A 141,989-nucleotide genomic window follows, 5' to 3' on the forward strand; every position below is an offset into this window, starting at 1 on the left:
CAGCATTGGCACACATTGCATTGCCGTCTCAGACTTTCCATGGGCCAAAAATCCAGGACAACACCGGGATGAGATGGATATCATACGAACACCCCTAAATTAATGGGGAGACAAACTGGTGCAAATCCACATTTTGCTCCTGTGTGGACAAGCCTGACATTGCATCAAGCAAATGTCACCCTAGATGTTCCAGTTCATTTCCTCGTCTCTTTCCTTATCACAAAAAGTCCAGTGTTTTAGGAGGAAGTGGGCTTGTTGCACAAGAGCAACCAGTCAGCTGTAATTGGTCTGAATGCGACTGAAACCCACCTGAAAATAGCGACAATCTGGAAATGCCCTCAAAGCAAGTTCACAGCCCTCTTTTGGATTTGTCATGACTGTAGCTGTATATAAAAGGTGCTCAGAGGTTACCATAAGAATAGTTTATTTGTGCTATTTACTAATACCTAAGCAGAACTGCTACAACTGATCCATCATACATAATTCAGATGACACTGGCAAGTTCAACCTCTGTGCCAAAGTAATAAAGAAAACAATATATGAAATACAATAAAAACAGCAGGTACTCAAAGCTTTGCTGTTGCCGTGGGCGCTGTGTGAAAGCTGTTATGAGCAGACCCCATAACATTCCTGCTCTCCAAACATGGGCTACAATAAGCTCACTCCAGGTTTTACAGCTGGCCCCTTGGGTATAATGGACAGGATATGAACAACTTGAAAAGTGTGTGTGTGTCTCTGTGCACACACACACTTCATGAGAGTGTGCATTGCAGGTATTGCAATCTTGGTCCATGGTGCAGAGCCATCCCTGTCCATAAATTGGTTTCTTAACTATGGCCTTCTAGCCTTCAGCCTCTGGCAGAGGCAATATGGAACTTTTAATTGCAGGAACTGTCAATCAAGGCAACAAATTGGGTTGGTTCACCATCCCTCTAGCTGTATGATGAGGAAGCACCCTGGAAATTCATTCAGGATGCTTTAAACCCTGAACACTTTGAAACCCAACACCACAGCCAGAACTTTTGGGGTCCATTTCAAAGGGCACCAGGAAACTCTCTCTCTCCCTGCCTCTGGGATTCAGCACTCCCTTTGTTTACCTGTGAAAAACCCAATGGTAGGTTCAACAACTGTATCCAAAACATGCTTCTAGTTCCTAGGTAATGCTTCCTAATTCTTGCCTGGAATATCCCACACCATTCTATGCATCTTTTCTGTTTTGAAGCAAAGCTAGCATGTTCCTTGGCTGCCCAGAGTCAACAGAGAAAAGCGACCATAGATTCATCAGGTGGTGGAGCTCAACAGAGCTTGCAAAACTGACATTGCCACAGGGCCTCTGCTAGCCACCAGAGCCATGAAATTGTGTAGCTGCCTGAAGAAACTACCTTCTCCAAAACACACAGTGAAAGGAGTTACAGGAAAGCCGTATAGTAGTGAGTGAGAGGGATGGTGTAGGCCCACCGCTCAAAACTGTAGGCTAATCGTTTTCTTAGGTGCTTGGTGCGGCATCTGGAGACAGGCCGGCTAGGAGTCAGAGACACACAGAGCTTCCACTGCATCACTCAGGCCCTGATTCACTCCACCTACAGCCAGGAGGCAGTTTTTTACCACAATGTTAGAGCAGGCACATCGTGGGGTGGGCATAGGTGGAAGGCTCTCCCATTTGTTTTTTCCAGGATGAAAGGCCTCAGCTGATTCCAGTACAGTTGGTTGGTTTCCTAATAAGCGAGAAAACATGAAGACCATCAAGAGAACATGTGAGCACACACGGATACTTGATTGCACAAGTCTACACAGCTAATTTAAACTAAGGGTTTGTTTATAAAGAATAAACCACCAACCTTTGCTGCTTCTAGTGTGTATATGTGTGCATTTGTGTGCATGTGTGTGCATATGTGTTTGTGTATACACACACACATATGAATGATATTGATTGTGTTCATTTGCTCCACATGTTCATGAGGATGATAACTCAAGTTTGGTTTGGCTTGGTCTTAGAGTTCCAATGATCTTCGGCTCTCTCACTTTGGTTCTTCCTCATTTGTCCCCTTCTCTACTTCTACCCATCAATTCCCATCAGTCTCACCCAGTGTGGTCTGATCAGAGTGATAAGAGTTCTAGTCCAAAATATTGGGGGAGAGGGATGACATTGCACTGTCTAGCCCCAGTCTAATTCTTCATAAAACTGATGGAGTATGTAGGATTATGTCTACAAAATGCTCATACCACATTAGCATGCATGATCATTTTCTGTCTTTTTGTGCATAGAAGGGGACCTGAGAAGGGCCTCAAATATAGTAGCTGCCATCCTTGTAGCAGCAATAATTTTATGGTAATATAGTTCCACAAGCTATAGAATAATGACTTCACACTGAAACAGGACAGGAGTCACCCTCACCTAGGCCACCAGCTACAACAATTCTTCCTTTCAAGTAGCCGGATATGAAATCTGCCCGTCGTTTCTTCAGAAAGAATGAGCGCTCAATCTTCATCCAGCCCCCTGAAAATTAACAAGACCACCTGCTAAATAATCATGGTTTTCCATTAATGTTTTGAAGCATTTGGATTCCTTCAGAGAAAAATCAAGGGTGTGTTCTATAATCCTAAAATTGGGGAACTAAGAGAGGGTTTGGGGTATATGTGTCTGACTACAAGAATACTGGGCACAAACGGTTGAAGTAATGAGGGTGCCAGAGGCAATGCACAACATACTAAGGCAAATGCCAGGGCTCTAAGGCCTCAGCAAGGCCCACCACTGCCGATGCTTGGGTTTGGTCAAGCCCTCCCCTTTTATCATTTGATTGGGAGCAGACAAGAGCACAGAGACTTGTGTAACTGAAAGCACACTATAAGCACCTCGATTTCTCAAGAATGCATATACCCACTGCTGAACCACTGCAGAGGTAGGTTGCTGGAGGGGCCTCCCACTGAGGCATCTCACTAGTGGGGCCACCTGATGACCCTTTGCCCAGGGCTCCCTAAAATCTGAAGCCAGCCCTCAGTAGGAGAATCTGAAATTTTTGAAATTGATTTCCCACCCCGCATCTTGCCCTTAAGGCATGCATGCTGAAAAGCAGATGGAAAACCAGGAAGAACTCACCCTGTTCGATGTCAAACACATCCACATTCTTCATAAACTTGGGCTGACGGTATAGCCTGCCCTGCCGCAAACCCCCCAGGCTGAAGATGTTGTTCTCTGCGCACACGAAGCTGGAGAACGCTCGTTTGCTGGGGATGTTGGGGAATTTGGTCCACGACCTGGTCTCGATATCAAAGACTTCAAAGGCATTCACGGCATATTTGGATTGCCTTCCTCCTAGGATGGAGAAGGGAGTATAGTGAAGAATGTGCAGCAGCAACTGGAGCCATGGGGGTCTACTATTCTCTGGCCTAGCAGGTCTCTGGAGCACACAGCCAACCCTAATCCAAAAGTATACTGAAGCGATGGCAATGAGCCATAGAGTCTCTGCCCCCTGCAATTTACCCAAATGTAAAACACTAGACAGTGACTGGCTCAAGGTCACATGGAGTTTCATGGCTGATTTAACCCTGGTCTCTCAGGTCCCAGTGTGCTTAATAACTCTACGCTTTATTCCACATTCTGAGGGAAAAAGATGTAGCAGGGATATTCAGGGAAATAGGGGAATAATATTTTCTCACAAATTTGGAGGTTTATGGGGTCCCTTGTTAACAGTCCTGCATGAAACCTTTAAGACAGCAATCCTGTACATACTTATCATGGAGTGAACTCCCGTGGAATTTGGCAGGGCTTACGGTACTTCTGAGTAATGCACAGTTTCAATGGCATGAACCCTCCCCACTAGTAACAGTCATGGCAGGAGCCCCTTCTGAACAACACTTAAATGTGGAGTATTAACAAATCTGCAGTGTTTTAAGTGCCCGCTGTTTCTTTGCAAAAAAGGAAGATAGGGAGAGAACCAGAATAGGATGGAAGCCATATGACTTATCTCCCAGCAGAGAAGCAACTGTGACAGTAGGGACCCCTGTGAACCACATGTGCTCTTTGCGTGTTGAGTCCCACAAGCCACCCCCAACAAACTCACACTTCACACATCAATTTTTGTTTAAGGTTTTTGGCATAATTTTGGCCACAACTTTATTCAAATACAAAACGTGAGTGGTTGCTTAGGCATTGGTTATGACTATCTGTCCTTGCCCTCAGGGACAGAGCTGGCCTTCCGGACACCAACGGAAGGCCAGCGTGGGAAACAAGTATTGGGTGAGAATGAAGCTGGGAAATCAGACTAACACCTCTCACCCTCATGTTCCGGTGGGGTCTTGACCGGCCCAAGTCCGACTCCGGGGACAAGGACGAAAGAATGTCAAGCCCCTGGATTTCCTTTAACGGAATTCCCATTCGCATCATTTGGAGGGGTAGGCACTTACCCCTCCAAGCACCATTTAACCAATGCCTAACCGCCAACCTTACAAGTTGTGACGATTTGCTACGTAGTAGGCAAAAACCAAGTGGCACCAGCCAATCAGCCAAATGGCAAAATTCCTACTAGGCCCCCGCTCAAAGGCGAACGACCCCATGACAGGCAATAGCAAGGTCAAGCGAGCAAAACCACCCTAATAAAAGGGCGGGAGGGCGGGTGATCCAGTTCAAAACGGCCAAGAGGATGTTCCCTCTTCTGGCCCCTGTATATATAGCCTCTAACCCCTCCTCCAATTGCCAAATTAGTCTTCCCCCAGCAACCCATTTAACCCTTAAATGCTTGGGTTGCTAACAATTTGCCAAGTCATTGTAGGGTGGCCTGTTCCCCCAACCGCAACACGTGCTCTCTGTTTAGGGAGAACACGCTTTGTGAAATTATAAAGGTAGCTTTGCAAGGGAGGTGGGTGGGGAGAAAACAATGACAACTTGCCCACACCCCTGTGACCACTCATTTGCCCTTTCCCTGTGACTTCCAAGCAGTCCCTCTACAGGGCACCAGCTGCCACTATTCCTAGCTGTGAGGGCTCAGTAAATAAGGGGCCCCTTCTAGTCCAATCCCCTGCACTGCAGCAATCTCAACTAGATCATACATGACAGCAGGAAGGAGACTCTACCACCTCTCATGGACGTCTGTTCCACTGTCAAGCAGCTCTTACTGTCAGACAGTTCTCCCTAATGTTAAGTTGGAATCTCTTCCAACTTCAATCCATTGGTTTGGGTCTGAGCCTCCAGAGCAGGAGAAAATGAGCTTGCTCCATCCTCCATGTGATAGCCCTTTGAAGATGACTATCATCTCCTCTAGTCTCCTCTTTTCCAGGCTAAACATACCCAGCTCCTTCAACCCTTCCTCATAAGGCTTGGTTCCCAGACCCTGGATCATTTTGGTCTCTCTCCTCTGCATACATCCCAAGTTTGCCGATATTTGTCTTAAACTGTGGTGCCCCAAACTGGACACAATACTCCAGGTATGGCTTGACCAAGGCAGAATAGAGTGGGACTATTTCTTCCCTTGATTGGTACATGATTCTTCTGTTGATACAGCCTAGAATAGCATTAGAGTGTTTTGTTTTTTTTGTTTTTGCTGATAGACAAACACTGTCCATCTTTGTTAGTTCAGTACATTTCACCCCCCCTCTCCAGTTCAGCTGGAAATGATTCCTTATGGTAAAGTAAACAAAAATAACACGGTTCCCTGCACAAGTTTCAAAATGCAATTTGATCGCCAAAGCACTCTTTACATCATGCATGGTTGCCACAGAGTACTGGTTCATTCAGAGAGTAGCATACAGAAAGTCTTCTCCTCATGCTTCTAAGTACAGTAGAGGCAATGGTCAGAAAGAAGGGAAAGAAGGTGATGGGTTGTAAAGAAGACCCATTTGGAAATTTAAGTATGCACAATTAAAGTGGATTAAAGCACTCTGTCATCCCAGTGCAACAAACATAAAAATGGACTTTTACAGGAAGTAAAAGTGATGGGGAAAAGCACTGAAAAGTGTTGGATGAACTAAAGGCTAATGGGAAGACATATACCGGTAAACACATCCCAGAAAAATCAGGATGAATGCAAGATGAGTGTGCATTGTCATATAATCATCCTACCAACAGAACAGAACAAATGCTCAGTGAAAACCAGGCATGGCCTAACCAGCACATACACTATGTTCTACCTTCACTCTTAGAGGCATTTTGCATCTGAATATCAGTTTCTGAGACTCTCAGGTGGGCAGAGTGCTGTTGTGCTCATGTCTGAAATGCAGACGTCCTACAGGCATTTGATTGGCCATTGTGAGAACAAGATGCTGGACGAGATGAGCCCTTGGCCTGATCCAGCAGGCTCTTCGTATGCTCTTATGCTTTGTGCAAGCAAACCAGGACGAAAGCCCCCCAAAAGAGTCATTGGGAGGAACCCAATGGCACAAAAGCAGGGCCAGTAAAATGGTGCCCTACCCTGAGCCCTTGGAATAAGGCTGAAAATAGAACCTAACGGACAATACAAAGCTATTTATACAGCCAGAGGGTAAACAGAAAAGTCTTTTGGAAACAGTTATGCAAAAACAAAAAGGCATCTTGTGGCACCTTAAGAACTAGCAGATTTATTGTAGCATAAACATCCATGCTGATGTTGCCATAAATCTGTTAGACTTTACAGTTCTACAAGTCTCTTTTGCTTCTGTTGTTCTGCCATGATCAGCTGGGGTAAACTATGAAAGGCTAAAAATAAAAGCCAGTGGAAGTCTGGCACCCAATCCCTTGGTCTTTTTTTTTAACCTCTGGATCCCTCCTAGAAGGAATATTTACAGTTTCTCAAAGTACATGTGCATTTGGGACAGTGTCATGCCAAGTTTACTGGAAATATTTTAGCTCAAAGCAATAAAGTTCCATTTCTCTACCTGCTTGTTTCTTTTAAAACTTTTTAAAGGCCATCAATTTGATTATTTTTAATTAATTTGATTAAAAACAAACAACCTTGATATATCTTAATACTATGGGTACTAGACCAAGTCAGGCTGTCTCTACTTCTGTTTAGCTTTGCTTTACACTTACAGAGCTGGGAACCAGAACACACAGGGTTTGAGCAATTTGCACAAGAGTCAGAAAATGAAATGGGAGCATAAGCAGTCCATTTGTGTGCCAAAGGGTATGAATTTACCTTTCGGATTTACCACAGAGTGCGGTACTCCCCTCAGGCAGCAGATTGGAACCCCTTTAAACAGTGAACAGTTTGTGAGTATGTAAGCACACCACAGTCTGGTCAGGGCAAAGGCCAACATCCTATTTTCTTTTATTTATTGAATTTATCTCCTGACCATCCTTCTGAAGAAGCCAGGGAGCAGCAAACTGCTCCACAATTTAAAAACAAAAGAGGAAAAGCAGTTAAAACATTCTAAAAATAATCTTGTGGCAGTGAATTCTACAATTTAACTATGCTCTGGGTGAACAAATACCTCCTTCTGTGAGTGTCAATCATGTCTTGCTTGCCCTTTAATTAAAAAATATTGTAAAGGCAGAGCTCCGTTCATGCAACATTATTTTATCTCTCCTGTGCAATAAATGCAGCCCATGGTTTTAGGCATAAAAAAATGGACCTGGAGGCCCAGCTACAGAGCTGACATTGCTAATCCCAGAGAATGCCTAGCACTTTTAGAGAGGTTATGGAAGAGAGCAGCTTCAAGAACCTCTGCAGGAGGGAGCATTAGGCGACTCTCCAGTCAAAGGAATAATGATCAGAGGAATAGGCTGGAGGCTCATTCTTACCCAGCACATAGATCTTTGTGCCACGTAGGAAGGAAGTTGCGGCATACCTGGGTGTGGGCATGGTTGCCAGCGACACCCAGATATCCTTGAGCATGTCATAATGCTGCATGTAATTGTGAGGGCGAAGGTCTCCTCCCATTCCGCCAGCTGCATAGATTCTGTAGTCTGAAAAGGACAGCAAAGAGAGAGGAAAAGCAAAAGGATAAATCCAAACAAGAATCTCAATTCTGCTTTATCACAGTAGTTCCTAAATAGGTACCACAACTAAAAAAAAAGTTGAGGCGCATTAGTAGCAGAAATAGAAAGCAGAACTATCTCATTCCCACCCAAACTTTCATTTTTTGCCTTGGATTCCATATATTTCTACCCAAAGGATGGAAAAATCACCCAAAAAGAGGAACTGCATCATCCCCAAACAAGGCAAAAGACCTTCATAAAATTAGGATATGCTAATTCAAGTATCTTCAACCTTTTCAGACCTAGGAGTAACTTTTAGCCCAAACATGCGTTCGGTCCAATTTCTTAATCTTTTACCATGTATTTGCATGGTGGTAATAATCCTGTTGAAAGCCACCTTGGATCAACCCACCAGCTTAAGACCAGTGTGCTAACTGATAAGAATGGATGCAAATATACATGCAGTTGCTATAATTAAAACAAAAATAAATCTCTTTCCAGTGGGAAGACAGCGGCCAGGTGATCTGTGTGCTTCTTGAATCTGCATTCTGGGTGCTACCTATTGATGAGCAGCATCTTCTAGTTCATTATTTTTAAACTGGACAACCCTTCAAATAGAAGATTCTTTCAGATAAGAGTTCAGTCCTCTGGCAGCCCTCTGTAAAGCAAGGCACATGGCCACTTGAGACGGAAACCTTCCTTTCCCAACAGCAGTTCATCACATTGCAGCGCAAGACGACAACCTGGTAATGCTTAGAGTTGCTAAAGCAACTTGTCACAGGAAGCAAACAGATATGGTTGTGTTTGGTGGAGGGGAATATGTGGAGTCTGAAGCTCTACTATATAGAGGCAAACTTTCAAACAGATTTCATACAGTGACCCGATGCTTTCACATCGCTTGTGCCCTCGATGATTTGTCCTTCAAGAACTGCAAAAGCAGTTCTGCAAAGCAAAAAACCCCCACCAGGCTGTCCTACATTTGGCAGGAACACAGAACGTGCTGGCTGTATTGACATTTTTTTACAAGCAAAGAGGAGGTCACAGAAACAGATGGCGCACTCCAATTACAAGGCAGCCTTCACAGCCCATTCTAGACTGGGCTGCTGAAAATCACCTGATTTTACCCAAAGCAATTCAAAGATGGTCATTCCAACAACTAGTGTGCAAGGGTCAAAGCCAGGACACATTCACAGCGTAGCAGAAATTGGCTAAGTGCTCCCCACTGGGCAGATCTGTTTCCATGTAAGAAGACATTTACTCCACCCTGCCCATCAAATTAATTAGGAGAAATGCACTGGGGAGCTTCCCTAAAAGCCAATCCTATTTTTGCCACCAGTGCCTTTTAGAAAAAGAATCCTCCTTGCCTTTTGCCGTCACAGAGATCCCCATCGAGGCTTCCCGCAAGGAGTTCCTTTTCTTCCATTTGCCCTCGTCTATGTTGTACATCTCCACAATCTTCAAGGGTGTCTGGTTGGCTCCAACACCCCCGATCACCATTATCCTCTTGCCCAGTGTTGCTACAGCTACCCCAGCCCTGGCTGTAGGCATTGGGGGGAGAGAATTCCATTGGTTGGCTTCAGGGGAGTACACCTCAAAACAGTCCATTGGGACACCATTGTCATCACAGCCCCCAATGGCATAGACCTGACCACCAGCCTCCACCAGGGAGCAATAGACTCTCCGGCTGGGCAGAGGTGCCAGAGTTTTCCACTGGAAGTCTTTGATGCTAGGCACATCCATCATGGGAGCAAGACGGCATCTGTTAGGCAGCTCGCTTGTACTGCAAAATGAAAGGATGCAAATCAGAGCAAATGTCATTCAGGCATAACAAAGCACATCAGAAATAGAGATTCAAAATAGTTAGAGGACGCCTCTGGGTAGTCAGTGTTTTGATTCAAGCACCTACTGGAAATTTAGGACTGCATAGTTTGGGCTTACTCACATTTCCTCTGGTCCTGATGCTTAGCTCTGATGCTTTACTCCACCCTGCCCATCATGCTTAGCTTAGCGCAGGGGAAAGCGCTCTGAAGCACTCTGATTTAGAATGGGTTTAGAGCTAAAGAGTGGGTGAAAGCACCCAAACAAAATCTGCTTGGGAGCATTGAAAGAACCCCCAGATAAGTGAGGGGAAACGAGGTGAGATTGTTCCACCTGGCAAGCCAAAATAGTTGTGTTAACAGATAGCCTTGGTGCAACTTTGAATTCCTCCCTCCATATTTAGGTAAGTGATGCGGAAATACTCTGCAAAGTGTGGGATAAATTAAAGGTCAACAGGAAGACATATAAACTCTGCCCAAGCAAATCAGGATGAATGTTCACTGTCACCAAACCTCCCTGCAAGCAAACAAATCAGGACAAATGCTCAATGAAAAAGACTTCCTATTGTGTAAGCTCTTCAGGAAAAATGCTCCATAAACATTCATCTGGAATAGCCCAGAAACCGACATCTTAACAAGCAATAGATCACTGTTCCCGCAGCCATCAACAACAATATCCTATCACAGGCACACAAAGCAGTGCTCATACCTTTCACTGAGTGTCTGTTAATCTTCCATTTCTGCATCTGCTGGATCCTGATCCTAAATAAATAAAGGAAAGAAATAACGGTAATAAGGTTGGATTCAGTCCCTTGTTTCTGCTTCTTAACAGGGACAATCAGATACGTCAGAGCCTCTCCTGCTTCCAAGGCCTTTGTCCCTTGAACTTTTTCCCTCTCAAGGGCCTCTCTTCCCAAATCCTTCTGTCTCCCTCTGGGTCTTCCTGGACCAGCTGCAGGAGACGCACCTCAATCCCATCCTCCATAACTTGACTCTGCCTCATGCAGCAGCAGTGTGCTGAGCTGTAAGCCTGCTACAGAACAGCCCATTAGTTAGAACACAGAGTCACAAGCACCTATCGCAAGCCAAGCAATTATTTTTTGCTTTCTTTCTCTGAACAGCTGACAAGTATGTAAAAGAGGTGAATAAATTTAGGTAGATGGAAAGCTGAGTATACATATGGAGAGTGGCAGCTGCATTCTTCTCACCTGAGCTTGAGCACACACACATACACAGAAACCCAAAGCAAGGTTTCATTATAGAACCAAGATTTCTTTTTTAAAATTGAGCTTTCTTTAAAGAACTAGATAACTCTGCTTTTATATGTTCCTCTGGCCTCTTGCATGTACTATAGGTCTAATTTACTAAGGTCTAATTTAACTGTCAGGGACGCGGGTGGCGCTGTGGGTTAAAGCCTCAGTGCCTAGGACTTGCTGATCGAAAGGTCGGCGGTTCGAATCCCCGCGGCGGGGTGTGCTCCCATCGCTCAGTCCCAGCGCCTGCCAACCTAGCAGTTCGAAAGCACCCCTGGGTGCAAGTAGATAAATAGGGACCGCTTACTAGCGGGAAGGTAAACGGCGTTCCGTGTGCTGCGCTGGCTCGCCAGAAGCAGCTTGTCATGCTGGCCATGTGACCCGGAAGTGTCTCCGGACAGCGCTGGCTCCCGGCCTATAGAGTGAGATGAGCGCACAACCCTAGAGTCTGTCAAGACTGGCCCGTATGGGCAGGGGTACCTTTACCTTTTAATTTAACTGTCACACTCATAGGCCAAAATAAAGGTCTTGCTCCTGTAACATTGCAGGCAGTGGCACTGCAAAATTTAAACGCTCCTTACTGTGCAATGGTTCCCAGTGTCTGATAGTCATTTACACCTTCAGAACCTCCCTTGCCTCTTAGGGCTTCGCTAGGTAATCCCACCCCTCATGGGATGGTACCACCAGTGCTTTTTCTCTTTAAAAAATGTTTAGGGGTACCCTCATTTTGATTCAAGAAAATCACAATTTTATAGTCCATATTGGGGAAAATAAATACAGTAAATGGACAAAAGTACAAAGATTCACAAAATGTTTCAGGGTATGTGTACCCCTGCGTACCCCCAGAAAAAAGCACTGGGCACCACCCACTTTGGAAACCACTAAGTTGGAATGTGAATGTTAGAATGGAGATGATGAGGCCCCTAAGCACTGTTTTCATGGGACTCCCAAGAGCCTGTCCTGTTTACATGACGAGGATCACTCAACGTTGTTTCAGAGATTGTTGATGCTGTGCTCTTATCCCAAATCAATGTACCTTGTTCACATAGGCAGAAGATGTCCACATAGTTTGGAACACTGACACGCCATTGTATGGTTGCTGTGGATTTTGAATTCCACCCAGCCTCTGCTTCCTGAGTTGACATGACCTTTTCCAATAGGAAGTATTCCCAATAGAAACTCCAGGTGTTTTAAGAGAGATGGCTTTAATTCACATGATTCTGCAAAGCAGGATCCAAGCCATTTCTTTGCTTTGAGTGATCTTCCTTCAGACCCCTGAGCTCAAGGGAGCTTTGTCAGTTCCACTTGTTCCATCAACAACAGTAGGCAAATGACATTGACAAGACTCAAAAAGGCTTTTAAAGTCAAGGGAGATGAATGTTGCACAACCCAACCTGGAGGAAACCAAACAGGAACATTGCTTTGCACGTAACACACTTTGGTTTGTTTCATAAGAGCATAAGCAGAGCCTGCTGCGTCAGGCCAATGGGCCCATCGAGTCCAGTATCCTGTCTTCCCATTAGTCAACCAGATGCTCGTAGGAAAGAAGCAAGCAGGACCCAGAAACCAGAATCATTCCTGCCTCCAACTGAGCATTTCCCTCTGCTAGGAAAAGGCAGGAGTGAGGGAAGTGTGAAGTGGGCAGCCCTGCAAGTGAATTGGTATATATTTGCCTTCCCAATGCTATTGGGATTTTGTTTATATTTTATTCATTTTTCAAAAATACATATCACACCTTTCCTCTCACAAGAAAACACAAAGCAAATTGCAAAAGCAAAAACATTATAATATCATGTATCATTTGTGTATTAAAAATATTAAAACATAAGGGGGGAAATCTTTTCCCCAAATAACCAACTCAAACTGAACCATAATGACAATATTCCACCACCCCATCAGGGACAAGAGTTTCTTTCCTTTGAATCAAGACAGATACTGGCATTACCTCATCTGTTATTATTCAGAAACAAATAAATACAATCGCAGCTCCTAGCTGCGCTGGGTCCTCAGGTCCCTGGGCACATTTTCAGCTCACAGCAAGTGACAAGCTATCGAAAAATACCAAAATGGCAAGGGCACAAATGTACAATCTCAAATGCAGAGCAGTTGGAGATCAGATTTTTCCCCCCAAGGCCTGTTTCCAAGTTATAGTGAAGCCAGATGATTATCATGTGGTAAGTTCCTAGGGTATGCATATAACTATTTGAGAAGCTGGTAAACAACCTACCAAGATAACATACTTATGTGCCCATTTTCATTGTGCAGTAGAAGGTTAACAATCTGCCCAAGGGGCTATATTCACTGTTAGCGAAATCCTATAAATGCCTACTTAGAAGTTAGCCCCAGTGACTTCAGTGGAACTTTTTCCCAAGCCAGTAAGTATAGGGTCACAACCTATACATTAATGGGTGAATATAAATGATCATTTACTATGAGGTGTTTTCAATACCATCATTCAGTTGTTGCCTGTCTACCTCTGAAAACAGGGAGGTTATGGGGCAGGTTGAAAAAGGGTGGGTAGTTATCATATGCCCCCTACTTCCCCTTTTACAAAGCAGATATGGGGAAGCTGTGGCCCTCTGTGGAGTAACCTGTGGTACTCCAACTCCCATCAGCCCTAACCAGCATGGCTAGTGGTCAAGGACGATGGGAGTTATAGTCCAGTATCACCTGGAAGGCTACTGCTTCCCCAACCCTGGCTTAAAATCTCCATTTATTAAGTGGTGACTCCTGGTAGATACTCAAACATTATCTTCGCCATCCAGCTGTTAAGCACTATCATCGTATACTTGGAATTCTTTCTTTTTGAGAAAAGCATAGTTTTCTCACGGGATTCGCGAGCGTCTTATTTCATAAAGAGCTTTTAAGCTTAATGCTATGGCCTAGATTCAATTACAGTGATAGATCTGTCCCCGAAGCCAGCGTTACAACAAAACATTTTCCCCAAGTAGCTGCCTGCTCTTCAGTTTTTTTGCATCTTTTAAGCAACTTTTCCTTGGCTTTGAAGGCACCAGGCTACATGATAAAGTCAGGAGCTGAATTTAAACACTACATTTTTATTTTTTTTTAAGACCCTGTTTCCAAACCTTTGCAAACAGTGCTAAGCAAACGGCCTGTCAGTGCAAGGATTCCCATTTGCACAATGAGATTCCTCCCTTCTCTCTCCCTGCCCCCCGTGCCTCATGCCCTCCCCAGTTCTGCTCCAGAGGGTTGGTGGAACCTCCAAAATAGATTTGGGGGTGCAAGTTGTAGGAACAAAGGACTTGGTGGTTGAGGAGATACTTCAACCTTTCTTGCTTGCCTATTTTCACCTGCAAATGCCCTTCTCCTTACCTAGGGTTTTTGTTTATTTTTTACTGTCCCTCTCCCTTCAGTCAAACCAGAGAAAGCACAGCTGCAGAGGAAAATGGCCTGGCAGGGCATATGAAGTGAGAACTTGAGGTATGGAAGAGGGTTAAGTTTCCCCTCTTGTACGCTGACCTCCCCTGCAAAATGCTTCACCCGACCCTGTGTTCATGTTCAGTGGCAAGAGTTGGCAGGTATAGTGTGTAATAATTATACCCCAATGACACAGTCTTCAGGACACTTAACCAGGGGGTCCTCATCACCTGCAACAGCACTAATGTGCAAGGAACCCACAGTGAGGCCAATTTCTTAGCTGAAATGGTTCTGCATCTTTCCGAAACTGGGACTCTGGCGCTGACAGTGTTTCTCAGTTGCGGGAATCAAGCAGCCAATGTGGTTTAATGTGAGTTTGTGCCTGACATTTTCTGACCTTGCAACAGAATGAACAGTTCCCCTGCCATGGCAACCACTACGCGAAGAAAAAGTCGGGCAACCTTTTCTCAAAGCCTGGGAAATACTGTGTGACGTAAACAAAAGGTTCAGGTGAAGGAAGAAATTAGCACAGGAAGCTGCCTTATACTGAATCAGATTAATTGGGCCCATCTAGCTCAGTACTGTCTGCACTGACTAGCAGTGGCTCTCCAGCATTTCAGTCAGGGTCCCTCCTAACTCTAGCTCAAGATGCCGGGATTTGAACCTGGGACCTTCTGCATGCAACGCTGAGATTCTTCTACTGAGCTTCAGCCCATCCCCATTAAGATACTTAGCAATTTCTTGGGCTTCAGAGAAATAGGAGAAAGTCCCAACACAGCTGTCCATCTCCCTTCTTTCTTCCATGGCTTTTGCTGAGGTCCTGGCTTTACCTCACAGTGGTACCTCAGGTTAAGAACTTAATTCGTTCTGGAGGTCCGTTCTTAACCTGAAACTGTTCTTAACCTGAGGTACCACTTTAGCTAATGGGGCCTCCCCCTGCCCATTTCTGTTCTCATCCTGAAGCAAAGTTCTTAATCCAAGGTACTATTTCTGGGTTAGCGGAGACTGTAACCTGAAGAGTCTGTAACCCGAGGTACCACTGTATTATTTTATTTATTGCATTTATATCTTATATTTCCTACAAGGAACTGAAGATGGATAATAACAAGTTCCCCACCACCACCCGCATTTTATTCTCACAATAACTCTTGTGTGGTAGGTTAGGATGAAAGACTGTGACTGGCCCAAAGTCACCCATTGAGCTTTAGGGGGTTTGAACTTTGGTCACCCATGTCCTAGTCCAACACTCTGACTGCTACACCAAACTGGATTTGCCTTGCAACTTGAGTTTCCTGCCTGATTACTACTGGCACTAGGTAAGCAGGTGAATTATACGCAGGGCCCGATTTGAAGGAGGGTCCTTCAGTGGGTCTGGTGGTGGGAAACTGGAGGGCTACAATGAGGACAGGGCAGCTTGGAGCCTCCATTTTAATTTCCCATAATGCCTCCAACAAAGTGTTACTTCAGGGCATTGTGGGAAATCAAAATCCAAGGCTATTCCCAGATGCAGCAATTCAGTGTGAGGGGTGCAGTACAAGACCGATGTTAGCACAGTTATAGGCTCTGCCAGAATGATAAAGTTAAACCTGGGATATATGTCAAGACAGGGTTAGGAAGTTTGTGTTCCTCCAGATGTCACTCCAACTCCCATCAGCCCCATGCCCTCATCCAGCATGGCCAATGGACAGGGGATGATGAGAGTTGTGGTTCAACACTTAGATGACCATTGGTTCTTCATCCCTGCTCAAGGAGGAAACTGAATAATACTGAGTGCAAAATTGCAGGCAGAATTTGAAGAAAAGATCTTGTAGATAATTCCACAGACTATGTCTGCCTACACTCAGTCCTGCTTTAAATTCTCTTGTTGCAATTCTATACCTTGACTCTTGATTCTCTTTCCATATTATTATTTTCTTCTTCTTCACAGTTATCATTTCCATGCTATTCCTAGCCTTAATTGAACTGGAAATTTTGGAGGAATGTGTTACACAAATCCAATTAAGGCAGATGAACCACTTTACCCAGGAAGAGTAGTTGATCTCCAGCTGTGTCTCATTAGCTGCCTTCTCAGTGCAAGACCTAAAAAGTATTATATGATCAGCTAAGTTGATATATGATAAGGCAAGGCAGTGGTGATTGACCTATGATAGTAAGGAAGTGAATGGTTTTGGTGGAACAACACAGGAAATTTAAATATTAATATAAGCAGGGTGAACAGTCTGATGCAGAAACCACTAAATCTGCAGGACAAACTTCATGGTGACTGAAGAATTGACTGGAGTTTGCCAGTCAGAACAGACTGCTCTGTAGACCATGTTGTTTTCAAACCCATTTAAGGAAGTCAGTAAGGGATGAATGGATCAATATTTCCATACTATCTCACTTTCTCAACTGCTTGTTCAAAAGTTCATTTGTAATTTTAAAAAATCTGCATGAAATTTTGTGCACACATAGTTTCGAATGTATTTCCTCTCCAAAAGTACACATTTTAAAATGTATTTTAATATATTGTTGAGCTGACAGTCGCACTGTGAAACTTGGAGAACTGCAAAATCCAAATTATGGCTGCGTTCTGATCCACACATGAGTCTGGGAGCTGCGGATCAGGTCAGCTGTTATCGGAACACACACATATCAAATTCCTCAAGCACCACTGGCCATTTTTAACATCAGGGTAAAAGCTGTTAAGTGGAAGAAAGGGGGATGTTTCACCCCTTTCCTGTTTTCCATTTTTCTGCTCAAAAGTGTCCTCCCTCTGTCCCATGAGTTCCTGATATTTGTTTATCTTTCTTTAAAAAGCATCTGAAATCCTACCAACAGGCGGGAAAGCCGCTTAGGGAATGATTTTGAGCAGAACAATGGCCAGCAGGGAAAGGCTTAAACATACACACATACGCCACCATTTCTAACCTCAAAATAGCCTCATCCTGAAGATGTTTTAAAAATGTTCAACAGCACTTTCTTAAATACATTTGCATGTAATGTGACATGTGCCCTCAATTGCCTTTCAAAGTCCAAATAAAATAAAATGTCTAGGGAAGAAAGCTGCTGGTTAGCGACTGTTGCTGTTTTTTATTGGTACCTAACAATGCAGTTCATGGCAAGAGAATTGTTTATGTTTTTTTGCACTGTGAGCTTCCCTAGAGTTTGCTTAAAATAACATGCCTAGTGGGACAAAACATGGATATACATCCTGCCAGAATGGGTTCATCTGCAACAGCTTTCTCTAGGCTGGTATCCTCCAGATGTTTTGGACTACAACTCCCATCATTCCACACAGCATGACCAATAGTCAGGAATGATGGAGGTTGTAGTCCCACACATCTAAAGGGCAATGGGTTGGGACAGGCTGATCTGTAGCCTTGGCTTAAAGGTTTGCTGCGCCCCCAGCCTGCTGTGAAGCATATCCACAAGTAGAATATCTACTTTTAATTTTTCTGTAAAGCTTGATGAAACTGAGGCCCAGAGTTTACATAATTTCAGGCAAGGTGAGGACATGACTGAGAATTTCCGATGTTGTTTTAATTCCAGTTTGTTTCCCATGACTAACTAAGTACAAATGCAGGCAGAAATGATCAAATTTGTTGCTCCAAATGATCTTAATTCTTTATTAGTTTTTTGGGACTACTCCACCAGCTTCCCCCACCCACTTTGTGTCTACTGGATTTTCAAAATTATAATGGCAGGTATATAGCAGCAAAAAGTCGCATGATTATTTAAATACTGCACATTGATTATGCTCTAACCTTTCATGGGCTGCAGTCAGCTTCATCAGAAGCATTAAGCATTTTCCTATTTTAAGCTCACACACACACACACACACACACACACACACACGTAAAACTAAACGTAAAACAATGAGTTCAGAGGGGAATAATAAAAAAATACAATGTGACAATTATGTTGAATAAGTTCAGTGACCATTCACAAAACAGTGTTGATGATAACACAGATAACAGCTAATTAACTGAACTTCTTAATAGATTGTAATTCAGCAGTTTCATACTAGAGTCCCCCCCCCCACCCACCTTCGAAGTTGCTTTGATTCAGAATGACCACTTTAAGGTCCCGAGAGGCTGAAATGTCCCTCCCCACACACCCTGTTTCTGACTCTTGACCTTTTTGATGTCAGATCTGTAGCTACATCTCATGGTTAGCAGGGAGAGAGAGCTTAACCACGTTTGGACAACGTGCTAAACCAAACTTTGGCTTCGTTCAAAAACAACAGGCAGCAAAAACAACCAGGGAGCAGCATTGTGATCTTCTTTCTATTTGTATGGTCTCACTAAGCTCAAATCTTTCTCCCTGTGAACCACTTGAAAATTGCTGAGGGTCCACTTAATTATTTCCCTGCCTATTGTTAGCAGTTGTAACGGACTGTGCCAGCTGCTATATGACTTTCAATTTTATTTTTCCAGACATGCTAAGGACCACCTGAATGAAGCCTGTAAACCATAGTTTGGCTCCATGTGTTGTGCAGAGTAGGCTAATATATCCCACCCTGCTGTAAATTATGATGGCTTCTGCCAGTCAAAATAGTCAATACTGGTCTAGATGGATAAAGGGAGTTGACTCAACACAGCAATTTCATATTCTCTCCCTGCAGCCGCCCACTTCACAAGACTGAAAGGAGCCAAATACCAGGTTTTGATGTCAAACAATGGATCCCACTAAGGTCTTTTACCCTAGCTAGGAAGCACCTCTTCCTACATCTCTTCCTCTTCTGCTCTTTTGCATGACCTTTCAGAACAGTATGGGATTTGATGGATTATTACGGTAACTTCCTGCCAGGGTGTGTTTGAGAATCTAGGAAACACAATTCCTGCAGAAGAGAAATCATTTTGTTCTGGAATACCAAACCTTCTCCTCATTTCATTAGTATTTTGTGTCTTTCTTCCACACTCTTGATACCACAGATGCCTTTTGCAAGGTGAAAGGATTGTACTTTGTATAGAATTAACCATTTACTCAATTCACTTTTGGCATAATCTGGGCATAATGTTCATATAGCACCTGTCAGGATATCACATCCTATTCTCTGACATTTAGAAGGCACTCAGCAGAGGATCAGCACTACTGCATGTCTTTCTGTTCACATAGAAGCACAACCTGATTTCCTTATAAATTGTTTCCTGAGCAATAGTATGCAGATGTGTGTGTTTTAAATAATTATATCTGACTTCACATATCCAGAAATATGTCATGCAGTCTCTTGGACCACTGCGGGAAGCAATAAATAACAGCACATTTGACAGTTTATGATACAGTGAGACCTTAAGCTACGACACCATCAGAGGAATAACTCGACAAACTGACCCACATACTTCTTGTCAGTAATGATGATGATTAATCTCAGATTGCATCCTAAAAGCTGCGCTCAGGAGAAGGAAGCTACTCTCTATGCAAAACATACAGCCATGCACGCAGAAAGCAATGACCTCTAAAGACGCGTGGGATTTTTTGATTGGCTGCCAAAGAATGTTTTAAGATAGTTTTATATTTACAGTTTTAAAAAGACAGCTGTCTGTTCTGACAAAACCAGGCTCTTTCTTGGAGGGGGAGGGGAAATCAAGTTTAACACAAGAATTCTTACGTAGCGTAAGTCTGATTTTTTATTTCTCTCTCTCTCCCTTTCCCTCACCCCCTCCAATCTATTTAAATGTAATTACTCACATACATCTGTGATCTCCGTTCCCTGGAGGCTGTAGTCTATGGTTATGGAGGAAGGAAACCCAAAAGAGATGACGGCTGTATGTTTGCAAAGGAGGAGCCGGGCAAACGGATCGCCCAGCTGCATCAATCCAACTCTCATAATATTCACTTTTCTCTACAGGAGCTGAAATACAATCACGTGCAGAGGAATCCCCGTCTGCTGGAGTGACCTGTATTTTCTCAGTTGCCTAGAGTCTGCTAGAGGAGAGTGTGTGTGTGCGTCTCCGCACTGGATTATAAAAGCCAGAATAAGCCTTTTATGGCTCCCATGCTTGCACAGGAAGTTTTCCAACAGCCTCTTGCGTGGCGAATTACAGGGAGGGAGGGGGGATCGGCTGGAAATGCAAGGCAGGGATGGGTGAAAATGGCAGAAATTCTGATGAAGGCATAGGAGGTATTTTCAACATGCCAAGAAGTGCCTACAGGCAGCCTTGGCATAAACTCAGATATTCCAAGTGATAACAATGGTGTTAATAATATCTGCTTACATCAGGTACTTTTGTCCCAACAAATCCATTCATAAAATCAAATGGTTTTCTACTCCTACCTGTGCCCTGATTGCCTGAGAATAATTATGCCAACTCTGTGCTCAAATGATGCAAACTGTCCACCTGCACTCCACAGTGACTGATGCACCAAAGACGTAAATCACAATATTATTATTTTAACAGCAGCAGCAGCAGCAAAAGCAAAGGCAAACGTCAGTCCTTCCCTTTCCATAACAAGCAAATCACTGCTATACAGTTGTGATCTCTACTTCTACAGTTTCATCTCACAGACCTTTGGCTCATAAAAGCACCATAAGAGCACCGTCAAAGGTTCAGGATCCTGTCCCTGCCATGGCCTACCTGATGCATCTGGGAAACCCATAAGCAGAAAACAATCACCATAGCACTCTCAGATGCATACTGCTTCTGGCATGGGAGGTGATATGCTGTCATTGTGACTAGCAGTCATTGATACTTATCTCCTGTTATTTTGTCCAATCCCCTTTGAAAGCTGTCCAAGTTGACTCCAAACGTGTCTGACTAGTGATGATAATGCAGATTCAACAATAAGCCACCAACATGCTCCTCTTGTATTACTTTGCCAGAGCCACCCGAGCTCCTTTGACAGGCTCCCTCTCTTTCCCAAAGTTCTCCTCCAACATGGTAGGCACACACAAGTAGTCGGTAGGGCTCAGAAGCTGCGTTGCATGATGGCAGTCTTTCCCTGAGACTATGGGTGGCCTAAGATACATTCCCCATGTTCCTCCTTGGTCCACAGCTCCTGGCCACTTGCAAGTCTTGCAAGGAAGTGACCGATACACAATGCAGCATTGAACGTGCCTGCAGCACTGTCAACCACCCCTTGGCATCCTCATTCAAGGGCTGGGGCTCCTATGCCTCAAGATGAAGCAAGGCATGGATGGAAAGATCAGAAGAGCCATGGGTGGCATTTGGTACTGTGACATATGAGCCAGCCTCACTGTACATGTTCCTTTCTCCACCACAAAATGAATCAAGACAAAAATATGGGCCCTGCTAGGCATGAATGGTGATTGAAAACAAATGCCTTTTTAAAAAAAGAATTCATATGCCGAGCTAAGTACAGTATATTGGCTTCTCAATATACGTTGGCAAGACACACTGCCCTTTCCACCATGATGATGATACAAAAAAATACCTGTTCTGCATTTCCCTCCTGAAGCCATATTTCATGTAAAAAGAAATAAAAATGAACCAATCTTGAATATGACACCCTCTGTAATATGGACTGTGTGGGTGGGGAATACCAATTTATATACTGACCTTTTGACTGTTATTTCAGCTTTCCCTGCCAGATACTGTCCCTATATGGTAAATTAGAATAGTTAAGCTGCAATGCTTTACACACTTGCCTGGGTGTAAAGTCAGTGGAACTTGCTTCGGAAAGACGTTATGGGATGGTGCTCTTAAGACAAATGCTTGCAGTTGGTTCTGTTGTAGATCATGAAATCACAGTCAAATAACCAAGCAGCCTTCAGCTATTGTGTTCACTTTTTGCATTTGGTGAATCCCCATTGGCATGGATACAGTCTACTCTATGTTTGTCTGCCACAGCTGAGGGATAGGAGAATTTGTCACATTTGGATCGGATTGCTTCAAAGATAGACTTTATGAGGCTATAACACTCAAGTTAACTGAAATAGCTGAGTTAACTTATGATCAGAAGCAATGTTTATCTTTTGCAATTTGACCTCCATTCCTCAAGGGGCATAGTCTCCTGCTGAGACTCGGCAAGCCTTTCTCCCCAGTGCATATGTAATCCCCTTTTGCCCAATACTAAGTAATAATATTATACTTATTATTATGCATAATAAGTGATTGATAGCAAAGATTTCATGGCACTTACTCAAATTATCCACACAGCAGTTACTATTTTGAAGATAATGGGAAAATGTTGAACCATACTTAAGGAAAATATTAGAGCAAGCTTTTTATTCAGGGAATTGTGCACTGGCAGCTTTGTTAAAAACCTGTCAATGTACGTAAGTGCTTGTGACTGAATGTAAATAGATTTCATGACAGTTTTAAGTGATGACTGAATGGATAGGGCTGTGGCTCAGTGGTAGAGTATCTGCCCAGCATCTTTAGGACTGGCTGAGTCCCCTGTCCAAAATCCTGGAGAGCTGCTGCAAATCAATAGAGACAATGCTAAGTAAGGTGGACCAATGGTCTGGCTCAGTATAAGGCAGCTTTCTATATTTCTGAAGGGCTCCCATCTGATGGCTGCTTTTAAGCTTCCCCTTTGCAGCTGCCTCCTGTTAAGTTATTCATATACAGCTTTTCACTATGCAGCCTAGGAAATGTTCTGCATGCCACTTACGATATGGAGGTAGAGGGTAGGGATACATCCAATTCTGACTGGGCTGTGAACCAGAATGTTTCTGGTCTGGATGTCACCCATGCTGTGAACTCACTAGTGGCATTAAGAAAGCCGTTCCTTGCCAGCACCACCACATCTACAGTACAGTTAATAACGTAATTCATCTGGAGGTCCGCTCTTAACCTGAAACTGTTCTTAACCTGAGGTACCACTTTAGCTAATGGGGCCTCCCACTGCCACTGCACCACCGCCACACAATTTCTGTTCTCATCCTGAAGCAAAGTTCTTAACCTGAGGTAATATTTCTGGGTTAGCAGAGTCTGTAACCTCAAGCGTCTGTAACCTGAGGTACCACTGTATAGGGATAAAATTAACCTACTAGTTTACATTACCACAACAATCCTTACAATCTCTGTTGAAACTGGAGAGGGGTGAATTCTCCCATGCTCACGTTGGTTTCTCTTGGGACTTAGATTATTTCTCCTGGGGGAGGGGATAAATGGCATTTTCTAAGCCAATCTGAAGACTGCTCTGTACTGAACGGTTGTGACTTTGTACTGTTATTTAACATTATTATAAAAACCGAAATAGACACTTAAAAAAAAAGAAACTGTTTGCCCCACCCAAGCCCCAAGAACGCACTTCCTGATTCCCCTGACTTCCCTGGCAAGTGGAGGTGGCAGCAGGATCTGCAACAGCAGGTGTGGGAGGAGAAGAGGGTTTCCCGCCTCCCCCCCCCCCCATTTGTCACTTTCATGCACTGACAGTAGTTCTCTCAAGCACCATCAGTCTCTGCTCTCAACTGTCTTCAGTAACCATAGAGGGAAAGAGATGGGGGAACAGGGCCTCTCCATCAACTCAGGAACTTTTGGCTCCTGCTCATAACAAAACCTTTTCATCCCAGCTAGTGACTGCAAGAACTAAGAACTAGTACCCAAGGGTTTTTTTTTCCTTCTCCCCTCCTCCTCCTCCCAATCTCTTTTCCTTTTGTGTCATGCATTTCAGCGTGTAAGCCTGGGGGCAGGACTTATCTTGCGCTACTCACACCTGCAAGCTGCCCAAGGCGCCCTTTTTGACTGCAGAGCAGGATAAAAATGAGTACGCTGAAAATGAAATGAATACACTGAAAAATGGAAGTGGAAATAGTTTTTGTTCAGCCCAGCAAGCGGCAGAGTAATCACTTTATACAAGGCCACAGAACCTGTGACTTTCCGGGTGTTATTGGACTCTAACTCCCATCAGCCTCTGCCAGCATGGGAGCTGTAGTCTAGGAATATCTGGAGCTGCCCAGGTCATTCAGGCCTGCATTTAGAACACACTATGTGGTAGCTTTAAGGGCATGGGGACAGGGCAGCATATGGTCTCCGGTCACTGGGTAAGTCCAGCATGACCATTGTTGCAACCACTTTCCCCACCTGCCACACCTTGTCTCCTGAGTGTTTTTAAGAGGGTGGTCATACTGGACTGAACACAAGGTCAGATGCTATAATAAACTATTACCACTCTGCAGTTACAGTTGCCAAGGGGCAAGTTTTTAAAGGAGCTAATATAACACCATCTCTCTTTTGTTTTCTGCCCAGTGAGGCTTATTTGGTTGCAGAGTTCAAAACAGAGCTGCTCTGCTGTTGTTTTTTTAAAAGGAAAGCAGGTCATGAAAAATGTGCAAGTCAATAAGCAAGATGTCTGCAGCACTTTCCATACCAGGGCAACCTTCCATCCCCTAACGGCTATTTTAATCTCCTAACTATCCAAAGGGAGGATTTAATTTGCATACAAATAGGATGTTTAGGAACCGAACCAATCTAATGTTAAAATGCTAATTAAAGTGAGTGCATTTGCCGCTTAAGAAATAAAAATTTAAAACTCTCCCGCTTCATTTAGGCAGCGTAGATTGTAGTGTTTTGATGTTATTGACACTACAGTCCTGCATGGGCTTATGCAGACATATCTGTGCAGATACATAGATATGCATAAGCAGGTGGTATACATATCACATGCACACTAAACAGAATGACTACTCAAGAATTGTGTGCATGCACATTGGAGCCTCATACACTAGCCAAAAGAACATTAAATTGGAGTGAACCTCTTTATAGTTGTTGCTAAAAGCCTGAGCTGGACTGAAATAGAAAATGACTGGTGTAAATGGGTATCTCTATTTAAATTCTGAGTTGTCTTTTGGCATAGAATTCAAGGCAGCATCAGGACCGCTGGACAGCTCCTACAGACAGACCATGCCAAGAACTGAGGAAGCAAAGACTCTCGTGGACTCTTGTCCAGAACCAGGGCTGAGAAAGCCCTGGACAAGATGCTTTCCTGTGGACCTCTCAGGAAGCCCACCCACTCATGCAAGGATTGATAGGGAACAGGGAGGAAAACTACTGTTTTCTTTCTCTTAGGAAAAGGTGGAGATATTCCTGCTGCAACCCACCATGTGAAGATGCAACTCACCAGTTTTCTTTTTGGGTACTCTGAACAAGCACTACAAGGGATGTTGTAGGAAGGAATAATGCCAAGTTGCTCAAGGCGCCAAAACTTGTACCACTTATAATCATTATTTACAAAAGTACCCCTCCCACAGATGAGCAACAGTGTACACTTGTCTCACCAAATTCCTATTTGGGTTTGAATGAAATTTCCCAACTGCTGAAGAGAGTGGGGGGAGGGAAGACCCTGGATTAGTCCCCCGAGATTTGCCAGGAAAAAAATGGATTAAAAATTGGATCACCAGCTTAAGATGTTAGAAGGTGGACAAAACACCCATAAGAAGATTAAACATAACAGAATTTTCCCTAAAATGAAATGTAGGACTTAATGTCTTACCACCACCATCCCATGCAGCCTACCAACCACCAGGATGTGGTTTTTGCATACCCATTTTCTTTAACACGCACTGGGCTGATGTCTTATGCTCCATGTTTCTGGAGGTATCCTTCACAAAGAATTGCATCTTACCCTATAAGCATATAGGTATATGCTCCTACACTTTCTCAGTCCACTTCATGCATCTGATGAAATAGGCCATTGCCACAATCAACAGCTCAGTCTATATCATAGACTCTATAAGAAGCTGTGGTCATTGTTATCCCTAGCACCATAGAATTGGAAGGGACCCCAAGGGCCATCTAGTCCAACCCCCTGCAATGCAGGAAATAAACATACTGTGCAATAAAAATGCTGCTCCATTATTTGCAATGGACAGACGACCTATCCTTACCTTTAGCTATACATGCGGTTGAAAACCTGGCACAAATGGAAAATAGAGAGAGGCTGGTGTTAACACATACCAATGGCATCCTCAAAACCCCATCATTGTTAAGCTGTCAGTAGGGCCAGAAATCTTCCCTGCATCTCATACACAAAAAAGGTCTGCCCAATTCCCCAGCATCTCAAACTATAGGCCACACATGTGAGTAAACTTGTTAGCAGGGTCTAATTTGAGCAGATGCTAAAGAGAATTTATATCCCTTGCCTTCCTAAGCAGCGAGTTCACCTCACTCAAAACAGATAATTAAATCTTACAGTCATTTGCGTCAAGGGCAACAGTTTCTGAGAAGATTCGTTTAAATGGGCTTACCTTACCACTGAGAAGGCAGGACCCCAGACTATCAACTGGAAAATACAAAAGAAGGGACATATCAAGGGTAGGGAGGTTCTGGATGAAGGACTGAATAGCAGAGGAAGACGATAATCTCTGTCACAATACAAAATCCAAGGTGTAGTGTGTGCACGGTTAATGATTTCCCTGGCGCTCAGCTCAGAGCTGACAAGCTGGATACGAATTGACGCTTCAGAGCCATACTTATATAATACGAGGCTCTCAATACAAAAAAAGGAGGTGGGGGCAGAAGTTGGCTTTGTCTAGCTGGTCTGTTTCAAAAGGCCACACACAAACACACACACACACACACACACACACAGCCAAACAACAGTCTCCGGAGCTTCCTCTACCTTGACGGCTGGGGGAGGGGGGGGGGAATGCTGCTTTGTGTACAAAGAGAGATGCAGTTAATGCCATGGAAACAACCCCATCAAAGAGATTTAAGGAGTCAGACCGTTGCAGACTGTTGAAGGGGGGTGGGGACAAGATGTTTGTGGCAGAGAGAGGTTTGTGCAGCAGCTTATTAAGCTGAAATATAATCGAGAGAGCTGTGCACAGCTAAAAGGGCAGGCCTTCTGGACTCCAGCTGCTGCTTGGAGTCTTGCAGATGGGCTTTGCTTCCTCGTGACACTGAGGCAGAGCTAAATGTGTTGCAAGGTGCTCCCGTCGCACAAAAAGGGGTGCGGCAATCACCACAGCTAGCCCTTGTAAAACAGGCCGTGGGCAAAAATCTATGGATTTCTGAATATTCAGATAAAAATGACAGATAAATTTAAGCAGCTGTGGTGTAAAGGCAAAGCACACAGCTGTAAGGATTTATTTTTTTTACAGGCATCTGTTTCCATGGGAACAAGAGCGGAAAGGTTCTTTGGACTTGTAAATTAAACATGGCTTGAACGCTGCATGCTGCATATTCCTTTCCCCACAGAATATGCTGCATTTGATGGTACAGCTGGCTTCTGGCGTAGAATGTGTGCCATTAACAGAGAATGTCCTTTTCTCCTCCCAGTTGCCACTATGTTAAACGTACACACATGTATCTGCCACTTCTGCCAAAAGCAGTTAGCTTACCACACCTTGCAGGATTGTTGTAAGGACTGTTGAATAATATATGTGACATGATGTAAACATGTGAAATGCACTATATGAAAGCTAATTATAACCATCTTGTGGGCAGCTCTATATTTTAAGTGAAACAAGACAGATTGAATTACATTTCCACCCCAAGCATCCTCTGAGGAGCTCAGGCTGGCCTACCCCACAGGGCTGCTGTGAGGCAGGTTACGTTGAATAAATGGGATGGAAATGAAGCAAAGGAATGCAATATGTCGTTTTGCTGTCTCACAACAATTCTGTGAGGTACACTAGGCTGGTCCAAGTTCACCAGTGAGCTTCAAAGCTGGGTGAGGAGTTGAACATGTGTCTCCGCAATCCTAGTCCATCACTCTTAATAGCTACACCACATGAGCTTTCTCATTCTGGAGCCATGCATCTGAAATGAGACAGAATCTGTGAATGCTGCTGTGCTTCAGGACGGAAGTGGTACAGAATGTGGCAGAAAGATGTTTCAGGTCGTGATCAAAAAGTTCCACCCCTGCTACTTGTAAACGTCTTAAGATGGAATGTAGGACAGTTATGTGGCAATAGTCAGCTAGGACCAGGAAAGTTGAATCTGTGGCCCTCCAGGTGCTGTCAGACTACAAATCCCATCATCGCTGACAACACAATCGCTGATGGGAGTTGGAGTCCAACAACACTGCAGGTTCCTCACCCGCAGACTTAGACCATGTGAGGTGCAAAATGGTTTTCAGGCTGCAGAAGCTACTGGCACCGGGAAGGGGTGGCAAGCTGTTTCCTCTTTGAATGTATAGTTTCTTTGTATAATAGATTACAAGCCCCATGAGGACAGGACGGTTAAGGATTTATATTCAGGGAAAGCTACTGTAAAAGCTATTCTGAGCCCACGGAACAGATTGGGGGATATATATATATATATATATATTATTATATATATATATATATATATATATATATATATATATATATAAAATCAAGAGTCTCCAGTCAGAATAAAACAACAAATATGGGTTTTGAGGTACCCAAATGTGTCAAAATTCCTTGCTCTGAATTCAACCCAATTTTTTCAAGTTCTATTGTGATCTCCAGTGTTCAGCTTAAGCACCAAGAGGCAAACCAGAAATTCCAGGATAGGATCTCACATCTTTGGGTTTGTTTTTTTGTTGATGCAATGGGAAAGTCTAATTATTATTTTAAAAAGGAGGCAATGGCAGTTGATCCATCTCTGAATCTTGTCCATGGCTGATTTGTGAAATGAGATTGTCTGAACAATCTGGTTTTAGTGTCTCGGTTTCAAATTCAAAGTTAGCTGGGATTTGAATACAGAGCATGCTCTCATGATACTGATACCACAGAGATTTGGCAAAGCATTCTGTTAGTCTAGAAGGCTTGATAATTGCTGGTTTAGCCTAGTCCTGTGGCACAATTGATTTAAAAAAGGACTTGATAAATGGAATTCTACTATGTGCTCTGACACTTATTGCCACATTGAGTCAGGTCAACATCTGAAGATGTGGATCGAGCTGAGTTTCTGACTGGTACATAACCCAAGGGAAGAAGTTCACCAGCTGTGCCTGACCATTTGACAAAACACGGAGAGGCATCATTTCAGAAAAGACAGCTGCTGTGAAAAGACAAGGCCTGGGAAAAAGAAAAGAAAATGCACAGGCCAGCCCACGCATGCGCACACTCCTTAGCAGCAATAATTTGGGTGTTTAGACACAGAAGAGCTTAAGGCTGTATTCAAACTAGCAGGTATTAATGGAATGAAAAAGAAGCCACATATCTTTATTAACAACCAGGATAAGCTGCTTGATCTCAAAAAGAAACCCCTAATTCCTTCCGACCTCCCCGCTGCACCAAGGACTCCCTGCCCGAGCTGCTTCAGGTCGTGGCGGATGTTCTCCTGGAGACACCTAGCTTGGTTGTCCTAGGGGATTTTAACATCCATGCCGACACGACCTTACAAGGGGCCGCTCGGGACTTCGTGGAAAGCATGGCCTCCATGGGGCTGTCCCTGAATAAGTCTGGCCCAACCCATAGCCACGGACATGCCTTGGACCTGGTGTTTACCTCTATGGATGTTGGTGATCTGACACTAAGTAAAAGCGAAACGAAAGAAGTGCCATGGTCAGACCACTTCCTGGTGCAACTGGACTTCTCTGCGACCCATCCCCTCTGCAGGGAGGTGGGACCAATTCGGATGGTCCGCCCCCGCCACTTAATGGATCCAAATGGTTTCCAGAGAGTGGTAGGGGATGCTTTATCCCATGTTGATGGCCTTTCAGCTGATTCCCTGGTGGCCCGCTGGAATGTGGAGTTAACCAGGGCTATTGACAGTTTGGCTCCGAAGCGCCCTCTCCGATTGCATGGAGCCCGGACAGCCCCGTGGTTTTCCAAGGAGCTGAGGGCAATGAAACAATCGTTGAGACGGCTAGAGCGCCGGTGGCGGATAACTCATTCCGAATCTGACCGGACACAGGTTAGAGCTCAACGTCGAGCCTACCAAGTGGCGATAGCGACGGTGAAGAAGAATTTCTTCACCGCCTCTATTGCATCTGCAGAAAACAGCAGCAGGAGACTTTTTCAGGTGGTTCACAATTTAGCAGAACCACCTGCAACATCGGGGCCCAGTACGGGCCACATGTTCTCCTGCAATGATTTTGCAAAGTTTTTTGCAGATAAAATCGCTCAGATTCAGGAAGAAGTAGACTCCACCGTGGGAGCAGGGCCGGGGCGGGAGAGTGCTAGAGTTCTGTCTAGTCAAGTTGAGTGGGATCAATTCCAATCTGTTACCTCCGAGAATGTGGACAGGCTGCTTGGACGAGTGAAACCAACCACCTGTCTCCTGGATCCTTGCCCATCCTGGCTTATAAAAGCTAGCCGGGAAGGACTGGGCGATGGGCTTCGTGGGGTGGTGAATGCTTCCCTCCGTGAGGGAGCCTTCCCAGACCCGCTGAAAGAGGCGGTTATTAAACCGCTTCTTAAAAAACCATCTTTAGATGCGGCCACGATGGCCAACTATCGCCCAGTCTCAAATCTTCCATTCTTGGGCAAGGTGATTGAGCGAGCGGTTGCCGAACAACTCCAGGCACGCCTGGAGGATGCGGACCATTTGGATCCCTTCCAGTCGGGATTCAGGCCTCATCATGGGACTGAAACTGCCTTGGTTGCACTGGTTGATGATCTCCGGCGGGCTAGGGACAAAGGTGAGAGCTGTTTCCTAGTTCTGCTGGATCTCTCAGCGGCGTTTGATACCATCGACCATAACATCCTTCTGGACCGTCTTCAGGGGCTGGGAGCTGGAGGCACTGTTATACAGTGGTTCCGCTCCTTCCTCCTGGGCCGGGTTCAGAAAGTGGTGGTGGGGGATGAGTGTTCAGACCCCTGGGCCCTCACTTGTGGGGTGCCTCAGGGTTCGGTCCTCTCCCCCATGCTTTTCAACATCTACATGAAGCCGCTGGGAGAGATCATCAGGGGATTTGGGCTGGGTGTTCATCAGTATGCAGATGATACCCAGCTCTACCTCTCTTTTAAATCAGAACCAGTGAAGGCAGTGAAGGTCCTGTGTGAGTGCCTGGAGGCGGTTGGAGGTTGGATGGCGGCTAACAGATTGAGGTTGAATCCTGACAAGACAGAAGTACTGTTTTTGGGGGACAGGACGCGGGCAGGTGTGGAGGATTCCCTGGTCCTGAATGGGGTAACTGTGCCCCTGAAGGACCAGGTGCGCAGCCTGGGAGTCATTCTGGACTCACAGCTGTCCATGGAGGCACAGGTCAAATCTGTGTCCAGGGCAGCTGTTTACCAGCTCCATCTGGTACGTAGGCTGAGACCCTATCTGCCTGCAGACTGTCTCACCAGAGTGGTACATGCTCTGGTTATCTCCCGCTTGGACTACTGCAATGCACTCTACGTGGGGCTACCTTTGAAGGTGACTCGGAAACTACAACTAATCCAGACTGCGGCAGTTAGACTGGTGACTGGGGGCGGCCGCCGAGACCATATAACACCGGTCTTGAAGGACCTACATTGGCTCCCAGTACGTTTCCGAGCACAATTCAAAGTGTTGGTGCTGACCTTTAAAGCCCTAAACGGCCTCGGTCCAGTATACCTGAAGGAGCGTCTCCACCCCCATCCTTCTGCCCGGATGCTGAGGTCCAGCGCCGAGGGCCTTCTGGCGGTTCCCTCATTGCGAGAAGCAAAGCTACAGGGAACCAGGCAGAGGGCCTTCTCGGTAGTGGCGCCCGCCCTGTGGAATGCCCTTCCAGCAGATGTCAAAGCGATAAACAACTACCTGACATTCAGAAGACATCTTAAGGCAGCCCTGTTCAGGGAAGTTTTTAACCTGTGATATTTTACTGTATTTGTGGTTTTTATGGAAGCCGCCCAGAGTGGCTGGGGAGGCCCAGCCAGATGGGCGGGGTATAAATAATAAATTATTATTATTATTATTATTATTATTATTATTATTATTATTGTTTCACATGTATTTTTCCAGACCAACGGAAGCAGAGAGAAATAAGCCAGGCACAGTTGACAAGTCTGTTCATTAGACATTCAGGAAGCCAAGAATTCACCTTGATCATTTACATGAACATCAAAGGGAAACTATATGTGATCCAGCCATTCCCATATTAAAAGGAAGTCTTTTTCTGGCTGGTGAAACTCTAACTTGGATATTGGCATTGCTTCATAAAGAAACTAGAATAAAATAATTTGGCTAGCCATACAGAAGTTTAGACCTCTATAGTGTTGTGGCTAAGATGAGGTATGGAGCCAGAAGACACAATCTGTTTAAATCTCGCATTGGCTTTGAACTTGTGTTGTCTTATTGTATTTGTATTTTATTGCTCTTGGCCACCTTGAGCATTGGTGGAAAGCTGTGATACCAAATTTAACAAAGTAAATAACCTGCCTTTGGCAACCAGTCCCTTTCAAGAACATGGGGGCAATCTGGGCCTCACTGTTATAATATATACAAAATAGGTTGAAAAATTTTGTAGTCAAAGAAAAAGAGAGCTGCGCTACACTCTATATCGAGTATAGATATTGTGAACTGAGGCTGTTGAGATACATGAATGGAAGCTAACACACTGCCCAGGACCACCTCAAACTTGAAGGCTGTCCTAAAATTAAGAAGACATTCTAGAAATGATTTGCCCAATATGCAGTGCATGAGATGGGCAGCAATGAGATAAATTCAGAAATGGCAGCTACTTAGTAATGCCTAACTCTTGTCCAAAAAGGTCACTCACCAATTCCAGCTTTGACTTCACACACTGGGTGAAACCCTGTAAGCAGGGACTAAAGGTAAAGGGACTAAAGGTAAAGGGACTAAAGGTAAAGGTAAAGGGACCCTTGACCATTAGGTCCAGTCGTGACCGACTCTGGGGTTGCGGCGCTCATCTCGCTTTACTGGCCGAGGGAGCCGGCGTACAGCTTCCGGGTCATGTGACCAGCATGACTAAGCTGCTTCTGACGAACCAGAGCTGCACATGGAAACGCCATTTACCTTCCCACCAGAGCAGTACCTATTTATCTACTTGCACTTTGACGTGCTTTCGAACTGCTAGGTTGGCAGGAGCAGGGACCGAACAACGGGAGCTCACCCCGTTACGGGGATTCGAACCACCAACCTTCTGATCGGCAAGTCCTAGGCTCTGTGGTTTAACCCACAGTGCCACTCGCATCGCTCAAGCAGGGACTACCAGCCAGCATTTTACAGAAATTGTGGGGGTGGAGAGCTCACATTTTGTCTTATGTCTTTTGAACTACAGCACATAGTAACTTTTTTTAAAAAAAGAAATAATTCAGGTACCGCAAAATCCAACTCCATCTATTTATGTCGATGGTACTCTTGCACTATAGCACAGCTAAAGCAGAACAACCCCCCACCCCACCCACATTTCTGGTATTAATGATTGGAAATGTAGCTGTATTACCCTGAAAGTTTATCAGGTGCAAATAGCATTAAAAGTGGGATCACACATAACCAACAAGATACCAAGCATAAAATCATCATGAATGTACAATAAAAAGATGTCTCATACCCCCTGCCCAAAAAACCCCCACAAGATTTTGAGCTTCAGTAGCCAACTTTCCTTACCCTGGGCTTCCTGCACATTATTATAGGTAATTGTACAATATCATTTTCATGGATACGTTAGAAGATATCAAACCAAACCATCTCTCATTCTTACTAAATCATATGTCAGGAAGTAATCACAGGAAACATTCATTGAATGAGAGGAATGACAACTTGATTGCTGCTTGTGCCCCTTTGTTACCACAGAATAAAATCATAAGGTGTACAATTTAGGATGATAGAAATGTAATAAAGCACTTTAACAAAGATTGTAGAAATTACACAGGTAACTTGGCATTTGCTAAAAAGTTAAAATTTGTCTTAAAGCAACTTTTGAGCTTTCACCATTTGTGAGATACTTTATGCTTTTTAAAAACCATGACTACAAAAGCTGTGACTCCATAACCCAGTAATCTAGTTTCTTAGTATTCAACCTATAACAAGGGGAGTTGAAATTGATAATGTAATCACTTTCATGCTTCACAAAACAAAGCCTTAAATGAGTAAGAAAAGCTTTGGTCTAATTTGTGTAAACAAACAAAAAGAATCTGGTGTAATTAAACTCTCAATAGCCAGATGTCAGAATGCCAATCAGAAGGAAAGATGCAATAAAACCAGTCTATTCTGAGCTGAGTGAGCTACAGCTGCATACCCACATTTCATTACAGATGGACACCTTACCACAAGCAGGAGCTCTCCTGTCCTTTGCCCTGGACCATTTAGTAGCTTGTTCCTTCTCAGGCTCTCTGTGTGGTCCAGCTCCTCCTGGGAGAAGTCTGCAAGCCTGTCCTATATGAAGTAATAAGGGCTTCTGCTTGAAGTAAAGTGCCTGGCTGTGCTGTAACATGCAGACATGACCTCAGCTCATCAGTATGGACAGGGACACAAGTCCTGCTCAGCACCTACAGAGAACCACTCTGCAACAAAATTTATAGGCATGAACACATACTGGGGGAGCAAGACTGCTGGCATATTGCTTTTCTGGGTTCCTATCTCTTACTGCTTGGTTCATCAGCTTAAACAATATTTTCTGGGCAGATGGTCTAGTAACTAGAATGGAAAATTGACTGCTAAAGAGATAACGCAACTTTCTATGATTTCCCCCCCTAAAATGGCCAAAGTGAGCAATTTTAATTCAACCTTCTAAAGAAATGTCCATATATGAACTCAACAATGAAAAGTGGTATTATAAAGAAAGGTGATGCTACCAGATGTTTAAGTCAAGAGAAACTGGTTTAATACAAACTCTAAAGGAAGAAAACACACACACACAGGATAATTCTTTTTGTGTTTTAATCAGCTACCCCCAAATACTTAATTCATAAGCAGCTAGACAGAACCACCCTGTCTGGTCTAACAACTCCATTTCTAAAAGACAGAATACACTCATTTGCCCTTGGCAAAGCTTGTGAATGGATTATGAAAATTAGTTTCCATAGTTACATACACAAAGAGAAGGAACATGAAGATGGCAAAAGCAGCAATCTTTACACGCATTGGTATATGTCCTTCTCTTGATCTCCCAGCTACTACATGGCATTTGGTTCCAGGATCTTGTTTCACAGAGGGAGGATTCTCCTTTATTGCGTTTCTTCTTCTTCTAGCACTAGAAACACAAGAAGCAATATTGCTGATCATACTTTTAAAAAGAGAAACATTGCCTAACACTTTTCAAATTAAGACATGTAGTCTCACACTAGATCAGCATCCTAGCCTAGAAAAACAGGAAACTAGAAGATTACTAAACTGCAGCACTATAATTCAGAATAACATTTTTGTATAGAACAGGTGGAGGAGTGGTACTGGGTGGGAACTTTGTATTCTGAATGGCAGGGGCTGGACAGCTTAATGCTGTTGGAAATTCTCTGTCCTAACTTTGCTGGAAACCATTCCAGCTTTCTAGCAGCACATTTGTTAGGCCAATTGATGAACTACTAGTAAAGTCCCATCCCAACAAAGATATATCTTCCAAAGGCTTAGTCCATTGTTGCTTGTTTTCCCCTTCCCAGCAATCAATTGTTCCCTACCTCAGACTAACCTATTTAAGTATTGCACTCTTCCAATTCTACACAAACATTTCACCTTGTCAGATGAAATGATTCCCAACTCTCCTGTGAGTTCTCCCAATCCCTCCAAAAGCCTCTTTTTTTGGAGGGGAGGGGGAGGGAAGCCCCATAATGCAAGCAACAGTCCTTATGCAAGGTTTTGACTGACAGGGCTGGTTAGATGAATTCTGCCCTCTATCATTAAAATTAAGTGCTCTGAAAAGCAGAAAGTATTACCACCTGCTTGCACCACAAATAAACTAATTGTGAAGAAAAGCTGGAATAATTGTCTAGTTTAGGTGTTAGAACCAAGGTTTGTTCTTGGTTTACCACTTGTGGCTTGTCTGGGAGAGAGAAACCACAAGCTAGGGTTTGGGTATAATGCTAAGCCAAATCATGGCTTAACAGCAGCAGCAAGACCAGGGGGAAAGTGCTGCAGTCCCCATCTTCACTCTGGGAATCCATGTTTGCTCATTTATGCTAAGCCATGGATCAGAGTGTTAAGCTACTGACCTCCCTTGAAACTAATATAACACACAATTGTTTTATATCTGCAGAGTAAGATTATTGACCTATGCAACCCAGTAAGCTCTAAATCAGGTGAGGAACTTCCAGCCCATGGGCCTCATCAGGTATTCCAGGAATCCTCATTTGGTTCACGAGGCTGTTTTGGCCAAGCCACATCCATCTACTCTACACTTCGCATCATATATGATAGCAGGCATGAGGAAGGTAAAGGCAGGGCTTGATGAAAGGGGCTTTGCATCCACAATCAACCAAGGCCCCCAGTGCAATGCTTCCCAAGTGATGATAATCAGCTGGTTATTGGTACTTGAAGAGTGCAGTGTAGGAGGGCTTTGCAGGTCCTGTGCTAAGTGCTTCCCAAACCCCTATAATCTCAACTGCCAAGCACAGGCCTTGAACAGATGCTTCTCAAGTGCCAACAATCAGCTGATTGTTGATACCTGGGAAGGGACATATACCTTTTTCTCCTGGAAAAAAACAGTTCATCTGACATCATAGTAACATCAAATAATTAATAGGTGGCGGGTTCTGTCCACCAGTCTAACTTGGCCCACAGGGGTTTGTGAAGGTAAAGACCTGGTTCAATGGCTTGACCCAGTTCTCTACCTCTGCTGTGCTGTAAATATTCACAAACTCAGTATGTACAATGAGTTTCTTTTCCACAACATATGGAAAGCCATAACAGAACTTCTTCAGTTTACTTCCAAGACTAGGAATTCTAAGGAACTGTTGATATCTCCGTGTGTGTGTGTGTGTGTGTGTGTGTGTGTGTGAGAGAGAGAGAGAGAGAGAGAGAGAGAGAGAGAGAGAGATCCTTTGTCAGGCAGTTTTTGAAGAGCTTTACCTTTCTCCTACAGTAACATTAACATCAGGATAGCCAAAGTCTTGGTGTGGTAGATCACTTGTCTGCAAAAAGGAAAAAGGTTTGTTTCATAGGCATCCTAGCAGTTACCTCCTTTTGTGGTTATGGTGAAAGCTTGTAGTTGAATGGTACTGTCATGTAGGGATAATATTCTATTTTAGATCATATTATGTGAAAGTTCCCCACTATAAGGTTTGTGCTTTTATCAATCTGATTCTCTAAACATAGCCAAATATATCACCTCTCTCTCTTGTTCCCAATGGTTCCTGGCATAAGCCCTTTAAAAACAACAATTGTGTTCCTTTCTTATTAATTATAATCTTCTTAGAGACAAACTCAAATGTGTTAGTTCATCATGGATTGTCTGGACACAACTTTCCCTGAGTTCTATATGGGGAAGGTGAAACATTTGGCTTTCTTGGTTTGATGTGTTGAACCAGAGGCAATTTCCAGAGTGTCCAGGTTTCCAAATTCATTGTCCCACATATGTGCATCACTTTTGATTAATGAAACTGCTTGATTCTAAGCAAGTATGAAATGGTAAGCATATAGGCCAGCATGGGTGTAGCCAGGATTTTCATTGGGGGGAAAGGGCAGGACTTGGGCAGGCAGAACTGACATGATTTGTCAGTTAGTTATTTCTATTGTTTTACTTGATTGGGGGGGGGCACCTGCCCTCCCCTGCCTACACCCATGTAGGCCAGTTACATATTCTCTTTACCGGACCTAAAATGCTCAGACATATCTGACATGAAGATCAGACACAGGAATTGCTTTTCTGAGGTTATAAATTCAACTATGGCCTATTCTTGGTTTTAAGTCCTTCACAACCTAAATTATTCCTACCTTGAAAGCTGTCAGAGGGCATGTTACTTGCTAAGGGAAATCTGGAGGAGCAACTGACATGATCTGCTTAGTTGTTCTCTGGGGACGTAGACTGACATTACTGTAAAACTAGCAGAGCTTGTGTGCTTCCTGCTGCACCTCTACAAAACTTTTCAACCTGCCCAGCCTTAACTAGAAGTAAAATACATTTTAAAAAATGTTTTTAACAACAGGCAACATCTTAAGAAAAAGAATCCTTTTCATACTTTTTTTAGAAGCAAGGCCATCTGACACATTGTGATCAAAACACTTATGTGCCAATAAAGCGAAAAGGAAGTAAAGAAGTCAGATGAAAACCTGTGAAACATTTATGGCAACTCAGGAGTTCAAATAAAAATGCTGGTTGCCTGTTGTTTACTCTGTCTTACACATAAACTGAATGTCCTAACAGTTTATAATAGCTTCTCAGAAATGTCACCCTTGAAGGTTAAATACATCTTCAAAAAAAGGTTCTGACTTTAAAAACGCAAGTCAAATTCTAGTTCATCCACAAATAAGCAATGCAATCATGGTTAGCTAGCATCTACAGCAAGAACAGATATCTAACATTTGACAACTTTGGTCTAGCAAATATGTATCAAGTTTCAGTATCTGGGCAAAGAACAAGAGATTGAATATATATATATATATATATATATATATATATATATATATATATATTCAGACTTATAGAGTGGTGTGCTGTTCACAAGTGATATTTTATGTCTTTGCTTCCAGAACTCTGTTTTCAAGAATGGCACATTTAGTGCCAGGTTTAACATTTGAGTGTGTTGTACCATCGCTGCAAAAATACCTTTTGTCTGTAATTCCTTTCAGGACTGCCAACTTTCTTCCTTGGTCCTTGTGACCGATGCAGTGCCACTTTACCCTCTGGCAATATTTCCTGCAGCTGTTAGTACACAATATGACATTAATTAAAGATGTGTGGGCAAGAAGAAAAGGATGAAAGCTGGAAGCATTCATAGCAAAGATGATCTATCGTCTTTGGCAAAAGTTCAGGCATGTTACATGAACAGTATCATTCATTTGTAAATTGCAAGTCTGCTAAAAAAAATGTCTGCTTGCTACAATTCCTTTAGCAGCAGTCACTCCACACTTTCACTCTGAGAGTTTTAAAAATGGAGAAACTGTTGATGTAAAAGAGACATTGCAACTCCAGCTTTATCATTAATTGCAGCCAGCTTAAACATATGACAAGTCTGAACAAAATTTGAAAAAAAAAAAATTCTTTAGGAAAATAAGAGAATCAGTTTCCCACCCCCACAGAGGATAACAAAAACTAATTTGGAAATAAATTAGTTAAGTCAAAGTAGCAATCCTTCAGAATTAGCATCCATGGAAAGTAAGTACTACAACAAAGAGTATCGCAGGATTATTATTTAAATCAGTGTTCTTCTATCTTAAGTCTCCAGATGTTGTTGGACTACAATTCCCATAATCCTCAGTCAATGGTCAGGGATGATCTGAGCTGTAGTCCAACATCATCTAGGGACCCAAGGTTGAAGAACTAAGTTAAATGACCCAGACAATGAAAGTTGCATCAGCCTGACTAAATCAAAGGGCTGCAACAGTAGCTACTTACTTCTGCCACTATTTTAGCTAAACTGTGTTCAACATCAGATGACAAGAGTTTTTTCTGACGTTCTACCACATCTGCAGGTGATTTCTGAAGTAAAAAAGAAACCATAAAAACTATGACTGGAACTGAACATAGAGAAGGTCATATGATATTATGTGTGGGTGAGGATGGGCATACTGCTTTATAAACATGAAACTATTCAACCAGTTGGCTGCTCTACAGAGTTCTGAGATCAGAATGCTTAGTAAGTTTTTTGAATAAGAGGCAGGAATCAGTTTTGTGTTCTTCACCTAAACAGTGGTGGTAGTTATTTTGTTCTCTGTTGCCTGGACATTTTCTACCATGACATTTCTTAAATGAAGTCTGCTGCACAATAAGTGACCAGGGCAGGAGGAAAAGCAAATAAAAAGTAAAATCCTGATAAAAATTAACAGGCCAGAGACTGTAACTGAAAGAAAACTGAAAACAAATGAGCCCATAACGATGAAAAATGGCTAACAAAATTCACTAAGAAATAAACATTTCCACAATGCTGCTTCAGTGGACGAAAGAAAAACAAGGAGGACTGTGTGTGTTTTGCCCTATGAAATAAGTGTAGTGGGAGGACTTTCCCCCTTGAGAGGAGGTATCAGCTTATAGACTTTTACTTTAGAGAGTACTCAACAGTGTTTTGGACAGGTGAAAAACCAAAAGGTGTGCTTGCACAGAGAAGGATTAAATAAAATTAATGCATAATTTTAAAGAGATGTTTTCCTACCCATAAATTACTAGCATGGGATATCTGGGTAACTCCTGAGTTAGCGAGCAGCGTTTTTTGCTTTTTTTAATAGTTAGCATCATAAACATCACAGAATATTGGGGTTGCCCCCTTTGGCCAATAAACTCAGCCAAAAGAGACTTAAAGGTTTGTGTTTCAAGGGCTGCTCCTGCAGACAACCCAGCAGCTGACTTCAGGAGAAATCAAGTGAGGGAGTGAAGTATGGCTGGGCATTGTAACAGGTTACTCTTGAGTTTGTAAACTCTTTGTGAAAGAATAACAGGTTAGATAAGCATGTCTGAGGTGTGACTTGTATCTAGCGATTCCCCCCCCCCCCACACACACACACATTGTTGGACCTGACCAGTGCTTAAGTGCAAGGTTGGCATGCCTAGGGGGTTTGGTGGGTTGCCAGAAAATCAATTTCTGCCATGATTGCTTCTCCAAAATTTATCTTCATTAGGCTAACAACCAAAAGTAGCCAATTTGATTATTAGAAGATCTATCATGGAACAATTCACTGCATGGATATGAATGCTGTTCTGTCCCGTTTAAATATACCTGAAATTCGTCTACATTCCCAGTTATAATTCCTCTGATATGTATTTTCTGTCTGTAAATAAAGTTGAATATTCTTAACTATCTGTGAAATCTATTTTGCATCAGATTTCCTAGGGCTCTAGTGCATCAACAGAAGCCACAGAAGAACATTCTAATTATGTGATTGGAGTAATTGCTTCACTTGTCAGGAGTCTGACACAAAGTACATCAGTTTATATTAGCTCACAATTTAGCTATAGCCATAAAATATTCATGCCTTGGGTTACTTACATTTTCAGACCCAGAGGTATGTTCAGTTGTCACTTTGAGGCCATTTGTTTGGATGACTACTTCTGTGGTTTTTCCTAGGTGAGAATTATTATTTTTTTATTTTAGTAACTGTCACTGATTCATCTATGCCACATTATACAACACAATACTTTCAAAAATGGAGTTCCAAACTCAAGAGTTCTGAAGTAGCTGAATTTACTGTGCAGAATGCTAGGATATGGGATTTTACGAAAGTGATATGCTTTCCTGATGTATTCTCAGGTTGATTTCTAGAACATCCTTCCCCACACTCTACTATTCAAATAGGGAAAGCATTCCTTTGTTTCCCAAGCCATTGTACTTTCAGCAATCCTGTTTTCTCAATTTACAGAATCCAGGCGCCTTGTGCCAGCCATATGCTCATGAAAGTAGTCTTCTGCACATGCATCCCTAACAGGATGGGGAACTATGCATGCAAACAATGTGCATGGATGAAACCTGAAAAGCACATGCACAACTGAATCCCGAGAATGGTTCAAACACACACCAACCCTTCATGAGATTGCTCCATGAGATCCCCACAAAATGCTTACTTTAATTATGAATGTCACCATTTGAATTTACAACAAATCTATGTTAGCCATTAGGACTGTACTATATATTGGGGGTGGGGGTTCAAAGCATTTCATTTAGGGAATGATTACTATGTACTACCTTCTCCATCATTTTCAGAATTAACCTCACTGTTCAACTCAGCTGCTGTTCCTGGGCATTGCTTCATCAACTGCAGGAGCTTGTTCTCATAAATGGTCCTTGTAGAAGCTAAAAGAAACAGGTCAGAGCACAAATGTTTTTAGCAAAAGCTTGCTGCATTTCAAAGTGTTATTAAATTGTTTGCATTGAACAGGAAATTTTACACACTCAGAATGGTTGATAATCATAGTTAGAGCTGGATGGGGCTTTAACCAATGCAGGAAATCTAGAGCTGGGGGATTCCCAACAGAGGGCTATCCACTATCCACTAAATTGGTTCCATTATTAAACTGCTCTTACTGTTAAGAAGTTTCTCCTAATGTACAATTAAGACCTACCCTCCATTGACTTATGCTGGAGCTGCCCGTTGAAGCAGCAGAGAACAAATCTTTGCCCTCTCCTATGCAGTAGCTGTTGGCAGGGCAGAGGCATTGCTCACCTAGTTTCCCAACACAGAGGCTGCTGCCAATTACCAAGGGAGTGGTTGCAAGGACAAGGCACCACGGGCACAGCGGTGGAGCCATGTGCCCACGCTGACCTGCAGCAACCAAACATTCATTCTGTCCAGAAAAAAAGAAGAACCTCAAATCAATTGCATACGCTCTCCCTGCCCAGAACTGGCTTGCCTCTAGCTGGGATTGACAACTATTTGCCTTAATCTGGAAATCACTCATCTGTTACTGCAAATTCAACTGCTCACTACAATATTAGACTCAACTGCCCTTTATATCACTGTTTTAGTGATCACTCTTCTGAAGCATACGTAATATTGGTCCAGGGGTGATTCCATATGCACAGAGAAGCTCCCATAGCTCAGTGTCACTCAGAGCTGTAACATCAATTTCATCTTTGGAGTCTTGTTCCACAGAGCCTTGTTCAGCAGAATCTTTTCCCTTGTTTTCTATGTGCACATCAACAGTAACCTTCTCCATATCTCCTAATGGTAGGGTCTATGAAAAAACACAACACTGGTTAAGAATACTCACTTTATTGCAGTATTTCCCCCCATTAATCACTTTTGAATGCGATAAGTAAACATGAATTAGCTTAAGTGCTGCATCTGGATTTGTGCCAGCTTTGGAATGATTTCTTAAGGTCTTAAAAGAATGATCAGATAAACAGTATTACAATGTTTATATGCATATTCATAAAACTGTAGAAACCAAATTAAGTATAAAGTGACATATCTCACTGACAACACCAACAAAAATGATTCTGCCAAAATTTCAGTTTAAATGCTCCAAAAATGAAAGTACTGTATATATAACTAGAAAGAGTGTCAGGAATCATGATGAACCAATAAAAGTGACTGCCAGAATGATTGGATATATTTTGGGCAAAACTAGACTTATCAGCAGAGGAGAGATTACTGCCCCATGTCTAATACTCCCCTCCACATCTTGTCACCAAGTAACATGCTATAATTGTAGCCTGCCCTATAGAAGCAAAGAAACGTTTCTTTCAACAGGACTGCAGTTATGCAAGATAAACTGTTTGTGCAAGGAGAAGGTGGGCAGAAATGGCACAGTGCAAAAAACTCATTGTCTTCCTGGCACTCTGCAAGAGAGAGCCAAAAGAGGCAGTGCACCTCCTATTGGAGAGGAAGGCACACTGCATGCCCTTGAAAACTCTTAAGTAAACTGGTGTTTAGAATTACATCATCCCCCCATAGCAGTATGATCTGATTAGTAACAACACAGCTAAATAGAAAAAAGAGATTCCAACCACTAACTGCAGTACAGCATTGCAAAGAACAAAACTGCTTTTCAGATTTACATATACATTTTTACCTGCTCTCAAGCCAATATTATCAGATGCATCAATGTGCTGTTCCAGCTTGTTTTATGACCTTATTTCTATTGTAACCCAATTGAAAATACAGTAAATGATTAAAGGCAGGAGTTTTTATTGTATAAGATCTATCAGTATATATTCTAAAATCAGCTCTCAGAATACATTTTGTCCTCAAAACTCTTATTATCCCCACATATAAATCATACCAAGGGCTCCTCCAGACAACCTGTTTATTGAGCATTCCTCCCGATTTACTTGTACAAAGTTTAAAGGGAGAGCAGACTATTTCTGGTCTTTATTGCTTTTTATATTTTTACCAATTGGCTTTCACCGATTTTTACTGTTGTTACTGCAGTATTCTGCTTTTATGTCATACACTACCTTGTTATATTTTTGTGAAATATTTTCTGTGAAACGGCAGTATGTATGTGTGTGTGTAACTATATATATATATGCAGGTTTTGGTGTCCTCGGGTGTCTTCCCGTGTAAAAGTTGGGGTGTCTAGGCGACGTTTCGACGAGGTCTCACTCGTCATCTTCAAGAGACCTCGTCGAAACGTCGCCTAGACACCCCAACTTTTACACGGGAAGACACCCGAGGACACCAAAACCTGCATTCCTGTACCCATGAAAATCTACGAAAGCAAATATATATATATATATATATATATATATGCCATTTTTATATTTGTTTGTGGAATGTTTACGCATCTTCCTGTCAATCATTCATTCTTGCCACACTTTGAATAATTTCCTCTGCCACTTTCCTAACCATAAGAAGTCCAGGTTAAAAAAAAGAAAGTGGATTTGTTGCAATAGCACAATGGAACACTTTTAACTGCAGAAACCAGTATTTCCAGAATTATTTCTGCAAAACAGCAAGTCAGGAGGCACCCAGGAGGAATACCCTTGAGGTGAGCATCTTCACATCTTTTAGGTGTTTCCAATTAAATCACCCCAAGAACTGGCATGAACATTTGGCATCCTTCGGAAGCCAGCAGATCACACACAAACACACACCAGGTCCCCATGCCTTTTTGGGTGGTGGCGGGTAGGAACACGTTTTATGGAATGAAAAATTGGGGACTGATAGGACCAGCTCCAAGTGTGAGGAAGTCCTGGGCAATGTGGGTCAGGGTGTCCCACACGCAGCAGTGTCAGTACATCTGGTCTGTATAGCTGCATTGGGACACACTTTTAATTCCCCACAATTCCCCCAGAGTAATGCTAGATCACAGATGTTGTGAAAAATTTAAAGGGAGGCTTGATCCCAACCAGCTGATACATACAGCTAGGTAAGCCTCCTGCCAGCTCCACCAAAGCACTTTTGCCCTGGAGTTTCTCAAATTTGAAGCCGACCCTGTCAGTCCCCAATTTTCCATTTTAAAAAAAATCTGAATGCCATGTTCTTTAAAATGTGAAAGTGAGGGGCTGGAAAGAGGATAAAATTTCAGATTCACCCTTCTCTTTTCCTGAGGGATATAGAAAATAGGACACCTGGGTTTTTAAAAATGAAAATGGCCACGTTTTCAATATTGTGAACAAACAGCAAGTAACAGAATGCAGTCTAAAAAGGGGTAGGGCCGGTGTTTTTTTTCCTGGGGGTACACATACCCCTAAACATTTTGTGAATCTTTGTACTTTTACTGTATCTGTACTGTACTTTTACTTTGTACTATTTACTGTATTTATTTCCCCCGATTTGAACTATAAATCGATTTTCTTGAGTCAAAATGAGAGTGCCCCTAAACATTTTTAAGGGGAAAAAGCAATCCGTAGGGCCTCCCCAAAAGCATCTCCTGAACCTTGTTTTGCTCTATATTTACCTCACTGAGGGGCTTTAATAACGCCCTATAAAAATTCACAGTGCTCTGTGAGGTAGTTTCCCCAAACGGCTATTACTTTTCAAGCTTGCCTCCTCCCTCCTTTGGAAAAGAAAAGGCAAATGAATCTGGATGGCCCCTCGGTCCTATTAACTCGTCCTGGACGGTAGCAAACTGGGCCTCGCCCTTTCGCTTTCCCGCCTCACTTTTCAGTCTCCTCGCTCTCACGAAGCTGTCAAGCTCCATTCGCCACATTCCACGCGGAACGCGACGCCCTTCCCACCCCCGCGCCTTTTACGCCCATTTTCACCCCCGTCTGAGTTCCTCACCCTGCACTGCAAACCCCGAGGGGGCGCCCCCCACCCACTGGTCTTAAACGGCCGGCCTAGGGAGAACGGCGTGTTTCTGAACATAAGGTATTTTTAAACCTTCGACTCCGCTTGCTTACAACTTCATCGAAAGGGTAAAATAAATCCCCTCCCGGGGACCCGTGACCCCGACGTGATTCGAACACGCAGCCTTCTGATCTGGAGTCAGACGCGCTACCGTTGCGCCACGAGGTCTTAGGAAGCTCTTCGAAAGCTCAGCTTGAAGAGTCTGCCGCCGCTCTTCGGCTTGCTTTTTTTTTCCCCTTCCCCTCCCGCTTCCTCTTTGCGCATGCGCCCTTCTCTGTTTGGGGTTTTTTTTTTTAAATACACACTCACCGAGGTGGGGGACCTTGCTTTTTCTGCATTCCTAGACTGGCTACCCTTTGCTAAAGGAAAAGAAATTACATAGCCTTACTTATTTCCACTTCAAAACCCTACGCTAAGCTCCCCGCAGAAACAGATGTCAAGGCAGCTAGTAGGAGGAGCAACAGCTTCGCGCCCTCCCGGGCTGTTTTGAAACCGCCGTTTTGAAGGACAGCCCCTATGTGTTTACCCAGCCAACCACCAGGCAGACCACGCCTCTTTATGGGCGGAACCTACGCGGGAAACTGAGACACTGAGAAGGCAGTTAGGCCGGAAGCTACCACCTGCTTCTACCTTGTGGGGAACATACTTTTACTGGACAGGTCCACTAAAGGTCCTGCGGGCGGGGGGGGGGAGCAATAAGTGGTAAGGTTCGAAGCGGCTGTCTCTGGGCAGGGAACGCGATGCCTGCAGAGCGACTGTCGCTGTTGATACGAAAATACAACAAAGAGCCTTGTGTCACTTTTAAAAAGTGTAGCTATTTTGTGGACCGAGTTTTCTGACGCATGAGAAGTCCTCAGTTGGCAGACCAACACTTCTTACCTCTCCCATGAATGGTTAAAGTCTTTAATGCACAACAAGACTCTTTTGTTGTCGTCTCCATATTGACTTCACCTCTGTAATTTAATGAAGATGTAAACCGCGTACACTTTCACACACAACAGGTCGATAACATTGATGCCACGGAAGACTTGAGTCCACGTAACCCACGCCAATACATCTTATAGCTGCCACCTGCCAACTAAAGTCCAGCCGAAACCATGCATGTGCATGCCTGTAGGAGAGCCAGCATTTCACCAAATTACTGCTTTCCTAGAAATGTAATGGTGGTAGAAATAGAAATAGCGGTATAGACCAGTGTTTCCCAACCTTTTTTGGGCAAAGGCACACTTGTTTCATGAAAAAAATATCGAGGCACACCACCATTACAGCCCCGTGACGTCAGCGCGCAGCGTCACGCCGGGAGGGACGCACGAAAGTGTAAGTTTCAATTTTTTCCCCTCCCCCTTGCCTTGCGGGGGGGGGGGACAAGGGCTTTTCTTCCCACCCCCAGCATTTTAAAAAACCCCGGGACAGCGGAGGACTTCTCCGCTGTCCGGGGCAATCTTAAAATGCTGGCGGGCGGCATTTTAAAATCGCCCGGGACAGCGGAGGACTTCTCCACTGTCCGGGGTGATTTAAAAGCCCCTGGGAAGGCAGGCAGGGGGGACAAAGATTTTCGCCCCCCGCCTGCCTTTAGAAGAGGTCCTGGACCTCTTCTGAAGGTGGGCGGGGGCGAAAGTCTTTGCTCCCCCCTGCCTGCCTTCCCGGGAGAGCGGAGAAAGGCAGCGCGTTTCTCCGCTGTCCCGGACGGCTTTTGAAGGCAGGCTTTTGAAAGCCGTCCGGGACTTGGCTGGAAGGCTGGCGGGGGGAGAAGCCTGCTCCTCCCATTGCCAGCCCCGCAAACTCGGGGGACAGCGGGAGAGGCGCAGCTCGCCCTTCCCGCTGCCCCCCGAATTGGCTAGAAGGCTGGCGGGGGGAGAAGCCTGCTCCTCCCATCACCAGCCCCGCAAACTCGGGGGACAGCGGGAGAGGCGCAGCGCGCCCTTCCCGCTGCCCCCCGACTTGGCTGGAAGGCTGGCGGGGGGGAGAAGCCTGCTCCTCCCGTCGCCAGCCCCGCAAACTCGGGGGACAGCGGGAGAGGCGCAGCGCGCCATCCCGCTGTCTCCCGACATGGTTTGGAGGCTGGCAGAGGGCTTCCTCCTCCCCCAGCCCCGCAAGCTCCCAGAGCGATGCCAAAGCTGCGCGCAGCTTCGGCATGGCTCTGGGTCCCGTTCTGGGGGAGGGGGAAGCTCGGGCTTCCCCCGCCCCAGCCCCACGCCTGGCGGTGGGGGAATAAATTTTTCCCCCTTTATTCCCCCCCCCCCGCCAATTTTTCCTGCGGCACACCAGGCAACGTCTCGCGGCACACTAGTGTGCCGCGGAACACTGGTTGGGAAACACTGGTATAGACTGTTTGCAGTCTAAGCACATTTAACTAGAACTCAAAAGGAAATAATTAGTTCAATGGGACTTACTCCCAAGTAAAAGCTACAGTGCTGTAATTCCTTGAAGACTGACCCCAAATTTAGTATGGTACAAGCTTCTTTGTGTACTGAGTCTGCTTCATCACCACCACCAAGTGTGCACAGGATTGTCACCACAGAAATCCTGTGCATATGTGAAACTGCATTCTAGGCAGCGATAGCACACACCAACCCATCCAAATCAATGTGCTTTTTAGCTCACCTAATAGGATCAGGTTGTTACTTGATAAAATAATTGATCAGATTGACTAAATCTGTATCAGTTTGCATGAGGCAATGGTTCTGAAAGGGGGGGGGATAGTGTTTTAGTTTGTTTTTAAAGCCATTTGCACATTTCTCATCAGGCACTATTTTAAGATGGCTGTTGGCATCCCTCTACCTCAAGACACAATGGAGTGTGCCTCCAGGGGTGAAGTCAAATTGCTGCATAAGCCTGCACAGTGTGTATGGAGGTCCTGGGCTGCCCAGATGACAAGAACTTCCTCTCAGCTTCACTGATGTGGTCCAAATGAAAGCAGAGCAATATGTTTGCCACCAGGTTGGCTGCTGGAGTTGCTGGAAGGAGGTGTACAAGGCACCATCCAACCATCTTAGGGACTCCACTCCGGATTTTTGTAGGGTTTACTCCTTTGCCTCCCCCCCCCCAAGGTATCCTGCAAGGCAGCAGAGATCTAGGATCAGAGTTTTCCTTCTCCTAGATGGACTCCCTTTCCAGGTTGATGAGCCCCATCTGCCCCTCCCTTCTACAGCACGTGCAGAAACCACCGTCTTGACCATTGGACTTACTATTGGTCTCATCCATCAGTCTGCCAGAACCTGTCTTCACATGCTGGGGAAATCCCTAACTCACTGATGGTTTGAGACCCATCAGCTACTCTCACCTGGTTTAGCTGGCAAGTTGAATCTGTTCCTGGGGTGTGGCTGCTGTCAAATGCTGACAGCTTCCAGGAGCCACAGGTGAGAGCTGAGTGCAGGATGGGGACCAAAGATGGAGAAACTACCCCAGAAGGAGCACAACATGTCCCCCAATAGTAGAGGTACTACTCCTGTCCTAACACCCCATACACCCCATTTGAAGACAGTGGATCTTTAGTAAAGAGAATACATCTAAGATGGTGCTGTATGAAATTTATACTTAATTTTTTTGCACTGAAAATCTCCAAAATCATTAACTTTTCTCCAGATGTTGTCTGAGTAAACAGGGATGCTTCTGCAATTAGTTTTAAAAGGTTAATTTAACAGCTTCATCAATAAGGATGCAGCCCAAGGGTAAGTGACGATTCTCCCTTCTATCCTTTCTTCCTCATCCTGGATCTCTGTAAATGATGTTTATGACACCATTCATTGCTTTCACTTATATCCAAAAAACCTGGCCTATCTTCAGCCTACTGTGGATCTTAGACTCCTGCTGTGGCGAAGTGCCCTCGTGGAAGGAATTAAGTTTCCAAAGTGCTGCTTTGCTAGCTGCTGTGTTCTGTGGGGGAAAAAAAGCTGAGGGAAAGCCCTGCAGATGGCACTGTCTGATCTTTTTCCTTACTGCCTTATTCTCAGCTCATATAGCTCCAGGCAGTACAGAATGCAAAAATCATGTAGTTCACATAGCTGCATCAAAACTGTCAAAATAGTTATTTTTAAACTGAGGGCAGCCTGCTGCTGCTGGCTGCCATAAAATTAAATGTGCAGACCTCTGACCAAAGAGGCATTGGTGTTTTGGGGAAAAGATATATTCCGGTGTTCCATAACCTTTCCCAGTCTTCAAACATAATGTTATGTCCCACATCCTGTGCCCATTTTATCATGGCAGATTTAACTGTCTCATCCTGTGTGTTCCACTTAAGCAGCAAGTTATACATTCTCGATAGTATCTTAGTTTTTGGTTCTAATAGTTCTGTCTCCAATTTCGATTTTTCCACTTGGAAACCAACTTTTTTATCCATCTTAAAAACCTCTTGAATTTGAGCATAATGTAGCCAGTCTCGCACCTTATTTTTTAGTTTGTCTTGGCTCTGCAGCTTCCAATTGTCTCCAATTTTTTCAATTATTTCCCAATATTTCGGCCATTTGGCCTCCATATTGGGCCTTTTTCGAGCCTTGGCCTCCATCGGTGATAGCCACCTCGGGGTTTTACTCTCTAGTAAGTCTTTGTATTTCATCCAGACTGCAAAAATTGCTTTTCTCACAATATGGTTTTTGAACAATTTATGAACTTTAACCTTGTCATACCATAGGTATGCATGCCAGCCAAAAGCATTGTCAAAGCCTTCCAGATCTAGGACATCCGTGTTTTCTAACAAGAACCAATCTTTCAACCAGCAGAAGGCTGCAGATTCATAATATAACCTCAAGTCCGGCAGGGCAAACCCCCCTCTTTCTTTCGAGTCAGTTAGTATTTTAAACTTTATTCGGGGCTTTTTGCCCTGCCAGACAAACTTAGATATGTCCTTCTGCCATTTTCCAAAGCATTCCACTCTGTCCACGATCTGTAGGGTTTGGAATAAGAATAACATTTTCGGCAATACATTCATTTTTATAGCTGCAATTCTACCTAACAAGGAAAGTTTCAATCTTGACCAAATTTCTAAGTCCTTTTTAATTTCCAACCAACATTTTTCATAATTGTCTTTAAATAAGTTCAAGTTTTTGGAAGACAAATAAATCCCTAGGTATTTCACTTTTTTAACCACACTTAATTCTGTTTCTCTCTGGAACCCCTCTGTTTCTGTAGATGTCAAATTTTTGGTCAAAACCTTAGTTTTTTGTTTGTTCAACTTAAATCCCGCAACCCGACCAAACTCTGCTATAAGTTCTAACACTCTTTTTGTACTGGGTTCTGGCTCCTGTAGTGTCAAAACTAAGTCATCTGCAAAAGCTTTCAATTTGTATTGTTTCACTCCGACCTCTATCCCTTGTACCAACCGGTCCTCCCTGATCATGTTCAGCAACACCTCCAGGACTGATATAAATAAAAGAGGGGATGGAGGGCACCCTTGTCGTGTTCCTTTTTCAATTTTAAACTCTTCTGTCACCACATTATTAACTATCAGTTTAGCTTTTTGCTCTGAGTAAATTGCCTCTATTCCATTCTCAAACCCCCGTCCCACTCCCATCCCTTCCAATTTTTTTTTCATAAACATCCAAGAAATGTTGTCAAAGGCCTTCTCCGCATCAATAAAAATTAACACTGCTCTTGTATTAAGGTTAGTTTGCAAGAGTTCCAAAATGTCAATAATGTTTCTAGTGTTTTCGTATAAATGTCTACCAGGGAGAAAGCCTGCTTGGTCCTTGTGAATTACTTCATTTAGTGCGCTCATCTCACTCTAGAGGCCGGGAGCCAGCGCTGTCCGCAGACACTTCCGGGTCACGTGGCCAGTGTGACAAGCTACATCTGGCGAGCCAGCGCAGCACACGGAACGCCGTTTACCTTCCCGCTGGTAAGCGATCCCTATTTATCTACTTGCACCCGGGGGTGCTTTCGAACTGCTAGGTTGGCAGGCGCTGGGACCGAACGACGGGAGCGCACCCCACCGCGGGGATTCAAACCGCCGACCATGCGATCGGCAAGTCCTAGGCGCAGAGGTTTTACCCACAGCGCCACCCGCGTCCCAATAAAGGTACAAACCAACAAATGCTTACATGGAAGTGCCATTGAAATAATAGCTTCCACTGACTCCATTTCAGGTTAATTTTTTTCTTATCAAAGCTGCTATTTATGAAGCTTTGGCATCAATCACTCTTTTCTAACTGTTTTGTGAAGTAAAAGGCAGGTTCCAAGGCCATGTTTTTTTGTGCACTCAGGGCAAAGGCCAAGCAGAGGGGGACGCAGGAAGGCCATTTTGCCAAGGCATTAAATTTAGACACTTGTTGATTTAGGGTGGGGACCTCACACAGTTGTTTGTTTTTTGGCATTAGATAAGTTTCACAACTTGTCTTTATGTGCATCAGACACCCCCCCCCAAAGAAAAGTGGCGCACTCTGTCTGATTAGGGCTGCAAATTTAAGCAAATTAAATGCAATTTTGTTGTTGTTAACTGATAGATTTTTTTCCTTTTAAAGAGTTTAAAATGCTCACAAATATTCATAAAAATACATTGGTTCTGATGGCTCAAAATTGGACCTTGATGAACATGTCTTCTCAGATCTGCTGTTTATATAAGCAAAACCAGTTTTTGGTGTCTAATTGTTTTCATATGTCATCTTTTTTATTGTTCTTATCACTAGCATCCCCAACAGCTGGAAGCGGCCTGGACCTTTCGGTGCCTCTGAAAGAGTCTGCTCAGGGCCATAATCTCAGTTGCCCCATGCGGACCTCATCTTCTTAAGGCTATTATGTGCCCATTCTCTGAATTCTTTGCTTTTTAAATACTTCTTTAGCTCTTTTACCAGCACTTTTTTTGTTGTTAAAATGTACTTTCAGATCAGCAGCTGCTGTTCCTATGGAAGCTGATTTCTGGAAGAGCCCCTATTGAAGTTTTACCTTAGGATATCTCTAAATGCCTTGTATCTTATAATAAATGGGGGTTTTAACATGTTTGTTGAAGTTTCCAGTATAATTTATTCAACTTTTAATGACGCACATACAATAGTCAGGGGTAGGCAAAAAGTTGATCCAGATCTACCAGGTCATTAACAAAGATTTCTGACTCCCATAGCTTCAGCTTTCCTCCTGAAATTAGGCTACTGAAACAAAACAAAACCAAAAACAAAAACAGCATAGATGAGGGGGAGAAACCAAGAATGGATTTTTGTGTGAAAGGACTTTTATTTCAGTTCCGACACTGAAAAATATTCTGGGATGGGTTATTCCCAGAGGTGCCCTGTTTGTTAGTTCTAAGTGTATGTCTGTCCATCTTTCTAAGCCAATATTTTGCGCTTCACTCCAGCTCTTGAGTTCTAGGGAAGAAACAAGTATAGATCTTGCATGTTTGAAATCTGCCCACCACTGCAATAGATAATAAAGTTTGTCCTCAGATTTTATATCCCAGGAAAAAGCTTTGTGAAGCATGTCCTTGTTTTGATACAGACTGCTGCTACTTTGTTCTTTATATCTTACCTAAGGAATAGGAAGCTGATCTAATAATTCACAGGAATATATCTTACCATTAAAGCAGAGAAAGGGATTTGAGTGTAAAAGGCTTTGTGGTTCTTTTACACTTCATCTTTAGGGTGGTTCACACATTTATTTTTCATTTTGGATTAGATTACTAGATTTGGAGCTCTCCACATCAAATAAGGCTTAAATCTGAGGTTTATTGATCTCTTACAGAGTTTCAAGTGACCTTCCTGGATTTTGGATATAGGCTACATATAGATGATAGTGTTTCATATGTCCTTTTCTCATACTAGGGTTGCTCTCTTTGTGAAATAACAAAAAAGACAAGTGATCTAGAAATATTATAAAAGGCTGGTTTCTTTTTATTTGGATTGGGGTTTTTTTTTTTTTTAAAGGAGGCTCTCTGTATTCTTTTTGCTGCTTTAATCTGATTTGTGTTGGTTATCTTTCTATCATTTTTTTATTGTATTTGTATTGTCTTATGAAGGCCTAGACCTTGAAAATAAAGTTATACATATATACAGATATATATATATATAATATATATATAGATGATAGATAGATAGATAGATAGATAGATATAGATATCACAAACCATCATGTTTAAATAAATCCTTCAAGTCTATTTAAAACTGGTGACAACTTTTGCAGTTTTATTTTTAGAACCTGGAATATCTGGGGCAATAAAAGGTATTAGGGAACACACCCATCTTCCTAGAGAACCATTTATCCAGTAGATTAAATGCTGGAATTAGACCTGTGAGGGTAGCTGAGGTTATCTGTAACTACAACATTTCGTCTTTTGGATGCTTCTTTGGTTTCAGTCTTCATCTCAAGATCTCCCTGAGCAATAGCTTTCTTACGACCAACCAAAATGTCAGAAAATTCTAACAAATTTGTGAGTTCCCCAGAACTCAAATATGTTACACAACATATGAGGAGAGTGGGTAAGGGGAGTCCTCATGACTCTGACACTTGGGAGAGGCCAGTCACTCTGCAATCTCCATCTTGGAACTGAATCTGTAAGCTGACCTGGTTTCAACACCCAGGCTAGTTTTTGTACTTCCCCCTCCCCTTCCCCATACTTTGTGTAGCATCTTGCCTGACAGACTTCTGTAGAAGTGGAAAGCTTGTCATGATTTGGTGACATTTTGGTTGGTTCTAGTAAAAAGCATTGCCAATGGAACAGACCAGAGACAAGAGTGGGCACATCAGCAAATGTGAATTTATTGTGTTTGTATGGATGTGGGTGGTGCTGTGGGTTAAAGCACAGAGCCTAGGGCTTGCCGATCAGAAGGTTGGCGGTTCAAATCCCCGCGACGGGGTAAGCTCCCGTTGCTCGGTTCCTGCTCCTGCCAACCTAGCAGTTTGAAAGCACGTCAAAGTGCAAGTAGATAAATAGGTACCGCTCCAGTGGGAAGGTAAACAGTGTTTCCGTGCGCTGCTCTGGTTTGCCAGAAGCGGCTTAGTCATGCCAGCTCCCTCAGCCAATAAAGCGAGATGAGTGCCGCAATCCCAGAGTCGTCTGAGACTGGACCTAATGGTCAGGGGTCCCTTTACCTTTATGGTAGACTAGTTTCTCCCTCTGTCTTCCATCCAGGCAATCCTAACCTGAGTTTGCATACATATTCCAGCCAGGCAACTACACCCTAGGAGAGTACAAAGCAGGGCTGGTGAGGGCTGTGGCCTGGAAAGCATGTATGGCCAAGGGAGAGTCATGAGGGCTTGAAAGATGCTTTTACATTGGCCTCCAGGCCTGTGATTCCTCATCCTTGGTCTATACCAGTCTACACCAAACTTGGCCCTCCAGCTGTTTGGGGACTACAACTCCCATCATCCCTAGCTAACAGGACCAGTGATCAGAGATGATGGGAATTGTAGTCCAAAAACAGCTGGAGGGCCAAGTTTGGCCTTCACTGGTCTACACTAACTACAGGTTTTTCTTCATCCCTGCCTGGAGGTGCCAGGGTAGATATTCCTAGATACATCAGCAGGGATTTAAGAGGACCTTCCCACTCATTCTGTTTCCTTTCCACATTGTCATGCAGAGTTCATCCTACCATTAAGCATCAGATTTGGAGATGGCTTTAAAGAACAGCAAGATTGTAGGCATGTCCCACTCTGGAGGGCACCTTTTGAATTTCCTGGCCCAGTGGCCCAAACATCTTGGATATTCTAGGCTGCCAGGGTAGTGTATATAGATCTAAAAGCTTGTTAACTGAAAACATTGTAATGGCTGTGCTATTTCTGTGTTGTTTGCATCATACGGAATAATAAAAAGGAGGGTGGACAGCTCATTTTCCAGCAAAGTGGCCTCATTTGCCTCCCCTTTCAGCCACCCTTTTGCTTTCTATTCCTGATCATAGTCAGCAAGTGTTTCTACCTTTGTGCTCCTTTCACTTGTTTAAGTGAGCAGTGGTTCAGGTTAGGGCTGTATTTCAGTTCATCTGTAGCAGCAATAAACAAAGCACCAAGCAACAGCAGATGTAATTTATAGACTGCAAAGAGACGTAATAATAAAGTCTGTTTATTACAGCAATTAACATATCTGCTCTCCTAAGCATGCTTTCACAGTTAGAGCAAAAAAGTGCTTACTTCAAGTGCATAGTTTACAGAAAGAAAATACAAAGGAAGGAACTGAAGTCAAGCAAGCTGGTTCGAAAACGGGCATTGGGAAGAAAAGGGAATTAATCAGCCAGAAGGCCAATCGATCGGCAAGTATTTCAGAGAAAGATACAGACATGATAGGCATCTATAATTTATAATACAACCTTGTAAACCACCTTGTTAGAGCAGAAGTCTTTGGGCTTTATGTTGTTACAACCCAAAATATATCTGTTAAGTGCTAAAAGAAAATCAGCTGTGCCGTGAGGGGTTTACTGATCCGATTGGAAGAGGGTCCTGCTGTGTCAGTGTTGAGAAGCACTGGAATGTATATATAACATGCTCAGCAGGCTTGCATCAGTAATAAAGTCAGTGGGGCTTCTCTGATTTTACCTTAGCTAAGGTTTTGGGGCATGTAGAATGAACTCTTTCATTTTAGCAAGGTAATCTCAGTAACATCTAGCAAGATGTCAATGAGCCTTACTTTGTATCAAGATATATCATATATATCACATACAATCCATGAATATGTATTTTTAGCACCATTTTTTTCACCAGAAAAATTTCCCCAACCAAAAGGCTCATAGGATTTTAAGGGCACATACAGCAATTCTGTACAGATATGTGTGTTGAAATGGCCTTGGAGTCATCCAAAGCATTCAAATACTCAGTGGGCCACATAAATGGAAATATTTTCAGAGGGATACAAAAGTTCTGAAGTACACAGTGAATTCGGATAACAAGTTTTCAATTAAGGTTTTGACAAAGGAGACTCTACTGTACAGGTTTCAAATAAACGTTTTACATGTATTGCAGTGCCTTCATCTCTGCAATGTAAATAAATGGATAAACATTTAGGACTCCAAAGAGATATGGCAGACTACCATAATCATCCAATTGTGGGACTGGAAATCCTAGGAAAAGCATCCTGCATTACAAATTGCAATTATGTTCTTTTGTGAAGTGCACTTGATTATTGAGCATACAAATTTGATTATTTATCCTGCTTTATAAAAGCCTCTTTTAGCAAATACAGACTGGATTCCATAAAACAATTACACTATTTTTGGCTGGCTTTCTTTAGTGTTACAGTGATATTCTCACAGTCATTAATTTAATCTTAAGGAGACACTGTGGTGTGTCTTTTTTTAAAAAAAGCTGTCATCTTAGTTAAAAGCGAACGCTTGTGTATCAAGGATAAATGACAACCACCACCTGGTTCTCAATACATTTTTTCAAATAAATAAATAAATAAATAAATAAATAAATAAATAAATAAATACTACAAAGGGTGTATTCTAAAAATTCTCGTAAATATTTTCTCTCTCTGAAAGGGTATTTAATAGAATGTGAATTATCTACATAGCAGAATCCTTTGTGCACTTACAAACAATCCTGTTTTCTATTCTCAGTGTACAATATTATACAACAGATATGCATGGCTTATTAAGGACATCCAGTTAGCAGGAAGCTGAGTTGACCTGTCTATCCAGTGTAGAAAAAGTCATTTATTGATATCATGCAAAATAGATAAAAATAGCTGGTTTCTATGGCTACTGAGGCTGGAAGACTACTGAGGAATATTTCTATTTAGGTTCCTATATGATGGAATCCAGAGAGCAAAAAAGGGGAGAAGAAACAAGTGTAGCCTGCTTCGGGGACATTTTCTGCCTTCGTGTTTCCCTGTCCTCAATTCAAGTAAGACTCCTTTTTACTGACAAGAGCTGGAGATCCAGATCAGACCAACCAGTATGGCATAGCAAGGCAAAAACTTTCTGCACGATAGGCACAATTACAATGAGATCTAAAAATAGTTAATATAACAGCATCTATTTTCATCTACCCTTATGTCCAGGGGGTTTCCCACAAAGAAGCCTGAATAGACATTTCGGAGTTTTAGGGGGGGAAATGCAATGTGAGCAAACAAAACAAGACACAGAAAGCATTCAGTCTTCAAGATAGGCTCAAGATTTTCCATGCAGTGAGATCTGAACAAATCGTCCGCAGCAGGGGGGGATGGACTGTGGGGCTATGCTAGGAACATTTAAGACTCGCTTGTCCCCACTGCAGAGATATGTCCTGACATGACCCAACTGACTGTCTCTTGTTAACTACTACACAGTTTGGTCATGTCAGCTCTAAAAGTTGGCCAAAGTATCGCAGATGAACAGAGCATGTGTAACAGGTAACAGCTACCACTGATGGGGGCAGGTGGAGGTTTAATATGGGGGCATGACCCATAATTATGACAGAAGAAAGCTCCCTAAATGTGACATCCTTTATAATGAACTTGGAGGCATCAGACTTTTTCAGATGAAGAAGAGGAGTTTGGATTTGATATCCTGCTTTATCACTACCTGAAGGAATCTCAAAGCGGCTAACATTCTCCTTTCCCTTCCTCCCCCACAACAAACACTCTGTGAGGTGAGTGAGGCTGAGAGACTTCAGAGAAGTGTGACTAGCCCAAGGTCACCCAGCAGCTACATGTGGAGGAGCGGAAACGGGAACCCGGTTCACCAGATTACGAGTCTACCGCTCTTAACCACTACGCCACACTGGAGTACCTTGGAAAGGCATCAAAGTCTATGCCAAGTTGTATTTCTGCCCGTGCCCTCAATTACTCTTATTTGCTCCTCTTGTTACAGGCAATGCCTTTATCTGTTTCCTCAGACATTCCAATATCACAATCGCTACCATTTCTGATGCCCATGTCATAGATTTACATCTAGGAACTGCAGGGGTTTCTGCTGGCATATTCCCCATGGAAGATACATGCATTCTGGATGAGTTAGATTCCCCAGTGTTTTAAATCAATACAGGTGGCTTGAAAATGACTATATAGTGAGTCTCAATACCCTGGTTGTCGGTTAATGGCAGTAAACATATTGTTATGGGTTTGTCAGGCAGATCCCCCTAAACTCTTAAATTAGTAAATGTTATCATTTAGCAAATATTTGGAGTATTAAAGGAAGATACAAAGAGCAGTGTAAAAATACAAGCTATGCCGCTTATCCTGTTCAGGATGTCAGTACACTGCATAAGTGCCTTAATTTTCTAAATGAAACACAAACCTTGTTTAAGTGCCAAGACCCCTGGAATCTCATGCACTGTTCAGAGGAGGTTTGGGTGGCTGATAAGGACACATCAGTACCTTTAAATGTGGAGAGTTTTGAACATCCATGGAGGTCACGGGAATTACAGTAACGGTGAATATGGACCACTATCATTAGGTCTGGCCTAGCAAGTGTTCGTAGGCACACTTAATTCCATCCCTTTTCAACGACTCTGTGCTCAAGTTGTTCAAAGGAACTAACTTCCAAGGTAGCTGTGATTCTCAAAGCCTACAGCTAGATATAAGTATGTGTTTAAGTAGTTTGTCAAAAGGAATGGACTGTAGCTTGTGCTTTATCGCTAACACTTAGCTTTCGTATAGCACCTTTGACCCTGAATACATACAATATTACTGTTATCTCCAATGACACAATCAGTGTCATTGCTCCCAGAAGAGGAACTTATTGTAGTCATATAGCAAAGACAGAAAGAGTTATCTGTGTGTCTTTGTAACTTCTCAGCAAGTTCTCTGCCCTGTGGAAAAAACAGCTTTCATGAACCTAACTAAAGAAACATTTGAGTTTCTAATTTATTTCAGAAAGATATATAATTGCCTTGTAATGTTTTTGGTAGGTTCAAGGTGTGTACATCCAAGGATCTCAAAGTTGCTGGGTTTGACTAATGCCCACTTCTAGGTTACACATATGTATTTCAGAGAACATAGGACATTTTGAAATAAAAATAAATTGCTGTGCACTAGCTAGGCTCCAGCATAATTAAGAGTAAACTTAGACTATATTTGTATATAGATAAATATATAAATCTATATAGACTTTACTTGAATCATTAGTGGTCTATATACACGTGTGGTCACTCATAAATGTGACTGTGCGAATTGACTGCAGGTACATTCAATAAATACCGTAGATGGGGTAGATAACAATTCTTTCCATTAATCAGCGATGCAGAATCAATCCAGCCCACAGTTTTGTATACTGCATACCTAAATATGCACAGGATTTCAACCAATTTCAATATAGTGCCTATTGCTTACAATGATAATTATGACAAGATTTGGTCACTGCAGTATTTTCTATGGCCAGACAAAATAATATAAAACATTTTCAGCCACCCTCTGAAAAATTCATAAATGCACTGACCACCCAGGCATTCAGCTTTGAAATTCAGAGAACACATCAGATGGTTATAGCAATAAGCTATAAGTAGAAGGTAAGAGATACTGAGTAATGTTTGGTTTTCTTTGTTTCTATCTCCTGAGGGACTGTATCCTTGCGAGCAACAAAGCCATGAATGTTTAAATGCTGGTCTAACCTCATATATCTACTGACCCTGTAGAAATAAAGTGCTTCTTATAGCCATATCAGTCTCAGTGCAAAAAACCCCCATACAACTGTATTATGATTTTTTTAAAGTATCCTTTCTACTTTAGGTAATATTGGAATGCAGTAAATGTACAACCTGAAATTAACCTGATACTTATATTTTTGTAATACCTTTAAATGCCAGTCAGAAATAACACAATTATTGGATTTATTCCTATTTCACAGTTTAAGATTCTAGCATTAGTAGTGCAAATGTACATAGCAGAGTGGTTTAGGTTGGGAAAGATGTTCATGTTTATAATTTAGCACAGTTTCTTCTTGGGAAGCTGTACAACAAGGTATTTGACTCATTCTCCCTTCCTTGGCTTCATTCCTGCAATTTGTGCATGTCCTGCACCCGTCCAGCTGGTCACAAAAACTTGTCATTTACCTTAAACGGGTACAATGAAAGTTGTCTTGGCAGCATCACCTCTGTCAAAAAATCAAAACAAAGCACAACTTTGAAGAAAGCTTCATCACACACAGTTTTGTTTCCTACCCTACCATTAAACATTTGGGAGACATTCTGGCTCCGAGCAAGACTAATATTTATCCAGACAGACAATATATTATCTATCTTGAAAGATACCCTGAAGCAAAGTTGCAGGCAATTAGTTTTAATGGTAAAAATCTTCACACACACACACACACACACACACACACACACACACACACACCGACTAACTTCCCACTCACCTATATTGACTGTTGATTCTCATTCATTTTTAAACATCTTTCTCAAAGTTGAAAAACTGCAAATATTATTATGCTTCTTTCGGATGCACATGTTTCCAACCAAAAATGAGTCATTTGCATCCATAGATTGCAGTACAGTGGTACCTCAGGTTAAGAACTTAATTCATTCTGGAGGTCCGTTCTTAACCTGAAACTGTTCTTAACCTGAGGTACCATTTTAGCTAATGGGGCCTCCCACTGCCGCCACACGATTTCTGTTCTCATCCTCATCCTCATCTCATCTTAACCCGAGGTACTATTTCTGGGTTAGTGGAGTCTGTAACCTAAAGCGTCTGTAACCCGAGGTACCACTGTATTGATACTTGGAAAATATAAACTAGCAAGTTAAGCAACTCTAAGCCATATGATTTAGAGGCAACAATGCCAATGTAATTTTAGAGACAAGGATGAGGGCAAAAACAATGTCACTGCTTGATTAGTTCTGATACAGCCTTGTCTGAATGTACGCGTATGTGGAAACTGGGGATAGTGTACTCTGCTTATATTATTACCTTCCATAGGGATGAACATATTAAATAAGTTTTGTTGGAAATGGCTTTCTTAGAGGGGAAGAACTTATCTTGAAAATGGTAGTGAGCAGTTCATCTGGAAAACATCAAGGGCTATATAGTTATGTATATGAGAGGGGGGGACTTATTAAGCATGATGGGAGATGGTTTGGTATTGTTTAGTCGTTTAGTCGTGTCCGACTCTTTGTGACCCCATGGACCAGAGCACGCCAGGCACTCCTGTCTTCCACTGCCTTCCACAGTTTGGTCAGACGATGGTTTGGTAGTTCCAAGTAAATGTGTATGTTTGTCCTGGTGCAAGCTTTGGAGGAAAAAAATCCCAGTTATGCAGCTTTCAGCATGGTTCAATCTAAGCTGCAGAAATTTCAGCTCTGGCGGATGCCTATTGGCTAGCACCCCCAGATTTGTACAAGGTGGCATAGATAGTTCAACATCTTAGAGCGGGGGGGGGGGGAGAGGTAATCTTGACACTTATTTTATGGAGATGAGACTTGCACGCTTTTTGTGGCTAAAATGTGGTTAGAATATATTTTGAATGCTCTTTGAGAAGACAATGAATCTAAAATATATTGATCCTACATCAGAAATAAGCTTCCACTGAGTTCAGTGGGACTTGGTCCAAAGTAACAATGTATAAGGTGGTGGTATCCAGAGAGCACTCTTTGTTGTGATGGCCAAATTGTACCAGGGTGACTTCCATTGTTAGATGAGTTGGGCTGCTATCCTAGCCTTGTTTTTGTGTATAGTTGAACTAGCCAAAGTCTTGTATGAGTTTCTTCATTCAGCTCCATGGCAATGAGAAGGAGAAAAGGACTCCTGTGAACTTTTAAAACTGATTCTGTGAGGAGATGAATCCTCATTGTGGCTTCATGCCCATTATTTTACTGCTCTTTAGAATTACAGGTTTGGAACATTTCCGCCATCTCCTACAGCAACATCGTTCCCTAGAACTTGACAAAGATTGATTAAAACCTATTTTGTTTCTATTTTTTCTTTACAAAAAGTGGGGGGAGACTCCTTCCCTGGAATGACATCATATTTAGCTCATAGTTGGTCATCTTTACTGGACACAAATTTTACATTCCCATTATGGGCTAAGAAAATAGAACAATTGCTGTGTGGTTCTTGGCAATCAGCCAGACTTGTAAGTCCTCCTGAAAAGAGCTCAAGTCACCAGCATGTACAGCTTTGCTACTATGGTGCAAATCTTGTCTCTTGGCAGAGATGAGGAGCTTGGAAAGGTTAAGAGAGTTTATCATAAGATAAACTTGCATGCCATCCACAGTCAGCTCATCAGATACTTCCAGGGCTAGATTTATTAATCTCCTGTGCCCCGTAGAATAAAGATATGTGATGTGACATCCATCAAATTATGCCCTCATGATAAAAAAGCAGTAATGGTCTCAGAAATCGGCCCACCAGGCTGTCTTGGGTGAATCATACCCACTTTTCCTGTGCCCGATGACAGAAAAAGATGTTATATTCAAAAAGGGCAGAATTCAAGCCAAGGCTACAAAGAAAGCATCAGGGGTGCATTCCTGAGTCTTCCTTTGCAGCCATAGCTTGAATTTTAAAAGTATCTAATTCAATTCAGGATCACAAATGAAGGAACAATCTTCCTTTGCAATTTCAGCCAGCTGGTGTCAGGTGACTGACAGGTAGGCATCCCTTCCCATCTGCCCAAGTGGCCCATGGACGATTGGCCCCTATGCATCTGACTCTTTAGCCGGATCCAGTTCCTCAACCCTAATATAAACACACTGGAACACCATACATTAGAATGATAGTTCCAGCTCTGGAAATTTTACACTGTCAAGGGTCAGGCGGCCTGCAGTAGTAGTAATAGTGGTAGTATTTGTTCATTCATTATTTTTAATTAGGTCTCGTATCCCACACTTAATTATAAGGTCCCAAGCTGGGTTACAACAATGGAAATCTGCATTAAAACAATATTAAAATCAGTTAAAACAACTATATTTATATAGTTAAAAGGCTCCCTTCTCCCTCATGCCTTCTTTGGTTTTATTCAAAAATTGAAATAGGCTCAACAGTTAATGGGGTGGCCATGTGTCCTACTTTACATAGGACAATCTTCTGTTTGAGGACATACTTTCTTGGGAGGACTATCCAGTCCAAGTTAAGTCTAAAACCATAAGGAGGAGGAGCTGCAAGGTCTTCAGCTTGCCCCTCAACTGTGAGGACCTAGGACAGCAGACTGAGCAGGCACATAAGGTCACCTGGTCACAGTCTTTCTGTAAATAGCATCTCTAAATAGCTGTACTTACTACATCTTTTTTTGTTTGTTTGTTATGAATTTCTTCTTCTTTTTCAATGTGCAAGTGGCAATGCTTCAACAGAAAGGGGGGGCATCTACTAGATTTTATATGAAAGTGTATGACAGAATGTTCATTAAGATAATCCAATATAAGCACATTAGTGCTTTGTTTCTAAATGAACTTTCAAATTAATTTTGATTATATCCGGAGGATTTTGCAGGCAGGTTTCTTACACAATAGATGAAAAAAAGCCCAATAAAGTGGCATCTTAAGAAGCTAACAGAATCTTTTAAGTCATGATACCCACCGTCTCTAAGGCTCAGGGTAATTCCAAATAGGACACCGTGTAGAATTGCCATTTTGCCCAGCTTGGCTTCTGGATCCTCAGTTACATTCCTATCTGCACAGAGCGAGGTTTTCCCCCTGCCAAGCCTGCAAAGTCTCTAGGGGAGAAAAACAAGGAGAGAGAAATAAATGTAATAAAGCAGATTAACGTCTTCCACATTCTCCTCTTCCCACTGCCGGCACTGATGAGAGAGGCTATCATTCACATAATGGGTTCATCTCTTCCTGCCAGTATTCCTTCCTGAGCTAATCCATCAAGCTCCATGGAAGAGCTGAAAGGAGAGGGGCAGCATCTCTGTGGGGGACATGGAACTAGGTTCTCCCCACTCAGCCTCCACCATTCCTTTGGTTTGCTCCAACCTCTCCGCTGACACCTCCACAAATCTGTGGTGATGTTAAAAATAATGCAGAGATGCTAGTACAGGAGCAGGCAACCCTTTTTCCTGCTGAGGGCCACATTCTGTCAGGGGCACATGATTATTGTGGGTAGGGCCAGAACAGGCCAGACCAAAAAAATGAGTGGGGTCACCCCCTTTTCTCCCTTTTTTCCTGGCACCTCTTTCTCTCTCTCTCTCACTTTCTGACATCCTCTCTTTCTGTCCTGTCTCTCTGCACAGCAGGCTGTTGGTGGAGGAAAAGCTTTCTCTTCCCAGAGGTCTAAACTAATACCTTGCAGAGGGCTTTTTTGAAATTGACTTAAGGGCTCTAGAAATTTTGTCTGGAGGCCACATGCATCCCTGTGCTGGTGGATGCTGCATCCCTCAGTCCCCCCCCCCAGAGCAGAGCCATGAGAGTGGGCAGGAGGCAGCCTACAAGGGTAACAGCATCATACCACAGTTGCTGTGCTCCTCCAACTCAACAGAGAGGTGTAAGGTGATGCACAAAGGAAAGGTCACACCGCTGTCTCTTGCTCAGCGCTGGGCTCTTCCTTCTTCCTCTTCATCTTGCAGAAGCCATGGAGCCCACAGAAGCAAGCAAAGGTGAACTGGGGCATCCCCTGGGACAGGCAAAGGACAGGAGCATCCAAGGAAATCTATACAAAGTAAGGTGAGAGAAGAGAAAAGCTTGCGTTTCTTTCCCAGGTTTCCAACAGAACATCTCTTACTTTCACTTTACAGCAGCGTTCCAAATGCTCAGTGCATTAGAGAACAGCGGGTTTTCCACCTAGAATGAATCTCGGCTCCCCCACCTAAAACCTCTACATATTGGGGGGGGGGGGGCGGGAGACCGGGGACCGATCTCAGTGGTGAGGCATATGCTTTGCAAGCAAAAGGTCCAAAGGTTCAATCCTTAGCATCTCCAGTTGAACATCTTTCCCTGAGACCCTGCAAACAACAAGAGAGGATTGTCCTGCACCAGATGGGCAAGGCCTCACCTGGTTGGTAGAAGGCAGCACCCTACATGCCTTGAACATGGATAGCTGCTGTCATCCACAATCAGATTCAATCAGTGGTGGACCTACATTTGGGGCCCCCTGAAGTTTAAACTGTTATGGGGGAGCCCTTCGCAACCAGCAATGAGGTCTGGGTAACCACTGCTATCTTCTTAATTGGGTTATTCTACAACACATCGAAAGGTCGGCAGTTCGAATCCCCACGGCGGGGTGCGCTCCCGTTGCTCGGTCCCAGCGCCTGCCAACCTAGCAGTTCGAAAGCACCCCTGGTTGCAAGTAGATAAATAGGGACCGCTTACTGGCGGGAAGGTAAACGGCGTTTCCATGTGCTGCGCTGGCTCGCCAAATGCAGCTTTGTCACGCTGGCCACGTGACCTGGAAGTGTCTCTGGACAGCGCTGGCCCCTGGCCTCTTAAGTGAGATGGGCGCACAACCCTAGAGTCTGTCAAGACTGGCCCGTACGGGCAGGGGTACCTTTACCTTTACCTTACAACACATCACCACGTTTTTTTAAAAATTAACTACTACATCTCAGTTTTTCATTAAAATTGCCATACTGGATTATCTCATGTCAAAGTCACTGGTGTGAACAAAAATTTCCTATGTCTTATAGTTTGCATTATTGGAGGGAGGGGATGAAAATTAGGGAAATGTTACATATATGCATGATGCACTTTTTAAAGCAAATTTTTAAAGCCATGTGGACTAAGGTCACTTCTGGGGCTTCTCTGGGATTAGGGACCTGAAGCTTAAGCTTCATTAGTTTCATAGTAGATCCACCCCTGGATTCAATCCATGATTCCTCCCCCCAATATATAGTTTTGACACTCCCCACTTTTTTGTTGTTTTGTTCCCAACAAAGGCCACCAGAAACTCATCTTTGAAAAAGCTGTTTCGTAAATATTATGTGGAAAGGATTTCTATTGCAAACACTTCAATATGAAATGCACACTGTAGCTGGGTTTGCCAGAGGCACCCCCCCCGCCCCCTGCACACCTGAAACCACATATGCCTTTCATGAATACACAGCTTAGGTATGAGTCGCCTCACATCTCTCACATTAGAAATTAAGCACTGGGTGGCTGCCCCTCATCTCCATCATTCCGCCTCATTGTTTCTGACATTGTTTCCAGAGAAGCGGACACGGAGCAATGGATCCAAACTACAAGAAAGAAGATTCCACCTAAACATTAGGAAGAACTTCCTGACAGTAAGAGCTGTTCGACAGTGGAATTGGCTGCCAAGGAGTGTGGTGGAGTCTCCTTCTTTGGAGGTCTTTAAGCAGAGGCTTGACAACCATATGTCAGGAGTGCTCTGATGGTGTTTCCTGCTTGGCAGGGGGTTGGACTCGATGGCCCTTGTGGTCTATTCCAACTCTATGATTCTATGATTCTATGACTATGGTCCAGTGACTCACATGTTATTTTTGTGTATGGTTGTTGCTGCAAAGCCACTCACCCACTTCTGGCTTCCATTTGGCATCAGTAATGTATGGATGTTCTAATCGTTCACCTTTCCTACACCAGCGTGGCTAGCTGAGGCGGCAGAGTACAGCTTCATCACTGTAGGTTTGAGCCCCACAATGGGCATGAAGAATTGCTATCATGAATTTGGTACGTATTGACTCGTTCATCCCTTCATTCACACGTTTTATATCCCAGCCTTTCTCGCAAACTATCTCAAGGCAGGTCACACTCAAATAAAAGATGCAACGAAACCAGTCAATAAAACAATAACATCACCTCAAAAGATAGGTGGAGCAATGAGTGTAAAGGTGACCTTTGTAAAGGAGGCTAAATTCGACATACACATACATCCCCCTGGGCTATTTTTCAGCTGGAACTTGGTGGAACTCAGTCCTGGCATCTCTCAGGTGGGCACCATTGCCATTATAAGAGAACAAGGGAGGCTGTTCATAGTCAGTTCTGGCACCTCTTTTTCTAGAAAAATAACACAGCACCCCCCCTCCCAACTCTCAATCCTCCATTCAGGCAAGCAAAAGGCATAATCATGAATCAATGTTAAGCAACGGCTTGGAGGCCAACTTAACCACGAAGAATATGAACTAAGCGACAGCTTTAGGGTTGGCCTTATTGCAGAGCAATGTGAAGCAATGTGGGCACCAGTCATTTCCCTCACTCCATCTCTGCGATGTTGTTTTTAAAATGAGGTTTCATCTTAAGATGAAAAGATGTCTAGGGCCTGAACTTCTCGTTGGGGATCATAGAGACTCCAGCAAAGCCCTAACAATTCTTTTCTTTGCACAAAGCTTGTGAAGTAAAATCAAACATACGGAGTCCAAATGACTTTTTTCTTCTCCCCGCTAGCCCCCCTGCCACCATTCGCACTCCTGCCCCCACCGAATCACAGCATTCCAATCTGCGAATTACCTCAGCCAAATGAAAAAGAAAAGGCGAAAGCCAAAATCCCCGGTTTGCGATGGTTGCTCTTCAATAGCTCGGCTAGCACTCAGGGCATGATTAAGCCCTCCAAGGTTACAGGGAATATTTGACTGACCTTCTAACTTCAAACACAGCCGCTCGGCATTCATTAAATAACCCTTCAGCACCTCAGAACAGTCAGTTCCACATGGCAATAAAAATTGCATCCCTCCCATCCTGTAACCTGGGAACCAGAGGAGGCTGGCTTTATCCTTTCTGTTTCAGCCTGACCTTGTCTTTGCAGTGACAGGCCCTGCCTTCAGCACAAAGCAGTCCCTGTGCAGATAAGCAAGACAAATGCACACCTCCCATTGAACTCACTTATTCAGCTGCACGCTCACCACCCCCACCCCCAGTTTCATTTGACAGGTTTTGGTATACCTGTCTGCCAGACACCTAGTTTAAATAAGGCCCCTGATGCTTCCTCTGAGACTCACAAAGCAATGACTAGGGACTCCTTAATGAGTCTTCCTGTCTGCAAGGTTTGTGAGCAGACCGCCAGCTCTGTGCCTCTCTCAGCTGCTTATATTGCATGCGTGCAAAAGAGTTTTCTGAGGTAATGGCCAGGAGAGAGCCAGTTCTACCAAATGAAGCTGTTGCAAGGCTAGTTATGCAGCTACAAAAGTGAACTCATTCTTTGCTTTCAGCCTGCAATTTTGCTGTCAATCCTCTCTAGGTAAATGGCATTGTCAGAAAGTGTTAGAATAAGGCTTAGTGGACACCAGATTCCATTAAAGGAAGGCAAAGGAAATAGGAAAAAGGAAACCCACTTTCTATGGACATCCTTAAATTTTCAGCTTCTGTGTTTATATTCCTCCCCCCCCCCCAGGTTTTCATGTTAAAAACAAAAACAATTGCTAAAAGCAAAGTAGAGGAATAAAATGAATGCCAAACATCACAAATGACCAGAAAAATCAGTTTTTAAGCCATTTTCTTTATTTTCTTAAGTTTTTTACTGCATATTTTGAATACATAGCATAATACACTCAGGAAGAAAGTGTGTCACATACTGTTTTTTATTGTTTTCTGAAATGGTTTCAAAACTTCTTTTACTATAAATGTCTGCAAAGCATAACACTGTTTAAAAGAGGGCATAAGATCTTGATTTTTTAAAACAAAAGTAAAAATACTTGAAAATGTCATGTTTGCACCTGCAATATCAGGCACTCTCCATCTGGTCTTCATCTCCTTATTTGACAGTCTGAAGGGCTGTGGTGGATTTCAAGTTGTCCATGGCCTACAATACGCACCTGCTGTTAATAAATATATAATTTAAAGTACATGTGTATCAAGTGTCATAAGAGAGCACAACTCATCAGAACTGGCTGGCACGTAAATGATGCAAACAAATTGCTTCCACTGGGCTCAATGCTAACGTGTCCTGCTAAATAATTTTGGAAGCTTTGGTTTCCAAAGTTAATATATTTTTCAACTAAGTATTCAGGATAGATGCCCTGCTGCTTTTGGATTTGAAAGAGGAAAAGTATTTTTATTTTATGCATTTGCTTTCCCCAGCTTAATGTGGCTTTCCACTTTTACCTGAGCACCTAAAACTATTTTCTTCGTAGGCTCATTAAATAGTGCTAGTAGAACACTGTGATCTGGTGTGAGAGAGTAGGTTGGATGAAGAGACTTATTTTATTTTATTTTATTTATTCCCTCCCTCCCTCCAGGGTGTGTTACAGCATTAAAAACAATTTAAAAAACAATTTAAAACAACTTACAGCTCCTGTTTTGGAGCAGGTGGGTGGATTGGATCACCTTCTGGTCCCTTCCAACTCTATGACATATAGAAAATAATTATTTTTTTAAAAAAATACATTGTCATGGTTCTTTTTTTAAAAAAAATAATAGATTAAGATCAAAAGGATTGTGCATAGCCTGATGTGGAAATGTGATGAACTGGACTCAAAATGAGAAAAATGAAAAACAGAACAACACAAAATGGACAAATTTGTCACTCTCTACTCAAGGCAACTCACTAAAAAAGTAATCAATAAAACAATCAAAATATAAATATAAGATTAGGAATGTACATATGAGAGGTCAAGTTAATTAAATGTACTTAGATGAATTGCCTTCATTGCCATTCATTGGGGCCAATGGATTGCTCAGGTGAACCTTTGTAAGTAAGCTGTTCCTCAACCTGAGCACCACAACTGATGGACCTCTCTTTTGTGTCTGCCTGCTACTCTACAGTGCAATGGAATTCTTGGGCAGGTTCTCACAAGAAGTGGCAAATCTGAAGATACTCTGGTATCAGGTGATTTAAGGCTTTAAAGTTCTTAGGCTGTACCTTGAATTGGTAAGAAGTGTAGTTGATACACAATCATATATATATATAGTCAGTCACTTATCTTGCCCAAGGCAACCCAAAGCCATAAGGAAAGAGAAATACATTAAAAGCATCCCACCCAAGTTATATGCACCAATCTTCCAATCCCTGCAAACATCCTAGTGGCAACTTTCTGGACCAATTCAAGTTTCGGAAATGTCTTCAAGATCAGCCCCATGTAGAGCTCCTTAACAGTAGTCCAACATCATGGTCGAAAAGGAAGCCATGGCAAAGACAATAATCTGCTTACATTGTAGCATGAGATTGCCTGCTAATGGGATGGAGTATACCAAAGTACCTGAGGTACATTTGCTTGCTGGAAGACCTGGGTGGTCTGAATGACAAGAGCCCCAATTCCATTAGGGAGCTATTGATGTATTTAGGAAAGCTTGTAGCATGGAGCCTTTTAAAACTGACCCTCCACTTTCCATTCAGGGGGCAGACAATGATGAACGAGCCTGGAAGAACAGAGGCAGCACAGCTGAGTCAAATGCTCCTGTTCTTCTTGAAAATGGAGAAAAGGGATCTTTTAAGGAGTGAGGAATAATTAAAAAATAAATGAACTAGCGCTAGTGGAGTGACAGATGCCCTACTTGATTTGCAAAATCCAAGCATGTTTCATGGCCCTGTTCTGCCCTTTCTATTCAAGGGAGAGGATCCTTTGAATAGAACCCTCTGCAGCCAAGAAAATGTGGTGAGCATTAAAAATGTAAAGCCAAAGAATTCTCTTTAGTCATTTGCTTAACCTCAGACTGTGTTTGTCACTGTCAGAGTGATGAATTGGGAGCTGTCTGAAATCAGCATGCTCACTTTAATAATGTCACTTTCCCTGAGCTCTAATAAATGTCTTTCTGAACCAGCTGGACAGAACCAATTCCTTAGACCAACAATTACCGATTTCACCAGGTTTTTGCTCTTCTTAACCGTTAGGGCCCTGCTGCTGAAATTGGAAATCTTTATCCATTTTCACACATTCTCCCAGCCACGAAGAAAGGAAGAGATCCAGTTTGTTAAAGCCCTACACAAGGAATTAGAGGGAAATTGTCCCATGGAAAGAGCAAGGAAATTGACTGATTTTTAATTCCCATTTCGACCACCGACACAAAAAAATGTATATTGGTAAGGGAACTATTCTTCTCTTGGAAGAAGAAGAAGAAGAAGAAGAGTCTGGATTTGATATCCCACCTTTCACTCCCTTTAAGGAGTCTCAAAGCGGCTAACATTCTCCTTTCCCTTCCTCCCCCACAACAAACACTCTGTGAGGTGAGTGAGGCTGAGAGACTTCAAAGAAGTGTGACTGGCCCAAGGTCACCCAGCAGCTGCATGTGGAGGAGCAGAGACGCGAACCCGGTTCCCCAGATTACGAGACTACCGCTCTTAACCACTACACCACACTGGCTCTCTTAGGGCATATCTAATATGTGTCCAGGAAAAGTGCAGGAGCAAACATTAGAATATAAATGGACTCCTTCAAAGGAGCCTGCTCTGACCAAATCATGGGTAACAGTCATACAGGCAGAGGATGATATCATGACCACATATTTAGTCCTGATCACATGAGTGCATCAATCTCTCTAAGATCTACACTGAAAGGATTAGACTAGCCAGCCATCAAATCTTCAACCACAGAAATGATTGTTTTGTATCAGGTGATTACAGGCCTGTATAATTTAAGGGTGCATCTCTATGCCTGGGTGCCATTTAAAAAATCCATGAATGTGAGGTTGTTGCTACATAACATTATACCACCATTTAAAATAAAGAATGATTTAATGAGAGAGCCAGTGTGGTGTAGTGGTTAAGAGCGGTAGTCTCGTTATCTGGGGAACCGGGTTCGCGTCTCCGCTCCTCCACATGCAGCTGCTGGGTGACCTTGGGCTAGTCACACTTCTTTGAAGTCTCTCAGCCCCACTCACCTCACAAAGTGTTTGTTGTGGGGGAGGAAGGGAAAGGAGAATGTTAGCCGCTTTGAGACTCCTTAAAAGGGAGTGAAAGGCGGGATATCAAATCCAAACTCTTCTTCTTCTTCTTCTTCTTCTTCTTCTTCTTCTTCTTCTTCTTCTTCTTCTAATGAGCACATACACTTTTGTTCCTGTCCTGCTCTTCACAAGCCAGAGTCAGGATTGCCACAGTGTGCAAACCTGGGCTGAGGGTTTGTTTGGGGAGAAGGAAATGATAAGCCTACATGGGCCCATGGGCTTGTTTCCTCACCTGGCCTGTGAACTGGGTCTATAAACCTGCATGTTTGAACTGCCAAGCAATAAAGGAAACACAAAACAAACTTTAGCTGTATCAACATTTGACCAAGAAAATTGCAGACAAAATAGGTACAGTACTATCTTACACTGAGTCAGACTATTGGGTCTATCTAGCTCAGCCTTGTCTATTCTGAATGGCATTGTCTATACTGATTCTCCAGGATTTCCATCAGGAATTCCCCCCAGCCTTACCTGGAGGAAACAGAAACTGAACTTGGGACTTGGGGCATGGAAAATATGTGGTCTGCCACTGAGATACAGCACCTCCTCCAGGACTCAGTTGTTGAATATTAACAAAGAAAGTCAAGTGATAGTGAGATGTTAGGCACCTCTAGAACTGTGGTAGATTCTCCTGCAAGAAAGAGCATGTGCTCCCTTAGATGGCTACTCATAATAAAAAGTTTACAAAGTTAAGGTAAAGGTAAAGGGACCCCTGACCGACTCTGGGGGTGCGACGCTCATCTCGCTTTATTGGCCAAGGGAGCCGGCGTACAGCTTCTGGGTCAAGTGGCCAGCATGACTAAGCTGCTTCTGGAGAACCAGAGCAGTGCACGGAAATGCCGTTTACCTTCCCGCCGGAGCGGTACCTATTTATCTACTTGCACTTTGATGTGCTTTCAAACTGCTAGGTTGGCAGGAGCAGGGACCGAGCAATGGGAGCTCACCCCGTCGCGGGGATTCGAACCACCGACCTTCTGATTGGCAGCTCCTAAGCTCTGTGGTTTAATCCACAGCACCACCTGCGTCCCAAAAAGTTAAGGTACCTAGATGCAATTTATCATCATCATCATCATCATCATTATTGCCAGCTGCAACTTGCCTGAGTTGAAATTGTACTGATTTGTTTCCCTACCCCACCCTTGATGTGAGCTGCTTTGAGTACATTTAAATGGAAAAGGGGTAAAGAAAAATAAATTCCCTATTCAGTGTAATAATAGGAGCGGTTTTATTAGTTGCCATTTTAGTCTGCTGGTTATTTATGTATCACATTTTATGGTTTGATTGCCATGTAACTCACCCTAGGACCTTTTGGTGAAGGGCAGCTAATAAATAAATATTTGTGACACAGGAGACCCAGCCTCTCAGGTATCCAGTGGCCCTAAAAAAGCTTTCACAACCAAACCACCTTGATCCTATTCAGTCTGAAATAGGGAGCAGAGGATAGAACATTGTACTATCCGAGTTTAGGGTGAGTGGGTCCAACCACTAAAGGAAGCAGGGCTCCTGCACTTTAAACATGTGTGTAGAAGAGGGAAATCCAACAGCTGTAGCAATAAAAGCTACACCTGTTGAAATCCCCTCTTCTAAACAAGTCTTCAAGGTATAGGAGCCCAGCTTCCTTTTGTGTCTGGACACGCTTGCAGGGATAGTGGTTTGCGGGCTAGATCAATGGGGGAGACCCTCTCGGTCTAATTTTGCCGCTCTGGATCATTGCGATGATAACATGAGATAACTCCTACATATGCTGCTCTGAGCTCCTTCAAGGAAGGCTACAGTGCTAACATTTTCTCCCCTTCAGCATTCTTTTACCCGGACCCTCCTATTCTTTATTTCTATTTCCCATTCTTTTCCTGGCCTTCTTGTATTAACCACCAGCCTAAGAAATACACACACATATCACAAAAGGACATACCACCCACCTCTTGCATTAAAAAAAAAAAGCCTTAAAAAGAAATAAACTCAATTAGCAAAGGGAAGCACTGGCTCTTTAAAAGGAAATAATGGTGCCTATACAGCTGGCGTTTCAGGTTGCAGTGTTTGCAGAGAACCACTAATTAAAACATTGCTTCTGTAAAGTATGCTGATCCCATTGATTCCAATCCCAACCCCAACCCCCCTCAGCCTTCATATACACACAGTTAATTTGCTGCTAGGAAAGCAAAGTCGCAAGGGTCCTCATTATAAAAATTTCACTGGCTGCAGCTAATGGTTGTAATTAATAGGTGCAATAAATTTCAAATGGCCAGCCAGGGTGTTCATTAGTTTCAGCCTGAGTCAGCACCAGTGGGGTAGCCTGTTACTTAATAACCCATTTTCTAACTAACTGAAAGGGAGGGTGGGGAGGGTTCGACCCACCCGGCTATGGTTCAACACAACCAGAATTCTCTCGTCTCACTTGCCAAAAAGAGACAGAGCTGAGTAAATCATTTGCAGAGAACAATCTCCATTTGGACACACCTGCTTCCCCCAGTTGCGTAAGAATGAGGCAGGGCAATCCAGATTGTATGTTAGCCAGCAGGCCAATGTACACAGCCACCTGCAACAATTTGGCCAGATCGCTTAAAAACACACACAAGGAAAAAATCCGGTGTATCATTAGTTACAACTAAGGACAGCACAGTTGTTAACTGTCAGCTCCAAGGAGGTAAAAATAAAAGCCTGACATGCTTGAGATATTGCTGAGCATAAGGAAGTTGGTTAATGTAGTGTATCTACTAGCTACATTTTCAAACAACAGACATCTGCTTCCGTGTTAAGCTGCAAAGTACATCACTATTGTGATTAGGTTTCCTGTAGGAGCAGAGCTCCTTATTAATACTTATGCAGGAGTTACGTTTTCGGGCCTCTGCGAGCATAAGTGAAATCATGTAAAGTGAGGAGTACTTTCCAAATGCCCTCTCTGCCACTCTCTCTTCCATCCATCCCAAAAATATCCACAACTAGAATTGAAGGAGGCTGGAGGATGTGTGGGAAAGCGGTGATGACGACAACGCTACCCCGCATGCCAGCTGATAGAAGGAAGGCTGAGCAGCTTAAACAAAGGCCCGCTGCACCTCCAGTCTCTTCAAGACTTCCTCCGTCTTCGCTGATGTCCTCTTTGGGCTCTGGGGAGGGTCTCCTCACGAGTCACGAGGACTCTCCTGCTCTCACCCACCATTTCCTGGTTTGAATTGAATTTTTTAATTATTCCCCGGTGTTTGTGCATGTTATGCTGCCGTGCACAAGTCAATTGTGCATAAGTGGGGGGGGGGAAGTCTGTAATAAATAACAAAGTGGGCCCGGCAACACCATGTTGCGCTGTGGAGTCCTGCTGTTCCAGCTGGGAATGCAACCCTTGTTAGAAAATAAAGGTTCCCTAGCCCTGCTTTCCTGAGAGATTTCAAGAGCAATGTCCAGTACAGTGGTACCTTGGGTTACAGACGCTTCAGGTTACAGATGCTTCAGATTACAGACTCCGCTAACCCAGAAATAGTACCTCAGGTTAAGAACCTTACCTCAGGATGAGAACAGAAATCGCACGGCGGCTGCGGGAGGCCCCATTAGCTAAAGTGGTACCTCAGGTTAAGAACAGTTTCAGGTTAAGAACGGACCTCCAGAACAAATAAAGTTCTTAACCTGAGGTACCACTGTATACAGGTTGTGAGACAGTACCCCTATTTGGAGGAGACACTAAATGTGGGGACTCCCCTGGTTCATTTTTTTAGCTTCACTAGACCAGCTCTTCCATAGAGGCCCAAGCAGACTAGCTAATTATACATGTGCTCATTCATATGTCTTTTAAGGCACCAGTGAGAGGCACAGCTGGCCCTCCCATGACGTGAAGCGTGGTGGTCACCTCAGGTGGCAGATCTGGGCCCAAGGAACATGCTGCTTGCCACCACACACACACGGAAGAGGCAGTGGTGTGGAGCACCCACAGAGAAGGAGGCAACAGCATGTTGTGCCTGCAAGGGGGGTGGGGCTCAAGCAGCAAGCCGCCCAGGTCCAGCCTTGGTGGAAGGACCAATGAGAGCACCTTCAAATGGGGAGTTAAGTGAATCCGGGGACACTTTTCAACTTCAATGGATTTTGTATGGGGACTGATTTGTAAATCTGGGGACTGTCCCCGGGAAACGGGGACGTCTGGTAACCTTAAGTTAAGCCCATCCTGCCTCATTTTGCTGCTTTAAGCTCTTTTTCTCAGTTGAGCTTCACCCCCCCCCTTTCAACAGTGGCATTGCCACTTACTGCTAAAACACCATCTGAGCGCCTAGTGGGGAAGATGGCGGGTAGCAGTGGCGCTACCACTGCAGAAAAATACTGTGCAGTCGTGGCTGTGAGGGAATGAGAGGCACCTCCAGCAACACCATGCAGGGGCCCCTAAAGCCTTGTGCCAGCTCTGAGAATGCTGGACTAGACTGCATCTGGATCTGATCCAGTAGGACTTTTTTATATACTTATGGTTTGGGTACAATTTGGGGGCAATGGCTCACGTATTCCATTAAGGTCCCCCTCCCTTTCCCCCTATAATTTCAACCATTAGATGACATTGTCACACTAATTTATCCATCCTATTGACAAAGCCCTAAACAAAACAAAACGCTTTCTCTTGCCGTCCTTGCCATCCGATGGGAGCATTGCAGGAACAGAGTGCTTCTTTTGGTATCTGCTTTTCTAAAAGGAAAATCAATAGCATAAAGAAGAGCGACACAAAGTGTGAGGGACAAAGATCTAACCTACATTACAAAAACTTGGTGATAAATTTGTTCAGAGCCTCTTTGCTAAACAAACAAATATTTATTGGGGACAACCTCACTTACTGTTTCTTGAATCGGTTGATATACGAATATAAAAATTTGCTCTTACAAACAATTGCCTGTCTCCTGTGTCTGGAATATAAAAAAGGATGTTGGGCGCTCAATATTTAATTAAACAGAGAAACAAATTATCCCTGTCTCTTAGATTAGCAGGAGAAGCATTACAATTACAAGCAATTAGAATACGCAGTCCAGACCTTCTGCCATCTGAGACGGAGCTGTCTAAGGTGGAACTATATGCAGTCCTGCAACCACTCAGCAACACTGCTCAATTCCAATTCTATTGTCCCTGTATGCTTAGCATGTTGTTTCTAAAATCAATATCTCGCTTGGCTGTTACAGAGATCACCAGATTATCAGTTTAGTTCATTGTCTGCTTTACAAGGGTTTTGTGAGTGCTGCTTAGTGCTGGACACAGATTCAGCTAATATATTCCCCCACCCCAAGGAGAAGATCTTCCTTTCTTCTCTGTTCCAGCCAGGATTGCTGCTTATTTACTGGCCACTGCTCCTGTGCATTTAACAGCACCTTCATCAGCAGACATGAAACACCAATACATGTCTGATGGTCATGACAAGCTTCACCTACTGATTTTTACTCAGCTAGCTGCCTTTAAAGACATAAGAGTTGGCCAAGCTGTCAAGCCCCAGAATACATACTGTACAGAGTTCTAGGGTGCTTCTAGATAACCTAGTGGTTGAGCATTCATTCTGATTGGTTTGTGGAGAGGCTCGACGACACTACGACAAAGAAAAAGTTGCCACACACTTTCCACTGCATTTCTTCATCCCTTCCCTTACTGCAGAGTCTTTTGGGGAAACAAGTTTGTTGCACAAGAGCTCTAAACCAGCTTTAATTACACAACCTGAATTTGCTGGTATGTGGTTGTCATTATTTTGGGATGAGATTCAGTCTGGAGGTGCCCATTGATCCTTGTAAAAGGATTACTGTCCCTATGGATTCTATCATCATCATCATCATCATCATCATCATCATCATTTTAATGGACTGTACTGGCTACCTCTTCCAGATGAACTAACTTGGGGATCAGAAAGTAGCAGAAGTGAGCAAGACCCACACAGGGAAGGTTGAGGGTTTGAGAAGAGCTGCTCCTCAATCCTTTTCAGTAATGTTGACCATTTAAAAGTCTGGCCTTCAAAAGCTCCTGGGCCCCAGATGCAGCTGCCCTGATCATTAAGAGATACAATTGGGGGGCGGAAAAAGCGAAAACAGGCCTGTACATTCCATAGGGGTTTTGTTCCAATTCAGGCTCGGCTAAAGGCAAAGGGGATTTTGCTCATTACTTTCCCAGCACAAGAAAACATTTTGGTTTGCAACAAAGAAGCTGGTTAAATGGGTTCTTTATCCCCCTCCATCCCTTTTCCTATTATTGCTAGTTAATTAGGCACTGGCCATCCAAGTCCCCTTCATTCACCGCGACGAGAAATACAATCAGAAAAGCAGGTGTGTGGTATGACCTTTGCAGTTGGCACTGCAGCACACAAAGGGAGTGTCTGCCATAGGAGCAGAGGCGCATTTTCTAGGGTGGTCGTGTTAGAAAGAAGTCTCAGATATCATACGCCTAGATATAAAGGAGTAGGAGGTGGAGGAAGACCTCCATCCACCCACTTTTCAAAATAACCTATCCATACACAAATACACAACTACCCAGTCATTCAGTGATAAGATTGGCAGCTGTTTACAGTAAGCAACATGTGCTTCTCAGAGGCACTAACCACAGCTGGATTGCCAACTGACCAGAAAACCCCAAACTGGCTTGGTCTGCCACATTTGCTTTTATTAGCTGCTTGATCTGCAAAAATTAGCAGGTGGAACTTTTTATAGCCCGGAGGAAAGTGTTATCGGCTGCTCCTGTCTGCAGAAATCAGCAGGTGATTTTTTATATATATAACAGCATGTAGATAAATATTATCACCTGCTGGTGTTTGGACACCCAATGGCTGCCAAAGGCACAGCTAGGGAAGCCGGTTGAGAAGCTGATAAGACCATGCTAAAATGCCCAGATTTTGGCATATCAGGCTCTCCAAATGTACCCATGAAGTGGCTCTCTCCAACAATATGCTATCAAAATTCAGCTGATTGCCTTTTTGGCAGACTATGCTTAAAAGCAACAATCCTTCTTAAGCAGAGGGAGATCCGTTGTACTCAGTGGGACATAAGAAACATGTTTAGGACTGTGGTGTGAGAATGTCATCAGAAATCAGAACTCCATATGTATGTTTGCACCCAGGAATTTGGCACCACATACATATTAAGGAGGAGGGCTTTTTATGTGGCTGGTATGCACTTTTAAAAGGAAGCAGTTTTCATTTGCAGATTCCCTAGTGGCAGGAAATCCATGTCTTCCGGAGTGCTGGTCTAAAAATTATTGTAACTGTGCTGTGGGCTGAAAAGTCAAACTTTTCGATTTCTTAGCTTCCCTCAGCTGTTGGCTGGGACACCTGTGGAACCTGACTGTGAGAAAGTGTCTCTAATTACCTGGTAGCTGCTCTCGGCGTGCCTAGTTAACTACCATCACTCGGTGTATCTTTCATGGAAATCGCTCTGCATTCTGCTCAGAGCATTTATTATGATGGGCTTTTTGCGAGGCAATGGAATCTTTGGGCCCTGGGTTTGAAAGCAGAGGTTTGGTGTGTGTTTTTCTTTAAAAAGGAAACATCTCACAACAACTGAGCTGTATCCTGAGCACTGCAGTGGCTGTTCAGACCTCTGGATGGAGAGAAGAAGCCCAGAAGTATAGAGACCAGTCCCTTCACCTCTGTACATTCATTTGCTAAGTATTCCTTGCCACATTCACCCAGCTAAGCCTCGCTATACCCTAGCCTCTTTTTCATTCACCGTTGGCTACAAATAAATATGGATGTTTGGTTTTATTAAACGAAGGAGGGATAGCATTAAGGAATCTGTATTTCACACAGCTTTGCTGAGGTGCCCAAGAAAGTGGATTATTCCTCTGTGTAGCCCATGGCTTTTAGCCCTACATGAGTTATGAAAAGCAATCACATAGGAATAAAAAGCCATAGACCACAGCAGAGGGCTTAAGGAGGATAAGCGGAACGACTTTAGAAAAATACAAAAGAAGGGGATGAAAAGGGGCCACCTTGACTGTGTCTCCAGTGTTCCACATTACAGAGGCATTCCAGGAAATGCTACCTTGGCTAGTCATGTCCTCAGTAATTGATCCACTTTGATAGTTTCCAGTCTACTCTAAGCTCAGCCCTAATGAAATTTCCTTTGTCTGTTTGCGCTCATCTCTTGAGATAAGCTTTTAGTGGCCTCATCCTGCTTTTGCAGAGCAGGGGATATCTTAGAATGAGTCTCAATAAATTCAAAAGTGAAATCCACAAGTTCCTGATTGCTCCAGCAAGCCCCCCAGGCACATGTGGAGCCAGATAGCACAGCCCATATAAAAGTATCCAGCACTGCTAGGATCTGGCTAAAGGATCAGCAGAGCATGTTGACTGCTAGACACTTGGGAAACTGGCTGTACTTCGAAGAACTTCTGGAAATAATGATGCACTCCAAGCTCTCCTGAAAGAAGAGGAGTAAAATGGATTTGACAAAGATCGTATAGCGCAAGTCTCTAGGACTGAGCCCAGATATTTTCACTGGATGAATTAAATTTGAAATCAACTTTTTTGTATTCACCTCCGGTTCTCCAATTCAATTCAAATATCTCTCTTAAGAATTTAAAAGTTTACATTTAAAACATTTGCATGTATAAACACGTATAATTTGCTTGATCGTTGCCCCTTTCATGAAACATCACTGCAAGGGATTGTGCTAACCGTGACACAAAGGGAAGAGGAATTGCCAAGCCTCTGAAAAAGCCAGCTCTCAAAGTATTATATGACAAATAGCCCCCAAACCAGTCACAGCTGGCTACATTTGAGTAACATTGCACCATGCTGCACACTGAAATCAGGATATGCCAAATTGAGTTTGAAAATTTACTGTAGCCCAATTGTTCTGCATTTGTATTTTTCCTACAAGACACGGCGAGGCAAGCAAGGCCAATTTCAGATATGCACTCCCTATGCTCACAACTGTAGGTTTTATGTGTATGATGCTCAGCGGCTCATGCAGAGGCGCACAACTGCTGGCAATTTTCTGTAAGATACGGAAAGATAATACATCAGTGAAGGAGAAGCCACTTGCTATTCTTTCAGCAGTGAATTATTTTCCAGCATTTTCCCACAAGCATGCATTTCAAATGCCCCTTTGTAGGCATGGCAGGCAGCAGGCATATAAGAAAAATGCAACTTTGAATACAAGTCCACAACTTGAGTGTTTGCACAAATATGCAATGCTGCCTTTCAGCCTGAAATGTGTCCTCTGTGAATGTTATGCAAGTCAGAAAGGGAGAGGGAAATACTTTTTTTAAACCAAATGTACATTTTCCAGTCAATGTAGGTTTTAATTCCATTTACAGACACAAGAAATGCGAGACCTGATTTAAGCATCACTCATGAAAATGGCCCGAAATGAATGAATGCCAGCCTGTGGAGCTCTGAAAGGTGTACAAAACAAGACTCACTCTCTCTTTTTGTAGTTCCCAGACAAAAGGGATAAAGAGAGTTGCACTGAGTGTACGATTTCCGCCTCCCGCGTTTCAGGTGGATGGTCTCTCTCCTCAGCTGCCTTTTCAAAGGAACCTCTCTCGGTGCTTAGGCTGGGGAAACTACAAAAAGAAAGAAGGGCTCTTGGAATAAGGAAAATGCTTTAATTAGAGAAGAACAAAATCTCCCCAGTGCTCCTTCCTACAGATGGGAACAGTTCCTGCTCTTTAATGAATGTGTCTGCACCTTGTGCTCAAGATGGGATTTGTGGGCTAAATCTGCCGAGCGCCTGTGGAAATCAATGAACTTACATGAGTTTGGCCAGCTGAAGGTTTGGCTCTCTGCCTTTTACTTTTCTCTCTGTACAAACACTGCTCTGACTCATGCTTGCTCAACAACAGTGCTTATTTACTAACTTAACCAAGACAGGAGGATGGCTGGTAGAGGAAGAACTTCCACATCCATCTTTTTTCCCAAGACTTCTGAAACTGCTATTTTCAAGCAACCTCAGAAAGCTAGTGCACTCTGTCTGTCTGTCTGTCTTGGCAGTGAACCTTGCATCCTACAATGTGGAACATCTGGTATGACTTTGTCTAACATTACTGGCTACCGAAGCACATGGGCTCTCAATTCTGACCTAACTATTCCCTTCCAAAGCCAGAAAAAGTATGTATATATGTGTATTTATAGGAAAGTCATTACCTCTATGAGAGCAATAAGCAGCATCGTGTGTGTGTGTGTGTGTGTGTGTGTGTCTGTGTGTGTGTGTGTCTGTGTGTGCTGGGAAGATGTCCAGTGCATGACCTGCTGCAAAATCTAGGCAAGCTCAGATGAATGATCCCCATCATCCATAAACACCCATCACAAATACATGACAGCCAGTATGATGTGGTAGATGAAGTGTTTGGCTTAAAAGGAGAGACCTGGATTCAAATTCCCATTCAGCCATGAAGCTCAGCCGAAGTTGATTTTAGGTCAGTTACTGTCTCTCAGTCTGATCTACCTTATAGGATTGTTGTGAGAACTCTCTCTCTCCCTCTCTCTCTCTCTCTCTCTGTGTGTGTCTGTGTGTGTGTGTGTGTGAGAGAGAGAGAGAGAGAGAGAGAGAGAGAGAGAGAGAGAGAGAGAGAACTATGTACAGTGCCTTGATCTCTTTGGTGGAAGATGGGGAAATAAATAAATATGCATACCTTTCACAGCTGCAGGGTGCTTCTCACTAGCTCACTCCATAGTGCTAAAAAAGCTGAATTGATCATGAACAAACACAACACAAAAACCCCTTTCTTGTTTAACATTTTTGTTTTAAAACTTTGATTAGTTCATGGTTCATTTAAGTGCAGAAATTAGGGTGGTTTGGTTGTGTCGATCACAGGAGACACGGCTGTGAGTGCCCTCACCATATGCTTTTATAAGGTCATGTATCATGGACAATGTCCTATAGAACAGTCAGTACAAAGCTGTAATCTTCTGTGCATGCTCTGTGTTTCAAACTATATGTCCAGTCATAATTCCAACAGCTGCTAAGAGGATCTCTGTCTTATACATGCACCTTCCATTTCACTGCAACATCTGTTAACTTTATTCTCTCCTTTTACACAGTCCGGAAAGCTACATGTCTAGCTGCATTTGTATGGGCAGCAGCCTTATGTGGTGTCCTCAGGGCATGCATAATATGCTATATGTACGATATATTTTCCCCCACTAAAAGGTCATGCGAATGAACCATAGAGTGCAGCTCCTGTTTTCCAGAAGAGTCATGCAAGCTTAAAGTGAGGTCTCTCTGGAAACTTCCCACTTCTACCAGCTCATAGTGCAGTTAGGTAATTTTAGACTCTGAACTTTATGTATTTAGGGGGACTGCTGTCTTTTAAATGGTGATGTGTGTTATATCCCTTACTTAAAAAATAAAATAAAATGTGGTTAGCTAAGCCCACAGTGTTTCGGGTCCTCCTCTCCTATTCATTCTGATTCATGGTGTCCTGGACTTCTGCCCCAGAGACCTATTCTGATGATATCACTGCTACCAGCCATGCAACCACCAGGAGCAAGTATGGCAGTGGAAATGGCTCCTTTACTTTATGGCCTGCATAGTCAAAGATGGCAGGATTCTGTACTATGGTTGTACAGAGGGGAAAAGAAAAAATGGAGGCCTCCCATTCTGCTCCTGCTGCCTACTCAGTAGGGGTGTTCAAGCATTACCTTCATCAGGTGTGTTATATGTGTACCTGTGTACACAAATAGCTGAGCTGTATACACACAGTTATTCTCATGTAACATAATGTTCAGTGAGTGTGCAGTCTGTGTACTCAGCAGTTGGCTGTACAAGTCATCAAGTGTACACCCTTTCAGACAAACAATTGTACATGCATAGATACAGCCTGAAGGGAATTTCAGCAATGCATACATAAAGGCCAGTTTCACAAGTGATGCTTGAACATTTTTGGATTTCCCACTATAAACTAAATTTAAAAACCTGCTTTGACTGAGCTCATATATTAAATATGGCACGTTGGCACCATTAATCACAACAGGACACCCCATGCTAACAGTACAATCATATATGCTTGCTCAGAAGAAAGTCCCGCTAAGTTCATTGGAGCTTAGTCCCAAGTAAGTAAGTGTTCAAAACCTTAAACTACAAACAGTATTCATACTTACCTGTGAATAAAGCCCACTGGATTTAGTGGGACATGCAGCTTGTTCAATGCACAAAAAGTCATCTTAGCATCATTTGTGAAAGCACCAAAAGTCATAGCCTTTTATTCCAGATTAATTAGCTTCAAATGACCTACAACTCTATGTTCAATCACTAACACAGATTAATTTTCTCTATGGAGCTATCTCCCCTCTAAAGGCCTTTTTGCACTTGCTAAAAACTCAATTAATTTCTCTAATGTTTGCTGGTCATTTGTACCAGTTGGTTGTATTTCTTAATTTTATTCCTTCCCCGGTCTGCCGGCTGCTGTTTTAGTCTGTATCATAATTTTAATATTTATTTGTTCTTATTCTTTTTACTGTAAACAGCCTTGAGATTTCAAATGAAAGGCAGTATAGAAATATTTTGTGTGAAAAAGAATAAAAGAATAGGTGCATGCTCTGCACCTAAACGTACACAGAAAGCCGACAAACCCTCCAGCTCTTTTGCCACACTTCATCCCCCATGTATTAGTTGTAAGGGTAGATATAGTGGGTCAAGGCATAAACGAACCAGAGTGGTCTCGAACCTGGTGCTCTCTAAGCGCTCACACCTTTCACCACCACCTCCACTTCCCCCCTGCTGCCAAACCATTCGTCGCCACACTGCACGTACAACATGCACACCCCTCTCCAAATGAAAAGGACCAAACCTGAGACTTATTCTGAAGTCTCTGGTCTGACCACTAGATGCAGATGATCTCACCTTCAGCAGACAAAAACCCCTGGCAGCGGAGAGGGTGCCAAGGCAGGCAGGTGGGAAGGATGCAGGCCTTAGGGACAGCACCAGGTAGAAGCATCAAGCCCTCAAGCTGGTGACAAGAAGCCAGGCCAGGCTTTGTCCTTCCTAGACCTCCCATCAGAGCTTCAGGAAAAGATTGTCCTGCTTGTAAGCACCCAGGCAATCCAGCTGGTGGCTAGCCCTGAGCCCGCTGCTTTCCACTCCAGCTTCGGAAATCTGAGCTGTGTGTCCAACTAAACCTGACTCATTTTGTGTGTGTGTGAAGCCCAGGACCCCTCCCTTCCCGTCATCTCCCCCCTCCTCTCCCCTCCCTCTAGGTTCCTCCGGCAGTAGCCAAGCAGCTACTGTTGTGCTTCATACTTGAACTGATTCCGCATCAAGGCTCTTGGCGGTGGTGGAGGCGGCCGGGTAGGGGGAGGCCGGGAGAGATCAGGTATTTCTCCATTCCTGACTCTGGAGGGCCCTGGTAACAAAGGCTCTATTTAACCAGATCCTGTGAAGCAGAAACCTCTTGTATCTACTTCACTGCCTTTGATCTAACTCCCCCAGTGGGATGTGTATTAGTCATGTCCCTCCTGCTAAGCTGTTGCAGCCAAGAACCTGGGGTGTAAGTTCCCCTCCCCAGCTTCCCCTGTTTTGGAAGGCCTCTCCTCCTCTGTGGAGGCATGGCAGAAAGGGCTCACCCATCCCTGTCTGGTCACAGCTGTTTCCCTGCCCTACAGCCTCTCCCTGCCCCAAACAGGCAGCGCCTTCCCAGCCTCGAGATTTTCAAGGATGAGATACAGACACTTATCCCTGCCTTTTATCACTCGCCCAACCATTGAAGTGACAGCATCAATATTCCGCTATGCCTTAGAGCCCTCTTTTATTATGAGCTTTTCCCCCCTTGCTGTGACTAAGCACCTTGCAAAATCCATTCAGTCCTGGCTTAGCATCCTGAGAACATTGAAGCTGGTGGGTGCGTTTCTTTTTTCCAAAAGGGCTTTACTGGCAGCTGGACAAGGGGCAAACAAAGGAAATATTTGACTGGATGCCTAGATCTTCTGGTACTGAATGTGCTTTTTAAACTCCTGCCTTGCGAAGATCCTCTGCTGTGGCTCCTTTATCACAAAAAACTTTTTTTAGGGGGGTAGAGGCATTGTGGGGAGATATATCTTAAGAGGATGTGGTCTCTGGATTATGGGACCCAAGAAGCAGAGCTAGCCTCCAACAGCTACCAGAATTTCCCCCCACTGATAACAAATGCCTTAATAGCTTAGATCAGCGTATTGTCAATGACTGAGAACACGTTTATGTTTTCCATTGACCAAATGCAGGCAAGTCCCTCAGAATTTTAAAGTTATTCTGTTCTTCTGGCACCCTCCTACACGGTCTTATTTCCAGTGCACAAAAGAAAAACGGAGAGCTAGTATGGTGCAGTGAAGTCTTCCCCAACCTCTAGTGCCTTCCAGATGTTGTTGGACTACAACTCCCACCATCCCTGACTATTGGCTATGCTGGCCTGGGGTTATGGGAGTTGTAGTCCCAGCTAAACATCTGGTAGGCACTAGGTTGGGTAATAGTGGCACTAGGTTGCTGTTATAGTGGCTAGATTGTCATCTGGATGACATCTGGATTGTCCGTTGGATGACCTTGGACCGGTCACTGTCTCCCAACCTAATCTACCTAACAGGATTATTGTAAGGATGAAATAAGGGTAGGTAAAAGCTAAAGGTAAAGGACCCCTGACTGTTAAGTCCAGTCATGGAAGACTCTGGGGATGCGGTGCTCATCTAGCTTTAGAGGCCAAGGGAGCTGGCGTTTGTCTGCAGACAGTTTTTCCAGGTCATGTGGCCAGCATGACTAAGCCACTTCTGGCGCAACGGAACACCAAAACCAGAGCAGCACATGGAAATGCTGTATACCTTCCCACTGGAGCGGTACCTATTTATCTCCTTGCACTTTTTCACGTGCTTTCGAATAGCTAGGTTGGCAGGAGCTGGGACTGAGCAATGGGAGCTCACCTTCTGATCCGTGAGCCCAAGAGGCTCAGTGGTTTAAGACCACAGTGCCACCTGCGTCCCTTTGAAATAAGGGTAGGAAAGAACAATTCCATGAGGTCATTGGAGGAAGGATGGTATAAAATGTGCTTTAAAATAGTAAACAGAAAGTTCAAAGAGAGCATTTATCCTGACAGCACACCTGTGAGGTAGGTTAGGCTATGAGACTTTATTTAGTCCTGCCTCACAAGGTTGTTGTGATGACAGAATGAGAAGGGGAAGAACACCATGCAGGCCACCTTGAACTCCTTGGCAGAAAGGTGGAATATTGTATTTATTTATGACGTTTATATACCACTTAATCATTCACATTTCTAAGCAGGGTACATAAAAACAGAACATACAGAGAATGAAATAACAGAATAATGCAAATTTATCAGAAAACTGAACACTACATTAACGTGCCTGCTGGAACAAGCAGGTCTTAGTCATGGGTCTGAAGTTCAGCAAGGATGGTCACTGCATGGAAGAAGGTCCACAGGTTTGGGCCCACTGCACCCTAAACGTATTCAGTTTTTCTTGGTGCAGGATTTGGATTGCTTGGGCGCATACTTTTTATTTTTGCACACAGCTTTTAAGATGTCCCACAGGGGAACTTCAGAACTGGAGGAGAATGTAGTTAAGAATGTGTCTTCCAAACCTCCCACTGCTACCAGCCACAACACTTAATTCCTCCATTAACTCTGTTGACCTAGACGTCTCAGTTCAACATATAGTCAGGTGCATCCAAGCCCATTTATTTCAGTGATCTTAGGAGCACAGAATCAAAGAACTGTAGTATTGGAAGGGACCCCAATAGTCATCTAGTCCAACTCCCTGCCCACAGCCATCCCTGGGTGGGCTCAAACTGCCAAACTTCTGGTTAATAGCCAGATCTAGTGACACCCTGTGCCAGCTGAGGGTCGCTCAAATGAGAGTTGCATTGACCAAGAATTAAGCCTGGGCTTCCTGAATGGCAGTCAAGAATTCTACCACTGAACCACCAATACGCCTTTAAGTAATGCTTGTAGCCAATGTGCGCTAAGAAAAGCTTATGCATTTACATGGGTGTAAGCCTCATGTAGACTACATTGCACTGTGAAAGCTGGAAATGCTGCCACCACTTCAGCCTGGCAAAGAAGATTAAGTCCCATAACAGATAATATACCATTAATGTGCCCAAAGAATCAGATTAGGCAAGGAAGGCTGGGAGTCCATAATGTCTTCCCCACAACTTCAGCTATGGAAATAAGAAACCTGTTTGAGGAGAGGGGATTTTGGTAACATTGAGATGGGAAGTCCAGAAAGACTACTCATTGCTAGGCTAAACTAGCCCCGTTTAAAAATTCTCTTATTCCTAGAAAATGCATGGAAAGTACCTAGCTTATGTCATCAGAACTAAACTCTGAGAATAGCTGGCACTAATCCACTTTCCATGAAGTTCACAGATCTAAGTTGAGGACAACCTTTCACAATTCTGGTGTCTGCCTGAAAACTTTTTCATGATTCAGTTGGATAGACTTGCAAGATAAACATGAAATGCAGATCCTGCAGTATCCCAATGCTGCCTCTCACAGCACATTCCTATACAGTACATGCCTACTCAGAAGGAAGGCACATTAAGTTCAGCTAGGCTTACTCCTAGGTAAGCTGGCGTCCGCATAGTTAAAGCCATGGTTTTCCCAGTAGTGATGTATGGAAGTGAGAGCTGGACCATAAAGAAGGCTGATCGCCGAAAAATTGATGCTTTTGAATTATGGTGCTGGAGAAGACTCTTGAGAGTCCCATGGACTGCAAGAAGATCAAACACATCCATTCTAAAGGAAATCAGCCCTGAGTGCTCACTGGAAGGACAGATCGTGAAGCTGAGGCTCCAGTACTTTGGCCACCTCATGAGAAGAGAAGACTCCCTGGAAAAGACCCTGATGTTGGTAAAGATGGAGGGCACAAGGAGAAGGGGGCGACAGAGGACGAGATGGTTGGATAGTGTTTTCGAGGTTACCAGCATGAGTTTGACCAAACTGTGGGAGGTAGTGGAGGACAGAGGTGCCTGGCGTGCTCTGGTCCATGAGGTCACGAAGAGTCGGACACGAATAAACGACTAAACAACAACAACAAGCTGGCGTAGGGCTGCAGCCTTAGTCCCTTGGTGGTGGCAGTGAAGAAAATGGATGGTGGCAAGAATGATGATACACAGTACTAAAATGTCACGTACTGAAACTTTCTGTACCCAGGTTGTTTATTCCAATACTGACACCATTTCATCTGATTCATTTAAAAAGTTACAGTCATTTCTTTTATTCTCTCTTTTTTTAAAAGCCTCAAACTTTGTCAAGGTGTCTCACAGACACACACACACACACACACACACACACACACTTTGTATCTAGTTGTGTAGAATTTGACAGACTTGATCTCATAAGATGATCTCTAAAGGCCTTGCCATGCCTGCTAATGTTGACCAATTCTGTAAAAAAGAAAGAAAAAAGGTTAAAGGTATTTGCTGATTTCCCCATTTCAGTCAATGAGGAAGAGTCCTGAGATCTGGGAGGGGGCAACAACTGTCTCCTTGTCTTCTCTCCACACCCATGGACACCCATGGGTGGGAGGACTGGCAGAATGGGTGGCAGAGCAGCAGGATATTGGGCTTTTCAAGTGTTCAAAGTTAAATGCTTGAAGAGACCTCAGGGGCTCCCCCTTGAACATTCAGCTTGAACATTTCAAAAGCTCAAGGCATTTTTTGAGTGAACCAGAGAAAGCTTGCATATCCCCTAGTCAAAACATCCGTATCAGATCTCAAGTGGGAGCATTAAATAAAACTTGGCTAGTCTGAGGAGGAGAATAGTGCATAGTCCAAAAAAAGAATGGAATAAAATCTCTCTTTGGAGATGATGTTTTTGCAATGCAACTTCAGCTGCAGCATTCTCTGCATATTTATTCCATTGCTTTTTCCCAACATACATCTGCAACTGAAAGAAGGAGAAGAGAAAGGCTCTTATCCGTTTTCCCAGTTACCTTCTCAGTACAGAAGATTATAATTAAGCTAGAAGGATCTTTGAGCTGGACTGTGTAAAGCTGTTTTCTATTGTCTAAAACAGCATGAAAATTAGGAGAGATAGAAATCCTACTTTTTTAATAGCTTGCTATCCATTATTTTGGCTGTCAGAGGAGGACGCGCTACCAAGCTTTATTCTCAGGATGCAATGAAGATGCCCTTTAGGGGAATTTGGCTATAATTCCTGTCCGCTAAAAAAAGAAAAGTAAAATTATATCACACTGGCAATCTCACTTGTATATGCAAGGGCCATAGTTCAGTAGTAGAGCACATGTTTTTCTTGAAAAAGAGCACGGGTTCAACCCATGGCCTCTCCAGTTAGGGTTGGAAAGGACTCCTGCCTGATATCCTGGAGAGCTGCTGCCAGCCAGTGTAGGCAGTACTAAGCTAGATGGACCAGTGCTCTATCTTGGTATAAGGCAGCTTCCTGTACATTTTAAATATCCGGCTGGCCTACCCTTATGAGCTTAAAGTACCTGTGCTTTGAAAACTGCCCGGGTGATTTATCAGCCTTTAGGTTTAAGGCATCCACAAGCTTTCACTGCCTCCTTTTGAAGGGCTGGGATATAAAATAGCAAAACTGTGTGTAAAACTGGACATCAAAAATCTCACAGATTATATACGTGCACTGAGTCTCTGACATTATAAGGCTTTTGTGAGGCCTTCAATCAGCAAGAACGTCGTGAGCCCCCAGCAGTTTTGTTCCATGGCAGCTGGGGGTGTGAGTTTCTAGTTTCTAAAACGCAAGTCGTAGGAGATGTCCTATTGTGTGCCCCTAATATTGTGAGGCACCGGTTAATTGAGTCCCCAGCTGCCTCCTCCCTTTCTTTGCTCTCTCCACCTCCAGCCTCTCAGGTGCTTTCATTCCACAGGTTACGCCTGGTCTCCAAGGAGCTAAGAGATTGCAGGGAGTGTGACAGAATGCCCATTCTTCTCCCAGCTCTGTCCCCTCTGAGAGCTCATTGTTTACCATGACTACACACATTCTTGAGCTTCTGATGAGACCCTTGTTACTATCCAGAGGCAGGTTAAACAGTACATGCCAAGGAAGGAAAAGAACTCCTGGCAACGCAACTGACAGTCATACAAGGCTCACATAACAAGCCACCCACCAGAGCTCTTTCCTCTGGCTGTAGAGCTCCCTGAGCTTCAGAAGAAAAGGATGGGGGGGGAGACATCTATTTAGAAGAGGGGGGGAGGAATCCATCTGTATTCTCTTCTTACGATAAAAGGCTGAGCTTGAAGTACATAATGAGCTGGGAGCAAAAGGGGATATGAAAATAGGAACACAAGAAGCTGCTCTGTACGGTGTCAGACTGTTGGGTCCATCTAGCTCAGCATTGTCTACATTGATTGAGAGCCAGAGTGGTACAGTGGTTACAGTGTTTGACTAGGAGCTGCGAGACCAGGGTTCAAATCCCCACTCGGCCATGAAACTCATCAGGTGACCTTGGGCCACTCAGTGCCTTGCAGCTAGACCTACATCACAGGGTTGTTGTGGGGATTAAATGAGGAGGGAGAGAATCGTGTCTTGAGCTCCTTAGAGAAAAATACGGGGTATAAATGCAATAAATAAATAGATAAAATTGATTGGCAACAGGTCTCCAGGATTTCAGATAGGGTTCTCTTCCAGCCCTACCCAGAGATGTGCCACTGAGTCACAACCCGTCCCTCCTGGGCTCACTGGTTTTCAGACAGGACACACTGTGGGAAAGGGCAGGCCATATTCACCTCCCTCCGCCCTCCGAATCATCATAGACAACCCTTTCGCATCTAGGATTAAAGAAAAGGGATCGTATGTTGGAGCGTACAGTTTTCGAATGAGGCATGAGTCCCAACATCTGGGAAATTAAGCATTAAACAAAGAATATATTTAACAAATTAAACACAGAATATATTTAAGACAAAGAAATGGAAGGGGGGAATGCAACTACACAGCAAAATGTATTGTCACATGCTTCTTTTTCTTTTATATTTAAATCTCTCGTGATGCTCACAATTGGGGTCTAATTAATGCAGCTGCACAAAACATAATCAAGGTGGGTGGGGAAAATCTAAAACCAATGTTCAGAACAATTTTTAAAGCATGGGAGGTGGATGAAGAAAAATTTCTACTACACCACATCAAGGAAGCGCAAGTTAACACATTAGTCTCCAAAAGCTAGGAGTACATTAAACCGAGGAGGCTGTCTTGGACCGAGTCAGTTTTGATATGTACTTTATTGCATCTAACCAAAGACGAACCTCAACCGACTAGCAAACAGCAAGATATAATGCAGATTTACAATATTTGTTAATCATCTATTATAAAGAAAGGCCATGTCCAACATATTTACCACACAATTAAGCCAATTCAGTTAAAATCATTAACAGAATTCATATTTTTAAAAAGGATGCATAGTTTCCTGGCAACATATAGTTAATAATCCTGGTTATTTATGAATAATTGATTGTTATGTTTTAACCCAATACTGCGGGGAAATAGTTGATTTTTGTTGGTATTAACATTTTATTGATAAAAAAAAAACTAAGCAGAACTTTCCACTGTGATGCAGAAATGCTGTAAATAAGAGGAGCTGCAATGTTGCCATGTCCACTCTTCATCCTCAACACTCCCTTTAACCGATTCCCCTTAGCACTTCTCCCTCAGTCCTGCTGCTGCCTCACTACCCAGGGTTAAACCATGGCTTGGCTTAGCATTACATCTGAACCCAAACTCATGGTTTGTTCCTCCCAGACAAATCACAAGTGATAACCCAAGAACAAACACTGATGGCGGCTTGCAGATTGTTTGGAGTGAGACAAACCACTGGCCCAGCTTTGAAAGTAACACTAAGCCAAACAGCCCCAGGACCAGGGGAGAAGTGCAGCAGCTGTGATCTTCAGCCCAGGAACCTGCTCATTTGTGCTAAGTTCTGGCTAAGCAAACCAGATCTATATATATAAAGCTGAAACTGAAATCTTCCAACCAAGAGGAAAACTAGGTGAAAGGATATGTTAACCAGGACAGACCCAGAAGGAAGGCAATAACAAAAAAGTTAAAGGGCAAGAGGAGAAAGAGAAAAATATTATTATTATTATTATTATTATTATTATTATTATTATTATTATTATTGGAGGACATTAAATTTCCTCCTTATGCATTGTGGTACATCTGTATAGTACCGTTATTATCATGTCAGTCTGCCTAGAAATCAAGAAATACTTGTCATATTGCTGTGGTCACATAAGGGACAGAATAGCAAATAGTGTCCAATATGATTACATCCCAAAAGGTTTTTGCTCCTACTGTTTACTCCCTTCAAGATATACAGATGGCATTACTTGAAATCTAAGTTTTGTGAAGGCCCTGGAGAAAGGTCAGCAACTGAAGATAATATGCCCTCGCACGATCTTTTTTAATCTTAGCACATGCCACGTCAACCGTTGGTCCATTTAGCTCAATATTGTCTACTGTATGGCAGGGTTTCAGGCAGGAATCTTTCCTAGTCATACCTGCTGATACTGGGGACCTTCTGCATGCAAAGCATGTACTCTGGCACCAAGCGACAGCCCTTCCTCAAGTAATAACTAATCCATCATAAAAATGTAGTACAGACAGAGCCTAGACAACAGTGAATCTCCTGTCTAACTTGACAAAAGATAAAGTGGATCTATCGAACCACTGCGCTCCATACTGCAGTACAGTAGCATAATAATGTCACATTTCACCATCACAGATCTGAATCAACACATTAGGCTGTGAATTATTATTGGAAGAAAACCAGCTGAGATTGTTTATTTTAGGAGGGATGCCCACTTTTTGGCTGACAAAGCTGAATTATTCATTGACAAGCAAAGTGGTTTGCAAGGTTCATGTGACAGATTCATAACAGAGCTGTGAGATAAGAAAAGCAAAGCATTCTGTACATTGAAAAGTGGTATAGAATAGTGGTATTGTTGACTATCCATATTACTTTCCCATCAAGTCATTTTAGGGAGGTATATACCTTCTAAAGATGGTTTCCCTTCCTCAAGCAGTGGGAAATCCAGGCTAAAGAATAAGAATCACTTTGAGGTTGTAAACATTGGAAACGTTTATGTAATTATGAGGTGCAGAAGCTTGCAAATAGGCAGGCGGTGCTATTCCTAGTACATTGTCTTTCCCATTTCATAAAATCCAAAACAGCTGTCTCCTACCCAAATCCAAGTATTGCTATACCAGTTTCTAGAAACCACAAAAGGGGAGAGTTCTCTTGTGTGCAGGTTTCCCACAAGAATCTGTTTGGCTGCCGTGAGAAGAGGATGCTAGACAACAACAACAACAACAACATTAATAATAATAATTTATTATTTGTACCCCACCCATCTGGCTGGGAGGCTTCCACAAAGACCAAAATTAAGATGGGCTATTGGTCTGATCCAGAAGGATCATGTCCTTATATTAAATTCAGACCAAAGGCATACCCTCCAATATTTCTCTGATGAAAATAGGTACGTCCCATTCCATAATGATTATTTTACTATTTATACCGAACACATCTTACTGGGTTGGCCCAGCCACTCTGAGCAACTTCCAACATATATAAAAACCTAATAAAACATTAAACATTAAAAAAACAAACCCTTCTCTATACAGGATTGCCTTCAGACAGCTTGGGGGTCGGATAACTCCATACCCTCCAACGTTTCTCCAATGTAAATAGGGATGTCCTAAGGAAAAGCGGGACATTCCAGGTTCAAATAAGAAACCTGGATGGCTTCCCTAAATCAGGGACATCCCTGGAAACTAGGGACACTTGGAGGGTCTGCAAAGGCCCACCTAGTTCAGCATCCTACTTTGACAGTGTCTAATCAGATGACAATGAGCGCACCACATTGATTACTCCCCAAAGAATCAGATTTGCAAGTGGGTGTGAGTCAGTGTGGTCAAAAACCAGAGATGATGGGAACTATGGTCTGAAACATCTGGAGAGCACCATGTTGACTACTGGTGTGTGCTTGAATCCCTCATGCAAAATAGGGACAGTTCGGAGGGCCCCTCGATCGTGTCAAAAAGGATTTGGTCCATTGGCCACTCAAAGATTGTCAAACCTTTCTTATGTGTGTACAGACTGCACAGGATGAGCAGCCATTATGCAGTATTTTCCCAAATGTGCATGTTAAGAGAACAATAAAGATAACAATCATCAAGAGGTTTGATACGTATGCTAATTGCGAAAACCATATTAGATAGCTGTTACTGTGAAAGAGTGGCAATAACCTTAATGAACTTGTAACGAGCTTCTCGTTTTAGCTGGCTTCAATCCTTCCCCCAGGGTGGCATGCATAACATACTATCCTCATAACTACCCTGTGAGGTAAGTTAAGCTGAGAGTGTGTGAGTGGCTCAGTTTCACCTAAGGAGTAACATGGCCGGGTAAGGTGTTGAATGAAGTCGGGGCTGATGGGCACCAAGTTGATGAATGCTGCCTCACCCTGACACTTTATCTGTCTATTAGGCCGTGATATCTGCCCCTGTCAGCTGCTTGTGGTCCTGCTTAGGAGATGCCAGCGAGAGAAGCCTTGCAACTAAGTTTGACCGCAAGTGATCCAGGGTCAGAGCGCAAGCTGCTATTGCTCCTGTGGCACTTGCTAACAAATGACTTCATATTAGCATTAAAGAATAGAAGCTATCCTCAAGACAGCAGCGTTCTTCTCATCTCCCAAACTATTGAAATATAGATGGCATATATATTCCTGGAGCAGCTGATGTGGTACCCACCAGAAGTTTGGGACCACAACTCCCATCAACCCCTGCCAGCATAGCCAACGTTCAGGGAAGATGAGAGTTGTAGTCCACAATATCCAGGGGGCTGCACTCTTGTAGATGCTTTAGAGCTCTGCTTTCCTGCACAATAATAGGTGTTTGGCATAAGAGAGCAGCATGACTCACAAAACCTGAAGATTAATACAGTAGTACCTCGGGTTAAGAACTTAATTTGTTCTGGAGATCTGTTCTTAACCTGAAACTGTTCTTAACCTGAAGCACCACTTTAGCTAATGGGGCCTGCTGCTGCTGCCGCACCACTACCATGCGATTTCTGTTCTCATCCTGAAGCAAAGTTCTTAACCTGAGGTACTATTTCTGGGTTAGTTGAGTCTGTAACCTGAAGTGTCTGTAATCTGAAGTGTCTGTAACCCGAGGTACTAGTGTAGAGTAGACCTAGGATATCCTGGAAGTTAGCCCCCATCTGACATTTAGAAACTTGGAATAAAAGCAAAGAGAAAGCAGGAGACCTATTTGCCATATACTTGCTCAGGTTACCTCTGCCATTTGGAATTGGGTGAGCAAACCATTGGATTTCTACTTGTAACCTCTTTACTATGCTCAGGTTCCTTGTGTTTTGACAAAACACAGGCCAGTTGCTCCAGTGAAGTGCCTTAAAGTAATTCCCACAGAGGAATATATGTAAAAACTGTTTTGCTCCAACAATAACACTTGGGGGTGGGGCAGGTAGGAGGTTGCAGGAAAGATCTTTGAGCAAGAAGGCTGGCTGATATCCTGCCAAGAGAGCATTCCTCCAAAACCCATTTCCACATCAAAAGACTTTTAGAAATAATTGATGATATAAAATATGCCAAATCACCTTTTCATTGTCAGTAAGTAAAATAAGTAAATGTTGTTCCTCGTAATCTGTGGTCAAAGCTGAAAGAACAACATCCCCAATTAAATGAAAACCCAAACAATTGTTTACTTTAATTTGGGCACCAACTTCCCTGTGGACATTAGATGCATCTCACCCACTAAGTGTGGATTTCTTCAGTCTTCATCAGGAATGCCTTAAAGCAGCGTTAGCAGACTTGCTTGTGCCTGCTGAAGGTGTTACTATTTCAGTGCAACAGGGAGAAGTGTTAAATTCCACGTTTTCACACACTTTGTTTGATAAATAACAAGAGTCTTCCCCCTCAAGGTTTACCTACAGGACAAGGCAAAGGTCAAACCATGCCATTAGCTTGTTACTTTTGTGAAACAGAGCACACCTCTAGCAGACCAGTAAAGCCAGGGGACTCCACCACTGCAACACTTCTACAGTATCTTGGCTGTACATCTTTAAAAAAAATATTCCATTTTGATCTCACCCTTCCTTCAAGAATCTCAGGACTGCAGACAAAGTGTCCCCACCTCTGTTCCATCTTCATAGCAACCCTGTATCATAGATTAGGCTAAGGCCACAATCCTATACTCACTTGCAGTGGTTGTAAGCCCCACTGAGCTAGAGATGCATAGGATTGTGCTGTGAGATGGGACTGGCTGTGGGCTTTGCAGCTGAGTGGAAATTGGACGTCCCTGGCCCTGGTCTAACAGCATAACCCAGGTTAGGTTTTTTTGCTCTCCAGATGTTGTTGGACCAACACCCAGCATGGTCCACCATCAGGGTTATTGGGAATTGTGGTTCAATGATATCTGAAGGGCACTGTGTTGGTCAGCCATGTTCTAACAACTACAACAGTTCTGCTTTGGCCAAGTATAGTGGTTAGAATGCCAGAGTAGGGCCTGGGAGACCAGGGTTCAAATCCCCACTTGGCCATGATGCTCGCCATGGCCTCTCAGGCTAATCTACCTCACAGGGTTGTTGGGAGAATAAAATGCAGGAGAGGGAGAACCATGTACACCGCTTTGAGCTCCTTGGAGAAAAAAATGGAATAGAAATTCAATATATAAACAAATAAATAGATGTGCTTGGAGGCACTCTGTATAGCAGCCCAGCATAAACACAGGATCACACAAAAGTGGTATCATCAGCACTGAGATGTGTATATATTTGCTCAATATGTGTATATATTCCCTAGCTACACCATCTCTGGCTTTCAAGACACAAGGAACCCTGTCATGTTTCCTGTCGGCTCAAAGCAGCAGCAGCAACAGCAGCAGCAGCAGCAGGCTCAGGCCCAGCCTGTCAGGATGCCCCAGTGTCTCTCAGCGCTGCTTTGTCTTTCAGACATTTCATCTCTCTGCAGCACTGCCTGTAATTAAATCTAGGCGGCGAGTTAGGAAATGCAATACCAGATGATACAACCAGTGGGGAATTCACCTAGATCTGCAGGAGCAGCACAAAAGAGCCCTGATGAGTAATGGACTCTAATACAGAGAATGACAACAATGAGCTACTAAAGATTTTAAGCTCCTTAAAAGTGGGGAGGAGAGGGGAGTCAGAGGCTGCCTCACACAAATCTTTGTGCAAGGGAAAGCATCCCCTTTTGATTAGCGCTCTAAACAATCAACTGGTGGGCTGTCTGCAGCAGACCACCTACACAAGGCAGCCAAGCTCTCCCAGGACTGAATGGAAAAGCAGCCTGCCTCCCCCAATACACGCAAACAGCACAGGGGATGCTGACGTTACCAAGGTGGCTTGGGAGGTGCGTATTACTCAGATATCTGAAGCGGAGGAAGGTGTTCGGTTTCCCACGTTGCTCTTAATGAGTTGTGTGTGGTGGGGCCAGAAAGGATAAAGATGTTTTATCTATTAGATTTGTGTCCAATATTTCCTCTAAAGCATACGTATTATGTCCTGCCTTTTAGCCTTATGACAGCCCTGTGAGGAGTAAGCTGAGAGACAGGGGCCGACTCAAGATCACCCAGTCAGTTTGGGGGCTATGGGGATTTGACCCCTGCTCTCCCCACACCAAGGGTGGTATTCAACTAACTTTTACACAGGGGACACGCACCGAAATGAACTCGACTATGGATGGAATTCATCATAGTGCTATGGTGAATGTTCTGTCTGTGCAAGCTTTTCAGCTTGTCAATACCCCTCGTGTGGCATTTTAGGGGTTCTCCTGACTCCCCCAGGGGCCATTTGGGGAGCATACAGGGAGGACATGGGGAAATCACAGTGGCACAAGCGGAAACCCTTGCTCAGGGCTTCTATTGACAGGGTTCATTAGGTGAATCCTGTCCTAAGCTGGGGCCATTAATTGTGACGGGTCTACTCTAGTCCAGCCCTCCAGCCACATTGGTTCTTTCAGAGATTAAAGCCTTCCCAGTCCCGCTTCCCACCATGCCTGGCTAACTCCTGAAGCCACATACTGATATTCTGGAGGCATCGATGCATTATTTTCTTAAAAGGCTGCCAGGCTGTTAAATCTTCAAAAGCACATTTGCATCAGTTTCATGAGCACCTTAATCCTGGTCTGAGCATAATGAGAGCTTCCCAGATTCTCAGTTTTCAGTTATATGCACACACGGTCCTTTGTGTTGATTCCTCAGGGCTGGCCTAGGACCTTTTGCTGTCTGAGGCGGAGGACAAGATGGCGCCAGAACCTCCCTCAATTCCACGTAAAAAGGCTGCGCAGATCAGCAACCAACCTTTACTTCAGTACTGGTGCTGAGATAGATGAGGGCAGTAAGCTAGTTGAGGGGGCCCTGTACAAGCTAGACTTGGAAGCCACTGCCACCCCACTCCTGCACCCAGCTTCTGAAACATCCTCATTCTGCCTAACAGTAGGGCTATCCCTGCGAAATAAAAGAGAATGATCACAGCTCAGTGCAAGAGCCTCCACCTTGCAGGCAGAAGGTCCCAGGTTCAGCCCCTGGCACTCCCCATCTGAAATGCTGGAGAGATGCTACCAGGTACTGCAGACAATGCTGAGCCACATGGACCAATGGTCTGACTCCGTGTCAGACAGCTCTCTTTGTTCCGACGAAAAGGCAGGTTCCTTTCCACCTTCTTGACTCCCCTAAGGTCCAATGCAGAATGAAGGTACATGCAACAATGTACATTGTACAAATTACTTCAAATATTTTTGCTTGTGCAATGGAACATTCTCCCCACCCCTCCATTTTGGCCACACGCACCACAGGCATGGCAGGCCCCAGAAGGTTGGCCAAAGGCATATGTATAAGGCAGGCATAGGCAAACTCCGGCCCTCCAGATGTTTGGGATTACAATTCCCATCATCCCTGAACACTGGTCCTGTTAGCTAGGGCTGATGGGAATTGTAGTCCCAAACATCTGGAGGGCCGGAGTTTGCCTATGCCTGGTATAAGGCCAACAAAGGTCAACCACCTCTCTTCTAGAGTGTCTTTCATTGGGGTGAAACAATTCATCTAAATTGCATTGCAGATTGTGACATAGCCTAAAAATACTGAGAGTAATGTTCTGCAATAAAAGATTAGACTTTTGAGCACTCTCCTATAACCAACCAATGAAACAATCTAGCTTGCTCCAAATGGGATAGAGTGACACTAAGCCCCCTATACATTGGTCCATTTCAAATAATTACCTGGCACCTTGGGAAGCACACTGCATTATGACGGCAAAATTTACCACCTAGAGGAGAAAATGGCCATAAATACTGGTTCTTTCATATACTACTAGCAACTAAACAAGGGATGTGAGCCAAGGCATATGGATGGATCTGCCCTAGGAGGGAACTAGAGCAAAGGACCGGTTCACACATTTATTTTTAAGTGGTAAAACTCGCACATGAGATGTTTCCTACCTTATTTTCATATGGGGGAGCCATTTGCCTGAAATGTCTCCTCTGTGAAAATCCCTGCAATTACCACATCAAATAAAACACTTCAAAATAATATTTCCCCCAATAGCAGTAACCTTTTTTCTGTTCTGTAAAGGTTATTTTCAGTGCTACAATAACAATTTCTCATTTTTCTAATCTCAAATTGAGTCCTCCACATTTTCAGATCAATTTGTGATTTCTTTAAAAAGGGAGTCCTTGTGAAAATTCACCAGCATTTTTGTGTGAATTTCTCCTAATATATACATGTTATGCAATTTCACCCAATAGAAACATCTCTGCAAAGCCATAATCCCATAAAACCATTGTGGTGGTTTTTTTTTGTGGGAGGGACGCAGGGGTACACATACCCCTAAACATTTTGTGAATCTATGTTTGGCCTCATTGCAGGGCAGTATTTCAATATGAGTAGGAAAATGAGAGTACCCCTAAACATTTTTTTAGAAAAAAGCACTGCCTAAAATAATACATTTTGTACGTTATTTTCAATAATAAATGCATATTTCTTTGCCTCAGATTATGCATTTTCTTCATAGTACTTGGCTGTATAATTCAGAGAAGCACATATTTTGAAGGATGACTGTGTTTCAGTTCTCATATTGTTTCAGAAAACGCAAGTTAGGTAAACAGGGGGCAGATTTTCTCCCTTCCCTACTGAGGACCCAGAAAATGGTCTGCAGGTACATCACCTACCGTACTTCTACTAAGTTGAAGTAGCTAAGCAACTCTAAAAACTGTCAACTGCCTGGATGGTGGACTAGTAAGAGGAAGTATATGTAAATCCCCCTGAGCAAAGACATAACACGCACAGCTTGGCCATTGACCATTAAGGAACAGTAATCCCCCCCCCCCCACCATTATTAACATGCTTTTCTCCAAATCCAGACTCATTCAGAGCAATCAGATAGGGGGTTTGTACACCATCTTTGTGGTTCTTCTGCATGTATGCTGCCACTAGACCATGGAGAAGCAGGTCTTGGCTCCTTCCCCAAAACATGCAAGCAAAGGTTCTTACTTATAGTAGGAAGGAGGGTTTTGTTCAAGCAAGTAATGGCACAGGCTGAGCCGTAGACACAAGGCTCGGGAGTCACAATCCAGGAATTTGGGGGAGAGGCGAGAAGTTCAAAAGAGATGAAGGTGTGCCAACAAGTTTTTAAAGATAAGGCATGATGTCAGGAGTGGGAAACTCAATTGCATAGACAATCCATGTGGAAAACAGGCTGGAAATCACCACCCATCAGCTGCTGGATCAAGACTTCAAGGCTGCTGATCAGGCTCTTTCCATACCCTGCATGGTGAAGCCTGGTAGCATTGTGGCATCAGGTCATTGACAGGTGGGTGGCTGGCAGAGAGTAGGGAAGATAAGGCCAGACCAGGTTCCTTTCCCATGCCCTAAGCCAGGGGTCAGCAATCTTTTTCAGCTGTGGGCCAGTCCAACATCCCTCAGACCATGTGGTGGGCCAGACTATACTTTTTTTTTGGGGGGGGGGGGAAATATGAATGAATTCCTATGCCCCACAAATAACCCAGAGAGGCATTTTAAATAAAAGCACACATTCTACTCATGTAAAAACACCAGGCAGGCCCCACAAATAACCGAGAGATACATTTTAAATAAAAGGACACATTCTACAGATGTAAAAACACACTGGACCATCCGTGGGCCGGATTGAGAAGGCAATTGGGCTGCATCTGGCCCACGGGCCTTAGGTTGCCTACCCCTGCCCTAAGCAGCTTAAAGGTAAAGGTAAAGGTACCCCTGCCCGTACGGGCCAGTCTTGACAGACTCTGGGGTTGTGCGCCCATCTCACTCAAGAGGCCGAGGGCCAGAGCTGTCCGGAGACACTTCCGGGTCACGTGGCCAGTGTGACAAAGCTGCATCTGGCGAGCCAGCACAGCACACAGAAATGCCGTTTACCTTCCCGCCAGTAAGCGGTCCCTATTTATCTACTTGCACCTGGGGGTGCTTTCGAACTGCTAGGTTGGCAGGCGCTGGGACCGAGCAACGGGAGCGCACCTCGCCGCGGGGATTCAAACCGCCAACCTTTCGATCAGCAAGCCCTAGGCGCTGAGGCTTTTACCCACAGCGCCACCCGCGTCCCTACTGCCCTAAGCAGCTTACTGTCCTCAAATGTGGTGGAAGATGCTGTCCCATCCTTGCTGCTGAAATAAGAATCTGGTCAGGGAGGGATGTTGTATTGCCCATCTCCTGCCCATCAGGCTCCTCATGATTGATGTTGACACAGCTTCAATCTCTTCCCTTACTTAGCACAACCAAAACATCACAACAATTCAGCCCAAGGAAAAGCTCCTCTGAGTACCTATTACATTCCTATCATCAAGCTGAGAACTTTTCCATCTTTCCCTTGCAGCAGCAAGAGCACCTCTCCTCATGAAACTGAACAGTCTGGGTTTCAAGTCCCCTGGAGGAAAATTGTGGCTCATCTGAGAACACGGTGACACAGCGGAGTCAAACAGGAACACAGGAAAGGACAGGAAGAGCTGGGGAATGAGGGGCGTCATTTTCAGGTGCCCAAAAGAGAAATGCAAAGAAGGACTAAACTGTTAGGTCGCTGCTTAATCCCCAGTAATTTTGACAAGCAACTAGAGAGTGAGGGAAGAAGCAGTGTTGTAAATTATGCTTCAGTGATCTGGATGTGACTGAGGAGAGCGGGGAGGAAAGAAGATTAGAAGAAGGGGATTAAAAAGAAGGAGAACAGCATAGAAGGAGTCAGACTGAGGTCTACAAAGTGGTGTAACTGACAAAATGTCAGTATACATTGCAGGTTACACCTGTCCAGAGGCGCCCGCTTGCAAGGGCGATGGGGTGGGGGGCAACGTTGCAGGTGTTTGACGTCAGGAGGAGCCGGGGGTGGAGCCAAGCATGGCGGTTGTTATTTAATATGTTTATAGATGACCATAAGTACTGATTGTTTAAGGACCTATTGATCTTTTTCATGTGTACAGCTGGAAATATATAAACACAATATTGGAAAACGGCTGCTAACTTGTCTCTAGAGGTATGGTGAGATGCACTATAGAACAAAGCTGTTATGGAGAAACTAACGAAACACCTCATGAAGGAACACAAAGGCCAAAGACAATTTCAAAACAGTATGGTTCATGTTTATTCAGTACACTGGAAATGACCATGTTGTCTCTTCACCACCAGCTAAGCATGGCTCACTCTGAGACAGTCTGTTAAGCCAGAGAGTAGAAGACACTTAACTGATATACAGTGGTACCTCGCAAGACAAATGCCTCGCAAGATGAAAAACTTGCAAGACGAAAGGGTTTTTGGTTTTTTGAGTTGCTTCGCAAGACGAATTTCCCTATGGGCTTGCTTCGCAAGACGAAAACGTCTTGCAAGTTTGTTTCCTTTTTCTTAAAACCGTTAATACAGTTGCGACTTGACTTCGAGGAGCAACTCATCACACGCGGTGTGGTAGCCTTTTTTGAGGTTTTTGAAGACTTTGGTATTTTTGAAGCTTTTCCAAAACTTTTCCAAAACCGTGCTTCACAAGACGAAAAAACTTGCAGAACGAATTAATTTCGTCTTGCGAGGCACCACTGTAATCAACTCTAAACTATTGTTCGGACCTGCCTAATGTTTGACTGTATGGTGTACATTGTATATACGTGGAATGTTTCTTGGGGGATAGCGGTATCTGGGGCTTCTCTGTTATAAGCATTTCAGAAGCTGAAAAATAAGGTTTTGAAAACCCCTGCGTCTACTGTACTAGGAGCACATCAGATCTCACTCATTCTCTCTTTCCCTCTCTCCCACCTCGCTTTCACAAACACATACTTCCCAAAGCAGAGGGCACATGACCCTTTCTTCATATCAAGCTTAACAAGAGTAACTCCAGGGAGAGGATGGAAATATGGCAACGCTACCGGTCAAACCCTGCGTGTTCGAATTCCAGCTATTTCTGAGGATGCCTCTGACCTGCACTCTCGCACACACTGCGAAGGAATCACTTTCATGAACTTAATCTCCAGAGTGTCTAACAGGGAAAGGGGAAATGAGGGAAAACATTTTCCTAGCAATGCCTGGCCATTCATCTTGCATGAACGGAACAAAGAAAACAAGCATAACCCTTGCACCGCAGCCTCCAGCCTAGAATTCTCACTCAGGGTGTGTTTATGGATTTCTTGGTTGTTCATCCCCCAAGGAATGTCAACAATAAAAAAGTGGGCTTGGGTTGTATCTGGGTTGAGATAAGCTAAGAGAAAGTTAAGAGAAGTAAAAATGAACCCTACCTTGTGCAAGGTGGCATTTTGTTTTTGCCCCCCACCCCCAAGCAACAGCATGTTTATCTGCTCAAATGTTTATTTGTTTGTCATTTTCACTTCTTTTTACACTTTGAAATCCGCTGCTTGTGGGGGAGCATGTTTGACGCACAGACCAGCCAATCAAAGCTGTGCACAGCCCTGCTCTGCATTCAGACTTGGTGTCTATTGCATTAGTTATCCTGATTATAATGGTAGCATTTCTGTCCCAGTTTCTAATGTTCCTTTTATGTGCTATGGACCATAAAACATGGAAATTATGAGGTAATGAAACATCATGAAAATGGAATGAAGTGGTGTCTGAATACAGTCTCAATCAAATCAGCACTGTGTAAATCCGGCTTCTACTCAAACATGAACAACAGGCTCCTCCTGGCCCTGAAGAAAAAGGATGGGGAACCCGTGCCCCTCCAGATGTTCACAGAATCATAGAACTGTAGAGTTGGAAGGGACTCCAGGGCCATCTAGTCCAACCCCCTGCAGTGCAGAAATTGTTACAGTGGTACCTCAGGTTAAGAACTTAATTCGTTCTGGAGATCCGTTCTTAACCTGAAACTGTTCTTAACCTGAGGTACCACTTTAGCTAATGGGGCCTCCCGCCGCCCCGTGATTTCTGTTCTCATCCTGAAGCAAAGTTCTTAACCCGGGGTACTATTTCTGGGTTAGTGGAGTCTGTAACCTGAAGCGTCTGTAACCTGAAGCATCTGTAACGCAAGGTACCACTGTACTAAAGAATCCCTGACAGATGGTCATCCAAAAATCTGTTTAGAAACCTTCAGTGAAGGAGAGTCCACCACCTTCTGAGGGAGTCCATTCCACTGTCAAACAGTTCTTACCATCAGAAAGTTCTTTCTTGTTACTTGAATCCTTTGGTTCAGGTCCTCCCTTCTGGAGCAGCAGAAAACAAGCTTGCTCCATCTTCCAGGTGACAGCCCTTCAGAGATTTGAAGATGGGCCTCATATCTTCTCTCAGTCTTCTTTTCTTCAGACTGAAACATTCTCAACGCCCCCAACTATTCCACAAGGCCCTGCTTGTGAGCTCCTCATTGGGTCATCTGGTTGTCCCTTTGGCCTGATCCAAGCCCTTCTTTCAGTTCTAATGTGGCTCCTGGGAGTCCCACATCAACCTGAGGGCCCCATGTCCAACTACCCCCTTTCTACAGCTAATTCACCTTCCTACAAATCCCACCATCCCTGGCCATTGGCCATGCTGGCTGGGCCTAAGGAAAGTTCAACAACACCTGGAGAGCTATATGCTCCTCTTCCCTGTCAGAAAGACAGCGAGTGCTTTTCCAAGGTGGGGTCCCTGCCAAAAAATATGCATGGCTGCACCCCCCCAGAGTGAAATTGAAGTGACACTGGCAATTAACTGAGTGCTCAGTGCAGCAGATGATTTCTCTGTTGTTACATCTTTACTATAATTCTGAATGCCAACAAATTAAGGGGAATAATGAGAAAACTAAGTGCTCCCACACATATCTCCAAGGATGAAACTGGCCTGTGTGCCTTTACTCTGCTGGAGTCGAGTATCTTGGATTAGATGAACTATGGCTCTTACAGGGAGTCAGGTTAATTTGGAGCATTTTTACTAAACCACTTTGACCAGGAAAGGGGGGGGGGGATGGTTTACCTCCTGGTTCAAAAACAAATCTGGTCCCACTTCCTGAAATCTGATCCAATCTGATATGACATGAACTTTCAGCATTATAGTGGCCCGAAGTCCTCTGTTAATGTACCATTATCCTTTCCAAAAAAAGAGAGAAGTTTTCAGAAGGAAGGAGAGCAAATTAAGGCAAATGGGAAGACAAGAATGCTGGCAGAATCTCTGAGCTTCTTTTTCTGCGAACCAACCTCCCTGCGGACACCGCCCGCCTGCTGACATTCCACCAGCACCGGCTGAAGAATAATTAGCCAAGGCAGCTGCTGGAACGTTGGATTAAAATGATACTAGATGAATTTCATTTTGCTCCATTTCACTTGATTTGAGCTTTTGCTGTGTTCCCTCCCTCCTTTGCCTGCTCTGACTGCTGCTGTTTAACACCCACATGGCAATTCCCCTAGTAATTCTGTTCCCTGCGTGTGCATTCAAAAGGACCTCATTTGAATGTCTGCTACCTCTTTCCCCCTTCCATCATAAGACTGTGACCAGATGCAGATTCCATGGTTTCAGCATCAATTGAAAAAAAAAATTCTCCCTGCCCTCCCCCGCCCCACACATGTTTACCATCTGGCGTGACAAAGAGTTCTGTGGAACTTGAAAGTTTGCACACTGTTTTGTGATATTTTGGTGGGACTAATAAAGGTATTGTTGTAATATGGAATTTGAAATATTTTTGATGAGCCAACATGGCTACCTTCACTCTCTTTGTGACTTGGGGAAAACAAAAGCAAAATTAGACACTCCTACCAACTGCTAGATATAGCCATCCAGTTTGGCTGCAAAAAGAATGATCCAAAATATGAAATCTCATAAGCTCTCAAACACCGGTGGCCATTGTATGTCATCTGTTGCATACTGAAAATATGATTGCTGTCTAGCCATCACACACACCCACACACCCACACACAGTGGTTTTCAAGCTACATATTTGCTAGGGAACTTGGCTTTATGTAGGGTGTTTGGAGAAGCTTAGTGTTGATGGAAGAAATTCTTTGAAAGAAAGCTAATCACTGCCACTGTTCCCATGTAAACCACAGCTATAGGTGAGTGTTGGGTGCACTATAGTCAGGGGTGGAAAATCTGTAGCCATCCAGATGTTGTTGGACCACAACTCCCATGACCAGAGTGTGCTTCACACTGGAGAGCTCCAAACCAACCACAGCTCTGCCCTAGAGCATACTCTCACTTCACAGTGATTGGTGGTGAAGACAAATGGTATCCCACACAAATTGAATTTGAATATCCTAAAATCCTGTGCAACATTTAAAGGGTTCCTTATGTTCTCTGTAGACAGATTGACGACATTGAAATATCAAGATGACATACCTAGTCAAATACTACATGCATGCATGTATGCCAAAGGTTTCATGCATGTAACTATCAGATACTATAACATATTGACTGTTTGATAAAAAATGAAATCAAGTATCACTAGTTCTCACATGTAGCTTTCAAATATCCTTAGAATATTCGGCAGATGTTTGAGCAGCCAAAGGTCACTGGCAGAATTTTTCATGCTAAAATGCCACTGCAAAGTTGTCCCAAATAGGTAGAGTAGCTGCTGTGAGCTGTATTAGTGTGAGCAATACGGAACTGCTCAGCCTTGTACTGCATATGAAATTCATAATTGGCTAGGCATGTAAGCTTTAGTAAGCCTAATAACTGGATATATCGATAACTGGATGATCAGTGGAACCCAATTATAATCAGCAGGGACAAAGTTTAACTGTTCGAGCTAAGGGACAAAGGCACATTTGTCTATTTTTTAAAGGCTATTTTGGCTCTAATACATTGGAGCTGGATCAGATAAGACTAGCCACTGAACACAAACAAGGGCAGCAAGGATTCTGTGAGGGCTGCTGCCACCTCTGACGACTCGCCTGCTGCTCTCTTTCTCTGGCAGGCTCATGAACCCTCTTCATTCTGGCTTCCACAGGGTAGCTGGATGAGGACTTCAGTCTCCGCCATGCCACCCAGACGGAGACTGCAGATGAACTGCGACTGCTCCTTCCACCACCAGCCTTCTGTGGTGCAACACCCAGAGCATAGATGGCTAACCTTTTATCAGCCAAATTCACGCTTCACCAATTCTCCCAGGGCCCCATGTCAGTGTTGCAGGTGGTCAAAGCAATTTTGAACATATACTGCCACACAGACAGAGGCACATAGCCCACCTCCTCAACTGATCCAGGCAAACCAGCTGAGGAGGAGGGTTGTTAATTCCCCTCCACTCATCAAATGATTGATTTGCTGGCCAGGAAGGGGGTGATTTGTGGGGTGAATGCTGTGTCTAGTAAACAAACGAGCAAACCATTTTTGCCACCACTGCCATGACCAATGTGGGTTGTTATTGTTTTTGGTGTGGGGGGGGGGTTAAAATTGATTGTGGGGCCTGGACTAGACCCCTGAACAAGGGCTTAGAAACCCCTGGCCTAGAGAGAAAGAGGATGAACAAACAGGCAGCACTGCAGTAAAGAGAGGAGAGAAGTTGTCAATTACTGTTTTCTGATTAATATCTCTCCTCGCCAGCAATGGCTGACAGTCGGCTCCTTTTTCAAAAGTGTGCCTAACATACTGTGCAGTTTGTCCTCAGGTCTCAGTGAGCAGTGACATTTATGCTATGGAAATGCAAGGAGAGCAGAGCTGCACCTGCCAGCTGCAGACCTGACCAGAATCTTCCTCCTCTTTCATCCGTGGTAAGAGATCTAAGTTCCCGATAGGATTAAGAACTGGAAGCATCAGGATGAAAGGAGGCGAGGGATAATAAGTGCAGGGAACCTCAAAGAGCATGTTAACAAACTGCTAAAGCTGTATCCATTCTCTCTGTTATGGTCACATATCCGTCTACTGCAAATATACCCAGGCTTAAGGAAAATTTTAAAAGCCAGGAACATTTTTGGCCAAACCTGGGATGGTAACGGAGCTGAACTGAGATCACCAAGAGACACTCAAAGCAAGAGGCACTGAACTAGACACTGCTTCTCACCTGTCTTATGGTGTGGAAGGAGCAGAAAAGGGATTTGGGTGGTAGTTTTGGGTGGTGCTGTGGGTTAAACCGCAGAGCCTAGAGCTTGCTGATCAGAAGGTCAGTGATTCAAATCCCCACAATGGGGTGAGCTCCCATTGCTCGGTCCCTGCTCCTGCCAACCTAGCAGTTCGAAAGCATGTCAAAGTGCAAGTAGATAAATAGGTACCACTCCGGCAGGAAGGTAAACAGCGTTTCCGTGCGCTGCTCTGGTTCGCCAGAAGCGGTTCAGTCATGCTGGCCACATGACCCAGAAGCTGTACGCCGGTTCCCTCGGCCAATAAAGCGAGATGAGCGCCGCAACCCCAGAGTCGTCCACGACTGGACCTAACAGTCAGGGGTCCCTTTACCTTTACCTATGTCCTACTTTGCAGAGCACAGTCCTCACTTGGGAGGAGTCTGCTATTTGAAGGGCTACCCCAGTCCAAGGCTGCATACAAATCATGTACTTAAAGGGCATTTAAAACATGCAACCGTGTCAAGAATCGTGATAACTGTAGTGTGTTAAGGGGTGCTGGGAACTGTAGCTGTGTGAGGAGTAAACTTCAGTTCCTGGGGGGTAGCTAGGATCTAGGCTTCCCCACTATGGTAGGACATGTGGTATTTCTATATAAATTTTAGCAAACATTTTGAAATCTGCACTGATACATATGAATTAGCATGTGGAAATGTTAAGCAAATTCATATCCTCTTTGGTCTTCTTGTCTGACAACATGTAAGTAGTACCCTAAGGAGGACTGGGAAAGAGGCCTCTCATACTGGCATCCACATCATATTTGTAAAATAGAGTCTGCATGTGCAGCTTCAGCAGGTTTATACACAGACTAATGACAGGTGAGATGGGAGAGCAGAGAGGGAGGGATGGACAGATAAACTCATTTAGGAATCAGTGAGGACAATAGAGTCTCAGTTCTGCAAAACAACCTCCAATAAGATCAGGACTACTGGGGGTGGGGCAAGGGATAGAATACACAAGGCTTCACCATCTTCAGCACATACATAGGCTTTGTCCCATTTTAACTGCTGTAGCTTTACCTCAAAGAATGCTGGGAATTGTAGTTTAAAGGTGATAGGAAACTGTGCCAGAGATCACTGGTGGAGGAGGAGGAGTGCGGGGGGAATGCACCACCCCCGGCAGCGCGACCCCCAGGGTGCCATCGTGGCTGCCTCCACCCACTCACGCTGGGCGCCCCACCCCCACAGGCGGCGTGCCACTCCATGCCCCCAGGACATGTGCCATGCCCCTGCGGGCAGTGCGCCATGCCCCCGCCTGCTTTCCGCCCCCGGTGCCGGAGCATGAAGCTCTGCCACTGCCAGAAATCCCGAGCTCCCCTCTTGTAACACTGCCCAAGAGTGCAGTTTAATTATACAGGGTAAAGAATGAGCAATGCAGCTCTGGGACCGAGTCTTGCATCCTGGCTTAAACATGTCAAAACTCACCATTTGGAGCTGCCAGTTGTGGGAGACAGCAGCTCTGAGATGCAGAAATGTGGCTGGGAGTGTGAACCAAGGAGAAAGAGGAAGGCCTGAAGGGATCCTGATGGACTGAAAACTTGCTTGAATAAGCTGTTACTTCACTGGCATTGGGTTAAAAGAGCAATTGTGTTTTACTAGCTGATTTAACGATGTTTCTTCTAATGCCTTTGCTTACTTGTCTGTTGTATTTCTACAGAGAATCTGTATTTTGCTGTTTGTTTGTAGATCTGGGGACAAATGTCTTGTTCTGGGGTGTGTCTGTGTAGTGTTATTCATTTGTGGGGGTAGGCTGTATGTGAGACCCTTCTAACCCCTGGATCAAGCAAGCGTTAAAATATAACCCAGGATAGCTTCCTGATGAGGCGATTGTCTGGGTGATGGGCCATTAAAGAGAGCAAAGGAAAAGGGCTCTGTGTGAGATTGCAAATGGGTGGGGGGTGGAAACACGAACCCTTAGAATCTCACACCACTCAGAGATCCCCCACCTTTTCTTTTACAGAATACATTTTCAAAACACACACAGAGATCTTTTCCTATTTCAGTTTTCTGGCAATGGGACATCAGCAAATCCTCTTTTTTGTTTTGGAAATATGAACACTCTGTTCTGAATCATCTATAGGCTCACTCTGCTGATATTCACAGCTATAATCTAGCTCAATCTAGAGTATTCATAACCTTCTTTTCTGAGCATAAGGGGGGGGGGAGTTTCACATTTATCTTGATCCGTATCCCAAGTTTGAATCACAGAAACACAGGGTGGAATTCAGTGTCATAATCATCTGATTGCTTCTTCAGTGCAAGCATTTCCCCTAGCTAGCTGGAACAATCCCCCCTCTCCTCTCCCGACCTGTGCACTGGTCAGGGGGGTTCTACTGACCCTCCAGAGTGGATTTAGAAGAGGTGCAGGGGATGTGCAGGGGGGAAATCCCATTACACTTGCAAGATCTCGTGCACTGGCTTCCACTAGCACACCAGGTTGGTTGAATCAGGGCCACAGGGTGGCATTCAACCAAGTTTTACTCTTTGAAATTAATGGACCTAAGTTAGTCATGTTCATTCAGTTGTATGGTAGTACTCTGGGTAAAACTGAGCTGAATACCACACATGGAGTTAGAAGGAAGCTAAGAGGTCATCTAGTTCAAGCCATTGCTCAGTGCAGGATTTGCATGGCACCCAAGGCTGGCCAAGCTATTTGGGCAGCTGAGGCAGAAAATCTAGTAACGGTCTCTTCTCCTTCCTGGCTGTAAAAAAACACAACCATTACAAATTAAATATTTCACAACTTGCTGCTCTTGTCCAATCTTGGGTTTGGACATAATGCTACGCCACACTAGTTCCAAGTAGCATGGCAGCAACAGGACCAGAGAAAGAGCACATGGTGGCTGAAATATTCACTCCAGAAACTCACTTGTATTTCCTCATTTCTGCTGAGCTATGGTTTGGCTCCATGTTACATGCAAATTGGGCCACTGCCAACCAGTTCTCACCATTAGGGGAGTGCGCTGCCTCATGCTTAGCCAAAATTTGCTTCCCTGCCATTTCCAGCTCTTGGGTCTACTCCTGCCTTCTGGAGCAAAACAGACCAATTCTCCTCCATCTTCAGCTGTTCCTTTTATACTTACTTTTCTCTTCTCCAGTCTAAACGTACCCACCCAGCTCCATCACATTAGGATCCTATAGCTCAACAATGAATAGTTAGCAAATGTTCTTTGTACCCCCAAGCAGTGCACTTCTCCTCACCCAGGAGGTGTGCCAGAGCCGTCTGTAATCTATGGCTAGCAGTTTCTCCTTACTGAAAAAATATTAAGGCAGAAACAAAGGGAGTGCAGATTTCTTCCCAGCAGGGATGTGTCTGCATCGAGACTACGGTGTCTCCCCAGCTAGCTTGCATTTAATAGACAAATTCCATCGCACAGTATGGAGTACAAACAAGATTTCTCCACCTTCATTACAAATAAAGCCAGTGGGAGCAAGGCAATGACCAATAATGCCATGTCTATCTTATCCTGGGCGAACCTGCAGAGGATCTGGAAATGTGAGGCAAAATCAAAGGAAAAGGGAGATCCTATCTGAAGTTCAACATACTCTTTCATCTCACAATCATGCCAGCTGGCAAACACTATTAACACGAATCAATATCCCCATGGGGTTGTGGTGGGTGAGATCACACACACACACACACACACACACACACACACACACATCCAAGATGCACTACTAATACAGTCTCAAATTCTATTCCTTTTTTGCTTTCTCATTCTCTCTCTTCACTCTTTATCTCCCTGTTCACCCTTTTCTTTTGTGTCCTTCTCAAGTAAGCTTCCAATAGAGAAAACAATTATTCATCTCATGAGCTTTCATGTTGACTATCTTTCTTTACTGGTAGGAGCATAAATCAGTGAAAAGTCTTTAGTCTCTTTGCACCAAACTGTTATCTCTTAAATTGGCAGTTGGGGATACACCTAGAGCATCTTTTGCCAAGCTGGTGCCCTCCAGCTGCATTGGACTTCAATTCCCCTCAGCCCAACCAGCACCATTGATGGGAACTGTAGTCCCAAACACCTGGCTGGTGAAGGCTGTCCCAGAGTGCACCTTTATGTACACCCTTGAAGTAATTATAATAACTAAATGACTTTAATCAAGGTTCTCCCTTCCGAGAATTAATTCATCTTTCCTGTTTATGCCTGTTGATTGGGCTTCATAAAGACTTCCTTTAAAAAATCTCAGTTGCTACGCTGGAGTTCTAGCTTTTACTTAGCACAATGTCACATTTTTGAGGTGGTCATCACCCTTCTCTGTAACTGTAACCAAAGACATGCTACTTTTAAAATAAAATCAAGCTACCTACCATTATCTATTGTTCAGGTCACACTCCTTTAAAGAGATGTAATTACTAACCGTGTGTCTTTCCCTTTCGCCTGCAGTCAAAGAGGGATACTTGACTGCAACAGATTAAGGAACTTTTTATCTGATCACACAAATATACAGGCAGCCATCAGTTATCGGTAGTTGCAAGTGGCATCAGAAAAAACAAAGGTTTTACTCATACACACAGATGGCAGTTGACAATAAGCAAGGACTTGTGCCTGATTGGGCTGATTCCATGAGCACACCTCAGTCTAAAGTCAACTGCATTCATTTCGAAATAACTTCTAAGAAATGTATGTAAGAGCAACATACCTAATATATGTTGCCTGTCTCTACAGAAATAAACTTATGGTTATAAAGGCATGCATACTTCACACATGGCAGCAGCATTTTAATCATGCAGACATAAGAATTTTCTTTGTAGCATATAAACAAGATATGTATAGAGTGCAAAAAAATCAAAAAGTTGACAGCTTATTAAAAACAAATTCATTTTAGTAGCCCACACATATACACACACTCCTATAAAACTATTATCTGAAAAGGACATAGTGTCCAACCATGAGCAAAAGTAAACATATTATAAGCAAATGGTCCCATATGCCTGCATACAATTGTCTTATATTTAAAACAAATCTAAATTGAGCCAAAGAGCTCTGATCCAATAGGATTTATTGTGTGTGCATATGCACATTATTTATCTTTCCACTGCAGACATATGGCTATGTTTAGGACCCTATCCACATGCAGCTACTTGTCTTCGCATCCACTTAGGGTGAATTTCTTGGGAATGACAATATATCTCCTCTTATTCATCAACAATCCACAGATTTATGTGAACATACTGATTGCAGGTATAACAAAACACTATTCAAACAAATGGGTGTGTGCATAAATGAGAACGTATGATTATCATTCACAGACATGGCATTCGATTCATTGCTTAAAATAAGAATAAAGGGCTACACACACACACACACACACACACACACACACAAACACAGAGATAGTGTAACATTATATAGTACACAGTGCACACACATTCACAAAAATGTCACTCATGCTTTCTTCCACCAGACAAGACTTTAAACAAAGAAAGAGAAGAACACTGCCTTACTTTTCCCCCCTCTCTCCTCCTTTATGTGATTTCTTCCCTGGTGCCTTAATTTCAAGACTTCAGCAGAGCTGGAATTCTTGGGCAGAGATAACACAAAAGCAACTAACCAAACCGTTGAGCGCAAGAACACCGATTGACTCAGGATAGAGCTTGCTAGCAAAGAAAGGACAGAGAGACAAAGCCTAGCAATAAGAGCAGTGTTGAATAGGTATCTTCCTAATTGTAAGGGAAGTGTGTGTGTGTGTGTGTGTGTGTGTGTGTGTGTGCAAGGAAGGGGGGAGGGAAGCCCTTGGACGAGTGCATATGAAGAGGCCTCCCTCCCTCCAGCATAGGCTATGGAAAGGAGCTTTGCAACCTGAAAGTGAGGTTATTGAATACATTATTCCCCATCCCTTGCTCTCTCCTCATTGGGCCGCAGCGCAGGCAAGACTTCTGCATCAATGGTGTTATGATGAGATCTTTACATTCACCGCACAGTTCCACACTGTTACCTTCTGCTAAGGCAGGCTCCTGGATCTGGGCATTATTACCCAGTTAGGAAGCTCAATTAAGAACCTAATTAATTCTAAAGTGAAAAAGCACCAAATTAATTTGCAGTCTCTCTCCCTCAGGCACACACACTATATTATTTCTGTCTCCCTGCGACCAGATTTTAAAAATCACAACTCTCAATTTATTTTATGATTTCAACACGACAGGAAATTACAGATTGTATTCTGTGTCTCAAAGAGCAGCACCTCCTTTATAAAATGTAGCTAGCCATCTATTGTTCACCACCAGCCCTTCCTTTGTATCTTTCAGCTTCCGTTGAGGTCCATTTCTGAGGTGGCAATTTGCAATCACAGACTAGCTTATAAAGAGTGACAAGATATGTGGGGGACTGTTTAAAGGACAGGTCATCCAAATCACTTTTCTGGAGTTGAAGATGGGAAGAGGACCTGATAGGAATCTAGGATTTGGTCCTTCTTTGAAATGTATCAGTCCACATAAAGGTGTTCTTGTGAGCACTCAGGACTGAGTGATGCACACTGGGGTCTTTCCTTATTAGGCTGGGCAGAAAAACAGAAGCCACCGCTCCCCCTTCCATCCGCCAGCATCTGTGCAACTTTCAGAAGCAGCAGTGATGGTGCAAACATTGTGTGCTCTTGATCTTTCTTTTTGACTTTGTTCCTAGCTGGGCTTCTTTTTTAAAAAAATATTATTGTTATTATTTGGCTTGGTGGCTTTCATTTGCATGATCCTCACAATGGAGCTTGACAGAACTTTTGTTCTTAGTGGATGAATGGTCACTAAAAATAACTGTGCCGCCGAAGATTTGCTTCTGTAATTCTTTTCATGAAGTGAATTGCCATTAAGGAATGTTTTGCAATAGGAGTCCAGTTCTGCAGAACCGGGCTGATCTACCCAGAGATGGAGGGCTCTGCCTATGACTCACCTGGCAAAGAGGTGGATACAGTTTGGAGATATAGTTTGCTGCTTATCTAGTGCCTAGACTCTAGTATGATTGCCACTGGTGGCTGTATCTACAGATCTCACTATCTCCAGAGCACATGCAAAATATTGGTATCCCATAGACCCAAAGGAAATGACAGGAAAGGGAAATTTAGATACATGCAGAACTCTGCAAAAGGGGCTCTGGCACTTTTGGGTGCATCCAAAATGGCACAGCTTGTTTTGTGAGATTTGGTACTGATAACTGCAGAAGTAAATGGACTCATTCACACATTTCACCCAGCAGTCTGCTTTTGATGCTCAGTCCACAGCCCTCTTTTCCAATGTAAAATCTTGTATCAAGCAGCACAGCAAGCCAATTGGGCACCTGGGGCAGCATGCGGGGCGGGGCGAGCCGGGGCAGGATGCTCCGTGGAGTCTGCCTGCCTGCTCCCACTCAGCCGCCCTACAGCTGAGGGGGAGGTGGCGGGCAGACCGTTTGGGGCAGCGCAGAGCCTGAGGGCGCCCAAGTCACCGCGTCACTCCCAAGAGAGATGAATGGCTCGGGCATGCTGCAAGCCCCGTGGTGAGTGCCGCCCAGCATTTTGTCACCCCCCTCAGTGGTGACACCCGGGGAGACTGTCCCCACTGCACCCCCTTCCTCCGCCCATGCTTGTATCCTGCTGAACTGTCTCTTGACTGATCCTTCATGCTGACATCCAAGAGACCATGGAGTGTGCCTCCGGGGTGAAGCCAAACTGCTGCTTTACCAGCACCAAAGTGACCTCCCCAGGGCACAAGACTGGGCAGTGTGTATGGAGCTCCTGAGCTACCCAGATGACAAGATCGTCCTCTCAGCCTCACTGTTGTGGTCCAAAGGAAAGCAGAGCAATATGTTTGGCACCAGTTTGGCTGCAGGAGTGGCCAGAAGGAGTCATACAAGGCACCATCCAGCCATTTTAGGGACTCCGCTCCGGATTTGTGTAAGCCAGCCTTTCTCAATCTGTGGGTCCCCAGATGTTATTGAACTACAACTCCCATCACCCCTAGCTAGCAAAGCCAGAGCTTAGGGATGATGGGAGTTGTAGTCCAAAAACATCTGGGGACCCACAGGTTGAGAACCGCTAGTGTAAGCCTTCCTTTGCGTTTTTTTCCTCCCAAAGATATCCCACAAAGCAGTGGAGGTTTAGGATCAGAGTTTTCCTTCTCCTAGATGGGCTACCTTCCCAAGTTGACAAGCCCCATCTGCCCCTCACTTCTCCCTACAGCACATGCAGAAACCACCTTCTTGACTGGACCCACTATTAGTCTTGTCTGCTCAACCCATCTTCACATGCAGGGGCAGTCCCTAACTCACCAAAGGTTTGAGACCCATCAGCTGCCCTCACCTGGTATAGCCAGCCAATCAAACCATTCCTGGGATGAGGTCGCTGTTGCATGCTGGCAGCTTCTAGGAGCCACAGATGAGAGTTGAGTGAAGGGTGGGGACCAAAAGTAGACAAACTACTTCAGAAACAGCATGATGTCCCCCACCAGAGAGGTGCTACCTCACCCCATACAGCCCCCCCCCCAGCTTGATGCATCCAAAATATAGTGGAATCAGAATAGAAGTAACCAGTGCTATTTTTCTAGGAAAAGAGGTGCTAGAACTCACCATAAACGTCTCCCTCGTTCTCTTAGAATGGCAATGGCGTCCACCTGAGAAGTGCCGGAACTGAGTTCTGGTGAGTTCTGGCTGGAAAAATAGCCCTTTAAGTAACTTTCTTCTATCTGCTCATTCATGCCTTAACTTAGTTAACTTGTATGGTACCCTCTCCTAGAACTCAGCACAGCTGTATCACAGTTCTGGACCTGGTGAGTTCACAACTGTATCTCAAGATTATTCTCCCTGCCCCCCCTCCCCCCGCTGCCACCGCCGACCCAGTGCACTGCAGAAAGGTATTAAAATTATGTAAGAACGTGTGATTTCATAGCCACAATTACACAAATTTGGTATTATTGAAGGAAAGAACTGGAGCCACACTTCCAGTAGGAGGAAGGATATTGTGCTATCATGCCACATCACTTTCCAGATGCTCACCAGAAACACTTCCACAACAATGCAGGGCTGGCAAGATGATGTGTTCTTTGACCTCTTACTCTATCCATAGTATTTTGTTGTCTACATGTCTCATGTTTCTCAGTGAGCTGGCTTGCAGACCTCTTCTCTTTTGTAATGCCTTTCTGAAAAGGTCTCATCTGAACACACACAAACACACCCTTCGACACCTGCCACTTTGCTTGATGCACCAAGGGCACAGAAGTCATGATGCACACAATAGTGAAGGTACAATGGTGGATCAACTAAATTCACAAGACAAGAATGAAAGAGCAGGAATTCAGTGAAGGGACTCACTCTGAAACTTCCTTAAACTCTTCACTAGCAGGTTCTCAACTGAATTATACCATGTGACCTGAAGTAAACACAATTCATTGCTTGTGACACCAGACCAGCAATATGGGAAGCAAATCACTATCTGAGTGAGCCTATAGCAGACCAGGGGTAGCCAATATGGCCGTGCCTTCCAGATGTTGGACTACAGATCCCATGATCTCTGACCACAGACTGCGGGGACTGATGGGAGCTGGAGTCCAACAACACTGGATACCCCTCTGCAGCTGATCCAAGAATCTGCAATGGCTAGATAAAATAGTCAAAGTCTTTTATTTGCACAGATATTAGCTAATTTGAATATAATTTAAGATACTATGCCAGTCAGAGGTTTAATGTGCTGTACAGATGTGCAGTTTGTGGTTTTCTTTGACAAGTACCCAAATCTAAATTGTGGCCTATTCATTTTCTTTCAGAACTTCCCATCACCTAGAATCAAGGCGGGCAGGTTGTTTTTGTATTCATAGCACACCTGAGATAGAGTCAAGCTACCACAAAGTACATAATCAAGACTGTGTGTCCCCAAAGTAATCAGATGTAGACACTGAATTAACCATTCAGCAAGACCAGATTAAAGCATCTCAAATACTATGAGAGCTAATGAGCAACAAAATTATTGCACCTCTGTGAACTTCAAAAGCAGCATTTGCAAACATAATGGTATTTTCAGAGGCATCATTCATGAGCACATATGAGGCAGATCTGAACTTAAAGTTCTTGATGGAAGCACCATGAAAATTCAGTAGAGCAATCAGATTGATTGAAAGTTGTCTATGAATATTTAGTTGTTCTCTATTTGAAACAGGAGCAGGAATGGAGAGATATCTAAACAGTCTGGTTTTATAATTCTGCTTTAGTAGCAGTGTTGTGCATCACAGCTATAGCAGCATCCTAATCCCTGCATACAACAGACAGAGGTATCCAGGCCAAATGAAGTTTCCCTTCTCCTAGAGGTCACTAATGTGACACATGGCATGAATTTTCAGTGCCCCATCCTCATAATACAGTTGGCCTGCCACTGTTATTTATTTGCTGTTACATTTATATCCTGCCTTTTCTCCAAAGAGCTCAAGGTGGCAAACACACTTATTCTCATCTCCACAACAACCCTGTGAGGTAGGTTAGGCTGAGAGACAATGACTGCCCCAAAGTCACCCAGTGAGCTCCTTGGCCAAGTGAGGACTGGAAGCCTGGTTTTGCAGGTCCTAGTCCAGCACTCCAAGATGAACTTGAAAACAAAATCACTAAGTATGCTGCTCTCAGGAGTCCTTGCTGCTCCAGCTTCCCACACTCAGGGGAAGACACCATAAAGTAACTTTTCCCATGTGTCTTTTTGAAATCAGGAAGCCCGGGCAACCGGGGAGAAGCTGGAATGCAATTTCAGTCCTAACCGTCATGCACGGTAGAAGCTGATAGCAAGTAAGGAATAATAGTTCTTTCTGCATCATAAATTGGAAGGAAAAGGTGCGCCCTAAGTTGCACTGCAGAACACCAATGAGGTCGACATTATCTGAGTCACGTATGCATCCCTAGCATTCAGTACTGACCATCACAAATGGAAGGAAAGGCAGATTTCGGAATCGGTCTCCCCCACAGTATAAGCTGCAGAATCCTTAGCAGGTTTTGTGTTGCAGAAGAGCCGTCCAACTTGAAGGCACACCCCTTCCAGCCACCCTAGGTATTAATTGGGCGGTAGCTCCTGAAATTAATGTGCACGTTGCACAGGACAGTGGAACAGGGGTGTCACCATTGCTCCAGTTCTTCCCATCTCCTCATTAAGCTGGAAACAGACAATAGTTTCCAAGAGAGGGTAGAGCCATCTTTTCCCCATTATTTACACCAAGGGTGGGAAACTCTCCTCTTTCCTGTTGAAGGCCACCTTTCCTCTCCTCACTTTATTTGTGGTATAGATTATCCTTTTGAAATATCCCTGGCCCATCTAGTCCAGTTTTATCGGCAATGATTGGCAGCGGTTAAAAACCCGTCACCCTCTGCATGCAACCAGGTGATCTACCACTGAACTAGGGGACATTTCCCCAAATCTTCTGCTTTTTATTCATTCATTTTGCTGTGCGTTTTTGCGTTTATATTGATGTTAGCTGCTTTGGGCATCTAGTGTGGAAACACAAGCTTTAAATCATAGGTAGGCAAACTAAGGCCCGGGGGCCGGATCCAGCCCAATCGCCCTCTCAATCCAGCCCACGGACGGTCCGGGAATCAGCATGTTTTTACATGAGTAGAATGTGTGCTCTTATTTAAAATGCATCTCTGGGTTATTTGTGGGGCATAGGAATTCATTCATTTATTTTTTTTCAAAATATAGTTCAGCCCCCAGCAAGGTCTGCGGGAAAGTAGACCGGCCACCTGCTGAAAAAGTTTGCTGACCCCTGCTATAAATCATTTCCATTATTAAACAAACAACACATGGGGGGGGGGGAATGGTGACAAAGTAGTGAAGGAAAAGGTCACTGGTCAAAAATAAGATGGCTGTCTAGGTTGTACACAAACACAAGGGAAGCCTTGCTAGATCAGACCAATGGTCTACCTAGTCAAGCATCCTGTTATCACAGTGGCCAAGCAGATGCCTATGGGAATCCCCAAAGCAGGACCTGAGTGCAACAGCATTCTCTCCACTTCCAATACCCAGCAACTAATACTGCCTCCAACAGTGGAGGAAGGACATAGCCATTGACAGTCCACGAATGTGTCTAATCCCCATTTAAAGCCATCCAAGGTTGTGACCATCACTACCTCCTGCAGGAGCAAGATCCACAGTGGATATTGTTCAGGTCCCTGTCCTCTTTCTCACGCACATGTGCTGTGAGGTCTTGGGTTAGTCATTAAATAGCCGTACCTTGTTTCATCTCTTCGCTTATTAAAAAGGGGTTTGAATGGCTTCCCCCAGCTCTCAGAGACACGGGCAGAGACTGCACTAATGAGAACGGAATGATCAGCGGCTGTTGCATCGGTGAAGGCAGGGCAATTAATAGGGAGCCGGCTCATTTCTGAGAAAATGAGCTGCAATGGAAAAGAAGGTTAAGGGAGAGAGGGGTGCGGAATAGCCTAGAGGTGTGAACAAAGAGGCCTGGGGGAATGTGATGGGAGAAAGGGACCAGGCGGAAGGGAGCAAAGGTGGAGAAAGCGATGGAGTGTGTCTTCAGGATCTGATTGATGATTCCTTTCCCCCTCCTCAGCTCCTCCTCCAAGCTGAGCAGAGAGGAGACCAGAATCATCTGTCTTCATTACATCATCCAAATAGGCTCTGTCAGTTTACACTGTAAAAGTAATCAATATTCCCTTGCGGCCAGCAAGCTGCCTGTCAGGCTTTACCAAGTAGACCCCACCTCTGGTATTGCCTGTGGGAATGGGGCCTTCGCTCCCAGAGGCACATTCACTCCTCTCTCTCTTTAAACACACACACACACACACACACACACACACACACACACACACACACACACACTTTCCTCTCATCAGCAGTATGTGACTATGTTTAGCTGTACCTCACTAAGGGAACTGTGCTGGGTCAGTTATTGGAGTACTGCCAACAAATATATGATACGGTTATGTTAGATGGTTCAAAATTGTGCAAGGTGTCCACGTGCCTCTTCATGAATTTGTGTGTGTGTCAAATTATTTGTCAAATTTTAGATTTGTTGACAGTACTTGGGACTCTGCATGTATGAGTTAGCATGTGTGCCAAATGGGCCCAGATTTCAGCTTTATAATTTTTTTTCATCCTAGTTTCTAGTCCTCATGGTCTCAGATTTAAACCTGGTGGCACAAGTTTACTTTACAGCTAATATCATGGTGAAATTGCTACCACTATGGTATCATGTGCTGCCAAAAGATTCAAAGAATCCCAGCTGACTCCCATTTCCCTGTTAGGGGTGTGTATGGGTGTGTGTGTGTGTGTGTGTGTGTGTGTGTGTGTGCGCGCGCGTGTGCGTGCGTGTGTGCGTGAGAGAGAGAGAGAGAGAGAGAGAGAGAGAGAGAGAGAGAGATGCAGAGCATGGTGAAGGGTGAGGAGTGGCTAGTACTCACCATACAAAATCTTAGGGTTCCCAGAGCATCTAGGAATGAGAGACAAGGCCAATTCTACTTCAGCTGGCTGGAAATTTTTGTTTTTATTTTTAAAAAGGTGTGCTTCTAGTGTAGTGGATGTGACTTGCAGAAGCAGCACATCTGATATGCGTCATCTAAAAATGTAGTTCCTCAGATTTTGGAGTCCTGGGACTCCAAGCATATTGGGACCTTCCACTCTCCTCCCTTTTTTGTTTAATACTTCTAAATCTCCATGGGGAAAATTGAATTTTTAAATAACAGAAAGAACCTGGGAGTTTAATGCAGCAACGGGCAACTTGTTCTGCACAGAGAAGCATATCTGAAATCTGTCATGAGCTGGAGGGATGCAGCTAAGGTGCATAATTCCGTTTCATGTAATTTTGATTTTATATAATTATATTTTGCATAATTAAGGCAATTTGCATATCATTTCCCTGAATGTGGCCGGCGCCCAAGCACCATTGGCAGACAGGCTGCTCCTCTTCCGCATGGTTCCAACTATGAAATTGATGCCCTCAAAGGTGAAAAAATATGAGTCAGAATTGGACTCGCCTGACCCATATTAACAGTCCACAATGTGAGAAGAAGCCCAACATGTGCAGGAAGCGTCTGAAAGGTAACACTGAAGGACAAAACAAAGACTAATATCTGCAACACAGGGGTACTGGGGCTGGCTTACAGCTGGCTGTTTCACACATTACAGGGCAATAAACCTGGGTTTACACTTCACAGGGAGCTATAGCCAGTTCTGGTTCCCTGATTACTTTTACCTGTTTTCATTTCTATTTGCTGTGAAAATGTCTGTGCTTTTTCCGGGAGGCTTTTGAAAGTCCCAAGCGCATGGAACCAATGCACCATTAGCTGCATACAATCTATGCTGATCCCTGAAAGCACAGATAACACAGCCTAAACTAGTTACTAGCAAAAAGCAGAAGCAAACAAAAACACCACTGTGTTAGTTGGCAGGTACCACTTTGGCAGAAAAACCTGATTCCCTTTCTTATGTAGAGCTGTGATTTCTGGAGGAAGCTACTCTCTGGATGTGGTCTGAAACCCCCTTGGTGCACCAGATGTAGGAAGGGAGATTCATGCAATGAAGAGGAAGAGGGCTGTGCCACTTGCCCTCAGTATAGACATCTGAAGAAGCGGGGCCTATGTGCATAGAGCTCCATGCATCTCCAACCCTGTGCAGGCAGTATTCCAGATCACACAGAAACAGAAGTAGCAAGTAGCAAGCTGCTCCAGCGAAGCGGACACGGAGCAATGGATCTAAACTACAAGAAAGAAGATTCCACCTAAACATTAGGAAGAACTTCCTGACAGTAAGAGCTGTTCAACAGTGGAATTTGCTGCCAAGGAGTGTGGTGGAGTCTCCTTCTTTGGAGGTCTTTAAGCAGAGGCTTGACAACCATATGTCAGGAGTGCTCTGATGGTGTTTCCTGCTTGGCAGGGGGTTGGACTTGATGGCCCTTGTGGTCTCTTCCAACTCTATGATTCTATGATTCTATTCTATGATTCTAAGTCTTCCCCTCTTTAGATTTCCATGCTCAAAGTGCAGACCAAGGGGGAAACTAGGCTTTTTTCACCCAGGTCAAAGACCCGGTTTGGCACCCACCCACCCATGTGCATTTGTGTACACACACGGGCTGGGAGCCTCAATAGCGCCCCTCTGGAGGCTTCACCTGGGGCAAAAATCCCGGCTAGCCTCCCCATAGCTATGGGTCTGGTACAGACATCAAGGGGCACTGGTGGAAAGAGGAACAAGTGCCCCCAATCACATCGCGCGGCTGCTTTTATAGGCCTTGGGAATCACGCCGCACGCCCTGGGGGCAAGGTGGAGAGCGTGGTCCTGCTTTCCCTCATGGAAACACTTTCATGTGCATAATGCATGAAGGGGGCCTTAATAACATCTAAGAAGACAGCGCCATGCTTTTTGTGTCAGACTGCTTAAAATTACCCAGTAAGATTTTGCTGAAGAGGACAGAGATCTTTGTTTCTTTGTTCCCATCCAGTCACAAATCCTGCTAGTGCCAAACACACACACACACACACACACACACACACACTACCATTCTCCATCATTAATGAGAAAGAAATTGCATCAGGCAATCTCCAAACAGGAGAGAAAATTTTGGTGAAATTCTCATAAGTGGGATGAAAGGGTTTTGTCGTGCTTATTTATGGGGTAGTTGAGTGGCTCCTGAGTGCCCTTTTCTCCCGTTCTACAAATCATCTCACTTTACACTTCTGCCCCTCAATTAAAAACCAGGGCAAGCCTTCCTGTGTTAACTCCACCCATGGGGCTTTTTCAACTAAGGATGACTGAGAAGCGGGAGAGTGTTGTTGAAACGTTTACTGAAGGGGTCGCCAACCCTTTCTGAGTCTGTGGGGATATTTGCAAACTGGAGAAATATCATGGGCAATGCACAAACTGCAATCAGGTATACCAGGGTAGGCCCTAGTAGCTACACAGGTTCCCACCCGGTTCTGCTGTCATGAGGGCAATTCAACCATTCTTAACATAGGAAGCAGTCCACAGCCAAACACAAATTTATGTGTCAGTGTGAAGTTATTTACAGGGGAAGGGCTTGGGGGCCTCGAAGCGCAAATGGGATCCTCCTTAATGAGGGTCCTGGTTGCACTTGGGCCCCCGGGACACCCCTGTAGGGTGGGTTGTAGCTAGGTGTGGCCCAAGCCTTAACCAGGCCCTGGGATCGCGCCAGGCTGTTTTGGCCAATCAGGGCGAGCGGCGTGATTCCCAAGGCCTATAAAAGCAGCCGCGCGATGTGATTGGGGGCACTTGCTTCGCGATGCTGAACATCCGCCCTACCTCCCTAATTTTAGGTCTTTGGCCTTGCTTTGGATTGGGTCGCCTGCTTTGGAGCAGGGGCTGGGTAGGAATTTTTTCCATTGGGCAGATTGGCTGTAGCTACTTGGTTTTCGCCTACCCCCTTAGCAATCATCACAACTTTGTAAGGTTTGGCAGTTAGGCATTGGCTTATTGAAGTATGTGGGAGGGGAGGTGCGGCCATTAACTGCCCTTCCAGAAATGGGGTATTCCGATAAAGGAATCTGGGGGTCCTGGATCTTGTCCGAAGTCCGCTTGAGGGGCTAGGGCCATGCCAGGACCACAGGAATCCCGGGGTGAGTTTCGGTTGATCTTCATCGATGTTGCTCCTTCGTTTGGTGTTTACCCTTTCAGACTACCAGCCAGAGAGGCAGGAGTCAGTTATAGTCTGTTGCCAATGCCTAAGCCAATACTGCTCACTTTGCTGTAATTAATAAAGTTGTAGCCTAAATTTTTGCCCAATAACTTAAACTAAAATTTATGTGTCAGTGTGAAGTTATTTACGGGGGAAGGGCTTGGGGGCCTCGAAGCGCAACACACACCACAACCTGTCTTATTGACTATAATAGGATGCTTCTTTCAAGCCTAATTTGAGCAGTAGCAGAGGCACCCTGCGAGTGCTAGGGAAGGCCTCTGGAGGAGCGTGCATGCTTGAGGGTGCTGTGTTGGTGATTGCTGGCTTTCACCAAAGAAAAACAGGCACACCACTCTCAGCCACCTTGCAACAACAAAACAAGCTCAAAAGCCACTGACGGTCTAAAGACATTCTAAAGTGCCCTGAGAATGAGGCAGAAAAAATGGAAGCCTCTTTAACAGAAAACCTTTGAGAAATCCACAGCACTAGCTCACTCTGAATTTTTTGTTTTGTGGTCCAACAACCCCCAGGTATGTGCATGTACTGGAAATGGCATTTGTCTCCCTCCCTGTCCACCTGCCATGGTGCTCAGTCCTGACACAGTAAGACAGAGAGTTAATAAAGCACAACAATAAAGGTCAAGATTCAATCATCTGGTGCTGCTGGGTATGAAGCAAAGAACAGAAGGCATTCAGTGGCTCCACAGGCACAGACACAGTTGAAAAGGAATAGATAGGGGTACAGGGCGGGCACTGTTCAGAACAATGGCAAGACGAGTTTGCAGTCTGATGTGGGAGAAAGTGATTAACTCCTTTGCAGAAGCCAGAGCAGGTTTTTGTCTTTATGACTTCCTTGCAAAGTGGACACCTATTGAATGGGGTGAAGAAGCTGGAAAAATGTAATATCTTGCAAGAGACATAGCAACTGACTGGGGGCTTTCGCCCCTTAGCTTATTGCAGAATAAATGTGTTTTTCTCATTCATTGTACACAGTCCCATCTTGTTCCTTCAGGGCTGTACTTTGCTGCGGGGGATATCGCAGTTCCCAAGCATTCAGTGTGCAATATTAACTACGCAGAAGAAGGTGCTGTTTCCAGTGTTGACATCTGCATGGCCCCACCCGCTAGTGTGTGACAAAGAGATGGAACCTAGGAACAGGCTAGGTGAAGGGGGATAAGCCTGAAACCAGTCTGGAAATGAATAGCCCAATTTAATTATTAACTATGAAACTATGAGGTGGGCTGGATTGTGGGTAGGGGCCTTATTTTTAAAAAAGAAAATTGTGCCAACATTTTAACTGGAAAGAGATGGGGAAGAAATTTGATTCCATTCACATTTAAAGGAGAAATTACCTAATCCACACAATATGCAAAATGAAACACAGCAATCCTTCAAAACTTGCACTGCTATGGATTTTGCAATGTAGTTTTCCAGGCAAGTAATGTGTATAAAAATGCATATACAAGGGTAAAGTGTGCATATAAATGCAAATATTACTGAAAATAATATCGAAAAACTCCTTGTATTAGGGGAAATTTCTTTGCAACAGTATGTATATTAGGTAAAATTGCTGACAAAAATGTGGTGTGTTAATTAATGTAAATTAATGCTGAAATGCTGGTTGATTTTCATGAAAACTTTTTTTAAAAAAACACCCAAACCACCCAGCAACTGATGGGAGAAATATGGAGAACCCAATTTAAGATTGAAAAAATGAGGGAGAAACTGACATGGACATATTCACTCATCCCTGTTACAGCACCATAAACTTAACCCAGAGAGACAGCAGCAGCTCAAGTAGACACACTTCACACAAGTGTGACTAGGTGGTGGAAATGCTCTGGCCTTGGCAACTGAGCAGATTAATCCAACTGACTATAAAACTATCCTTTCTGGCCTTCAAACCTGCATCTCCTGAGCAGGATGTAAATCTCCATCCTTTTGTTGATCTGAAAGGAGTGACAGTAATTTGCCCCAGCTGGAGACCTTTCCGCCTGGTACACAGAAGATGTTTAGATGGTGAGATCATCCCTTCCAGTCGACATGAGTGTCTCCCTCACACAGGCAAAAGGCTCACCCTAAGGCAAAACGCAAATCAACCCTCTTATTCCCAGTCCCACTACTAAAAATAAACCAGCTGTCCCCCCCCCCCCCATAGTGGCAAGACTATAGCTCCTTCAAAGCACCTAGAGAGCTCAGGATAAATGCACAGACCAGGACGCCTGGAAGATGGCTGCACTTGCCAGAAGCTACAGTGTTGCTTATAATTAAGCAGCAAGACCTGGGACATTAACTCCCCTTGCTTCTTGTCATGGAAGAAAAATAGTCTGCTAAACAGAGCTGCAAAAAGAGAGAGGTCGGATTCAGTTCCTTACTCTGATGAAGCGGGCTCTGGTCCATTGTGATAAATCTGCGAATCCACAAGACACTTCTTTGTTTTTGCTGCTCTGTAACAGAGCTCCATCCCTCCTCCCTCTGTGATCTTGGACAATGCACTTAATAGTGCTGTTTGGATGTAACGAAGTTGCCTCTCTGTAACATCTCAGTGTTCTGGGGTAGGTGAATAAATTCAAACATAATACCTACATTCAGAGCACTATAGCAGGGTGAGGAACCTTCATAGTGCCTCTGGGAACGAACATAGAGAATGGGTAGGTATAGGCCAACATGTGCACCTGACTGCTGAAGACCCAAACCAGGTGGGGAGAGGAATGATTGGAGGTAAATGCCCCCCTACAAAGGTTTTGAGAGATGCTTCTTAATTCAGCAGCAATACATGCCCCAGAAGTCCTGGCTCCTATGTTATTATCCTAGAATCCACACACCTAACTTAGCAACAATATCCCCAAATCCTTATACCCTGCACTGTGATCAAGGCAACTGCTGTGCCCCTTCTCCTCTTGCAACCTGTCGCAATCCCACTTAGAAGACCCTTCCTCTGCAAAACCTCTCCCCCCCGCCCCCCCCTAGCCAATGCTTATTCTTGCAAGGGTGATCCATACTGATTTGGCACACTGGACATCTGAACTGGTTTCTGTTACGAGCATCCATTTGTCATGTAGATCTGGTATTTTTAAGGGCAGATTTATTTGGGAGAATTCTCACATCCAATTTCCTCCGGTGATGGCTCTATTAGGCCATGTGTGGCAGAGATAGAGGCTCCTGTCCTCCCGCTGCCACTGATGGAATTTGATTCCACGGCACCAGATTCGCAGGGCTGCAAACACATTCTCTCCCTTGATTAATGCGAGTAATTTCTGCTTGAAAGAAGGCTGAAATGAGCAGCCGAGGGGAAGCGAATGGTGAAGGCTCCCCCCCCCGCCCCCACCTCGCCTTCCTCTCCCCATCGCTCACTGCTGATTGCATTTCTCCATCCCTGGAATGGGTTCAGAGATAAACAAAAACTCTGGACCAGCTTCAAAAGTAGCAGAAGGTGTGGGAGGCAGGAAGCACCTAATGCGGAGGGGGGAGGGAGTTTGCAAAGGCAGTTGGATGGCAGCAAGCTTGAAGTTTTGGATGGGACTTCTGCCTCGAACGACTGCAGAGTCTATCTGCTCATCAATCTAGAACGCTCTTGCAGTGTGATGCCAGCATTTCAGGCACCTCAGGAACGGGGATGCTGTAAACCATGGGTTGCCAAACTAAGGCCCGGGGGCCAGATGTGGCCCAATCGCCTTCTAAATCCGGCCCACGGACAGTCTGGGAATCAGCTTGTTTTTACATGAGTAGAATGTGTCCTTTTATTTAAAATGCATCTCTGGGTCATTTGTGGGGCATATGAATTCATTAATTTTTTTCCCCAAATATAGTCCGGCCCCCCACAAGGTCTGAGGGGCAGTGGACAGGCCCACGGCTGAAAAGGTTTCCTGACCCTTGCTGTAAACCCTGGATGAAACTTCACCACATCTCTAATTTACATTCCTCACTCAGCAATTAGGTCTTTTTAGATACATATATACATTTACACACACACACACATACATCCAGGCAAGCAAGAGGCAGCTCAAGGACACATTCCACGCAGGCAAAGGCCATTGAGGAAGGTGCAAAGCAAGGCCTGGGAAGGGTGTGACCTTGGAAGAGTCCCTGTTCTTGAACCCCAGAGTCATGGCTTCTGAGCACTGTATCTGCTGCGGAGCCTGTACCATTGCCTGCCCGGATAAAGATATCTTTCTTACTAACAAGTAACAGCCTCTGTTTGCATGTTTCAAGCAGGAGCCAGGACACCACCGGAGTTGGGTTAGGAAACAGTAACCTGCCTATTTCAGAATTCGTTGTAGTCTTTGATTAAGAAAACTGTGCTTGGGATGTGGCTTAGCTGTTTCAAAGCTTCAGGTTGCAACCCTGAGCTGCACTCTCAAGCCCAGAAGGTAAGGGCAGCCCGGCTGATGAGTTCTCACCCAGATTGCTGCAGATGTTCACTTGAAAGATAAATAGCACCGCTGAGGCACTCGGTTGCAGGAGGGGGAATTGTTCTTGACTGTTCAGGTGTTCCCTTTTGCTTTATGTGTTGAAATAAATGCATGGCTGCTGTTATACATTCCTCTGTATGAGCAGCGGAAGGGCTCTCAAGGTTTCTCCCTCACTCGGGCAAATGAGAAAAAACCTTTCATAGTTTACGAAGCCAGGTTTTTGTTGCATTCATAATTAGCAAGATCTTTTCCAGGGCATGAGGCTTCAATAGACCCTTTGCCACTAATTAAAATAAATACACTGAGCTGTATCCAGCAAAGGTGCCCTGTTAGTGCAAGGACTTCTGCCTGCACAAGGGGACTTCCTCTCCTTCGCTTTTCCCTGTCTGTTCTGTGGGTTCTTCAACCCTCTCTGGAGCACATGGGGGCAGGGGTGCCAACTTGAATAAAATATTGGGGGGTCCAGGTAAGTCCTTCCATGCCTAATTCATCACAATACATGGTGTGCACACACCATTTGAATATCAATGCCCACCAACTGGGGGGGGGGCATCCATGCCCTCAAATATTTAGGGGGGGGGCAAAGGGACCTTGGCCCCTAGGAGCTGGCTTCTATGCACGGGGGGCAGAAGGAAAGGAAGTCCAGTTGAGCAGATGGAAATCATTGTACAAACAGGATGACTTTGCTGGATACAATCCATATTTTTAAAAGCCCCTGAAATTAACATGAGTTGACCCACCCACCCCAAAACTAGGTTTGTGTTTTTCTAGCAGCTTGTATAAATAGGCAAGAGTGGTTAGTTTCCTGACAATATAGAATCTACATTAGATATTATCAACACAGCTGATATTATGGGACTGGCTTGACCTTACCGGCAGGAGAAAAGGTGTCTGAGATGGGGAAAGTATGGCTGTGTAGAATCTAGTTCAGTAGAATGTGGTCCTAAGTCAGTGCACAAAGGATTGCATCCAAAGAGCAACAAGGAAAGCATCATGCTTTAGCCATGACATGCAGGGATTGCTTGCATTCACTACACTACACTTTTTAGAAAATGGTAGCAAAAGCTGACAGCAGCCCTTTGCACCCCCGTCTAGACAAGGCCTTGCAGGAATTTTTGGCATGGCTTACAACAAGGAGTAATTAGGCACTTGTCTGCTCGTTCCTTGTCTTGACAGACTGTTGAGAGCAACGCGCAGTCCCGCCATTGACTGCCGGAGCCTCCGAGGCCCTCGCATCATCCTCTCCCAAAGGAGCAGCAGTGCAGCTTTCCTCCTCCTCTGTTTATTTTTTAAATTGAAAAGGGGAAGGAGACAAATGCATGGCCGTCTGGCAAAATGTCAGCAAGTGATTCAGAGAGAAGGCAAGATGAAGGCAAGGAGAGGGAGCCAGCCCACACAGGAGACTTGCTTCTGATTTCCAAATGTCAGCATGTCCTTTAATTAAATGCTGATTAACGAGGGACAGTCTCCCTCACGCCAGAACGGGGTGGCTGCTGGTGCTGGTGGTGTCACACTGTGCTGAAAAGGTTTCCTTCCTGTCACATACCCCAGGAGAAAAGTCTCTGGTGCTTTAGGTGCAGGACCAGGAGGTTTGGGGAGAGGAAAACAGATACTCTGGGGACCAACAATCTGAAGAGCCAGGAGGCCTCCTCTGGGAAACCAAAGGGCATTCATTTCTGCTCATTATACAATGGATGCTCAGGTTGCGAACATGATCCATGTGGGATGCACGTTCGCAACCCGCAGTGTTCACAACCCACGTCTGTGCATGCGCGGGTTGTGATTCGGTGCTTCTGTGCATGCACAAAGTGCGATTTAGTGCCTCTGCACATGTGTGACTGCCGAAACCTGGAAGTAACCCGTTCTGATACTTCCAGGTTTCGGCAGTCCGCAACCTGAAAAAACACGACCTGAAGCGGACGCAACATGAGGTTATGACTGTACAGTTTTAGGAAGCATCTTAAGTTCTTTCTTGAATAACATCAATAGTCTTAGCGGCATCGTCAGGTAGGACAGGGATGAGGAACTATTTTCCACACAAGGGAAATTCCCTTCCATGGCAGTTGAGGCCAGAGGCAAAGGTGAATAGAGCAATATGAACAAACAGTATCTTTGTACAGTAGCCTGATTTCTACCCACATCCCTTTCTGACCTTCCTTCAGGCAAGCGAGGGCATCAGAGTTCAAGGACGCATTCCAGCTAAGTTCAAACAGGGTATGAAGCAAGACTGGTGTGGGGAGTGGCCTGGAAGCCAGGCAGAGAGGTTCCCTGGCCCCCTGAGGTAGGGAAAAGCAGCCCACCTCAACTGGTGGTGTTGGGGATACTAATGAAGGAAGCAAACTGTCTGCTTGCACTGCAATGCATGTCTACTCAAGAAGGAAACTCCACCAAATTATGTGGGACTTCCTGTCAGGTATAAGCAACCAGGCATGCCTCTAGTCAGTAGGGGGCAAGATTGAGACTAACACTTTGCACCCTTGGAAAGGAGAGCGTGTGGACAGGGGAGCAGGCCCCTTGCCACTCTGAGCCAGAGTTCATTATTGTAACAGCATAAGAAAGAGCTCAGTTGAACCAAAAATCCTGTTTCTCACAGTGATCGACCAGACACTTTTGGGAAGCCCACAAAAAGGCATTCATCCTCTCCTGCTGTTGCTCCACAGCAACAGGCATGTGAAGGAAAGTTTCATATATCCCAACTGGCAGAAAGATGGGATATATACAGTATATACTGTATACACCCTATGCCACCTTAGCGAGTAGTCCACAGTTGATTTTCCCCTATTAATGTATGTGCTTGTATATTATATTACCTTTAAATCTATCTAAGCAAATGGTCACCACCACATCCTGTGGCAATGAATTCCACAGATTAACAGTGGTGCACCACACAAATAAATACTGGCTTTTGTCACTCCTCAAACTACTTCAGGTACATTTCATTGGCTAAATCCAGGTTTTCTCCACCCAGTCTTTCCACACTATACATCATGTAATAAGCCTCTATCCTAACCCCCCCACCACCACCACCACAAAAAAATCATCTTTTTTCTAACCCAAGAAACCTCCCAATGTGGTAGCTGCTGTGGGTAGAAAGTTGCTCTAATGCCCTGATCATTTGGGTTGCCCTTTCTGCACTTTCTTCCAGCTCTAGGAGACAGGGTATGCAATACAGTGGTACCTCAGGTTAAGAACTTAATTCATTCTGGAGGTCTGTTCTTAACCTGAAACTGTTCTTAACCTGAGGTACCACTTTAGCTAATGGGGTCTCCCGCTGCCACTGCACAATTTCTGTTCTCATCCTGAAGCAAAGTTCTTAGCCCGAGGTACTATTTCTGGGTTAGTGGAGTCTGTAACCCGAAGCATCTGTAACCTGAAGCATCTGCAACCCGAGGTACCACTGTACACAGTGTTTCAAGTGCAGATGTATAATAAGTACATTATGATACCACAATAGATTTATAATAAGTGCATTGCAATATTTTATTACTTATTATTATTTGTATTCCTCCTTTCCTTCAAGCAGCTCAACACAGCTTTCCCCTTGGCTCTATTTCACCCTCACAACAAACCTGTGAGGTAGGTCAGGCTGAGAGACTGTGACTGGCCCAAGCAAGGCCTTTATGTTGGGCAGGGCTCCTCCTTGAAGATTGCAAATGTCCTTAAGATGTCAGCAAAGCAGAAAGGTGAATCACAAACTGGGGCTCCCAGCTGCCAGGCTCTGTTATCTTCTTCTGCACCCCCAGTGTGTCCCCCAGTGTCCTGTTACTGCTACTAAGAGTGGGGGAAGCAGCAAGAGAGCAAAGAGTGGACCTCTTCCCACATGCTGTGGTGCTGACAAATCATCATCATTCCTCTATTAATTTTGTAATAGGTGATTTCATAAATGAGGTGCATTTAAAGCCCCCCAGTCTGCTTGAGCCTTCAGTCAGCTGACCCCAAGCGCCAATCCCTGCCTACCAGGCGCTAGGATGAATCCCTGCCATCTGGAGGAACAAACATCAGAAGCAGACCTCCTGCAGACTGAAGTCTTGTCAAGGCAGAACTCGGCATTCTCTGCGAGCACCAGCTGAGTAGGTGTGTGAGAGTAGGAATGTGTGAGACCTGTTTCTATTTCCATGGGATTTTCCATTTGTCCACCCACAGGCTCAAACATCTCTGGAAGCTTTAACAGGATGCTTTTATGAATTGCCAAAGTACATTGGAAGCACATGAAAATGTACATCAGAACGAGCAACTGAACACAGGGGTTGTCTGGCTTACTCCATTGCTTTTCAAGGTACCTATATGCCAGTGTACCTTTTATGTCTTGTCTGAGAGCCCCTGCAGATGTCCTTTTCACTGAGCATTCATCATGATTCATACTCATGATGTGGGGCGACTAGATGCGATCACACTTTAAATACCATTTGTGCCTGCAAAACTTTTGGCACTGTCATACTGCTTTGTGTGCAATCGGGACATATCTGTAGCCTCCTACTAAAATCCTGTAACTTTTCATACGGCAAATGTTCTAGGTTTTTGTTAAAAATAATAATCCACTTTTGCTGCGCTGTAGTGCAAGAGTGCCCCTCCAGAGGGCAATAATGTGCTGGCACTGGCCATGTTCACCCCATACATTCAAAACGCTACGAAACCACTTTAAACAGTCATGGTTTTCCCCAAAGAATTCTGGGAGCTGTGGTTTCTTAAGGGCATTGAGGAGGCCCTTATCCCCCTCACAGAGCTACAATTTCTAGAGTTCCTTGTGAAGAGGGGTTGATTGTTAAACCACTCTGAGAACTGGAATCTGTGAGGGGTCTCCTAACAGCTCTCAGCATCCTTAACAAACTACACCTCCCATAATTCTTTGGGTGAAGCTGAGCATTTTAAGGTGGCATCGTAGTGCTTTAAATGTATGGTGTGAAAGTGGCAATTGAAGAAGTGTTGCAGAACTAAGAATGCAGAATGATTCTAGTCTAGTATAACTCCAGTGTGGAGTCCAGTATAACTCCGTCACCAATGTACTATTATTCCATCGATGACATGTTCACCTGCAAAAAACACCGGTCCAGAGGGTCCCTGAATGACCCAGCACAGTCCTAGGTGTGTTTACTCAGAAGATAGTTTCGTGGGGTGTGACTCCTAAGAAAGTGTTATAGAATTTCAACAATAAAGCCCCAACTAGTTTCTGCAAGAATGTGCAAATGCAACTTCTGATATATCAGTTTAGACGCGGTGGTTGTTTGAGATAGCTATCTGCATCACCAGAATGACAATATCTGGGTCAGAGATCAAAATCTGTCCAATTACCACACCACCCTATAAGTGTAGAAGTCACTGTCACACACTTACTGCAGCAATCTTGAGCTGAGTGAGCATACACATTGAATCAAGAACCACATCTCCCGTTTAAAACTCCTTTTTTAAAAAAATAACCGAGGGAGTTAGCTCTCTGTGCTTTGAGAGTTGCCGTTTGTAAATGCGTCATGTGACCATCATGTGACAATAACATTAAGGGATCACTTCAGTGTCTTCCTCTGACCCTGAAGCAGGGTATGGCATCAACATGAGCAGTGATTTCTTGCCATATGGCAGTGCCTTATTCTGCTCTGTTGCTAAACTTCATCCCTCTGCCCTTTCCGTTGCTTCTTGCTGCAGTTTTGAAGAAACTGCATATGTGCCCTCATAAACTAGCATCCCTTACCCATTTTAGAGGGGCTAGGAGAATGCTGTGTCTCACAGACTGACAGAGAGAGGACACCATTCTAGAAGAAAACATATGAAGCTGGTGCCTGTGTTTGGCAGGGAGGAGGAGGATTTGAAACAGCTTATTCAACACGGGTCCCTGGGCTGATTTTATAAGAGGCTGCATTGCAAATCTCCCTCACAACAGAAACTTTGCTGCAACCCTACGTCTGAAGAAAGACTTGCTTGTCCATGGACACACACATACCTCCACTGGGACATATGCTCATCCATTTGGAAATGCTTTTTTTACTATGGAGATCTCAGTGCAAAGCATTAAATCCAGAACCTACACACATGGACACCCCTGTACATCACATAACCTTCATGCCATGCAGAAGCCAACCTTCACCCAGAACTAACAGCCTTAACAGGTACCCACCCACTGTACCCTGAAGTATCAACTCAGCCTCTGCACTGAGCATTGCCAGGAACATTAAGAAATGCACAAATCAGCTGAGCATTGTAAGCTGTGGAGTGAGGGGACAAGATGAATAATTTTTAGATGAAGCTGGATTCCCCCCCCCCCCCCCCGCTTTTAAAAATGAAAATAATAATACTAATAATGCTGGCGCTTAGCTTGCATCCCCAAGGCAATTGCTTTGCATTTTCGGCCTGTGGAAGAAACCACGTACCTCTCAGCAGCAATCCCTGTCAGGGGCCATGTCATCTAACTGTCAGCAGGGTCTTCCTTTCCACTCACACTGAGCATCATCATCATCATGTTCCTCTCTGAGCAAGGAAGGTAGTTCAAAGCAGTAACTTAAGGCTCTGAGAGCAGGACTGGATGGGTGGACTTGGCTGCGCAGCCATTGGCTCAGCTCCTCGGCAGCTGTGCTAGTACGTTAGGTTGTACATGCCATCCCTCGCCTCAGTTCCCCTTATTCCTGTGTCACTGTCCTGCTCCCTTTGGTGCTGGGAGGAGGAGGAGGAGGAGGAATTAAAAGACTGACTTCTTCCCCGGGCGAAAAAGCGAGTGTGGAAAGGCAGTGCATGTCAAGTCTGCCCTCAAGCGGCTCTGCTTGGAAATGGTACCCGGAGATGTCCAGCTCCCCTCAACGATACGGCTAGTTTCTCTGTGGAGAATGCCAGCTCCTTCCATATGCATGGATCGTGTTTCAGCATATGGCACCAGAGTTTTAATTTCCGGGGCTTGATGCTTCCCATGGCAAACAGCAGCTCTTCATGCTGCTCTTTATTAGGCCTGGTGCTAATTCTCTGCTAAATTTGTATTTGCCAAATGTCCCTGTTTACTTCTCAGCTTTCTGCCCTTCGTGTCCGTGTCTAGTTATTAAGAGAATTCCTGCTGCCGTAGCTTCCAGTAGCTTCCAAAAATGGCACAACTGGATCAGCTCAAGTCTGTCCTCATCATGTTCTTCAAACCTTCAAGTTGCATTGTGCAAAGGGTGAACTTGCCGTTGTCTTTTCCTATTGATTCAAAGGGGCACAAGCTATTGATAAGATTTGGAAGCAAATGTTCATGTGTCGACAGAATTACGTATACTCCAAAACTGAAGTTGTGCTGTTGTTGTTTTCAAAAAAATGCAACCTGAAATTGCTTTTTAAACGGTCAAGCACAAACTTTTCTGTTGTGAAATAAAATACATATTATATTTAGGATAATAAATGGAATCAAAAGAACAGAGTGCAATTTAAATAAAAAGCACCCTCCACCACCAGGGACATGGGTGGCACTGTGGGTTAAACCACAGACCCTAGGACTTACCGATCAGAAGGTCGGCAGTTCGAATCTTCACAACGGGGTGAGCTCCCATTGCTCGGCCCCTGCTCCTGCCAACCTAGCAGTTCAAAAGCATGTCAAAGTGCAAGTAGATAAATAGGTACCGCTCCAGCGGGAAGGTAAAAGGCATTTCCGTGTGCTGCTCTGGTTTGCCAGAAGTGGCTTAGTCATGCTGGCCACATGACCTGGAAGCTGTACGCCCGCTCCATCGGCCAATAAAGCGAGATGAGTGCTGCAACCCCAGCGCAACTGGACTTAATGGTCAGGGATCCCTTTTTACCTCCACCACCACCAGCAGCAGCAGCAGGACAGGAGCAATAGCCAGGTCAACTGCAAAGTAGGTAAAACTTTTGCTACCATCTTCCTGCTTTGTTTTGCTACTGCTCCAACCTGAAGGGAAAGGAAAGATGTCAGACCACCTCTGGAGGACACTTGGACCCACCCACCACTGATTTGTAACAGCTGGCCTTGACACCAGGCTTCAGGGAGGGCTGGGGAGGTTAAAGGGGGGAAGTCGTTGGTTCGATGTAAATGATTTTTGGACTGGGGGAATTGAGGTTTTGTTTATTTTTGTTTATTTACTAATTGGGGGGGAGAGTATTGCTTTGTTTGTTATTTTTATTTATGTGTTAGTTAGTGGGTCACAGTATTGCTTTGTGTATTATTTGAATAAGTTTTTTATGAATGTTATGTTACCGGTATATGAAACACTAGTGTATTATATGACACCCCCCTCCCACTTTCCCCCCATGGTATTATGCATTGTATATCTATTTTTTGTTTTTCGGCTGTGTGTTGCTTGGAGACCTTTGGATGACAAGTGACTAATAAGTCTAATAAGATCACAAAAAATATGTATTCAGCTCTTTGCGCCAGTAGCAAAGTCATTATTCAGGAAAGAAAACTGAGTGGGGACCAGAGCAGTGTGAACAGAGTACCACTCTGAGACAGAGCTTCACTTTTTTGCTCCTCTCACCTCTGTACACCCCCAAAATCTATTGTGGAGGCTCTCCTAACCCACTGAAACCAAATGTGAGATTGCTGCAAGGAGGAAAGGAAAGTCCCACTGTGTGAGCAGAAGTCTGTTCCTCTCACACACAACAGCACTGGATACAACTCACAACCCCTCAGGACTGGAGGGTTTTTATTGTTTTGTTATTGACACAGTAATAGTGAATTTATGCTGGACTGTCTACACATCATTCTGCTATTTTAGTCCTTCTGTGATGCTTCCTCAATGCTACCACATTAGCGCCATGAGGGATGTTCTTGCCCTGAAACTTTTGCAGGTGCCAACAGTATTGAAATTGGGTTTGCTCCTAACCACCCCAATATCATCATGAGCACTAATAACCATGAATGAACAATAAAAAGGATGTCTGGATGGCCCCCTGTTATTTGTTGCAATTTTTCTTTGGCTTGTCATGAGGTGCTAACATTAAACGAGGAATGATCTTGTGTGTTGGCAGGCCATAAGACCAACAACAGCTCAATTCTATTTTTTCAAGCTCCTTTCAATGTCACAAGTCCCATCAGAGTTCTGCCTCCTGGTGGCACATGTGGTATTATGGGTAATACAGGATTTGGGCTATACCAATCATCTATCTTACCACGTACAATCTCCTGGTATCTATGTGGAGGCTCCCCAGTAATCAATGCTACTGTGCCTCAAATGTGAATATGGTTTGGTCATCCTGGTGGCTTCTGGCACCAGACCCACTGGCAGACTAACTCCATGTTACAAAGAAGTCTGCAAACGAGACATGAAGGTTTGCAACACCAACCACTTGCAGATGACCGTTGTGCCTGAAGACAGACAGTCAGGTTGTCAGAGTCAGTGGCCAGAGAAGGAATGACAACTGGGAGGAGTGCAGGCAGAAGAAATACCATGATGCAGCAGCAGCAGCAGCACAACTGGACGCCTTCATCTGCCCCAACTGCAACAAAACATGTCTCTCCCATATTGGTCTCTACAGCCACAGCAGGCGCTGTAATTCTCCAATGGTTTGACTTCACCCCCAAAGGTGCACTCCTCCATTGTCTCCCGGGACAGACGGATGCCAACAATATTAACCAGCCTTTGGACAAATTCTCAGGAGAAGCATCCATGAATGGAAGCAACCAACGGATTCAAAATGCAAGGAATGAGATTCTAACTAAACATTAGGAAGAGCTTTCTCATGGGAAGAGCTATTCAGCAGTGCGCTGGATAGCCTCGGAAGGTGCTGGACTCTCCTCCATTGCAGGTTTTCTAAACAGGGTTGGTAGCAGGTTGTGTGGAGCAGCAGCAGCAGTGCTTAATTGTCCTCCTGGCGGCTGCATTGGTGCTGCTTACCAGGAGGAAGGGGTTGGAGCAAAGTGGGAAGGGAGTTGGTACCAGTGGAGTCAATCCAGCACTCTTGCCAGTGGATTTGCTCCTGCTGTACCTCCCACTTTCCCTCTCAGGAAGCAGCAGTGACTCAGCTGTTGGGAGTTCAGATAAGCACAGCCAGCCACCCCACCATGCCAACCACTGCTACCAAGCAGGACGGTAACAGTATTTTGGGTGACAGCAGTTTTTCATCAACTAGCACACTCTACTTGGAATGTAGATTAGCAAAAGCGGAGATAAAAGGGCAAGACCTGCAGCTAGAGAGTTCAGTTTCAGCGTTATCAGAAGACTGAACTCTTCTGTGCCCATAAATAATAGGCCTTTTCAAAATTCATTTTTCACTGCAGTCCCTGGTGAGGCTTTCTATGATTTCTTTATCAATATGCATGAGAAGTACGCCCCAAGGATGTATGTGCTGTTTGTTTAGCATCTCATTTTCTGGACTCAAAATATCACCTCCTCTGGGACTTGCTCCAAAATGCAGGTTTAGCAGCAGGTCCTCTGCTCTTACTTGCCATGCCACCTAATTGCCTAGATGCCTGCTAGGAATTTGTTTCACAGCAGGTGCTTGAAACTAACCGCCAATGGGGAACAGCAACCTAAAATAGTGGCATCAGCGATGAAGGTCTTTCTAATAGCAGTGGCTGATGTACATCAGTTCTTGTTGGGTAGAAGGCAGGGAATCCAACAGTAGGGGGAGCCAGAGCCAAAGACAGGCAAAACCAACAAGTTTTGTCTCATCCTCCACCTTGCTGCGCTTTACAAGGGCAACACCGGCACTAAGGAGGAGGAAGGTGAGAGTCAATGCCATCCTCTGGACTGATGGTAAGTAAGAAGGCATCAGGTGGGAGCCCTTCAGGTCTTGGGCTCCTAATCCCTTCAGCCAGCATAGCCAGTGCCCAGAGATGATGGGAGCTACATTGCAACAATTAGCTTTAGCTCTTTGACAAATTAGGGACACGGGTGGCGCTGTGGGTAAAAGCCTCAGCGCCTAGGGCTTGCCGATCGAAAGGTCGGCGGTTCGAATCCCCGCGGCGGGGTGCGCTCCCGCTGCTCGGTCCCAGCGCCTGCCAACCTAGCAGTTCGAAAGCACCCCCGGGTGCAAGTAGATAAATAGGGACCGCTTACTAGCGGGAAGGTAAACAGCATTTCCGTGTGCTGCTCTGGCTTGCCAGAGCAGCGATGTCACGCTGGCCACGTGACCCAGAAGTGTCTCCGGACAGCGCTGGCCCCCGGCCTCTTGAGTGAGATGGGCGCACAACCCTAGAGTCTGTCAAGACTGGCCCGTATGGGCAGGGGTACCTTTACCTTTACTTTGACAAGTTGGGATGTGGGTGGCCCTGTGAGTTAAACCACAGAGCCTAGGACTTGCCAATTGA

The 141,989-nt window shown here is 44.2% G+C and overlaps 3 protein-coding genes, 1 long non-coding RNA gene and 1 other non-coding gene across 16 annotated transcripts; 1 reads left to right on the forward strand and 4 right to left on the reverse strand.

The window, feature by feature from the left end:
* Positions 1-407: 407 nt before the first annotated feature.
* On the reverse strand, positions 408-26,762 carry KLHDC8A (kelch domain containing 8A). Of its 5 annotated transcripts, none has more exons than XM_028734322.2 (7): positions 26,478-26,762; positions 10,415-10,467; positions 9,253-9,668; positions 7,712-7,876; positions 3,098-3,313; positions 2,396-2,497; positions 408-1,715 (listed from the first exon to the last, which is right to left on the reverse strand). In XM_028734322.2, exons 3-7 carry the CDS (start codon positions 9,629-9,631, stop codon positions 1,522-1,524), a joined length of 1,056 nt encoding a protein of 351 aa, XP_028590155.1. In that variant the 5' UTR covers positions 9,632-9,668; positions 10,415-10,467; positions 26,478-26,762; the 3' UTR covers positions 408-1,521. The 5 variants fall into 5 exon arrangements, with proteins under 5 accessions (XP_028590155.1, XP_028590153.1, XP_028590154.1 ...); XM_028734320.2 differs by having other exon boundaries at positions 26,473-26,762; XM_028734321.2 differs by lacking the exon at positions 26,478-26,762 and adding an exon at positions 20,014-20,308.
* Positions 26,763-34,934: 8,172 nt separating this feature from the next.
* LEMD1 (LEM domain containing 1) lies at positions 34,935-46,406 on the reverse strand. Of its 8 annotated transcripts, none has more exons than XM_077929005.1 (8): positions 46,196-46,406; positions 42,638-42,824; positions 41,836-41,943; positions 41,143-41,216; positions 39,558-39,641; positions 38,769-38,864; positions 37,073-37,134; positions 34,935-35,264 (listed from the first exon to the last, which is right to left on the reverse strand). In XM_077929005.1, exons 2-8 carry the CDS (start codon positions 42,804-42,806, stop codon positions 35,045-35,047), a joined length of 813 nt encoding a protein of 270 aa, XP_077785131.1. In that variant the 5' UTR covers positions 42,807-42,824; positions 46,196-46,406; the 3' UTR covers positions 34,935-35,044. The 8 variants fall into 8 exon arrangements, with proteins under 8 accessions (XP_077785131.1, XP_077785135.1, XP_077785132.1 ...); XM_077929009.1 differs by lacking the exon at positions 46,196-46,406 and adding an exon at positions 46,038-46,121; XM_077929006.1 differs by lacking the exon at positions 46,196-46,406 and adding an exon at positions 45,940-46,083.
* On the reverse strand, positions 45,983-46,054 carry TRNAW-CCA (transfer RNA tryptophan (anticodon CCA)). The gene has a single exon. It is a non-coding gene; the product is annotated as a tRNA-Trp (tRNA).
* Positions 46,407-55,904: 9,498 nt separating the features above from the next.
* Positions 55,905-66,991, forward strand: LOC144327818 (uncharacterized). The gene is made up of 4 exons (XR_013392958.1): positions 55,905-56,052; positions 57,537-57,640; positions 65,212-65,308; positions 66,788-66,991. It is a non-coding gene; the product is annotated as an uncharacterized LOC144327818 (long non-coding RNA).
* On the reverse strand, positions 57,211-85,500 carry LOC114599306 (uncharacterized). The gene is made up of 6 exons (XM_077929011.1): positions 85,186-85,500; positions 69,820-69,875; positions 67,113-69,348; positions 65,094-65,294; positions 64,224-64,359; positions 57,211-60,807 (listed from the first exon to the last, which is right to left on the reverse strand). Exons 3-4 carry the CDS (start codon positions 67,134-67,136, stop codon positions 65,154-65,156), a joined length of 165 nt encoding a protein of 54 aa, XP_077785137.1. The 5' UTR covers positions 67,137-69,348; positions 69,820-69,875; positions 85,186-85,500; the 3' UTR covers positions 57,211-60,807; positions 64,224-64,359; positions 65,094-65,153.
* Positions 85,501-141,989: the final 56,489 nt, after the last annotated feature.

This window comes from Podarcis muralis, chromosome 5 (genome assembly GCF_964188315.1).
Source record: "Podarcis muralis chromosome 5, rPodMur119.hap1.1, whole genome shotgun sequence".
NCBI classification, from domain to species: Eukaryota; Metazoa; Chordata; class Lepidosauria; order Squamata; family Lacertidae; genus Podarcis; species Podarcis muralis.

Coding starts and splice junctions, on each gene's coding strand:
- LOC114599306 (XM_077929011.1), bottom strand. CDS start 67,136: ATGCCAAATGGAAGCCAGAAGTGG. Junction 65,295..67,112: donor CAAATGGAAGCCAGAAGTGG/GTGAGTGGCTTT, acceptor TACTTTGTATAG/ATTTCCTTGGATGCTCCTGT.
- LEMD1 (XM_077929003.1), bottom strand. CDS start 45,904: ATGTTCAGAAACACGCCGTTCTCCCTAGGCCGGCCGTTTAAGACCAGT. Junction 41,944..42,637: donor CACCCCTGGACCAATATTAC/GTATGCTTCAGA, acceptor TGTTTCTTTTAG/CTTCTACAAGGACCATTTAT. Junction 35,265..37,072: donor AATGTTACTGTAGGAGAAAG/GTAAAGCTCTTC, acceptor TTGTGTTTCTAG/TGCTAGAAGAAGAAGAAACG.
- KLHDC8A (XM_028734322.2), bottom strand. CDS start 9,631: ATGATGGATGTGCCTAGCATCAAAGACTTCCAGTGGAAAACTCTGGCA. Junction 7,877..9,252: donor GATCTCTGTGACGGCAAAAG/GCAAGGAGGATT, acceptor TGTCCTTTTCAG/ACTACAGAATCTATGCAGCT. Junction 1,716..2,395: donor TGTTGTAGCTGGTGGCCTAG/GTGAGGGTGACT, acceptor CTCGCTTATTAG/GAAACCAACCAACTGTACTG.